Source organism: Perca flavescens, chromosome 18 (assembly GCF_004354835.1).
Source record: "Perca flavescens isolate YP-PL-M2 chromosome 18, PFLA_1.0, whole genome shotgun sequence".
Lineage (NCBI taxonomy): Eukaryota > Metazoa > Chordata > Actinopteri > Perciformes > Percidae > Perca > Perca flavescens.
The window spans coordinates 10,274,451-10,396,346 of NC_041348.1; the positions used below are offsets into that span (position 1 = coordinate 10,274,451).

General features: G+C 42.5%; 4 protein-coding genes and 1 long non-coding RNA gene across 6 annotated transcripts; 2 read left to right on the plus strand and 3 right to left on the minus strand.

Moving 5' to 3' along the window:
* The first annotated feature begins 2,160 nt into the window (after positions 1 to 2,160).
* LOC114573140 (breast cancer metastasis-suppressor 1-like protein-A) lies at positions 2,161 to 15,743 on the plus strand. Of its 2 annotated transcripts, none has more exons than XM_028605097.1 (10): positions 2,161 to 2,450; positions 2,687 to 2,777; positions 3,482 to 3,609; positions 8,293 to 8,372; positions 9,812 to 9,908; positions 10,306 to 10,395; positions 10,538 to 10,602; positions 10,693 to 10,726; positions 11,009 to 11,138; positions 13,868 to 15,743. In XM_028605097.1, exons 1-10 carry the CDS (start codon positions 2,315 to 2,317, stop codon positions 13,983 to 13,985), a joined length of 969 nt encoding a protein of 322 aa, XP_028460898.1. In that variant the 5' UTR covers positions 2,161 to 2,314; the 3' UTR covers positions 13,986 to 15,743. The 2 variants fall into 2 exon arrangements, with proteins under 2 accessions (XP_028460898.1, XP_028460896.1); XM_028605095.1 differs by having other exon boundaries at positions 2,162 to 2,450; positions 10,687 to 10,726.
* Positions 15,744 to 48,055: 32,312 nt separating this feature from the next.
* Positions 48,056 to 62,728, minus strand: LOC114572752 (calmodulin). The gene is made up of 6 exons (XM_028604484.1): positions 62,608 to 62,728; positions 57,019 to 57,049; positions 55,715 to 55,858; positions 50,332 to 50,438; positions 49,931 to 50,066; positions 48,056 to 49,175 (listed from the first exon to the last, which is right to left on the minus strand). The coding sequence occupies exons 1-6, from the start codon at positions 62,608 to 62,610 to the stop codon at positions 49,147 to 49,149; spliced, it is 450 nt and encodes a 149-aa protein (XP_028460285.1). The 5' UTR covers positions 62,611 to 62,728; the 3' UTR covers positions 48,056 to 49,146.
* A 5,152-nt stretch (positions 62,729 to 67,880) lies between these two features.
* LOC114573219 (26S proteasome regulatory subunit 4) lies at positions 67,881 to 80,953 on the minus strand. Its single transcript, XM_028605247.1, has 11 exons — positions 80,907 to 80,953; positions 80,328 to 80,381; positions 78,644 to 78,740; positions 78,193 to 78,317; positions 77,812 to 77,997; positions 77,589 to 77,717; positions 76,706 to 76,802; positions 73,733 to 73,922; positions 72,668 to 72,819; positions 71,302 to 71,456; positions 67,881 to 68,232 (listed from the first exon to the last, which is right to left on the minus strand). The coding sequence occupies exons 1-11, from the start codon at positions 80,907 to 80,909 to the stop codon at positions 68,098 to 68,100; spliced, it is 1,323 nt and encodes a 440-aa protein (XP_028461048.1). The 5' UTR covers positions 80,910 to 80,953; the 3' UTR covers positions 67,881 to 68,097.
* Positions 80,954 to 91,406: 10,453 nt separating this feature from the next.
* On the minus strand, positions 91,407 to 121,183 carry kcnk13b (potassium channel, subfamily K, member 13b). The gene is made up of 3 exons (XM_028605380.1): positions 120,832 to 121,183; positions 111,219 to 112,006; positions 91,407 to 92,287 (listed from the first exon to the last, which is right to left on the minus strand). The coding sequence occupies exons 1-3, from the start codon at positions 121,166 to 121,168 to the stop codon at positions 92,132 to 92,134; spliced, it is 1,281 nt and encodes a 426-aa protein (XP_028461181.1). The 5' UTR covers positions 121,169 to 121,183; the 3' UTR covers positions 91,407 to 92,131.
* LOC114573288 (uncharacterized) lies at positions 93,059 to 93,996 on the plus strand. Its single transcript, XR_003694876.1, has 2 exons — positions 93,059 to 93,516; positions 93,831 to 93,996. It is a non-coding gene; the product is annotated as an uncharacterized LOC114573288 (long non-coding RNA).
* Positions 121,184 to 121,896: the final 713 nt, after the last annotated feature.

Below are 121,896 nucleotides of genomic sequence, written 5' to 3' on the forward strand. Positions count from 1 at the left end.
TGGACTCATCACTAGGCTTCCTCCACTTTGCCGTTTAATCAAAGTGGAACAACATATAAAAGTCCAAATCTACACAAAACCCAGTCAAACGCAGTCATAGTATAGTATGTTGAAAAAGTCAAAAAAGTCATAGTGTAGTATGTTGAAAAAAGTAAAAAAAAAAGTCATAGTATAGTATGTTGAAAAAAATCATAAAAAGTCAGTATAGTATGTTGAAAAAAATCATAAAAAGTCATAGTGTAGTACGTTGAAAAAAAGTTATAGTATGTCAAAACATCATCAAAAAGTGAAAGTATAGTATGTGGAAAAAAAGTAATAGTCCAGTATGTCAAAAAAGTTAAAAAAGTCATAGTATAGTATGTTGAAAAAAGTCATAGTATAGTATGTAAAAAAAAAAAGTCATAGTATGGTATGTCGAAAAAAAAAGTGATAACAAAGTCATAGTAGAGTATGTCAAAAAGTCATCAAAAAGTAGTATAGTATGTCGAAAAAATTAATACAAATGTCATAGTATAGCATGATGGAAAAAAGTCATAGTATAGTATGTTGAAAAACAGTGATAACAAAGTCATAGTATAGTATGTCAAAAAAAGTAATAGTATAGTATGTGGAAAAAGACGAAAAAAAAGACTTAAAAAAAGACTACTTATTCATACTTTCAGCTAGAAAATAAATTGAAACTAAATAAATAAATAAAATAAATTGATAGCAGATTGCTATCCAGTTTAGCTTTATCAATTTTGTTTTCAGAATCAGAAAAGGTTTTATTGCCACAATAAGTACAGTACACTTATGTGGAATTTGCCTTGGTGCATACATAAACAAACAAACAAACAAACATATTAAACATTAATATAAAATAAACAATAAATACAGAAAAACAAATATATACATACCAAATAACTGTTGCATTAGAAAAAAAGGCTGAATGGGTTGAGTACAAAATGTGTGGGTAGGGGTTCAAACAGTTTATGTCTGGGGTGAGAGGGATCGGCTACAATCTTTCCTGCTTGCCTCAGCATCCTGGAGGCTACAGGTCCTTGACAGACAGCAGATTGCAGCCAATCACCTTCTCAGCAGAGCGGGGGATACGCTGCACTCTGCTCTTGTCCTTAGCAAAGGCAACAGCGTAGCAGATGGTGATAGATGTTCAGCTCCCCTTTGAGGACATGGGAGATGATGGAGTCCAGGAAGCAGAAGGACTCCACAATTTTAACTGTGGAGTTACCAAGAATGATCTTCAGAGCGTTTAGTTCCAAGTTGTTCTGACTGCACCAGGTCACCAGGTGGTCAATCTCCCACCTGTAGGTGGACTCATTCCCACCAGAGATGAGTCCAATGAGGGTGGTGTCGTCCGTGAACTTCGGGAGCTTGACGGACTGGTGACTGGAGGTGCAGCTGTTGGTGTACAGGGAGAAGAGTATCAGCATTCAGATTTTCTGCAGAAAATGCTTTTTCTAGTGCTTTATTGATCAGCTATATGCCAATCAATAAGAACAACTTTCGGGTTGCCAAGTTGTGAACAGTCTCTCTGCCTTTTGAGTCATCAATGGTCCTAGAGTGAATAAGTTACTTAATGTTATTTATTAATTAATAAAGGATAATAAATTATCAAGGCTGCCATTAGATGTTTATAAATCATGAATAAAGGCCCTATTAGATCATCAGAAAAAGCTGGTAAGTCATCTGTAGTTACGAATTTTAATAAATCACCAATAAGAGTTTTTACAAGGTAAGAAGGTCAAAGGTTAAATAGTCCATTGTGGGGTCTCTGTGATGAATTACATAACTGAAAAGACAAAGCATCTATAAAGCATGAGTAAATGATTTATAAACCATTAATCAAGCTTTTATTTACAGTTTATAAATGGTGAATTAAAAAGTTGTAGGCTATCCATAACATAATGCATTAAAAAGTATTGTGCTGGTAAGATTAAAACGAACAAACAAACAAAGAATATGTGATATAATAATAAATAATGTTTCCAAACACCTAAAAAAAAGCATATCAATGTAGCTGTACTACCTATCTACAGTATATACCTGCACAACCAGTAGCCTACGTATTAGTTGGTCAGAAAACTTTAAAAACTACAAGTCCCTAAAATCATTGTGTAGAAATGAGTTACCCATACCAACATTTGATTGGACAGACTCAGTAAAATTCCGTCTGATTGGCTGGCGGTGGCCATGTTTGCATTACCAGCTGTCTAGATGCGGGCTAGCTAACCGGTTAGCCGACTGAGGTATTTTTTGCCTCTTTATTCGGGATAAAACTCTACCCTCGTTAACACCGACTTGTCTGGAAGTCGCGATGCCCGTTCACTCCCGGGAGAAGAAAGAAAGTAACCACGAAGAAATGGAGGTGGATTTTCCCGAGCAAGACGGCAGCAGCACAGACGAGGAGGACACGGTTAGCTCGTCCGTGTCTGAAGATGGAGACAGCTCGGGTAGGAAGAAAGATAGGCCTTAATTATCAACCCACAGCTAAATACAAAAAAAAATGCTTGTCTGACAGACATGGGTGCATCATGAAAGGCGGTTGCTGTTGAAAAGTAGCTGACATTTTCATCTACGTACAGTATGGGGTGGAGATGCTACGATGTCGACGACGATGGTGGTGGTTGAAAGGGAAAGCAGTAGATATGGAGGTGATGTTAAACCTGTTGTGTCTTTATGTGGACAGAGATGGATGATGAGGACTGTGAGAGGAGGAGGATGGAGTGCCTGGATGAGATGACCACCCTGGAGAAACAGTTCACTGACTTGAAGGAGCAGTAAGTTCCTTCCCATCAAAACACAGCCTTCACCTACTGCTGTCAGATCTGAGTCAACAGTGTACTTCATATTGAAGTTGAACTCTTACGAAACTCTGTGCCAGAGCCTCTGAGATACATTTTATCTGGTTGCTTCGGATACTTGGGACGTTGGTCCTTTTTCAGAGTGGTGGTCCGCCGTGTTTTCCACACAGCTGTAAAAACAGGTGGTCATCTGGGATAAATGTACATCAGCTGCTTGCCATTTTTTTGTAAATATTTGTGGGTCAGATACAATATTTCTTATGAGCAGTTTTGACATACTGGATATAATTTTGAAGTGAAATTCTTTTTCAAAATGGCGTATAATATATTAAACTAAGCTGGTGTTGGCAGGCGCATTAAATAGACCGAGTCCTTCTGTAGATGTGTCGGAGATTCTGGAGAGACAAGGACAATGTTTTGCTCACCAGTGAGAGTTAGAAAATCAGATTTTCTTTTGCCACTCTTCCTTTATTCTGCTTTTCTTCATATAGCCTACTCTTTCTAAAGACCTGTTTAGTTTGAATCATTACCTATTACCATTATTTTGCATTTGCTTACAAGTTACAAGATCTTTTCAAATTGTTTGGCTCACTGTAAAGCTATAATGACGCAGGAGTGTTCCCAGCTTGTTTGGTTTAAGAATTGTTATTCTCTCCCTACTTATTTTTTCTGCTGTTCAGGTTGTACAAGGAGCGCCTGAGCCAGGTGGACATCAAGCTGCAGGAGGTAATGGCTGGCTGTGCCCAGGAGTACCTGGAACCTTTAGCCAACCTGCAGGAGAACATGCAGATCAGGACCAAAGTTGCTGGTGGGTAATCCCACAGGCTTTTGCTGTAATATACTAATATTTCAATTTGGTTTAATGTGACATAATTTGACTTTACCTATGACAGTGATGTCCTATCAAATATACTTGACTATGGCGAAAGCAAAGGATACTCTTTGTTATTAAATTCTCCTAACTATCATACTGCTGCATTTCACCCCTATACTGGGGGGAAAAAAAGAAGAAGCTAAACACAGCAGATTGTGTCACTTGTAAAAATTATTTAATTTGCCACTAGCCTTATAAACAAGGCCCGGAACCCACCCTGACTCTCTCCACACTCCACCTCTGGCTCCTCATGCCACTGTACCTACTCTGCTGTACCGTTCCTTTTTACTTATTTATTTATTTTACTTTACATTTTATTTTCTATCTTTATTGATACATACTACATAATTACACACACATATATATATATATATATATATATATATATATATATATATATATATATATATATATATATATATATATATATATATATATATATATATTAGGGGTGTGACGAGACGCTTACTCCACGAGACGAGACACATCACGAGATTGGGTTCACGAGAACGAGACGAGACGAGATTTTAAATTTTTTTTTAAAGAAATCCTCAATGATGAAATATATGAATGGAAAATAGTTTTTTTATACAACTGAAAAATCACAAAATGCAAAACAATTTGTGTGCATTTTGAAATCAACTATTAATGATGAATGTTATTTAACTTTTTTTTTACTATTTTAATGAATCATATGCAGTAAAGGACGTGCAAACACTGCAAAATGTTTTGTATAAACTCTACCAACTGGCTTCTGCCTTGTACAATTTCACATGAGAAATCGAACTCCTTTCCACAAATCGAACATAAAAAAATAAACAGTATGTGTAAATAAAATAAATGTGTAAATAACAGAAAAACTTTAAATGCAAACAGTAAGTGTATCAATAACCAAAGTACTGCTCTCTCAAAACTACAAGTGCAAACAGAAACAATTTTTTTCTATAAGATAAACTACACAGAACAGCCTAAGATATGGTCATGTTCTTTTTCAAGAATATAAGCATGTCGACTATTTCTGGCAGCAGTTGAGACCTTTGGGCAGTAACTATGTCTCCTGCAGTAGAAAAAAACACACTCACTTGGAACAGAGGTAGCAGGGATGGAAAGGTATGCTTTGGCAAGTGGAGACAGCAAAGGATATTTAGAAGTTGCGGAAATCCGACATTTTCCACCACAGAAAATGGCCTCATATCAGCTGCAATGAAAACGCCTATGTCCCTCGTTATTGCCGTGGCTCTTGCACGGCAATTATTTGCAGAGATGCAAAGGCTTTTAGAGTTGTTTGCCCTTTTAATGTTTTCGTCGCGGGTGCTGTAGTTAGTAGAGAGCTGTGGTGGTGCTGTAAGTGTTTTTGCATAGTGCTCGTGTTAGCCGCGGTATACGGCATTTTTTTTCTTACAATGTTTACATATTGTGTTCGTCTTGTCTGTCACTCTTTCGCCGTTTATTATTTCCGCAGGAAAACCAAAATGTTTGCACACAAATGATTTAAAAGTGGCAGGGGGATCTTCAATAGTAATTTCACGCTCCATCACGCTGACATCACATCGCCTCACGAGACTACTTTTCACCTCGACGAGAAATCTTGTCACGTTTTAATCTCGCGAGATCTCGTAAAACGAGATCTCGTCACACCCTTAATAAAAATATATATATATATATATATATATATATATATATATATACAGACAGACAGACAGACAGACAGACAGACAGACAGACAGACAGAGAAATTTGGTGATGATTGATCATTGTTTTGGTACATTAAACCACGTTAAGCTTTTTCCTCGCCATACGGCCACTGATGAAGAAAACAGTTTTTTTGACAGGCGTAAGTGTTCATGACTTGATATGACCATGATAAATCTGGTGATGATTGATCGTTGTTTAGATACATTAAACCACGTTAAGCTTTTTCACGTTAAGCGTTTTATGTCCCTGTCGTAACCTTTGTTGGTCATTTCCTTCGCGAGCTCCTGATAAATGATGGCGTTTCTTAGATTTTTGCTATCTAAAATAGCTGTTATATTTTTCTGGTAAATTAAATTAAAAAAGTATCTTGTCTCCTCGTTTGTCCACTTACATCTGTTTTTGTTGACACCTGTCATGTGTGCAAACAGAGCGGAAATACAGGGGGCGGAAATGAACTGAAACTTCTTCTTCTTCGTGTTATTGCGGGTTGCAACCATAAAATGACCTAAAACTTAATCGCAATTCATTATTTATTCGGTAAATAACGTTTCCATCAGCGTTTATCGCATAAGCTGTATATCGATCAAGAGAAAATCCGATGAGACCGAGCGTATTTTCTTGAGTCGATATTCATGAAATTCAATCGGATTTTACTGTTTCCATAAGGCATTTTTCATTCGATATCACTTAATTCGGATAAAAACGGGTCGATGGAAACATAGCTACTGAAGGCATCAAAACTATGAATGAACACATGTGGAATTATGTACTTAACAAAAATGTGTGAAATAACTGAAAACATGTCTTATATTCTAGTTTCTTCAAAGTAGCCAACCTTTGCTCTCATTACTGCTTTGCACACTCTTGACATTCTCATGTGCTTCAAGAGGTAGTCACCTGAAATGGTTTTCCAACAGTCTTGAAGGAGTTCCCAGAGATGCTCAGCACTTGTTGGCCCTTTTGCTTTCACTCTGCGGTCCAGCTCACCCCAAACCATCTTGATTGGGTTCAGGTCCGGTGACTGTGGAGGCCAGGTCATCTGGCGCATAACTCCATCACTCTCCTTCTTGGTCAAATAGCCCTTACACAGCCTGGAGGTGTGTTTGGGGTCATTGTCCTGTTGAAAAATAAATGATGGTCCAACTAAACGCAAACCGGATGGGATCGCATGTCGCTGCAGGATGCTGTGGTAGCCATGCTGGTTCAGTATGCCACAGTGTCACCAGCAAAGCACCCCCACACCATCACACCTCCTCCTCCATGCTTCACGGTGGGAACCAGGCATGTATAATCCATCCGTTCACCTTTTCTGCGTCGCAAAGACACAGCGGTTGGAACCAAAGATCTCAAATTTGGACTCATCAGACCAAAGCACAGATTTCCACTGGTCTAATGTCCATTCCTTGTGTTTCTTGGTCCAAACAAATCTCTTCTGCTTGTTGCCTCTCCTTAACAGTGGTTTCCTAGCAGCTATTTGACCATGAAGGCCTGATTCGCGCAGTCTCCTCTTAATAGTTGTTCTAGAGATGTGTCTGCTGCTAGAACTCTGTGTGGCATTCATCTGGTCTCTAATCTGAGCTGCTGTTAACTTAGGATTTCTGAGGCTGGTGACTCGGATGAACTTATCCTCAGCAGCAGAGGTGACTCTTGGTCTTCCTTTCCTGGGGTGGTCCTCATGTGAGCCAGTTTCGTTGTAGCCCTTGATGGTTTTTACGACTGCACTTGGGGACACATTCAAAGTTTTCGCAATTTTCCGGACTGACTGACCTGCATTTGTTAAAGTAATGATGGCCACTCGTTTCTCTTTCCGTAGCTGATTGGTTCTTGCCATAATATGAATTCTAACAGTTGTCCAATAGGGCTGTCGGCTGTGTTTCAACCTGACTTCTGCACAACACAACTGATGGTCCCAACCCCATTAATAAGGGGAAAAAAATTCCACTAATTAAAGAATCTACAATGTAAATAGTCATGAAAATAAAGGAAACGCATTGAATGAGAAGGTTCGTCCAAACTTTTGGCCTGTAGTGTGTGTGTGTGTGTGTGTGTGTGTGTGTGTGTGTGTGTGTGTGTGTGTGTGTGTGTGTGTATATATATATATATATATATATATATATATATACGTATATATATATATATATATATATATATATATATATATATATATATATATATATATATATATATATATATATATATATATATATATTTATTTTTTTTTATATATATATATATATATTGTACAAATGTACTTGGCAATAAAGCCCTTTCTGATTCCGATAGCGATCTACTGCACATCTGTGGAATGCGTCCTCCAAGTGTGAATCTTCACTGGTCTTTCGACTTAATTATCATTATCCTGTCAACGATTCAATATCATTATAGTCTGTCACTGCATCGATGCAGAATCGTCCAGGTCCGCAACGCGATGCAATGATTCATTTCAACACCCCTAGTTCATGGTGTCCACCGCTGTCCACGTCTGTGTCCCTTTGGGAGCATAACCCAGGCTGTTAGCGCTCCCCTTGTCCTCCACCCTCTCTCTCCCTCCGTGATGTGCTGATCAGGGGTATAAACTCTGTATTAGTGACCCGGGTAGTGCGCAGTGCAGGGTGGCAGCAATTAGCTAGCCAGTGGTAGCGCCATTGCTGTCGTTAGCTCGCGGCTAGCACGCCATTACGGCTCAGCCCACCTCCATGTTTGCTTGTCACGTCCGAGGCGAGAGCCGTGTGCAGTGCAGCCATTCCTCGCCCAGGCTTCACATGTCAATCTGGTGAGAGCCGTGTGGAAGCAATCCCGCCCCAGACTGAATTCTTTTCAGTACCGTATTTTTAAAAGGCTATATAATCACTTTAATTAAAAAAAATTGAATCATTACTGCTATCTGCCTCAGATTGGTTAATGGTTTAATGCTTGTCACAGGGATCTACAAGGAGCTGTGCTTGGAGTCAGTGAAGAACAAGTACGAGTGTGAGATCCAGGCTGCCTGCCAACACTGGGAGGTAAGAGGTCAACAAATGGGTCAGGGCTTACGTTAGAGCTGGGACGATGTGCTTTTGTCCCGATACATGGGTGCAGATTCGATTTGTATTGCGATTTTCATTTATTGCGATTTTACAAGTATTGCGATTCGATAGTATTGAGTATTGTGATTTTCTTTTCCTTCTTTAACAAAAACAAAAAGTTGAATAATACACTTCAAGGCACAATATATCATGAGACATTTCTAAAAATGAATTGTTTTCTAAAAAGAATGCACACCACAAGTCAGTCAGTCTATTTATTTTATTTGTTAGAAAAAGTGCATACATAGATATAGATTTTCTGCTTTCAGTCAGTTTTGCTGGAAACGGATATGATGTAGTGGCCGTCAGCTGTAGAGTATAAACAGAAAATATTTAGGTCGATAATTGGTTAAATAAATAAATGAGAAATATTTAGAGTTATACGAGTTACAGTTCTCAAGGACGCACGCACACACGGACGCAACAGCACAGACCTCTCTCAACTTTTCCGCCGTGTGTCGCGCGTAGCCGCGCTATTCTCGCACATGTGAATTAACCTGAAACATGTCCGCTGTTTGGAAATTCTTCAGCGTGTGTGCAGAAGATAACAAGTTTATATGCAACACCTGCAAGGAAAAAATTATTTTAGTTGGATATTGGATGTGAAAAGAAGGAAATGGTTCTAACATTGCACTTTAGATGTGTGTGAATTTCCCACACCAGGAGTAATTTATATAGTTCTATTTTATAGTGATCCATTATCTGTTCAAAAAATGTTCTATGTTCTGTGCAAAATGTTCTATTAAAGAAAAGATAGAAAATAAATATTTGCCTGTGCCGTAACGTGGTTAGAAAAAATGAAATCGGAATCGGCTAAAATCGGTATCGGCTGGCCTTACTCGATGAAAATCAGAAATCGGAATCGGCCTAGAAAGTTGTAATCGGTGCATCTCTAAGAAATATCCATTCTAGAGAAAAGAATTAATTCTAAAAATCATTGCAAAATCATCATGATAATTAGTTTTCCCACGCCTAGCTTATGTGTGTGTGTTAGCTTTGTTTTTGCCACGTCAACACACATTTAGTTAAATTAAATTACTGCCTCTACAACCACCACCTAAACCTAGACTGAATTGAACACAGTCTATATCATACATGTTACTTTAAATGATCACTTACCTCGTAACCTGTCTTTATTTGCTCTTGTATAGTTCATTAACTTTTAATCTTTTACTACTACCTACCAACTATTCTTATTTTTATTTTATTTTGTACTTGTACTTCTCTATCTGCACTCAGTCTGTCTCGTGCTGCGGCTGCACCAACACCTGCATTTTCCCTTTGGGATCAATAAAGGTTTATCTTATCTTATGTACTTCTGGAGATGATTTTTAATGATGTTTTCCCCACCGGTGTGTTCGGTTTCGGTCTCCCAGAGTGAGAAGTTGCTGCTGTTTGACACTGTGCAGAGTGAACTGGAGGAGAAGATAAGAAGATTGGAGGAAGACAGACACAGTATTGACATTACCTCAGGTACCGACTAGGGCTCACTGTCACATCCTGCCCAGCATCCCAACAAACTCACAGTATTCAGTTTATACTGCTATGGAATGGAGAAAAAGCATTACTCACTTTCATTTAGTTTTTTGGTAAATATTTGGAATTTTTGTTTAACAGTAAGTAAAAAAAAATATATATATACATTTATCAAAACTAGAATCTGTCAACTGACAAACCCTATCAATGAATAGTTTTATACTAACATATGATACAGAGTACGATTAGTGGTGTTAATGAATAATCACAGAATAAACATTGTGAACATATGAACCCACAAGATGCAAAGTTTGCCCCGATTGAAATATGAAGGGAATATCATTCAGACGCACAATGTTTCTCCTCTCTCTGATCTTTCCTCTTTGCTTTCCAGAGTTGTGGAATGATGGATTGCAGTCACGGAAAAACAAGAAAAAAGACCCATTCTGCCCTGTCAAGAAGAAGAAGCCTGTTGTTGTTTCTGATATCCTTTTCCCTGTGTCCTGTCCTTGTCTTATTCCCCTCATCATTCATCCGCACCACATTTGGCTGCAGCCCTTCAGTGGCGTGCTTTTTAAGACCGATGTTTCCTGCCACCGTGCATTTTTCCTTAACCGCCCAATTACGGCCTTATATCGTTTACATGCTGCAAGATCTTGATATTCTGGAAGACTGGACCGCAATAAGAAAGGTATTTTGGAAACGGGCATAGCACTCACATGCGTCTGTGTTGCGATTTGGACCTTTTAGTTGTGTCTGTTTCCTCCCCCCACAGGCGATGGCATCACTGGGGCCACACAGGGTGAAGGTGGACGGTAAGAGTTTGTCCTCGTCCTTGGTTTCAGTCAATATCTGTCTGAGTGCAGCGATCGACCAGCAGTCACACAGGAACAGGGCTGATTCAATACTTTCAGCTCAAAGCGCTCCAGTTCATTGCTGAAAAGGAGACAAATGTTACCACCTCGTCTGTCTTTTTCATGCCTATTTTTTTTTTTTTTTTTTTTTTTTTTACATTTTGTGCTGTGTATCTTTTAAACTTGCACTGTCCCTGCCTCACTACCTCACTGCCTTTTCCCCTTCTAATTCTCTCCCTCCAGTCCCTGCAGTCAAGCCTGACAGACATCACCATGTGGTGCGCTTCGAGGACGGTCGACTGTTCTATGACAACCAGTGGTACTGCAGGGGACAGGCCATCTGTATCAACAGGAAGGACGAGTACCCAACTAGGTGTGTTTGTGTGTGTGTGTGTGTGTGTTTGTTTTCCACTGTCATGGGCAAACCTGAAAAAAATGTGGAATATTGTTGCGTTTAACACAGAAACGATCAGACATACATTTAAATGCCCTCTATAAATGCTTCCCTGCTGGTAGGGGCAGTTTTTTTACAACTTGACCTACTTTCACTTAAATACAGTGCACCAAAGTCAATCAGATCTCCGTGATCTGCATAACGACAGTACAGTGGGACGTTTGCCTTTGTTGAGCGACAGTAATAACCTAATATACCATCATTACTGAGATTAAACTACATTCTCGGTTATGTTTGCACTGAATAACGCATTCAATAAACAGAAGCATAACTCTTGCAGCGCACATGAACAGATGCGCAATATTGGCTCACACATAAAATAGCACCCTCTTGAATTAGCCTACTGTTGCTAACGTCATATTCATAAATCCTGCATAACATCGTCCCGTACCTACAGTTACTTATTGATGCACGCACACAGTAGTGTCCACAAACTTAGTCCAATGAGGGAAGAAAGGAAAGTGTTGATAGCGTTCCACGTTACCGCTTTTTTTTCTCTCTCACTCATGCCAATCCAGTCTGCTCAAAGCGATGGTCTTTCTCACAAATAGGTTGCACGTAAGGGGGAAAAAAGTAGCTTCTACTTAAGGGGCCCTATCTTGCACCCTGCGCAGCGCAAAGCCCAACGCAAGTGTCTTTTTTCGACATACTGTACTATGACTTTTTTTTTTTTTACATACTATACTATGACTTTGCATATGATTTGTTTGACATACTATACTATAACTTTTTTCGACATACTATACTGTCACTTTTTGATGATGTTTTGACATACTATACTATGACATTTTTATGATTTTTTTTGACCTACTATACTATGACTTTGTTATCACTTTTTTTTCGACATACTATAACTTTTTTTTTACATACTATACTATGACTTCTTTACGATTTGTTTGACATACAATACTATGACTTTGTTTCGACTTTTTTCAACAACAACTATGACTTTTTTTGACATACTGGACTATTACTTTTTTTCGACATACTATACTTTCACTTTTTGATGATGTTTTGACAAACTAATGACTTTTTCGACATAATATAACGGTTTTCAACGTACTACACTATGACTTTTTGAATAACGTACTATACTGACTTTTTTTATTTTACTTTTTTTGATACTATACTGTGACTTTTTACTATACTGTGACTTTTTTCAACATACTATATTATGACTTTAATTTTTTTTTACGTACTACTTTTTTTGACATACTAGGCAGATTCTGTCTTCCTAAATGCAGGACAAACGGACACAAAAACTCTTTTGTTCTTGCTGCTATAGGCTTTGTTAATAATTCAAGAAGACCGACACACTTGTCAATTTCCCTTCCAGCACCTGCGACTAGGATTAGTGTGTTTGACAAAGTGGGGGGCGTGGCATCACGATGGTGGCTCTGACGATGATATCGTCCATCGGCACAACCCTACATTTAATATTTCACGGCTCTCTTCGACGATACAGTGTGTATCGGTCATTAGAGAGCCAAGAATACATTATGTAGTATGTAGGGTACATACTTGTTGCCGCATTGTTTTGCAGACTCCCATCTAGAATCAAAAAAATGATGAACATAAACATAAAACGTTGCGGTTTGTTTTCATGCAATAATTATTTGAAGTATACTGTACAATTCTGTGAATTGTCATGAAGATTTTATTATGGGTCCTTGAAAAGTTTTGAAATAATTTTGTCCGTTAAAATGTGCGGGTACCCTGTTGTGGGAGCAGGGTTATTGATTGCAGCACGTGTGACTAATGACGCCTAACGATGTGTGTACTCATGTGCAAAATGTTTGTGTGTCTGACACATTGTGCGAGTCTGTGTGACTTGACATGCGGCGGTCCCATGGGGGACTCATTTGTAATGGAAATGGTTCCGGTTGGATTTAAACAAAGAGCGACACTGTGAGTATTAGACTTGAGTGATTGTGATTGCACACACTTGCTCTTTGTGCGTCCTGCCCTGGTGCTTGTTGTCCGGACAGGGTGCTGAGTGAATAGACGGTGTGCATTGTTGTCCGTTTTTCACAGCACACCGCCTTCCCTCAGCACGGCTGAGCGGTGACACAAACGCAACCAGGATACCGGGATCTGGACACCCGGAAGGAAACAGCTTTATTAATGCAGTTTATCCCTTCAGTAGAGCTCCAGACACTTAGAAAATCTATGCTACAGAGCCCCAAGGGTCAGATGCATGAAACTTCTTGTTGTGTCCAACATCCATACCACATACTAATTCTGAGCTGGTTTTAGTATGTAGGGGTTGTTTACACGGCAATGCACAGAGGAAATGAAGGAGCTATTCGCAGCTGGATTTATTTTTATTTTTTTTTATAAATTGTGGGTGGTGGAGAAATAGCTCCATGATGATCTTGGAAAACAAGACACAAGTTTAACTTGCAGTTTTTATTTCATCTGACATCTGTCAAAGAGTAGCTCCCTATTATGTGTGGCTATTTCCAGCACCCGTTTTCATTATTTTCATTAATTTATCTCATGTACCTGTACAAGTAGTTTCCCTCACTGCACCTGCACACCTTTTATTTTTTTCCTCAAATCGTGCAGCCCTAATTTCACATGCTGCGTCGTGAGGATCGGTGGAAATTGATGTTGCGCTAACGCCGGGGTTTGTTTGTGTCATGCAGTGCCATCATCACCACCATGAACAACGACGAGGTGTGGTTCAAACGACTGGACGGCACCAAGTCAAAGCTGTACATCTCCCAGCTGCAGAAAGGCAAATACACTATCAAGCACTCGTAAAAAGAAAAACAAAAAAACACACACACACTTTTAACACGTACATACAGACGGACAGATCATCATCTCTGTGTTTCTTTTTGTCTCCTTTTTGTGGTATCTTTCTACATTCTTGCCATATGTACAGTCACACACCCAAAACACACACCTCACTTCCTCCCCTCTGTGTATAAGTAACAGAAAACAAACAAATATCAACTGACGATCTTCCCTGTAAATATGTATGTATGTGGATATTATTGACAAGGTCACTAAGTGTCATTTTCTCTGGAACGGAGATCAATGCAAAGTGCTGCTAGAAAGAAGAAAAAAAAATGGGCGAGGAACCGGAGCAGTAGCGAAGTTTGAACCGCGGAGCTCAGTCGCGTGCCTTTCTAAGACGAGACGATGCCCGTCCTGAACTATCAGTGTCAATGCAGTGAAGCCTTACTCTGCACTGTGTTAGCACCAAGAGGACTGAAGCGGGCCAATGGCCGAGTGAGTGAGAAACCCTGATCCAGGTGAGGATGCCGTCAGCAGTGTGTTTGATTTGCCTGTCGGAACCCACCGGTTAGACTTGAATTTCATGCTCCATAGCGCCTAATAAATCTGTATTCGGATCCCCTGGGACCCCAGTTTGAGCAACTGTTTCATTTAGTTTAAAAAAAAAAAGAAATGTCATGTAGAATGGAGAATGATTAATAAATTTTGAGGAAATGATTATATTATGAACATAATGAGATGAAATTGTTCTTCAAGAACAGCCTGGAGTATTGTTGAAACCCACTTGGGGAGACAATGTACTAAATGATCTTTTGATGTTTTAGTGCAATTTTTCACAGCACTATATTTTTTAAGTTCAACCCAAGGCCTGCCCCATGCACTAAGAGAAATATGTATGTATGTATGTATGTATTTTAAGAATACAGTAACGGGAGGTGCCCTCTATATAGAGATGACTGTGTGTTCTGTCTTCACTGTGATTATTTGCTCGGTCTTCTTACCATGTTGTTGCCATGCGTCTCATAGTGCCTACTGTTAGAACTAAACATTGAAGGCAGGATTCGGGCTAAAGTTGCTCTACTCCACAGGTGTGGACTGCATCTTTGTCCGTGGCGGTGGGCTCATAACAGCCTCTATTTGTAACTCATAGTGCCATTTTTATGTTTGTTTTTTATCTTTATTCAGCACATTTTGTGTGTTCTTTGATTAAAATAGCTGAAAGGATTGGTTAAGTCCTGCATTGTTAAGGTTACACCTGCAAAACCAAAAGTATCTCCCATTTTCAGTCCTCTCTTCTTGTTTGTGTGTTCCTCCCTCTTAATTGTCACTTCTCTTCCCCCATTGTCTTCCTCCTTGCTGTTTGGTAAAGGTGATCCTCAACAGTACAATGAGAAAGCAACATTAAGGGATTTTTGTGTGTGTTTACAATCCGTCCAATCGAACCTTCTCCGTATGTGTAACTTATGCTTGATTCATTGAAGGGGATCTTGCTTTATGTTGTATTACTGTTGCTTCATATGTTCAGCATTTCAAAATATGACCTGCTAACAGTATGGTAAAAGAGGTGCTTGTAACATTATATCATAAACATAAAGTGTCTGTGAAGCCAAATGTGGCATCCACTGAGAAGAACTTTTGATAAGTTTGTTTCTGCTTTTGTTTTTACCTTTTTATGCATTATGGTTATTTTTTTTCCACATTTGAGATAAAAAAGAAAAAAACGTGACATTGTGCCAATGCATGTACAGCTGATTAAAGATTTTCTTTGTATCATTTGAAGAGTCAAACCTGCACAAAAACAATTCTTTATCCTTTTGTGAGCAAAAGAGAGCGTCTCAACTGTACTTTAAAAAGCTTTCTGTCTGCATTTCTTGCAACAAAAAAAGAAGTGTCTGTGCATTTAGGTGATTACAGTATCAACGTGCACTGCTCTGCTTGAGTCAAGCTAATTTTCTTTTTCTTGGACTTAAGAGCTTTGGATAAAAAAATATCAGAGCTTTGCATAGAACTTAAATATCCTATTGGATTTGGCCTAGCATGCACAAAAAAGCCCAGATACAATCTTATATAATACTTCAGTGTACAAAGGGAGAAAGTCCCTGACAGTGCTCAACCCAAATTCACCCCAGAGGTTCGCTCTACAAGGGTAGAGCAAGGGCTAAACTCTTCTCAAAAAGTAGCTTATTTGGGAGAAAAATGCTGAGCTAGCTATTTGATAATGGCTCTTTGGTCTGCTGTGTTCAACCTTTCAGTCACTTGCGTGTATTTCTGCCAGAGGAACACTCACTAGATTAAACTCCACATACTGGTATTGATTCAGGACCTACACTGATGTACAATTTTCTTGCCCCCATCACTGTACATGCAGAACCAAGTCAAACTTTGATTGATCGATTGGGAATATTGATTAGATACAGCAGTGCAGCCAGAAATTCAAAGGAATCAATTGAAAGGATAATTGGTTGAATTTCCCATTCCATGACCAAAATGGGTGTTTTTTTAAATAAATATTATTTGCTATAATTTACCACATGGTCACACTAGGTCATCACCATTAAATTCATGAAAGACAATTCATCACAGAATTCCCACATTTTAAACCACTAAATACTAGGCCTTCCTTACACTTCCCCGTTGTATGCCTCTTTCCTGGCCACAAGGTGTCAGTAGTGCTCCACAGCCTCTGCGCTAGATAGGACGAGGGAGGTGCTCTGTGAATCTGGGGCACCCTGCTGCTGAAGGCCTCCAGCTGATGAGAGAGAGAGAGAGAACGAGAGGAGGGATGAAGGCACAGTTTGATCACAGCTCGCTGGCCACGTCTGCTACCGCAACAGAGAGAGGGAGAGCGAGAAAGAGGAAAATCCCCATCACCGCGTCAAAGGCAGCAGCAGCGAGCAACAGTGGCTGTCTGTCTCTCTACACGCCATGCAGTGTCTCTCTGAAGCTTTCCTTGAGTTGGCTTCACAAACACCTGTGCATGGACTCTTTTGTATATGTGAATATGTCAGAAATAGATATGCACCCAAATAACAGCAAAGGAAAGGCTTTCCTTGGTTGGTTTCTGTCTAATGATGGTGGTTGAATGTGGATAGTTTGTCCCAAAGTTCAGGCCGTCTTCAGCCCCATCTACCTTTAATGAGTAACCAGAACTGGAGGGTCATTGGGATGTGTTTACTGCAACACTGGGGCTAATTAGACTGTGAAAGTGTCACTCTGTGCTAAATAACTTATATCCCTGCCCCTCTGTGTGATGTATGTGCATGTGCATTGCTATGACTTTTCAAGAGAGTGAGACTGTGTGTATGTGGGTCTCTTTGTGCATGCATGCATGTGCCGGGCCTCTGCGTAGGCGTGTACCTTTTGATGCTGATTGTGTAAGAGAATGTTAAATGCATACATCCGTAAGTTAATATCAGGCAAGCTGCTCATCAGGATTACGAATGAGAGGCGATTGCGAGGTGGATTCAAGTGCATGGTGCTGCAGCCTGCAACCTGCGCTCTAAATGAGCCTGGTGTCACCTCTCTAGGTGTGTCAGTGGCCTAGAATTCACCATTAGCACTTGATCTTAAACTGTCTCTTCTCTTGCATCAAGTTGCTGCTTCTTTAACGATAAGCTAAACTAAGCTTATCCACACTGAAACCAAACACAATTTTTACTGCATTTGGGAAAATAAGGTTAGATGGGTCATTTGTTTCAGGGACCTTTTTCTTACCGCAAGACTAATTTTAAACAATAAATGTCCTTTGGAAATGTTAGATGGTTGCCTCTAACTAATCAAACAGCCCAACTCAAGTCCGCTGCTACACTCACATGACATACTCCTCTCACTGCAACCCATATCATAGACACTCTTTAAATCATGGCGGCATACTTAAGCTGTCAGTGCTCTGCGGCATTTCAAAAGCCCCACCTCCACCTGTAGGCTCTGAGTCCAGCTTCTCACAAGGTCAAAGCCTAGATGCCAAACAATTTTGTATATATTCTACATTTACATAATCTATTCCACGTGAATTAGCTGACTGAAAATGGCTTCAGAGTGGTTGCAAGTGGGACAAGGCACTGGCAAGACAACCACACCTAATAAAATCCCTTTTTAAATTTAGAATTTGAGTTCCCCATTTCTTTCATCTGCATGTTACCCTTAACAAGAAATATTCCACACAATTGTTCCATTTCTCAAGTAAAGATAAGTGATTCACTTTTCCACAGTGTGACAAATGTCTGGTGAAGAAAGATGTCAAATTCAAGTTAAATAAAACAATGCCCTTTCTTAAAAGTACGTCCTAAAGGACCACATTGATAATGTTTTGAGCTATGGGTGCATTAGTCAACCTAAGATGGTGATTGAGAGTTAGCAGGAGGAAAAAATGTAAATCCTAGATTTCGTAACCAAAAACTCTATCTTACAATTTATCTGTGAAACACATGCTGTTTGTTACCATTACAACCAATACACAACACAGATATTCAATATCTATTGAAGACCCAAAGGACTGCCAAGTCCTCTTTTCAATGAGGTGCAAGCAATGGTTTGACTATTTTCAGTGTCTTTACATAATGGAGCTCCATTTGCGGTAAGGGCATACAGTTGTGTGTAGCAGTTGTTTTCAGGACTTCTCTGCTCCTTTTGCATGACAAACCAGCCCTATTCCTGGTTACATTGCTTCCCAGCAAGTTTCAGAGTACATGGCAATTATTGCACCCATCTACAGCTTCCCAGACTTTACACAAGTGAAGAGGAAGACTGTCATGCTGTGCCATGGCATCCATCCACTTGATGGTGCATTACCACTCTCTTGGCATCTACGATGTACCCCTGACCTCTCACCTTTTTCCCGATGCCCAAAGAAAACCTTCAATGGAACACCTGCCACCAATATCTTCCATGTGATGAAGTCAGTGCAGTGAACAACTTGGCAAGTCTTTGTTTCAGCAACAGAAACTGCTTCTTCTATACTGTCACACCCAAAATTACTATTGGAGTATCTCAGGGCTGGCGTGACATGACTCCCCACAGCAGTGAAGTCTTCCTGGGTGCTCAGATGTTTTTGGTGAGCAAAAGACACTCAGAGCCAGGAAGATAGCTATTGTAGAATCATTTCAAAGAATGCAACAAAGCAGTGACAGCCTTGAATGCCATAAAAAGCAGAATACCTTCCCCCTAACCACTCAAGATCATCCACCCTTGGGAATAGGTATGTTTGCTCATGGGACATGACCAAAGAGGCTGCTTACCAATCCATCTGATTAACTGTACTGGAACTGCCTGTCAACCTCTTGAAATTAGCAACAATCTTATGATATGCTGAGGTATTCCAGCTAATGCAAGCTAAAATCTCCAATACTGGGGAGTGTTGTCACAGGTGGATGGCATGACTGGCACCGTGCTCAACTTTGGCCAGCCTCTCAAGGGTGTATCTAGGATTGACTCCAGCTGTGATGGAGAAAAATCCCAGAATGTAGCCAATTCTGTAAAAATGTCTGGGCTTTTAAAAGTTGTGTGAGGAGAGGGAATTGACCCAGAGAGCTACCCAATCTGTTCTGTTCTCTCTTTCCTGTCTGTCACATTTTACTATTAAGGTGTGTGCATCACTGATCTCTTCCTGTCACTTAGGGTTTGGAGAGAGTTTATTTTTAACCACCCTCTAGTGAATTTGACTGAGGCGGCTGCATCCTGTGGTACACTCCTCTGCCCCTCAGTAGAAATTGCCAGTATATACCCACTGGGCAGTTGCCTCTAAAGCTGTTATCCATCAAGACAGCAATGCTGTGTGCTTCTGACAACAACCAAGAGAGTGAATAAGTTGCAGGCCCTTTCGTACCACCCAAACTGCACGCTTGGTTGAGGGGACTTGAGAGGAGCATCCTTCAGCCAGAAACTTCCATTTTAGCCAACAAATATTAAAAGTATCTTTAGTTACAGCGATAGTTTCAGTGCGTTTTACTTTCAACCCCACAGGAGATGGATACATGAAAAATTGCACCTTCTGTGCCCTGTGTGAGCTTTGGCATGATATGCACTTTGCAGCACTGTTTTCTACTCTACAGACAGTGTTGTTGGTATACCCCCTAAGGCTCACCCATTGGCTGTGCAGGGCTATCTTGGAAGGACCTCCTTGGATGTCTGTGTACTCTCAACAAGGAGTGCAGCCTTGCTCAGTGTAACATCTGTTGAGGACATATGTATGTTAGCATCTAGGTCGAGGCCTTGCATTCATATCAGATTTTACCCGTTGGATGTTGGTACAGTTTTACATGTGTGAATGACCATTCTGTACAGGGTACAGAAGATTTACCTTATTTTTAGACCAGACTTCCCCTTGTTTAGTCTTCCAGGGCCTGATGTAGCACAGGCAGGTGAGGTGTAGCATTTAACTTTGCTAAATCACTGCTCAGTGAACAGCTGGTGCAGCCATGTCAATTGGAGTAGGATACTGCACCATCTTGCACTTTTTTCAAGTAGCTTTTTTGTCACCTGGTAAGTGCTACTTGCCTACATGCAAATTGTAAATGAGGAGTTTCATGATGACAAGTGGCCAAGCTGTTAGAGCTCTGTTTGAGGGATAGTTCTCATATCATTTAAAGTCTGGCCTATGCTGTGATATTAGAACTCTTAAATACTAACCTTTGCCTAAATTTCATCATCAATTAATCTGCCAATTATTTTCTGGGTTAACTGTTTGGTCTATAAAATGTCAGAAAATTGTAAAAAAAAAAATAAAAGTATAAGTCACAGTTTCTCAAAGTCAAAGGTAATGTAAATGTCTTGTTTTGCCAGTCCAAACCCCAAATATATTCAATTTAATATGATATAAAACAGAAAAAAAGCATACAAACTTCATCTCCGTCTTTTCTGCCATTTTTGCATGAGAAATTACTTTAACGATTAATCGATTATCGAAATAGTTGGTGATTATTTTTCTGTCGATCGACTAATTGCAGTTCTTCTCTCTTTGACTTGATACGTTGAAACTGAGCCGCACCAACAGGCTGGCAGGCCTGTATGTGTCAGGATTATTTAGCTGACCAGAAGAGGTGGCAGTATCACCTTCCACCTCCACACTCACTGTCCTCAGACACCGTACAGTATCTCCTCATTATGTCAGGTCTGATATGCAAAGTAGCCCCGGGAACCACGGTAGCATGGCAGAGGCAGGCAGTGGCAATGTTTTTTTGTGAGTGTGTGTGTGTGTGTGTGTGTGTGTGTGTGTTTGCATAGGAAAGGCTGTGTGTTTTTGTCCTTTTCTGTCTGTATTTGTGTATCTAGATGGGCTCAGCAGCCAGTGGCAGCATTGTCGCTATGATTTCACATAGAGAGGGTATCACGTTCAGCAACATTTCCCCCCACCAAATAAACACACACCTTATCCGCCTCTTGCAGGCTGAGCCTTCTTGTGCTCAGTGCGGGCTCAATATGGAAATGTAGTCAAATGGCCAACTGGCATCAGCGACAGGATAAGAGACTACAGAGACTTGGTAGTCAGGGCGATTCTCCTGCATCAACATTTAGTTCCAGGCTTTCTTTCGTTCGGGATGCAGGTTTTGTTTGTTTACTGTACAAAAACGTGTGCATATACTGTATCTGTGTGTAAACACAAGCACACACACATGCATGCTTCATTTGAATGTGTGCTGACCTTGTTTACTGCATGTATGTGCATATCAGGATGTGTATGTTTGTCGGAGGAGTGAGAAACAGAAAGCTCACCCAGCAATTTGGCTGCAGTCCTAATTGGCTGTGTGCTGTTGACAGGATGCTGACAGAGCACATTGCACAGACAGGTACTGTTTCTCTCTGTTTCATCTTCTGAATTTGTGAAACTGTTTCCTCTGAGGAATTCCCTATTCTACTCATTTTCAGGCATCAAGAAAACCCTTAAGTGGCGCCCTTTGACAAGTTACAAAGCTTGTTGTTTTTCTGGTGTTTGAATACAGAGAAAAAAAGGGAATGGGGAGACTGGAGATAGCCCAGCGTTAATGAGACTGTTCTCTGCCTCTTAGCTGGCCCCAGTGGTTTACTGTTCAGTGACCTGCTTGGCTTCGGAGTGTGTGTGTGTGTGTGTGTGTGTGTGTGGACAAACACGTGCACTCACAGCTTTGCATTCCACTACTGGAATTCTTCATATGTATAATATAAGCATGTAAAGGTATGTGCACCCATATAGACAACCCCTGCAAAATGCTAATAAGCTTTTGCACTTAAAACGAAGAATGACCGATGTCATGGATTCAGATAAGCAAGAGTACCGCCCATCATAATGGCATACTTGACTCACGTGCACATGCTCACAGGGCTTTTGATGGACAGCAAAAGGCCGCTGGGTTGCAAGTAAAAGAGGGGGAGGGGATGTAAGCCAAATCTGAAACCAACCATGTCTAAAGACGGGAAGGATTGCCGCCTCAGGGTGCTTTTAGCCAACACTTTACTTTGAGGGGTCACAATGATATCACTTAATGCACTTCTTTCTCATAATTTCTATATACATTTACTGAATCCGAGATCCCTTCAGGTGACTTTCCACTTTGTGTACACTTTATTTGAAGTTATGTCACACTGTATGCCTTTAGGAGGTGTAGATGTGTGTACCCAAGAATAACAGAATCACCATGTCCGTCAGTCTAGACTCTATGTTGTGCTTTTGTCATCAGGGCTTCTGGGTTGTGGAACACCTTGCTTGAGGAAGCTGGGTAAACTAAATTAGTGCACACTTTTTCCGAGGTTTCTTCCCTTATTCTGATTCGTGATTTTAACTAAAGCAGTAGTTAGATGTTGGAAAATTCCCTTATTTGCTTTCTGGCGGCGAGTTAGATGGAGGAGAAGATAGATCCCACTCTCGTGTCCGTCCATTAAATATAATGGTTAGCGGTTAGCTACCGGTTGGCTTTGCTTACCACAAAGACTGGAAATGGGGTGAAACAGCTCGCCTGGCTCTGTCCAAAGGTCTCTGGAGTCTCCACTGGTTGCCTAGCAGTTACTGTTCCCAGCCCTAAAAGAGTTTGGTACTTATGCTTTTTTCACGCAATCTGAATAAGAAGAACAGGACAAACTCCTATTACGAATTGGGTTCACCCATTATTCTAAGACGGTTTAACCCCCTCCCTCCGCCACTTAAAATGTCTAAATTAGCTGTCTCATGGGGGGTTATTGCCACTTTCACGTCATATTGGTCAGGTCACGAATCAAGATAACAATCTCACTCCTCATTCCTTAAACCTAACCAACCGATCAACCAATCAGAGGCGGGTCATGCCTTCGCCTTTCCCTCTGGACCATCCATTCTAGCATCAAATCTCTGAAATGCTTGGAACCAGATGGAACCGGTATACAGTAGACTGTTGCTTCAGTGTGGCATGAACGCTGTTGTTGGTCTAGACGGAGGGGTAAGTCCTGTTGATTAGTTATTCACTACATTAACGAGGTAAATGAAAATAAATCAAATAATTGTTCATTGTGGCCCTAAATAAAGTTGATCATGATTATATTCTACAGTATATGTTATGACATCAGAATTGTCATTTGCATACTTCTTTCAAGGAATCTTCCAGAAAAGGAGAGTGATGTTTGAGGCTCATGGGAGGTTTAGCATTAATAATTTTAATTCTATTAAACTGGAGGGAGAGATTAAAAGGTGAAAGTGCTGTGGGGCTGAGTGCAGGGAGGGAAGCAGGCGGGAAAGGTAACTCAGTGACTCATCAGGGGATGACCCCCACATTTTAAACTACAGTCTCCGTCTCATTTCTCTGTGTGGTAGTCCCTCCACTTCAACTGCCTATTTAATGTTGCATCACTTTGTCCCTCTCTTACACTCTTTCACCACTCAATCCTAGTCCCTCTGTACATGTTACATTTATAAATCAAGCCTTTACTTGGGCTTTAAATAGTTTTGACCTTTGTTGGACATGATGCACATTTGCCTCCCCAAAATGAATAAACAGCAGGTGAATTCAAAGCTTTTTATTGGTGATTGTTATTCATTTTTTTACTTCATCTGATAATTCACTGAATGAACAGACGACTTAAAGAGGAAATTACTTGAGCCCAGTTTAGTGAGTTCACCGCACGTTGCTATATATAAGTTAAGCATTATAAAATATTCACTTAATGTTCCTATTTTAATGAAGCTCTAACGCAGGTCAGGAAATGTTAATACCAACTGAGCAAATAGCATATGGTGTGTGTGATCCATTTCTTTTTTTCTTTTCTTTTGAGGTGTGTGTGTTTTTGGTTTTCGGACTTACTGCAAGTCTACTGGGCGCCTGTGGCCGTGTGAGCGGTCACCTACCTTTTGTGAGGCGTCACAAATGAGGCAACATTTCTTGCAATGGCAGACGTGGCCAAAATAGTACTGGGGCCTCATTTATAAAACTGTGCGTAGATTCTATTCTGAAAGATTTTGTGCGCAAAAAAAGACAGCACACACGCACTTGGCTAATTATGACGCTACAATTTTTACAGGCAATCTGATACACATGAAGACAATCAGGAAAAACACAAGAGACATCTCGGAGCCGTCTCACCTCCTCCTCCCTGTACGACTTTCACCCCCCCCCCAGTTACACCTTAACTGGCATGGGAAAACTAGAGATAGTTTAAGGGTGACCTTGTAGCCCCTATCTGTTCAGACAAACACTGCTCACATTATGTTCCAGACTGGATGTCTCACTTAGTTAGAATCAGAATCTACATGTGGAAATGAGATAAACTCTTTCAGCATTTGTGAGAGAATTAAAGTAGAAATAAAACATAAAAATACAAGGAATGCTTAAATGTAATTTTTCCCATTACATTCCACCCTTTTGATTACAACCTAATCACAATACACAAATTACTTTTCTGATTATATATATTTTTACAAATGGCGTCTTCCATGTTCTTCCATTGTCAGAGGTTCGTCCACTAGCACTTGACAAGTTGTCGGAAACAATCTTTACCATTGTATCGTGTGTGTGTGTGTGTGTGTGTGTGTGTGTGTGTGTGTGTGTGTGTGTGTGTGTGTGTGTGTGTGTGTGTGTGTGTGTGTGTGTGTGTGTGTGTGTGTGTGTGTGTGTGTGTGTGTGTGTGTGTAGTCCCCTTCTCGGCTGTTCTGAGCCTCTGTAAGAAAGGAGCATTTAAACACACTGCTTTTCTAAGTCTGATCTATGTCATCATTGATTCAAAAATATTGCTACATTGGGGTTAGTCAATTAAACAACGTTCATACAGATAGTTATAGTGGACAAAGTAAGTACTGATTCCAAACTGTAACCATCTTCTGTTACCACCAATATTTCATGAAAAATATCACCTAAAGTACAAAAAAGCAGCAATATCGAAAAGTCCTCAAATTTTTTTAAACTGGAAACGATCAAAGCAGTTTTTCTGTCAATCAGCTTATTGATTTAAGCAACTAATCATTTCAGCTGGACTTGTAGGCCTATATATTTGTCGGGCAGTTTGATGACAATAAAACATTGTATTTCATAAACATGTTTTGTGTACAAAAATCCTAATTCTTTTTAACCGAAATATGTCAGATTACAATAGCATCTGTAAGCATTTGACAAAATTCTGATACTAACCTTTTTTTCTTTGAAATCCAAATTGGAGAAAGCTCAGAACATGGGCTTTGGTTAGGTTGTGAGGATGAGGATGAGGATTGGTGTATGTGTGTTTTTGCATTCTTTCCCTGAACCACTACCTTTTTTTTATCCATATGTTAAAACATTCTTTGTTTTTCCTGTACTCAGTAGCTTTAAATCCTCCGTTTTATAATTTTGTCTTTTTCCATTGTTCTTCTAATTTCTGTTTCAATCCTGTTTCAATATTTTCAATTTTGCCCGAACTTAAAGGAAACCAAAAATATTTTTGACCAATACGGCAGACACTCTAGACATTCCGAACCACCATTTCTTCACCATCTCATCCACCATGGGTCCCGTAGGAGTGTGTGACCCGGATCCGCTCGACCCGTTACCCATCTTATTGGGAAGAAGTACTTCTATCCTACTTACAATCGTCACTGTAAGGCCAGGTTTCTATCTTATTTCAGAAAAACCCACGCACGAAAAAAACCTAACAGTTTCTGAAAAAACATTTATTAGATTTACTTCAAAATCTAATTAGATTTGTACCCAAAATCTATATAAAAAAAAAAGTCACACCCGTGTGGATAGAGATCTGGGTCAGAATTACTGCTAGAATGATAGTTCTACAAACACTGCTAGAATGATCACAAATGTAATTACCCAAATTTATATACAAAAAAAAAAACCAAAATGTTTTTTATATACAAAACCCCCAAAATGGTTATTAATCTATTTCAGTTTCCAACGTCAGTATATGTTTCTGGAATTTTTACTACAGCCAATTCAAATTACTCTTACATTAATGTAGAGTTTTGCTTACCCTGCTGCTTGAAATTGCTTCCGTCTTAATAGATCAGTGTTGGGTCAGTAGAGCCCTCCGTGGTTTCTGATCCTCTCTCTCTGAATGCTTTTTGGGCGAGGTAGAGGCGAAGATTATTGGATCAAATGGGGGAAAAAACACAATTCAGTGATTGTGAGATCGATGTGCACCTAACAGAGGTAGAACATCGAAACAAAATCCTGTTTGGAAGCCTTAACCCTTGTGTAGTACACAAACTTAATAATGTAATGTAATGTTTATGGTTCATATTTGCCATTTACCCCTGTGAAATCACATTTATGATCATATGAGCCTTTTTGGTTTTTGTGAGAAAACAAGGAAATTCAATACTTAAAAAGGTAAAAAATAGAAACAAGATTTTGGATCATTATTGGTGCTTATTTCTTAGAACTTAATCAAAACAGGTGAAAAGTGCTTGAAATGTAACAATTTGGTAACTTTGTGTGGGAATAGCAGGTGCAGAAAGACAACATTCCCACACACAGACACCTACAATCAGACATGACCACATAAAGACGCACAGACACTAGACTCACACAGACGCACATAGACACACACACATACACACACACACACACCCAGATACACATCAAACAAACCACGCTTTTCATGGGGAGAGGCAGGGGAGAGCAGCGGAGGAAAAGCGCATTTTTTCCTCCGCTGCACGGTGTGGGAGGATCCCCTGCCTCTCCCCGTTGCTGGCAGCCCCTCGCCGGGCGCCACGACCGGCTCGGCGTCGGTTTAGCAAGAACGGGATTGTTGGGTTCAGGAAAACAAAAACTGGGTTAGGTTCGGAAAACGGCCATACCATCGGAGTTCACTAAAACGCAGTCTCCAAAACCTTGGGAGTATTACGCACGATCACACGTGTGGTCAAAAGGTTGCGGAAAACTGGGAACATTTTTACGCATGGAAATTCTTTATAAATCCCGACTATTGCGAGAAATGTTGCGACGACAAATTTCACCCTGCTTCACGCAACTTTTTCTTGCGTAACAGGTGTTATAAATGAGGCCCCTGGTTACAGGCTCGCTAGCAGGACTTTTTACATGTTTACACATACATGTACAGTTACTCTTCCACTATATTGTGGAACGGAGGTGTCAGAATGTGCTACGGAGGTCACCGCTACATAATCCAACACTGCCACGACACAGAGCAACGTCGCTGGTTTTGGACGAGACCGTCAGACCTTCTAATTGGTGGGTAGTCCGGTAACAGTTTTTTTCAGGCTTCTGATTGGCCAACATCTTCCCCTGTTGGCTTGGCATGCTCTTGGACAGGATTGTTTTTAAGAACAAACGAGCAAAAAAAAAAACCTTTTCAAAATACCCATGTACAGTACATATACTACTACTAGGCCTAATGGTGCGTTCATTTTGTCCACCGAAGTCGATCTACGAGTCGTTTTCCGGAGTTACGAACCGGAAGTTGCAAAAAGAACGCCACCGAGGTCGTATATACGACTCGTCAAGTCGTCTGAACTCAGAGGACCCCGAGATCACTTTCAAAGATGGCTACGTCGTGCATCACACGTAGTAAACATTGTGGTTTTCTACAATTTTAAGCACTTTTGTCTTTGTTGTAACCAAATGAAGAAGTGGTACACATAGCGCTGTATACTGCTACCTATAGGCATATCTCTACAGTCTTATTAGGAGTTAAATACCGCCTGATTAGTTATTTAGCAGCTTGTGCAGCTGAAATTGGCTAGAGACGCTCGGTTGCTATATGACAACAACGGCTTTAAGCCGAGTCTTTGCAGAGCAGTAGCCTAACGTTAACGTTAATCAAAACGTAATTTTCATGTATCAAACTGTGAACTATATTTGTGTAATATCTCAATAACTGGGTGAATCCTAAATGTTACTAAAAATGTTACAAAAATCCATCTTTTCTCCGACTCGTAGTATTGTGTGACAAAAAGAACGCAACAACCCGCGGTTATTCGTTTTTCGACATGGATGTGACGTCACACTCGAGCTACTAGTCGCGCGATTACAAGACAAAAAGAACGCACCATTATACTGCGTTCCATTTACCTCAGAAGTCACAAGCCGGAGCTGGGAGTGACGTCACACCCGAGTTGATGGCGTTCCAGTACAACAAGTTGGAATGTTTGCACTAGCCAGGTTAGCCATTTTAAGCAATACCAGTTGATGACAACGTATTACGCTTTACTGTCCTGGGCATACAAACATCATAGCAACATGTTGACAGATAGAACTTGGACTGTGTGTGCGACTGGTTTAATGACACACAAAATAAGACAGAAGTGCTAATAAACTGGATGTTACAACCGCTTTGATTACTGTTGATGTTGCCATGTTGGATTTTGAGGTCGGCTTTGCTCAGGATACTGTGGGGTTCTCCGAGTCGGAAGTCTGACTTTAGGGGGCGTTCCAGGTGAAATTTCCGACTTGGAACTCGGAAAATCCAACTTCCGAGTACAAATGGAACGCACCATAAGTACGGCCTCACAAAGCTGCTGTAGACTCTTGTTGATTAATAGTTGCAGATTAATCAACTGATTGATTCAGCTCTACTTCATTTTTTTACAGTAATACAAACTGTTGCCATCATGGCTGAAAATAAATGAAGCTCAAAGGATTTCTCCCAGCAGCACCAAACAAACTAAGTGTTTTAGAAGAGCAGATGTAAAAGCTTGCATCCGTTTCATATCAAACAGTGATAGGAAGTACACTTGTATTTACTTTCACCAGTAGATATGTCGAATCTGTCCTCTGAGCCATGCTATCGCAAATATACTTTAGATAAACCAATAAGTGTAATGGAAAGCTACACACAGTGCATCATTGATTTCCAAAATTGGCTTCAATTTGTGCCTGTGTCACCCGAATTTCACCCAGAGAGCCACATGTGAAAAGCACAGCTGTGAGCTGAGCAACGCCGCCAGAGGATCACAGAGTACAGCAGTAATACGAGGGTACTTGTCACCGTCTGGGCCCAAAGGCTCGGCCTCGTCACAACTTTCCAAAGCTGACATCAGATTGGCTGTCATCTCCGTTTATTATCAAGTGTCTGCCTCTGTGCTGTTCAAAGCCACTGTAGCAACTCGCAAACTGCGAATCTGAAAGGCAGGTGTTGAGCACGTGGTGCTGAGCGAGCCTTCCGAGGACATGATGGGAAGCACTGACTCACAAACACAAAGAGAGAGAGAGAGAGAGAGAGAGAGAGAGAGAACACAGTGTGAATTTTGTCAAAAGCGCTGTGATGCCTTTCCAAATCAATTCATCAGGTTGTGCCGAGGTCAAGCTCACTACGATGCTAGCATGTGTGCGCTTCATGGGCCAATAATGTGAAAGAGAAGCAGCTGTCCACATATGGATTCATCACAAATAATTCCCTCACACATTTGAATATCAACCAGCTCGTATGCTGTACAGCTGCTGAATTATAACATAGAGATAAAGTCTTGATTTGTGTACGAAGGACCTCATCAAGGAAAAGTGAAGATGTAGACAACAGTATTCACCAGCCAGACCGCGTAAACATGAAAGCACGTAGGTGGATTTAAGTCAAGGGTGTGTGTGTGTGTGTGTGTGTGTGTGTGTGTGTGTGTGTGTGTCATGCGTTTGGGCATTTGGATGTGCATGGGCGGCCGAGATGTCAGATAAAGACAGAGAAAGAGAGAGAGAGAGAGAGAGAGAGAGTAGCACCGCCAGCGCAATGCATGCATACTGTACAGTACAAGTGTACTTGTGTGTTTTCGCCCAATGTGGATTTCTCAACGCTGATCTCAGCGAATTGTGTTGCGTCTCCAGCAGTGTTGGCAACGTGAATATTCATGAGGTCCTCTTGTCTTTGGTAAAAGCCTCGTGTTGTTCCACAGGGGCCGCTCAAGGGGGCGATCAGAGGAGGGGGTTTCTAGGCTTTGTGTGTGTGCACCGCTGAGGTGAATCAATGTTTCATCGCAGGTTCACCTTTTGGCGTCGGGGGAGGTCGTGTCAATCAAGATTGTGGAAAGCTTTTCCATTTTGTATACAAGTGTGTCCTCCTGTCTCCGTCAAGACCAGTGTGTGACACTCTGAGAAGACATTGACACTGACATTGCACCTGTTACATAATTCTCATGTACACGTGTGTAATTATTTCTGCTTTACATTTTAAAATAAATAAATAAATAAGCACACACACACACACACACACACAACACCACGTGAATGTGTTAAAAACCAGCCCTCGAGCTCTCTATTTATGAATAAGTAAACAGAATTTCCTGTCCACTAGTGGCTTAATTTGCCTCAGCATCCCCCACCGCTTCTAGCTCTCACATGGTCCGCTCTACACACACACACACACACACACACACACACACACACACACACACACACACACACACAAACACACACACACACACTACTGTCACCCCTTTGGTTTTACAGGCCTACATTCACCTCCGGCAGCCATAGCGCCGGCATGCCTGCATCTTATGTAACCGTCAGAAGGAGGGCAAGCAGAGGAGCAGGCGCGCGCTGTCTTTATGCGCTGGCTTCATTGAGCCTCTGTGATGCCCAGGGGTGCGTGTTCAGCCCCTGCAGTCTGCGTCCTGGAACATACATAAAGACAGAGCGCCCTCAGAGTTCTACCTGACCCATCCATCCACGTGCACGTTCAAAGCGAAAATGAATAGGCAGAGGTGTCTGCGTCCTATTTATGAGGAAACCTTCTGTTCCCTTTATCTGTCAGCGAGCTAATGCAGGGAGCCGGGGAAGGGGGAAAAAAGGGCTTTTATTGTCAAACGGATGCATCCTTTAATGGTTTAGAGAGGGAGAGAAAAGAGAGAGCAGGAAGACGCAGAGAAAAGCGAGAGGACGCACTAATGGAATTCACTATCATCCAACCATTTTCAAGTCTGAATAATTCCAAAAGGATTTTTTTTTAGCAACAAATTTGCTCTGCTTCTGAGGCGACTATAACTAAACACGGTCTGATGTAACTATGCATTATTATGGCAAAATAATAATACTTTCCTACTTTCAATAGCACTTTCAAAAAGGTTGATTTGAAAGAGCCGGATTTGCCAGTGGGTTTATTAAGAGTACACCTGCCCTCGTTAAAGTTTCATCAGGTCAGGGTTAACAGCAGCAAAACCAGAACCTTCCAGCTGCTCTTAAAAACCCCAAATGAATACCTGCCTGTAGCTGTGTTAGAGGTTAGCCTCAAAGGTCCGCGGTTCAAACCTCACGGAGGTGCTTGGTCTCCCCGTGTTCACGTGACTTTCCTCCAGGTGTCAGGTTTTCTACAGCCATTTAGAAAGCAGGTGAGCTGAATTGGAAACTTAAAATTTCAAATAGATGTGAATATGAGTGTGAATGTGCAGCGTTGAGATTCCTTGGGTATTGGCAGAAAATGAACAGATTTAATAACCAAAATGATTTTAGTTGATCATCCATGAATCAAACATCAATCAATCAGCTTCTCAAATGGGAGAATTTGCAGGTATTCTCTGTTTTATGTCATTGTAAATTGACTGACTTAGTAGTCAGGTAAAACAAGCAGTTTAAACCTCTTTACTTTTTGGTAGTGATGGAAATGTGCTCATAGTGTGTCCTGATATACAGTCATGCAGAAAAAGCTAATATCTGGTCAGATTCTTAATCTTGTTTACTTATTCATTCATCAGATAGTTCCTGATTTTAATCAGAAATCTGATTTTAATCAGAAATCTGATTTTAAAAAGGCTTCTATTTAGGCTACAGTAGGTTAAAGCAGTATATCTCCTTGTGGTTAGGCATATAACGTGTGTGCTTGTAAAAAAAAATGAAATACATAAAAACAGTGTATATTCCATTTACAGCAGGGGTGTCCAAACTTGAGTGCCAGATTTGAGAATGTGAAGATGCCCGGGGGCCAATGGTCCCTTCTGAAATTTTTATTTTCATCATCACAATTATCATTTAAAAAAAAAAATGGTAACGTAACCAATTCAATGCCACTCACACAAAAGAAATCTGCCCTAACTGAACACACTGTATGGAATACCTTAAAATTGAAGTTGATAAATATCTTAACCTCATGTTTATGTTAAACATGACTTATGCGTGATGGAAAGTTAGTTAACATTTAAAACTTACAACATATGACTTGTGCTCTTGTCTTTCACAAACCGAGGCTGCAGGCCATATGAAATCTGGCCGCGGGCCGTGATTGGCCCCCGGGTCGGACTTTGGACATGCCTGATTTACAGAGCTATAACAATTAGAAATGCTTTTATATTCACATTCATTTTGATACAAGCACCAAAACTCAGCTATTATATTGGCACGAGTATAGAAAAAGTTTAAACACCTGTCAAAGAGCGCAGACAAAACACACTTTTTAGGTGTTTGGGGATGACATGCGGCAAAGGATCTCGGGTCAAATTAGAAACCCGGGACGCTGGCAAGGACTGAGCCTACGTGGGATTAGTCATCAGATTAATCAATATCAAATGTTAGTTGCAGCCAGGTATGGATTATATCTTATTTTCTGATTATTTAGTCAATTTAATGTTAGACAGTAGATATCACTTATCCACAGCCAATGGAGGTCTTTAATACCTAAGCCTATTTGCTGTCATTTGTTTGCTGATCACTGTACTCATTATCCCTGTCCCGTGTCGGTGACCCCGGTCCTGCTCCAGGCCTGGTGCTGGCCCGGGCTCTGTGCCTCTTGGCCTTTGTTTGCCCCTCTCCCATGATCCCCCTCTCCTGAGGCCAAACGTGAGCCTCTAAATGTTGGCCTGTAGCTGGTCTGGCCCTGAGCTGAGCTCTCAGCGCAGCCCGGAGAGTTCACCTGCCCTCGCCTGGCTACCGCCTCTCTATTATTCATCAGCCGTCTCAGGTCACCTCGCATAAACATTCTGTTATCATTTAGGATCCAGTGTCTCATTAGCGCTCCATTCATCTTCCTCAAATATTGCTTTTGTGACTTCAGCTGGCCCTCAACCCGCTGCCCTCGATTGATCCCTGGCCGTCTGTCATTCGCCAGCCGGCGGCACCCGAGCTGTTGTGATTGGCCGTCGCAGTAGAGAGGCTGCATACAGGTGCTCCGGCGGAAACTGAAGACACCTCGGCCGGTGGTGGCGAGTTTCAGCGGGCCACTGCCGTCGTCTCAGGTTTTCATCTTCCAAGTCCCCCCGTGGGTCTCCTCGGTAACCGTTGATGAAGTGCATTTCTTTCATTCGACCCCCCCCTCTCCCACTCCCCATTTGCCAGCACTCAGCTTAGTGGCACTTAGTAAGCAGTCACGCTGTGTGGGGAGGGACAAAAGTGGACGTGAGAGATAAGGGAGATGTGTAACTGACCATAGTTGGTCCGTGGGCCATACGGATCAACACTCACAGTTCGGAATGCATGTGAACCGTGAATCAATTGCAAAGTTGAACCATAATAATAGCGTGTGTGAAATAGCTTTGTCGCTGTTACTTTATGTAGGCTGATAAATCTCTATGAAGGGTTGACTTGAAAAGATACAGACAACAACATTTTCTGTTCACGTGAACGGAATGTTAAAATCCCTAAACGACCGGTACCGGAATAGCAACGCGGATTTCGTTGCCTCATTTCGGTGCCACATACATGTCTGCGCTGCTCTCTGATGCTCCGAAACATTAGTTAGAGGCAACAGAAGCATCGCTGCATGTCACGCTAGTAAACGCTATCGTTACACTTGGCAGCAGGCAACGTTGCTATTAGCTTACCGTTGGCTAGTAGCTGGATTAAATACGCTTGAAATGCTGACAGCTAAACAGTGTAAAAGTGTGACTGTATTTCACTGTAGAGGATTCCAACAGCGGGACGTCCAAAAGTCTGCCTTTAAAGCTATGAGCTAAAAGACACAAACTAGCACTTGGTCACTGCTGTTGTCGGAAAAACAACGCCGACGGGACTAAAGGTTGCGTTTACTTGAAACTGTTAAGCCTCGTTTAAAGTTATTGTAAAATACCCTTTTCTCATCTGTTTTTGTCATTTAACAGCAATTTACTGGTGAAAGAAGTTATTATTGTTAAAAGTTATTGTTATCACATTTTTAATAAATCATTTAAATTCCCCCAATGCTGCGTTTACTTCACACAAGAGAAGCCATTTTCCCCTTTTGCCATGGGAACGTTACGAAGTGACATAATTACACGACGTGAACATCATCGAAAAGCAGGGTGTTGGGGGAATCACTTTTTTTTCTCTTTTTCATCAAACCGTAGTTTTTTAAAGTTCCCGCAATTTTTGCAAGTTCCCGCAATATTTGCAAGTTCCCGCAATTTTTGCAAGTTACCGCAATTTCCATCGCATTTTTTAAGAAAACGTGCCACATAATCAAGGATTTTTGCCTGCAACTATCTCAAAAAAAAAAAAAATTCTGGAAGGACTGGTTACACCCCTACTTACAATGTAACTCTTTAACCCAGAGGAATGTGGCATAAAAGGCAAATTTTAGTTCAACAAGCTGTGCCTCTGTGTGTTTAACCTCTCACCCTCCATTACCACTGGACTGGCTTTTATGGCACAGACCTTTGTGCGCTCAGATTGGGCCTTTAAACACACTGGGACACTAAACACAGCAGTTCCATTACTATCCAGTTTGCCTTGAGCACTTTAATAAAGTATGCTTTTGAAGCTTGTGTATAGTGTGTGTGTGTGTGTGTGTGTGTGTGTGTGTGTGTGTGTGTGTGTGTGTGTGTGTGTGTGTGTGTGTGTGTGTGCGTGCGTGTGTGTGTTGAGAAGAAAAGAAATAAACTACACTGTGCTTAACTGTGATTAAGTAAAGGACAAAAAGTGTATTTTCCATCCCCAATCTGATTCAAAATCTCTCAGTATACCCAAAACAAATGAAAATTTATATTCTGCCGAACCGTAGAATTTTTTACCACTGAACCGAATCCTACGCTTGCACTACGCACGCTATGCTGGTCGCTGTAATGACGCCGCCGTTGATTATGGGAAGGTGTTTACGTAGGTGGACCGTTCAATGCAGTAGGCTGTGAGAAAGTGAAAATGGAACTTGTGAGCAGAAAAAGTGTTGTTTGGCAGTACTTTCAGTCAAAAGAAGGCAATTCAAGTCAAGCTACATGTTTACTTCAATAATGCGTTTACTGTGTTGATGGACTGAGCATGGGAGTAGGTTTCGGATTTGGCAGAATCTTAACCAGTGGATTCGGTATTCGGCCGAACCCCAAAAATCTGGATTCGCTGCATCCCTAGTTCCTCATCCTCTGCCTTTGCTGCACTGATTCAAGAATACTTCACATTCTTCAATGTTATTTTTATCTTAGTTTTGACCATCATATGTATTCTTTAAAGATGCCCTCCACTGTAAAAAAAATAGTTTTTCTTATGTTTATGTCCCCTAAAATGTCTGACCTGGACTATACTGAATTGTATCTGTGCAAAGTCCGTCACTACAGAGGTGTTTCACATTCCTTTACTGAATGTCTGTGCAATTCCCTAAAATCTAAGATTCAAACGTACACCGGGCAAACTATGCGGTACGTCACAGATTTGACAGCCAATTGCTGACTGTCAGTAGAGGGAGTGAGAACAAACTGTGTCAGCAACTGCCAGTTACAAGCTAACAAGCTAACAAATCACATAAACAAATAAAAGATGCTAACTACACTTATCATTCTGATATGTCTGCTAACCCATTTTGGTGTAACAAAGTCTATGAGGCTTTTCCTCTCTTTTTCCAGCAAGCAATGATGTACAACAGACTATTGAGCAAGATGAGGTCTCACATACAATGTATACACATAAACGCCAATTCGATGATTTCCCCCCGCCATTTTGATGTCGGATGGTAAGGCCTTTATTTTTGTCTCAATGTCAGCTAGGTCTGGTCGTTTATTAGATGTTCTACTCTCTGCCACAGTGTTTTCAAAAAACAAGCCAGAGAGGTTGCTAATTAAGGGCCAGGCTGCTGTTTGTATTTAACAAAAGAATCCTCCTCATTAGTTTGCTAGGCAGTAATTAGAGAGAAATCAGAGGGAGAGGAAGAGAGAGAGGGAGAGGAAAGGGGTGAAGAAGTGACTGACTCTGCTCAGCACATGGCACGGTTCTGTTACATCAGTGAGGGTTTAATGAAGAAAGTATTATGTTATGTATGGTGTCAAATTGACTAGAAAATTGATCACTACACCTTTTGGATGAAGTTTATGTCAATAGATTGAAAATATTATTTCTCTTTGACTAGGAATGACAAAATAATATCAACTGAGCATTAAATAACAATAGAATGGGATAATGTTGCTCAGTAATGAATAAAAACCAATAAAGACTCCAAGAGATTGGAAGACCTGAATTGATTAAAGAGTTCCCTTTTGTCTAGACAGTCGAACAGATAGAAGCACTTTGCCCAGGGACTTCAGTCGGCTGCTCAAACAGCAGACCATGATGGGTTTTAGAATGAAGTGAAAAGGAATAAATTAATTTCACTTTTGCAGAAAATTAATGAAAAAGACGTCTTAGCAACGCAAACAGCAAGCTCTGCTTTGATAATGCTATGTATTTGAGGATACATTTTACGATATAGAGCTCTATAGGGAATGTCTGGTCCCATAACTATGGACAAGAACGCCTATTTCATTTTCAGGTCTTCACTAATGCCTTTTAAGTTGTTTTTTTTAAGGACTTTCTGTCCAACCAAAGGAACTTGGTAACAATATGATGTGAACCACTTAGGGAGGCGTTTTAATGCTGCCTCTTGTGATTGTTTTAACCCCATTGACTTGCATTTACAATAACCTTACATAAGTCTGTTTCCATTTGCTTGAACGATAAGTAAGAATGAGCCAAGGACTGACGGGCCTCCCAAGCTCGCGATGACTCACATACATTCTCGAAAGTCTTAACCATCTCTTTAAATCTTCGGCGAAGACTCATCAAAGGAGGATGATGGCATAACTATTTATATCAAGGTAATTCTCTGTTCTGAATCAGCCCGTGCTCATCACTGCGGCAGGGGTACATTTGTGTGGGGAGATGAAGAGATGGAAAATCATCTTATTTTGGGAAAACCATACTCTCGCTGTTTCCAGTGGACAGGCGGCCTCAGTTGGCCAATGAGAGTGGACTGCCAGCCACCCACCTGGTGACTAGGCCTCTGTGTGGGTGGACACGGCGGAGAGGACCCTGCTGCCTTGTCTCTGTGATTGCATCTACACACACACATTCACTTTCATATGCCCTCCTTAGTTAATGTAACACATTGGCAATTTGATGGCTGGACATTACATGTTAATTTTGACAAAATCAAAGATTTGTGCATTTTTCATAGGTATCTGATTTTCAGATTCAGTATCGGAATCAGTTTTCAACCTTTCTTGCTGCATATTTAGTCCAACTTTTGGTAAACGTTAGCAAACGTTTTTACATTCAGCAGACACAGAGCAACATTGGCATTGATTTAGAGTCATGTTTCTGGCCACCTGGCGAGTGTAAGTCCAATATTCCCTCTCCCTTTAGCTCTGTCTCTGGTCTACACCAACTCCTGAGAGAAATATCTGGCTCTAGCTAAATGCTCCACAATGTCATCAGCCATTTGCTAAATTGTCCATCTAGTTCTCCTGCTATCATATTCCTATGATATATCATAGCTGGAGGCAATTTGAGGGGGGATGCCATCCCATTTGTTAGCAAAATGACCAAAATGCATAAAACACATCATAAATCATAAAACACAGGGCTTTCAAGCAGGGGTGCGGAGTTCGTACCCCGGGAGAAGTTAAAGGGAAAATACAAGACTTTCACCCAGGAAACGTGTGTTCGTGTTTCGAGTACTACTTAAGGGGACCGGTGTTTTAATCCAAACCACCATCTTTTTTTCTAATCTTTACTAGTCGTTTTGGTGCCTAAACTTAACTGTCGTCGCTGCATGACGGTCAGTTTTTGTCGGCTAAACTCAACTGCAACTTTTATTGAAAGGCGTTTCTATTGTTGTGTCCATCCACATTTACATACATGCAAGGCACAGAATACTAGAATTACCTCTCAGTATAAGACATTCCAGCACCAGACAATGTCTTTAGTTTAGACTAAATATCTCAACAATTGTTGGTTGGATATTGCCATGAAATTTGTTACTTAGGCATTCGTTCATTACGACCAAATACTTGCAAAACTGAACTATTAAAGCTTGACAAAGATGGGATTCACTATTTATTATGTTATTGTATTAAATTCTATTACATTGTGCTTTTGAACCTATAGTGTGTAGTTTCTGTCGCCCCCATGAGGAATTCTAAGTAATGACAACAAAACTGTCAGCGCATCCACGTGATGCAAGCCTTCCGTGATCGCGCACCCCCCTCACCCCTTCTCCACGCAGATGCTAGTGGCCAAGGGGGACACGGAGGATTAAAAGAACATGATGGACTCTTCAGAAGAGGTAATTATCTTCACTCGAGTTTCTGCGCAGGAATGTCGCTGGACAACACTAGCGTCTGAACACAGCCATACTGAGAAATACCGAGGGAGTTGTGTGGAGCGGATAGTCTTAATCAGCTTTGTAGCAACTCATTTGGTAACGGCTTGAATGTAAAGTTACGCAGTAAAGCTTTAAACTTTAAATTGGTAACTTACTGTATAACCATATATGTCAGTGCTGACAGACAATGCAAATAAATACAAATGGTTAATCGTCCTCTATGTGATGGTGCCCTGTTATAATTTTGGCTCTATCAACTATTATCTATTGTATATAGATAATATGTTCCCTATCTTTGGATTGAGACTCGAGACTTGCTTACTGTACAGGGTCAGTTGAGGTCTTGGCCATATCCTAACCTGCAAATAGTCACCTCCCATTTCTGCTTCAGGCCTGAGGTTTTATACGTGACACGTATTCCTGCAGGGCAATGCTATTGTGCAAAAAAAAAAGCCTTAGTGTGGTGGTGAGAACAAGGCTCTTTCCCTTGCTGATAGTTGAGCCCCTGTCAATCAACACAGCTCCGGATTAGCCTGCGCTGACGGCTGGCTGACCGACCCATCCTGGGAATGAATGCTCTGCCCTTCCCACACTGTTGCCTGTCAGCACCTTTCACATACAATATTATACAAATGCAGAGCCATTCCCATCACATTTCAGCCCTGCTGTCTCTTCCAACTACCCCTTGACAGCAGGTTTTTATTTTTTTTTTACCCCCACAGCGGAAAAATGTGGCCCGTGGCTCGTCACAGCAGGACAGAAAAAGTCTGAGTCGGCTAGTTGCCTCAGCTTTCTTGGCACTGTAATATACTGTCAACGCAGGGGTGAGCTGACAGAAAGACAGTGAGAGAGGGAGAGGAAGACAGAGAGGTAGTTGGGGCGGAGGGGTTATACAAACACGACGACACAAATGAAGGGGTCTAAGCATAAACCAGGCTGTCACAACACGTCGTCTGGCTAATTGAATTGTTCCTGGCAGCCCTGAGAGAGGGCAGACCATTTTAAGTTTAGCTTTATTGAATTATTAAATCAGAAAAGGAGGACGTTAACATTTAAGGGGAACATTCTCCAGACTTGTTTGCTGAGGGAGGAGGGAATGGTGTTGTGGCTCTCCGGCTGTACGCAGTCTGACAAGACTTGAAACAAGATTACTTCTGAAAATTGTATTACTCCAAACTGCGTCAGCGTAAGTTTCCATGTCTACATTACCTAAAGCCCAGCCTATTTTCAGCAATGGCTTCTTTTATGTCAAGGTACATTTGAGCTGTTTGTGTTTTGCTCAGACAGTGCGTATATTGGTAATGAATAATTGAACAGCTAGGCATGTGTGCGTAGATTGTTATACGAGTGTGTGCACGAGTTGATGAATGTTTATGCGCGTGCTCAGAGGAAGGAGGGGTAGAAGTTGGATTTGGATGCCGTATCAAACAAGTCTGTCACCAGCTGCAAAGATTAATCCATTAAATGAATCGCCAACTATTTTGATAATTGATCAATCGGTTTGAGTCATTCTTTATGAAGAAAAGTAAAAAAGAAATTCTCTGATTCCAGTTTCCTAAATGTGAATAATTTCTAGTTCCTTCACTCCTCTGTGACAGTGAACTAAATTCCTTTGAGTTGTGGACGAGATAAGAAATTTGAGGATGTCATCTTTGGCCTTTGGGAAACACTGATCAACATGTTTCACCAAACAACTAATCGATTAATCGAGAAAATAATCGGCAGATGAAAACAATCGTTAGTTGCAGCCCTGCATCTGTCGTCTCAGGACGAGCTCTGGCCATTCTCGCTTTCATTCGCAGCTACTGTTGCTCCGTTGCATGCTGATATGTAATTCAAAGTATACGTCCATCGGGGTCAATGGTGTATTTCAAGCGCCGTCCCTCGTTCCCTATGGGGGGGGGCTTTGGATTAACAGCCTTCCCTTGGACATCCTTGCCCCGTCTCATCTGCAGTGCCTCCCCCCAGCACCACTGCATTATGTTGCATTTGCATCAAATTGCCTCTGCATTGCCTCTGCAAGACTGGCCCTCTTTTCCAATACCCCCCCCTCCTCTTCCCCCTTTCTTCTCTTGCCCCTTCATAGCTCCTTCCCTTTCCCCCCCTCGTCATCCCTCTCTCCAGTGTCAGGTTGGTGCCAATCTGCAGGGGCTTGACATTGAGCTGTTGTGCAGACGGCGCACTACATGGCTCAGTAGGTCTGCAGCAGCGACAGTAGTGTTTGAAGTGAAGGTAGCGGCGCCACTTGGGTATTGGCAAGGAATATGTAGTGAGCCCAGGACAAAATTACGTCGTGGGATAAAAATAAATAAATAAATAAATAAAAGAGGGGGTGGGGGGAGGTGGGATACATCAGATGGAGGAAATCCCTTGCAGGAGGATCCCAGCTCAGCGCTTTCTTTCCCCCTCCTTCTCCTCCTTCCAGCTCTCTGCTTCCCTTTTCCCTCATTCCCCCTTCTGCATCTCTTTCCGGTCTCTTTGGATTGGTCTCTCCGCATTGATCGTTCTCACTATTTCTTTTTTTTTTTTTTCTTCTTCCATCCCCATTGGAGGAGCTGCTGATTAAACTGCCACTGAGTCCCCTCAAGCCCGCAGCCCCCCCCCCCCCCCCTCACGCCTGCCCATGTATAGTGTGTGTGTGTGTGTGTGTGTGTGTGTGTGTGTGTGTGTGTGTGTGCGTGCATACATGTGAGTGGGTGTATTTGCTTTTCGCATGTGCATGCATTTCTTGTGTGTGCATCAGAACGTGAGGGATATCCAGAGCACAAGCAGGAGAAATGCAAAGCTTTACCGGGCCATCTTGCCATCCCATAATGTCTCTCGTCACTGCCTGTACAATATGTACTGTATAGAAGGTTTTGCATGACTGGATGTGAACCCCCCCGTGCTACAGATTGTCCCTACAATGCTGATAATGGTGGCTGTTGGTGATGTAGATAAGCCCTGGTAATTCCGCTGAATATTTGACTCTCTGGCTGCCCCCATTTGGCGTCCCCTTTTTGCGTGACTTTCTGACGCTCTGGGCTGGATTTATCAAGCCGTTTGCGCCTGTTTCCAGGCGCGATTTGGTCGCAAAGACGGACGTAACCGATGCGGGCGATTTACAAACAGGGCGCACTTGGGTAAAACCGCCGATCGCCCGCCACATGAGCGAGAAGAGACAAGTTGCGCTTTCAATATGCGTTGGTGGGAGGGTCGTGGGGAAAGTGGGAGTTCCACCCAAAAAGGTGGGAGGATAAGCGCAAAGTGCACCTAATTATACATTCGGTGGTATTTACAAAGACTGTCAGTAAGAGCGCGCCTCTATTCTGCGGGGGAAATTCTCCGCCTCTTAAAAGCAGGTCTGAACCAGCCGCAGTCGACTTTCCTCGTAGACCTTTATGCCGCTGGTGAAATGGCAACAGTAATTTGAGCAAGACGAAGACATGGGCGAGGCTGAAAATATTTGTAACACAAGAATCCCACTTTGTCAGTGAACACAACATCATTTAGCGTTACAGATCAAGCAGCCGTGCAATATTAGAGTTACTGGAAGAAATCAGAGATGACATTGAATCACCCACTCAGCGTTCACATCCCATTCCAGCAGATGTTACACTCCTCGCGACATTACAAATATATCGGCATCAGGATTATTTCAAACAGTCATAGCATCAGCAGTGGGAACATCGCAGTCTGCGCTCAGCCGTATCATAGCACAAGTACCGCTTCGCTACAGCGCAATTTACGGCATAGTGGGCGGAGAAAGACGCTGATTGCCTGATGGGCGTCAGGGTTGATAAATACTACGCAAAATGTGGAAGCATAGCGTGCGCTATTACCGAACTCGCATAAACAGACGCAGCGCAAACTGCGCTGGTGTTAGTAAATCTAGCCCTCTGGTTCGGAAACCGATTTTGGCGTAATTTTTCAACGTGCAGGGTAAAACCACTTTGTAAGGGTTAGGGGAAAATCGTGGGTGGGGTTAAAAACATGTACATTTAAGTAACATCCGGGACAAAAAACGGGACAGTTAGAGTTAGAAGAAGATCATGGATGTTTAAGTGAAAGGCGGAACAAGAACGGGACATGAACCCTGGTCTCCTGTGTTTTCCCGTGTTTGTTGCGCGGATCAAGCGTCAGTATTTGTCTTGAGTTGGGAGCGAGTACGGGTTGGTCTCTCAGCCTCTCACCACAACCAGCTGACTGTACTCCTGAAGCTCAATAGGGAGCAGGCTGTTCTGCCAGGCCGTTATTAAAGGGCTGTTTGTATTGCCTGCTGTTTTCTTTCATTAGCAGGAATCTTATATCATCGCCTCTGAATATTGCATGAGGTTCAGGGAGGCATGGTTGTCGTGACACCGCCGTAATATTTCACAACAATCAACGATGGATGAGCCCTACTCTTCTAGGTAAACAGAGGGAGGCCTGGCGCCGGTGAGGAAAAGCCCAAAGACGGTGACGGTGACACTGACGCTATGACTGGGAAGAAGAAGAAAAAGAAGTAGAAGGAGAAAAAAAACTAGGAAGAGTGATTGGAGTCCATAAAAATGAAAATGCAGTGTAAGACAAATGGAGCAGGCAGAGACGAGAGCAGGGTAAATGAGGGGGAAAGAGAGAGGGAGAGGACAAGAGAGGGCGACGTGAGCGAGAAATCAAGACGGAGGGGAATGATAGAGTGAGGAGGATAAAAAAGCGAGAGATGGGGCTATTAGAGGTTGAGAGAAAGAGTTAGTGAGAGACCCACGCTGCTCCCAGTAATTGAAAAGGCACCGGGACTGATTTAGAGGGGAGCTTAGCTAGGGTTTGTTGGGATGGTGGTGATGGTGGGGTTGGGGGGGGGGGGGGTGACACGCTGCATTGCAGAGTACGAGGAGCAAGAGCAGCTCCAGCTCCACTACCTCTGTAGTCGTCATTAGTGAAACACGTTGAAAACGACCCTCCAAGGCCCATAATAACCAGTGAGGCTGCAAAAACATTATGGCTTAATCCATACAGGATAATTACTGTAGGTGTCTCTGCTTTTTTGGCATGAATAATACAGTGACATAAAGAATAGGAAAGGACGGCTTTAAAGGAAAAAGATACGGTGATGAAGTGGGAGGAAAGTTCCTGTGTTGCCCAAGGTAGAGGTCCATACCTGCACGAAATAGAGACATTTTCAAGTAGATTAGTGTGTGTGTGTGTGTGTGTGTGTGTGTGTGCATGTACATGCACAGTGTGAGTGCCAAAGTGTAAAGATCAAGCCATTATAAAAAGGTCTTCTCTGCCGTTCTTTATTAAGAGTGCTTGTGACACTGTGGCCTTAACTTTAGTGAGAATTGGTCCATTCTTTTTAACATGTTGCCACCTTCACCGCCACCAACAAGCATAATATGCTTGTGTAGCTCAATATAACAAAATCCCAAACACATTAAGCTGGTGCTAATGGACTTCTACTACCGTGTGTGTGTGTGTGTGTGTGTGTGAAGAAAGTGCCAGAAGCTTCCCCATATTTATGTCACGCCTGGCTCAACTCACCTCATCCGCTTCCTTAACTTGCTAATACAGCTGGACACCAGACCAACAAACAGGGCTCCATGTCCCTGCACACATGCCCTGTCTGCACCTGCCCACACACACACACAGATATATATATATATATATATATATATATATATATATACACACACAGAATACACACCCTCACACACATACACACTCCTGCTGTATGTCATGGGCCTGTCTCATACGTGTGCCTGTTCTTTCCAGAGCCGCTGATACACGATACCTCTGCCCAGTCAATCCTTCTCGCATTACTGCCTCCACAGTGTGCTGCTTCATTTACACGTGAAATATTGATGTTCTTAATTTAACCCCCAGGGTGCTCAAGTGTCCCTTCCTTTACCGAGCGGAGGGGAGGCCTCTTTCAAGGGAACCTACAGCCTCAACCAAAACCGCACCCTTTGTGTCTTGGGATTGGTAGAGACAGGGTGCGTTTGGTTTTGCCTCATTGGTTGGTCGGCATGTAAACCAACCAGCAGTCGTATCCTGGTGGGGTTTGTCTTCTGTTTGGTGGTCCACCTTTTCTGTGGGTATTCATGTGTGGAAATAAATAATCAATTGAATATGAAGTGGAACTAACATGTTGAACGCAACGTGTTTTTTTATTTTATCATATCACCTGTGCCCGTACCGTCACCTTTCAGCCAATCACCATACTTGCCAGCCCTGCAGATTTTCCCAGGAGACAATTCTCCCGTATTTCTCCCGATTAATTAATGACACCCTTTCACACCTGTTTTTCGTTATCACGACCTGTTTACTGGCAATGTACACTGTACTGCATAAGCCCTAAGACTCTGACTGAAGAGTCGGGCATGGCTGCTGGTGGACACCTCGTCTCCGTGCTGACCGCGTTTATGTATGCGTGTGACGGAACCAAGGGGGTAAGCTTCGCTTCAGAACGCGAACCTCCGATGCCGCCATTTTGTTGCTACGAAGCGATCACCTCTTGTTAGCATTACACTGACCGCCATTTTTTTTTTTTACGTCACTTGACTGCGAATAACTTTACATCTGAAGCGTTTAAAGACTCTATTTGTCCATTGTTTATTTCTAAAGAAACACGACAATGTATAAAAGGCTCCATTACCTTGTACCTCACGTTATGGCTCCGTAGCAGACGTTTTTGTAAAAATAAGCTAACGATTGTGTCATAACCAAGTGACTTACTGTCGCACAGTAGAAGAATTACCGTATAGTACAGGAGAAGCTCGCAGGCAGTTTCGACTTACATCAGCTGTTTAGGTTTAATTACTAATGTTAACTAGCATGTTAGTTAGCAATAATTAGCCTGTGCTTATGTTATCTCCTTACATATACCTATGCTCTCCGTCTCTGTAAGATTGGAAATGATTGAGATTTCTCTTGTCACAGCTACCAGAAGACTTACAACTTTCAGACACGTTGCTCACGTCATTTACGTTGTCTCCGTCAGTTGGAGGCTGCGCAGTAAAGCAAGAGATCACCGGAAAAGTGCTTCTAATATCCTTCACTGGTCTCCGTCCAGAATATACTGTATATGGACGGAACCCCCGACTCAGGGATTACGAGGATGCAAATTTGCGTTTCCTAGGATGCCAAAAGCATGACCCACCCTACTCTGCCACTGATTGGCTAGTACTCATTGCCTTCATTGGCTGGAGTGGGTTAGGTGTAGGCATTAGGAGTGAGATTGGTTAAGATACGAATAGAGTAGGGCAGCGTAGGGCGCTTTTGCCATCCTAGGAAACGCAAATTCGTGGAGGGCGGGCGGGGCGGCTTGCCCTCCTCCGCCACAGCTGGGTACCCAGCTGTCTTCCAGAGACTGAGAGAGCCTCCTGTTCCTCCTCACTTAGGCATCCACATGGGATGTGTGGGGGGGAGAACTCCCAGACATCAATGTATGGTATCAATGTCCTCCCTATTTTTGAGGTCTCAAGGATGCCAAGTATGCCAATCACATGCCCCTGCCTTTCTTAGCAGGGCTCAACAAATGCAACAAAATGTTGACAAGCTAGCTAGCCTTTGTTAGCAAGATCAACCGCAATAAATAATTCAAAGCAAGCCAACTGCTGCTGAAAACAAACAGTACAACGACATAGTGAACTGTGCTTTTATTTAGTTTAACAATGCTACATGCTACCAAACTAGCAAGCTAGGTTGGGTTAATTCACCAAGTGTTGTAATTTTTAAGATCGTCATTATAGAAAGACGAGCAACTTTGTAAAGAGTCAAAAGATAAGTCTTTGTCGTTGTTGTATGAGCTAGCTCCTGTTGGCACCCAGGAATTAAGAGTGAAAGTATCAAATAAAAACAGACTTTTTTTATATGAAAATTAACAAATTATTTTTATTTTTTATTACTAAACTAAACCTAAAAAAATTAAGTTTGAATATTTTACTGAGTTAATTCAGAATTTAGTGGTTCATTTATGGATTTTAATGTATGTATTTATATGACTATTCTTTTCACAATATCCAACAATAGTTTATTTTTTAAATTTTGAACTCATTGAGGCTCGAAATATGAGCTCTGCTTTTGTTTCTTCCAATAAAATTGTTAAGGTTTGAGCACCATGACTAGTTGAGGTAGCCCGAACAGCAGAGCTTCGGTCCCAGCTGTCAGTCAGCTTAACGGCAGTTCCTATTGGCTCGGCTGAGCTGCGGGGAGGGCTGTGGAAGGCGGAGGACATTAGTTTGCCTGGTTTTATTCAAAAACAAACACTATGGCTGTAATTAAGGGACAACAGACAAACGTCCCAGTTACTGGCAGCATTTAGGCAGGGTTTCCCCTCCTGCTTCTTGTTGCACACTTCTCCACTTCCCTTCAGCTGATTTGATTAATGCCAGGAAACTTCCCCAGTTGGTAAATGGTACCTAATTTAAGACCGATCTACAGAGATTATGAGTGTATGAGGAATGCAGAGAATGTTCCGTTTTTCCCCCTGAAAGCAGAACCACGCCCCGTCTCTGTGTAAAAAGAACAAGGTGTGTGTGTGTGTGTGTATGCCTATATTAAAAGAACAAGGTGTGTGTGTATGCCTATAATTAAGGGAAGTGCTCGCTTCATGCTGTAGGCGGGTGGAGAGCTGTCTCAGGCTATCTTTGCTCCTTTTCCAAACATGGTCAAATTACAGCCCAAAGATATTAAAACACTGCAGCTTTTACTCTTTTACTTCTAAAGACATTTAGGTAGTATGGTGTCGGAGGCATGGCAGAGACCTTCCTGTCCTGTCCTCTGTGTGCTGTTTAAAAGTGCACACGGCAGTAGCGTTGTGGCCTGGTTTGCCTTACTAGGACAAGCCAACATGGAGTCATCAGCAGAAGCAGGAGGGTTTATTCTAACTCCCACTTGCCTTTTAAAAAAAAAAAAAAAAAAAAAAAAAAACAAACATCCCAGTTACAGCATCCTCCTGTTGCCTAGCAACCAGCTGGGTCTTGAGAGAGAAGAGAGGCGTCATAGATGTGTATATACATACACATCTGAGCGCGAGAGCAAACACACTCTGCTGCCTCTCCCTCCTGTTTTCAGCTCACTCTCTCCACAACCTCACCGCCATGTAACGGCGCAACGTATTACACACGGCGAGTCCTGCCTCTGCTGAACATCACCCAATGACACCGCACACGGAGAGAACCATGCTTATAATCATTTATTGACCCATTTGTCTAGGCGGTGAAGAAAATACTCACTTGTTAAGCTGTCCTTACAGATCCATTTTCACAAATCAAGCATAATAAAAATGACATAAGACATGATAAAGTTCATGGTCTTTTATTTGAAAAAAAAATAAAATAAAATAAAGACTAGCATGTACAACTTGGAATGAATGTAAACTGAACTCAGATGTAGAGTTGCGAAGAACTGGTGTGCGGACACTCCTAACAGCATGCGCTGCGAACACAGTACACCCCTTACTTGTCTGAGTCAAGAAACAGAAGAAGAAAAAGTGAAGGCCAGTGATTCTCTCTTGCAAGAAAAGAGGACGGACACTCCATCTTAGCGAAAAAAAAAAATGAAAAAGAAAAGAAAAGTAGAAAGCTCACCGTAAGACTCTTTAAGTCCCCCCCTCCTTTAAAAAGGGCAGGACGCACAACTACTAAGATGGCCGTCCAAATAACATAACAAAAAACAAAAAGAACATGCCAAACATTTGAAAATGTATTTTTTTTTTGTACATCGTTTTTTTTTTTTTTTCTCTCTTTTTAATCTAGCATACAATTAAGTCCCATTCCACTTTAACGCTTGAGTTAGAACCTGGTATACTCTCTCATCTTAACAGTACAGGGCTCTTCTCCAAATACAAAAAAACTGTACCAAACCAACAAGAGGACAGCTTATAGTGGAATCAGCACGCTCTGGTAGCCCGGAGGGATGGGGGGGGCAGGGAGGTTAGTGCTCCGGTCTCAAGCTGCATGCATGAAGAACAGAAAACAGAGAGAGAAAGAAGAGATGGCCAGCCCAGACATTCACCACTAGTAAATGGAACTGGTAGGAGTTCGCAAAATGCTTTTGCCTTAAGTCTGAAGGTTGTAGTTACAGGGTGTGTTGTTATTATTATTTTTACTTGTTAAGTACGGATGCTAAACTGATCTCCGGGGGGAGGGGACAGGATCACTAACCATCATTTTCATGCAGTTATTTTTGTATAATTTTTGTATATTTTTCCTGTGTGGACAGAAGGATATTTCATTTCAACATTCAATTATTTTCTATACAGAAACAGTATGAATAAATGAACATTATTTTTTTTTTTCCAAGAGGTAAGTAAAATTTTTTTTTTTTTTTTTTTTTTTTTTTTTTTTTTTTTTTTTTCTTCTAAGAGGGGACAGGACGGGGCGGGCAAGCCTCACTTTGCAGTCATCATCTGTACAAACTCTGCAGAGAGACAAAGAGAGAGGACAGAAGACAATAAGGACATCAGCTTTAAGGCTTTGGCACAGCCAGTTGCCAGTTAAGAGCAGTCACCTGCTAAATCGTTTAATGCTTTATTCATGTTTTAATCAACTTCAACAGGTTCAGAACACACATCCTAATTAGTGTCCCCGTTCTAAAACGGCTTCCATGTTCATCTCATTAAACCCATTTGACTAGAAAAAGCTCTTGCTTTGTGCTTACAGTTGTGGATGGCGATATGCACGCGCACATATAAAATAGAAAATAAATAAAAGAAGACTGTCCTTGTCTGCTGAGTACATATTCTGTCTGTGGTACAATGGGAGTATAGAAGTGGCTTTTGGCCCGTTCATAACATATCAACAGCCTTCTAGAAAATGAGCGCAGTCTCTCGTGCCAGGGGAGCGACAGTAGGGGGAAGGGAGAGCAAGAAAGAAAGAGTGGAGAGGCTCACTGGCACACTGATGATAATTCAGGAGGATGGCTTTCTCCCATCTCTGTTTCAGCAGGCTCCATCTATAGCCCCTATCTAATAACTATTATTGTGTGTGGCTGGCTTGTCTTGCCGTCGCCCTCAGAGAAATACACAGCTTGGAAAATGAAGTGCTCTGGTCCCCCTTGTTTAATAAAAAGCTTAACACCGTGGCCTAGAAACTAAAGCTATTTGTGCTCAATGACATTTTAGTACGCGCTTCCTTTTTTTCCCTCTCTTTTTTTTACAAGCGTCTTCATCTTACCTTCGTAGTTGACCTGTCCGTCTCCGTCAATGTCTGCTTCTCTGATCATCTCGTCCACCTCCTCGTCCGTTAGCTTCTCTCCCAAGTTCGTCATGACGTGACGGAGCTCTGCAGCGCTGATGTAGCCATTTCCGTCCTGGAAACAATGCGACATGGGACCAAATGTGTGAAACAGAAAAATCCCACAGGCTCACTGGCGGGGGGGGGTAACAATTCCCACCAGATTGATAAATTAGGTGCAAGACAAAACCTCTTATTTACCACTAGCCTGGCATGTCTTAAGCTTTAGTTATCTCACCTGTGAGTCCTCATGCTTATTTAAAAAGAGCTAAAACTTTAGTTTGCCAAGCATAGAAACTGTTCTATAATTTCCTCATTAGACTCCTGAAGCCTTTATTTACCTTGTCGAATACCCGGAAAGCCTCACGGATCTCCTCCTCGCTGTCTGTGTCCTTCATTTTTCTGGCCATCATGGTCAGGAACTCTGGGAAGTCAATGGTTCCATTACCTGGAAATGGGCAAACAATGAGGCACATTTAATCAGCAAAAATTGCAATTACCTAAAAGCAAACTAAACATAATTTAACACCGCATTTAGCTGATGAAAAGCAACTGAAAATATTCAGAGAGGACGGGAGGACTTCATATTCTTTCAGTCCTCCAGTCCCCTTCTTTCCCCCTCCTGTGTAGGACACTAGCACGTACACTGGTTTTCCTATGGACCATAACTTCTGTCCAGAGGCGTACCCGTCAGTGACGGTGCAACTTGAGACATTAGTAATCACAGAGAGAGGAGCAGCGCTAAAAATCATTTTAGTAAACACCTTGCTTCCTGTGATAAATCCAGCTACCGCTGGCTCAGAGGAAGGGGGAGGGGGAGGGAGGGGTGTGTGTTTCCTTTTCTTCCTCAGAGAAGCCCTGGGAAGATGTTGCATATGCTCCCTTCCTCATGTCCACTTCTTTCCACCCTTAAATCCTTTTTTTGTCCCTCTTTCCCTTCAAAGTTGACGACACTGTGTTTTCTAGCGCTAATGACAGCTGCTGTATGCATGTACGTGTGAGTGCTGTCGGATCAATATCCATGTTACCCTTGTCAAGACAGGATTAGCAGGGGATCAGACCCTCTTGACGGAGGAAGGATCTGTGAGGAAGGATCTGTGAGGAACTCGGCGGCCCACCGACTGGGAACGGTTGGTTGGGGAATCTGGCGGTGGCGAGGCTTGCTTTTATGTGGACCTGGAGATGTTGGGAGTGTGGGGGCGGTGTATTATAATTAAAAACTGACAAAACTAAATGTCAGGGGATTGAAGAGGAGGTCAGGGACACCGAGGGCAAAGTACTCGAGAGGATTAGCCCTGGGGTGGGATGGATGGGGCAGAGGGATTGTACGCAGATTAACCAATGACAAAGCACGCCTCAGAGAGAGCGATAGAGAGAGAACGAGAATGAAGCGCGAGAATGGACGTGTGTGTGTGTGTGTGTGTCTGTGTGTGTGTGTAACGAAAAGGAATGCAGTAATGTGATGGGGCAGATGGTGATCTCATAGCTCGGGGTAACAATCTAAGGACCTGTTATCTAACACACAGAGGCAGCCAGCAGCACCGAGGGAACACATGCTGCCACTGGGGTTGGGGGGGGGTTGTCACAGTCTTCGAGAAGGGCAGGAGTGCAACTGGAAAATCATCATCTGAGGGGGACAATGACGAGAGCAGCAAGGCAGCCCTAGAGTGCTATCTGCTTAACTGCACCTCAAGCCAGCTGCTGCGGTGGAGGAGGGGAAGGATGGATGCAAGGAGGGATGAAGATACGGTGGATGGCAAGCGGGAAGAGATCGAAAATGGTGGGAGGGAAATAGAGAAAAAAAAAAAAAGAGAGGGAGGGAGGGAGTGGGCGGTAGATAGGGAGATGGAGATGAGGGAGCGGTGAAGAGGAGAGAATATAAGGAGTGAACCGAGTGGGAGATGGTGCGATTACACATAAGAGGTGCTGACGCAAACTATCGAAGGCTGAGGCTTCTCTGCGCACTTGTGTGTGTGTGTGTGTGTGTGTGTGTGTGTGTGTGTGTGTGTGTGTGTGTGTGTGTGTGTGTGTGTGTGTGTGTGTGTGTGTGTGTGGTCATCGTTTCTCCTGCATCATAAAGCCAACTTCCATCCCGGTGATAAGAATCAAAATGTAGAGTTGTGTAACGATGACGAGTGATGTGCTCTGACTAAAGCGAATATTTTTGTCATACAGTTATTTTAATCCATATTTAAATTGTTTGATCTTTCTCTTTAACATATTTGAGCTAAGCATGGAATATGGAAAGGCTCCTGTATCCTTTCAAGCACGTTTGGCTAGCTCGTTTCCCGATCCGTGTGGTTGTTAAGATTAACAGCGAGAATTCCGTTTGATACTGTAAACCCACACAGGTCATAAATTACGGTCTGGCTTTTACAATCAAATAGCCAAGAGACTATTTCTTTTAACAGCTCTCTGTCTGGCACAAGCCTTCCATCCTCCCTTCCATTCATTGGAATACTTTGCCACGGCCTCCTTGTTTGGTAAATAAAGCTGATTTTCAATGGGGCCAGCTGACATCCCATGGCTGCCGATTTGGGTACGGGATGTGCAAAGCGCAGAGAGGCCTTATGTAACCACTTTTATTTTCCATTACTAGCTTCATTGCTGTCTGACCTAGATTGCATCAGCCAAGGGAGGCAGAGGCAGAACAAGGAGTTAGTGATGGTGTGTGTGTGTGTGCACGCGCATATGTGTGTGTGTGTACGCTTGCTCTTGGGTGCAACTGAGGGGAGTGCCAAGCTGCGGTGCAATGGATTTCTCCTGATCAATGTGGTCCCATTTACAAAATCCTATAAGCTGACAGAGCTCCACTGGGGTGAGCTTCCACTGACAGCTAACAGCCTCGACTCTACCGCCCAAGGACGGTCAGCTTGGGAGCTACTAGCCAACTTCTCGGACTCCTCTCTCTATTTTTCTGTCTGTCTTTCATTCTCTCTTTAAAATCCACTCAGTGCTGCCTTGGAGAGACCCACTGCAGCGGAGGACGTGGTGAACCTCTGTTCATGGGGCGAATAAATCATGGCACTGTGTCTTTTGACACGTAGCCTGCTCTACTCACAAGCACTGAACGCACCTCCTGCGCATTCCCTATCCCTGACATTGTTGACTATGATGGAGCTGAACGCACAGTGACTAAACTGCTGACACAGAGAGAAACGTGTCATGTGAAAATCTGGCCAGACAGTTGGCTTGGACAGTTGGTTGGCAGTTGGTAGGAAAGGGAGGGAGGTGGGCAACAACACCACCGATGTGCATGGAGACGGGGCAGTAATGGATGTTCCATTTAATCCCTCAGAGGGTTTTATCATTGAAGTCAAACAACAAAACGGTAAAGTGGAATTATGGTTCTATTCCTCCAAAATGACTGAAATTAATGGATAGATCTCCCAAGGAATTGTACCTCCTAGTATTGAACTAAAATTGGAATTTTACTAAAAGTCATTTCACTGATTAAAAATGGGGATGTGAGCAGAAATGGGAACATAATGGCATCACCTTATTAACCTAAATATCAAAACACGATAGCCTTTGTAAAATGCGTACACAATTAACAATTTAACTGCTGATTATCCAGCTTTTGAATACATTTCCCCAGTAAATTGGGCCAGACGACTGCACTGAGTATATGTTGACATATTTCACTTGCCCGGATAGAAAACGAATAACAAAATCGATGTAAATCCCTGCTGTCTTTGTCATGCAAGACATTCTTCTTCTGTTTCGGATTTAGCGGAAATGATGACCGAGTTGTCTATTAGCACTGTGTATGAGGTCCAATCTCAAGATTTAACAAGTGTAATAAGAAGTCTATAGTGTGAAACACACTAATATTAACTGTTTTGTAGAATACAGATGAAGCCACCTCGAATTTCCTGTGTCTCCGTGCTGGGACCCAGGCAGATCCGTAACCGATCCCAGCTGGGGCCGTGTTCTGGCCTTGGCCGGAAAAATCACACATTTTTTGGTCAATACTGAAATCATGTCATTGTCTTTTGGAAAGATGTTGCAATTACTGAATTAACAAATCAACAGCAAGAACACCTTGAACTTTGAAAATTCCCTTGGTACTTTTCCCGTCTTTCCCCCATTCAAAGCACAAGACAAAAGAAGAGTTTACTTGCTAAATAATGTGCTCGATTACTCTGCTTTTGTGACCGTTGGGAGCCAAAATCGTAATTGCGATTCAAATTTGGATTAATTGCACAGCCCTATCTGGTTTCATACTGAATTTACAATTAACACAAAATTCCTCTATTTACGTTTTATTATTACAATGTTTTAAACAACATGCAAGCTACGTGGTTTCAGCGATAGCGGCGTCCTTAGCAACGATACACCAGTGGGTGTCCCGGGTGATAGTCGGCTCCGAGACACCGTGACGACACTATGACGTGTTAGGGATTCCCTTTCTTGCAAGTTCCCTCCTCTTGTGCTACTTGGCTGAATACTTTATTTTTTTTCTTCACTTGTTTTTGCAATGTTTGTGAGCCTACTGTGCCATATCGAGTTTACTGACCCCAAACACATTGGCATTACAGTGCAGGCTACCTTCCTGTCCAAACTTGCTGTAATAGGCCACACTGCACCCCTCTGAGCCGCTGTTTTATGTCACTGTTGCTTCATGTTGTTGCATGTTTTTGAAAAAATGTTCAGCGGTTTAAGGGAGAGAGATATTGAACACACATTTTTGAATCCCTCTTCACGGCACAGCAACATACAAACAGGTTGTCCAGCTTGTCTCTCTAGCCTATTCAAACGTGTAGCAGCTGATTGAAATGTGACTAATGATAGGTGATCAGCTCGAATTAGAGGCAGATGGATTATGGATGCTACTTTCATATTGGAGGCCTATTATTACTGCGGAATTTTGCTTTTTATTTTTTTTTTTTTTTTTTTGCATACAGCATCTGAGTGAATGTTTTGTTTCGCACCTATGGACCATCCTATTCACGTTTCCCAGTCTCGCTACACAAAATAAGGACAATAAAAGGGCACTCTTTATACTTTATTACACAGTGTAGACTGATACACAATATGAGATATTGTCAGACAGAGTTAGTTGTTGTTGTTATTGTGAACTCAAGTCATTAAGGTGAAATTTGGGAGACCTATTCAGATCCTGTAAAAGTAGCAATACTACAGTGTAGAAATACTCTAACAAGTAAGCCTAAGAGTCCTGCATTAACAACACATTGTGCTTACGTTAAAGTACAAGGTATCAGCCTGTCGTAACCTTTAATAATAAAACCAAATATGATGAGATGAGATTATTGATAGAAAATACAAATAAAACAGACACAGTGTTGATGGAAAAAGACCAACAAATACAGTACGTGTAGGAGGGAAGAAGTGGGAGAAAAATGAGGGAACAAACGATTGTTGCTTTTTTTTTTAAAGCTTTTCCATGGGTCAGTCACTTGACCTAAATTAAAATACATAAAACAAATATAATTAAAAGACTAAATTACAATAAGCAAATAGACAAACGCATTCCAGTGGCTGAAGGTTGGCTAAGGATTAGGAGAAACGAGGCCAAAAGACCTTCAGGTGGGAGGGGAAATTCTAGGGGGCTTCGTCTGTAAGGCTACTGCGGATTCTAAACCTCTTCAAACTTTCGCCATTTCGCCTTTTTTGAACGGGGATCGCACTTATGATCGTCACATCAGTAATGAGTAACTCACAGCTGTTAATATCACAGGTAAGTCAAGGATGTGTACTGACCGTCAGCATCCACCTCGTTGATCATGTCCTGGAGCTCGGCCTCTGTGGGGTTCTGGCCCAGCGACCTCATGACGGTGCCGAGCTCTTTGGTGGTGATGGTGCCGTCACCGTCCTTGTCAAATAAGGAGAAAGCCTCCTTGAACTCTGTAAGGGGGGGGGAGGTAAGAGTGAGAGGTTAGGTTACCGTTGCTATGCAGCTAACAGAAATGGGTCATGTTAGGGCGCTGCAGTCAGGTCCAAAAAGGTTAATTGATCCCTTTGTGACTAAAGGGGCTTTGTTAACTACGGTCCTGCTCGTCTGTAAATTGGCCCACATGAGAGGGGACAGAAGGAAAGTTAATGTGCCGAGCTCTGAAACCACACAGGGATCTTATCTCATACTGGGAGGGGAGGAGTAGTGGAAGCTGGAAAGAAAGCAGACCGGTTTTACTCTACGAACGTCTCAATGTCTGCACCAGCGTGTACGAGCAGGCTTCTAAACTACGGACCATAACATCCCATCCAGGGAGGTGCGGGCAATAGTGTGCGTTAGCCTTGGAGCCTTAGCACAAGCTAAGTAGCCACAGAGGGGGTTTGACTGAGAAGAGACCGTTTTAGTACAAAGGTCACATCATTTATTTATCAAGAATATCAAGGTGCCTCAGTGATCGAAACTAATCGTGAGTTTGGTCTGGAAAACTGTCTATTCACTGTTGCTTCGCTGGTTTTCCTCCTGACTCATGACATGCTGTAAATGCTCCCCCCCTCCTTTATTTCCTGTTCATTTTAGTTTAGTTGTTTCACAGAAAATAAAAAACTAATTACATTGAAGAAATACAAAAATACATGTGAGGCGGTGGTAGAAACGGCTTATATAAAATCCACAAACAAAGTACATAGACTAATGTAGACGTACAAAATCAAAAATACAGTGTTAGTGTGCATAAAATTCATAAAAATGAAATACAAATAAATACATTTAGAGTAACAGAAATAATTGCCACGTTTACAGTAAAAACAACAGTTCACTAAGAGTTATCTTTTTGCCAAAATCGCATACATTTTGACAAGCTAATGCTCTACCAAGGGAGGGCGGCTGCCAAATCCTTTGACGTTTGTTTTTCATTTTATGCTCTCCATATGTGACGTGGAAGCAACCACAACAGCTTATGGGATAAATCGCCTTGCTCATGTGACGGAGGACGTTTAAAAAGGGTAACAGAGTGGAAGTGGTTCACCAGTAGCCAGTAAATATGTGAAGGAAGGACTTTGCTATGAGGGGGGAGCAAAGGAGAAAGAAAACAAAAAAATCTCTCTGTTCATACCTGCAATCTGCTCCTCTGTTAGTTGGTCAGCCTGTGGTTGGGGAAAAAAAAGAAGGAGCGGGGTTACAAACAATGAAGTCTCTCAACAAGGCAACTATTCCAAATCCCAAACGGTTGCGTCATTGCATTCCTCATTGTCCCCACCCACAAACCACCACACAGCTCAACACTGGCCCCAGTGTTCAGGGGTCTGTTGGCCCCAGTTCTAGGCCATCACCAGAGGCCTCAGCTGGAATCTGCTCTCAGGACTGCCAAGATTTAACAATTAGAATAGCCAAAATTAACTACTAGCCCCATTAGTTAGCAGCCAGTGCCCTGGGGATGGGAGCATTAAGCAGTTGGAAGACTTGTTTCCATTATTTGTAACTTAAGATTTCCTTTACATTTCTTTTTTTTGTAAATGGCCTTTTCTTCTGTAAGCAGAATCATACCATGGTAAATTAATTGAGTCTCTGCAACAGTTTAATGCCAATTGGAGTTATAAAACTGTTATACTAAACCGTAATACTTGGCTCACACTGACTGCAGATACTTTATCAAGATGTCTTTTTAAAAGGTTGTGTTTGTTTCAAAGACTACCACGTAGAGAGCTCTACAAAAAAAAAAAAAAAAAAAGGCACTGCACAAAATTAAATTCCCGGCTGAAGAGGGATTGACTCACACCATGGTCAAAAGGTGGTCTACGCCATGGCGCTCCACGCGAGAGAGACTGCTCGGCAACGAGACGCTGTGGTAAAACAGACGAAGGGCTGTCTCCAGAGCAGGAGAGAATGCTTAGACCAGGTTGGTTCAGGACATATCAGCACGGGAGTGTTTTCCATGGTCATACCAACAGGAAGAAGAAAAAAAGGCCTGCTGGGTTGGTGCAGATTGGTCCCCCTCCTGGTCTGTTCCCTGTGCTAGCGGAGGCTCTGTGAAGGCCGATAGTGACTCACACATGTTTTAAAATGGTTTGCAGGCGAGCATCCAACGCCAGGCCTTTTTACATAGACAATTCAAGCATCTTTGTGAAGGAGCTACTGTTTCCAAACAAATACCCTCAGCAGTAAAGTGTGAATACAAAGCTTGAGGCGCAAATAACTCCCACGGCTACCTCCCATCGCTGCTTCATATAAAAAAAAAAAAATAAGACGTGTCTTTAATTATTATTGTTAACAGACCACACTGACATCATTGTGCTTGGCAGCAAGGAAGGACACACACACACACACACACACACACACACACACACACACACACACACACACACACACACACACACACACACACACACACACACACACACACACACACACACACACACACACACACACACACACACACACACACACACACACACACACACACACACACACCTTAATGGCATTCTTCCTCAACACCCAATATTTCGGTGTGTTTATGTGTACGTACAAGCAATCTACCTGTGGATACTGCCGAGCAAACCCTCCAATAACAAAGTAATCCTTAAATCTCACGGCTGTGGAAATCGGAGACTTGTAAAGTCAACGTTTGGAGGTGAGGTGTATTTAGTTTTGTAAATCAAGCCAGTGAAGTGAATCAGTGGGTATCGACTAGATTGGGTTGGCCTTGATAAGATTTAGCAGAAGATAACGCACTGCGAGCTGACCTTTAACTTGTCAGAAACAGAAAGGCCTCTCCCTGTGGCTTGAGTAGCAGCAGCCACGGGACGGGACGGATCGATCCAGCCGGCGAGGGGGTTTCACAGAGAACGTCAGCAGCGCTCATACAATTAGCTGACATTATTCAACGCTACTCTTCTCCCTCCCTGCACCCTCTTCCTGTCTCCATTTCCATCTCTGAGAGTCGGAAATGTCAAGAGACAAAACAGCTCTGCCGATGCCGACGTGCCACCCAGCTTGACCGATATTCTCTTTTTTCGCCCGTGTATTTCTTCCTCCGTCCCTCCCATCTCGTTTTCTTCTCTTTCTCTGCTGATAAGTTTTGCTTCCTATCTTCCCTTAGTCACCCTCTTTGTCATGCTGTGTTGCTCCTGCTGTCTCTCTTTCTGTCCCCTGCTGTCTCTCTAAGTGGACTGGGTGTGGGGCTTGGTGACTCAGTGCTATGGATCCTCCCCTGGCTTAGGCCCAAGCTGCTGGGGCCTCATGGTGCTGCTGCACCACCAGGCCTACTACCGGCCCATCCCTTCCTTTTTTTTTTTTTTTTCTCCCTTTGTCCTCCTTCTTTCCCTGGCACTTGGACTTTCGCCAATGCCAACTCCTCCTCCTCCTCCTCCTCCAGACCTTTCCCCTCCATGTGTCCCTTTGCTCTCTCTATATGTAACATACTGTTAAGAGGAAACTCCCTGTGATTCACCCTCCACAGACTCCTATGGGCAGGGTTTGTTCACTGCCAGGCTTCCAGTCTTACAACAGTTCACTGGCATGAGTGGGTCAACCACTCCCACTGTTGCCCGGGCAGCCGGCCACAGCAATGCGCTCCAAACAGGACTGTGGGGTGGGAGGCAGGAGGCAGTTCACAGGGCCAGTGAGGAATACCTTGTGCTCTCAGTTGATGTCATATTACCCATGTACAAACATACTGCATCGCAGAGCTGCAAAGATGAATCGATTAGTTGTCACTTCTCAAATTTATCGCCAACTATTTTGATAATCAATTAAAATCGGGGGTTTTTTAAGACAAAAAGTCAAAATTCTTTGAGTCCAGCTTCTTGAATGTGAATATGTTCTAGTTTCTTCTCTCTTCTGTGACAGAAAACTGAATATCTTTGAGTTGTGGACAAAACGAGACATTTGAGGATGTAATCTTGGGCTTTTGGGAAACACTGATCCACATTTTTCTGACATGTTAGAGACCGAACAACTAATCGATTAATCAAAAAAAAAAAAAAAAAAAAAAAAAAATCAACAGATTAATTGACTTTGAAACTTATCTTTAGTTGCAGCCCTACTGCATCGTTCACTGTTCACACTAGGTTTAATTTGACAGGGGATGCAAAATGGTGCAAGGGAACGGCAACGATTATCTTCTTAATTGCTGAGCTGTCACTGTGAGGCGCCCAAACAATTCCTCAAGTAGCGTCTCTACATTCACTAAGTGAAAGACGCACAAGCAGCTGTCACTCGGACAGATTGGTGTGACACACACACACACACACACACACACACACACACACACACACACACACACACACACACACACACACACACACACACACACACACACACACACACACACACACACACACACACACACACACACACACACACACACACACTTCCATTCATCCTTACACAAGCACAAACACAAAGAGTCAGTGCGGGTCGCACACTGCTTTTCTATAGCAGCACTGAGGTCCACAGAGAGCTGAACGCCTCTTCTCTTTCATGCTGGACAAAAGACAGTGAGGCCTCGGGCCGGGCTGTGTCTGGAGGGGAGGAGGGAGAGAAAGGGTGGGGTGTAAACAACACCAGCATCCCCACACACCCTGTGGACAAGGCTGGTCCACCATATGGCCTGGTGGTGGTGGTAGGTGGCAGAGTACTCCTCCGGACCACAGAGAGCACTTTATCGCTCCTAGACACTGGGAACATGGAACATGGCTAGGTGTTGCCGTCAAGCATATCAATTATTCATTGCAGCAGATCGGATGTCCTTCCAGTTACTAAACATGCATCAGCAAACAAGAGCGTAACAGGAATAGGATAGGGCCATAGTATGGTCCGACTACTTATTCGATACTTCCACCTCAATGGGGGAGGCTGTTTCCACTTCAATGGCCGTATTGATGCAGACAAGAGGCTTACGCCTGTGGATTAAACTTTTCAGAGATGAGGATACGCGGGCTAACGCTGTAACAATTCCCCTTCACACTCCAATTACTGCTCCGCGTCGCAATGTGAAACTGTATCGCAGCTTGCTACCATACATGGGATATTTGATTACAGCAGAGGAGGGCGGGGGGGGGGGGAAGGGAGAGGTCTACAGCTTCTTGACTCCCTCGGGCCTTTAATGATCTATCAGGCATGATAATCAATGGATTAGTTTGAAGGCCTATTTTCCACATCCAGATCACTTCCACTTGGTAACTTCTCCTTATGTGACGTAGCCAGTGAAGGGGCTCTGTTTCATTAGCTGGTCGCAGATGTCAGTGTGTGTGTGTGTGTGTGTGTGTGTGCACACACACACACACACACACACACACACACACACACACACACACACACACACACACACTTGTGTCTGTGTGTGTGTTAAGAAAGTGTGTCTCCAACATCTGTAATGTACATGTTAATATATTTTGCAAGTCACTGAGGCCTACTGAAACACGGTTTCACAGAATGCAAGTTGCTACAGAATAATACATAACATTAAAAAAATATATATATATATATATATATATATATATATATATATATATATATATATATATATATATATATATACATATATACATATACATATATATAAAAGCTGTAGGGTAGCATGATGGTCCTGTAATGTTCATATTTCACAATAGTTGGAATTATGTTGGTTTGGAAAAATCCGACTAAACTTCACAGCTGTTGATGTTTTGTGGTGGCCAGTGTCAGAAAGAGCTCATTTGCACTACCACGTTTGCATAACATCGAAAATTTGCAAAGAGGCAACCAAATCAGCCGACATAACACAAATAGATAACATGGCCTAAGATAAACCCTCAGAGCCTGCAATAAGGCGGAACCGCTTCTCATATCGGTTTTTTTAGTAGCCTTTATGGGCCCGGCGATACAATATAGCTATAACCTTTTAATTACAGAATATGGTCCGTTTCCGTTGCGGAACACTGACGAGATACAATAGTGCCATTCCCCACCATGGAGCGGCACGGCACGGCTCGGCTCGAGTGAAGATGGTGCAACATACAAAAAGGGAAGCCAAACGCAGCAAGGAGCGTCATTCGCAGGTTGACCGTGTTCAAACCGTGGGAACAGCGGAAACCGAGACTAAAACATGGCTATCTCTTGATACACGATGCCTCTGATGGATACATGTCAGCGTATGGCTCACCTATGTCTCTAATAACGGTAGGCTTCCCAACACGCCTGAGCTCCTAAGGCGGATTGTAAAATGCACCCTAATGCATTTATGGCTGCAGAATTATGCCGTAATGACCCAGAATAGCTTTCTAGTTATTCCGATACCACTAAATCTAGTCCAAGAATTAATTCGAGCTGCACCATGCAGCCGTGAACCAGCTACTTGGCCCGATATAGCCGAATACCCGATAACGCTGTGTGAATTGCGCAGTTATGAGGAAATACGGTCCCATTTTGAAGGTGAAGAGCATTTCATGAATAAATCCGCCACGACAAAAAGAGACATATGCCATAATAAGGCTTCATATTATCCCATGCACTAGCTGGAACACATAAAATGCGGTTTGCGGGCGTTTTCCGTATGTAAGTTAGCTTATACGCGGAATCAATGGCTGTAAGTTGGTAAATAACGTTAGCTTGCAGGGACGAAAAAACAATAAGATAGCTACACCGGGTTAACACTTGTAGTAAGCAGGCTTTCCTAAAATTAAAACGCGTTTTCCCACTACAGAGAATGAATGACAATACATACCATGTCGGATAGGTTGTGTGCTCGTTGGTCTGTGGAGGCAGACTAGGAGTGTGGTCGTTCCTTAGATGGAGTTCCACTGGCGGGTTAGGAGTGTGTATATTGGCCGTGGCCAGAGTGGGGATTGCCTGTGTATCCCTCCGCCACACTAAAACTGATCACTCACTTCCTTATTTCAATTCAGGGTTGCTGCAGCGGCGCAGGCCTCCAGCAGAAGACATGCCAATCACCGGGGCTGAAACGCCTGCAGTGCATGGAGTGCATCCTTAAACTCATATTAAACTATATAACTGGGGATGCAGTGGATATTTAGTTAATTATTGATAAACCCATATGTGTAGGAGGATGTTTTTAAGATGTGCCTACACATGGGGATCAAACAACCAACAGTTACTAAACTGTTGATCTCTATCACAGGAAACAATGCCAGTCTTAAGTAATAAGGTTCACTCGGATATTTGCTCTATATCACCAACAGAAAGCCATAGGCTATATCCCACACTTTTTGTAATTGTACCTGAAATATATGATTACATGTGACAAAAAATGTAGGCTAATTGAAATTGATTGATTGGTTTGTTTTGTGCACTAAATGCTGGAAACATAACTTGCAAGAAGCAATATTTCATTGATTTTGTTTGGTAGGCCCCTTGGGAGCTTTTAGGCCAAGTTAGATTAAGTCGCAATAAAGCTGCAAATTAAAGTTAAGCCTAAATAGTTAATGGGGCATTATGGTTTACATGAAGACGTGAATTAACTTTGAGTGGGCTAAAAACTATAGCTGAACTGAGCCACCATCCTTATCATCCCATATGTAAATGGTAGGCCTACACTAACTTGTATGGATTTTTAGCAGCTGTCACTTAGTTAGAGAGACTTTCTTCGTATTTCCACTGCCTGATAACCATCACATGTCATTTCAATGTAAGGATAGTCCCTATCATGGCCAAAGAAATCAACAATCAAAAGTTACTGATGTGGAAGATGGTGGGCATTTGGCAAAATTACTATAATAACAAATATAATTTGGAAAGAGACAAAAAAAACAATGGCTCCACACTTAAGTCTTTATTTGCAATAGTATTGCCATATGTTGCAATTTTGAACACCATAATCAAACTCATAGAAAAAATAGAAAAAAAATGCAGACTGTGCCTTTAAATTTAGAGCAAATAATTGATAGACATCTCAACTTCACTGAACAATATATAATTGTGAACTTCATGTAAAAAAAAAAAAAAAATTAAAAATAATATCAAATCCTAAATGGTGCGTTAGCTACCATCCATCTGGCTTCTTATTATTCCAGAAAGAAAGTTCGATTTTCCCAACACAGGGTACTAGTTTTCAGCCGCGGAAGGATACCTTTAGTGCAGGAAGCCGCCTGCTTGACGCTGGAGAATTTGCTGTGCCGGTGTGTGATGGTGTTTCTGATTGGCCGCTGCAGACCTGCAATATTATACTCAATGTGTCGGCCGCATCGATTGGCTACACGGGACCTGCATTGCACCAGGCAGTGGCACTTGACGGAAATATAATAAATATAAATAAAAGGAAACTTAAAAACCAACGAACCTTTCAGCGACGTGTTTCAAACGATTTATTAGTCTGTTAATATTTTAGATTTATTTGATCGAGACGGACGGAAAATGCGACAGGTTTTCATTGGTGCGGGGTAAATGTTTGATAGGCTCGATATGGGAAGTGCGCAGACTTACTATTGGCTAGCTACTACAAAGTGGTAGGCCTACGTGTAATTAACAAGGAAGCATGGCAGGGTTGGTGCCGTCTTATTTAAACGGTAAACAACTGGGCTGCGTTGCATTTAATGAAGAAGAAGACAAAAACAGCTTGTGTCATAAGCTAACATAACGTCTGCTTCCTCAGTGAAACCCAATACGTTTCGGTAGACAGGCTATAACGTTGGAATGACGACGCAGAATTTGTCAAAGCGGATAGTATCGCGGTGTTGTCATACACATGCAGTCCTCCTGCCTGTTGGTTGGAGTGTGTGAAGTGACCGGACACAGGCACCACCCAGTGGTCAAAGAGTAGAAGCCATGAACGGCTCAGTTACATCAGCCAGGCGGCACACTTAATACAGGCACAGGTGTGCTCCATGAAGAGTATCCGTGTGTGTGTGTGTGTGTGTGTGTGTGTGTGTTTGCGCCTTCAGGGTCCATGGAGCCTATTAGCTAGGTGTGTTTTACATAGCCTACACATGCAAGACAATAGATAATAGACCTTTTTCACGGCAGACACGTTGACATGTCATAGTAGGAAAAGCACAAGTGTATTTAAAACCGTTAATGATGGCTGCATTCCACTCAGGAGAGGCCCTGGTATTGTGCACGCTGACTCACTGAAATAACTTACTGGGACACTTGATGGAATCGAGCCATCGTTAAGGTTATCAATTCCAGCTGTGCTTTTCCTACTATGACAAGTCAAAAATGTCTTCTGTGAAAAAAGGTCCATAAAGTAGCCTACCTGTCCCAAAAACTCCATTCAGTGGAATAATTGAGCGTTAGGCTATTTATCAGGGAATCCCTGAATAACATTAATTAGCATAAGAGATTTCTATCGAGTCCTAGATATATTTAAGGTTGCCTGGACTGTTTGAGGGTTTATATATTATTATAACAAGAATATATAACAGGGAAGCGTAGGTTATTATTCTTTCTATTTGTAGACTGCACATTTGATTGTATAGAGTACGCTTCGGTGCTTCTGATTATATTACAGACCAATGCTGTTTGTTGTTTTATTTAATTGCCTGTATATGCATAATTATGTCAGTCATCAATCATATAAAAAACACTTTTTTGCCCCCCTGTGGACCTCAGGGAGAGTAGCAAATGGGGATCCGCTAAAGAAAAAACAAACTTCCTAATTGTCCATGTTAACTGGTTAGAGATCTCCATTAACATTTTTTTAACAAAACTCTCTACAGTAACTCTTAACTCCAGTTGAGCCATTTCATTGGTTACTGGAACTACTCGGGACTTCTTAACCAAAGGACTTATTCAGTGTGCGGCCCTGAAATGAGCTATTGCATATATAAGCAGATGTCCGTTTTTCTTACTGCTTTGCATCTCCCAGTCACTACCTCACACACACACACACAGATTTTCTTGTTTGACTGCTTTACTCTCGGCAGCAACACAGAGGTAAGAGAATAAACATTGTCATTTATTTCTCCCGTTAACTCCCTGCGCATGTGGGACCTGCAACCGTTTGCTCAGCTTAAACCTCTCGCTGCCCCTTGCAGAGGAGACATTAAACTCGGGTATCTAATAAGGATTAGTCAGCAGCTGCACCCACGCAAGACTTTGAGCACATCAGTTTAAAGTATACAAATATAGGATTGTTGTTAAGACTGATCTTCACCATATCGCCATCCTATTCTATATATTAGTTTTTATTTTTGGATTTCTTAAGAAGTTCTTTGTCCCTTCTTGTATTTAGGAATGTACAATCTTCTAAAAAAGAAAAGAAAAAGGCTTTGATTTGCTTTTAAGCAGAGCACTATCGACTAGAGCACAATCTGTACACGTCGTGAATGAACAATAATGCGGATGTGACATTTCAGAGAATGCCACCACCATGTTCGGCCCTGCCGTATCATTCCCCAAAAATCAGTATCTGTGTGCTTTTAGAAACACCCAACCCACAGTTTGCCTTGAGCTGACAGGGCAAACGGCTCATTAGAGTGCACACCCCTCTTCTTGTAACCCTCCCGGACTCTCTGCTTCAACACGCCACGCTTGATTTAAACGTTCTTCCCTCTGCTGAATGTGCTGCGATGTATGAGCTGCAGTTGAAATGCGTGACTGATTTAATAAGGAGTGTTTTTTTTTTTTTTTCTTCCGAGGAGGGGGCTGCAGCAGCAGTAGCTCCCTTCTCACCCGAGCCTAGAGATGGCCCTGCAAAGTGGTTTCGATGCTTGCTGCATGGGGGCCACTTTCTGCTGAGCACGGAGTTACACATGGCTCCACATCAAGAGGAATTAAATCAACACTGCTGTTCTCCGCATGTCCGACTGCAGCAAGGGCAGCTTAGCTGGATTGAATTCAGCACGCTGTAATAACTTAAAGGCTCATTTGAATTCAAGACAGCGAAATCAAATCAGATTGCACTCATCCCCTCTGCCTGCCATATATATACATATACATATATATATATACATATACATATATATATATATATATATATATATATATATATATATATATATATATATACATATACATATATATATATATATATATATATATATATATATATATATATATATATATATATATATATATATATATATATATATATATATATATATATATATATATATATATATATATATATATATATATATATATATATATATATATATATATATATATATATATATATATATATATATATATATATATATATATATATATATATATATATATATATATATATATATATATATATATATATATATATATATATATATATATATATATATATGTATATGTATATGTGTGTGTGTGTGTGTGTATATATACATATATACACATATATATACACATATATATACATATATATATATACACATACATACACACACATACATACATATATACACACATACATATATATATACATATACACATTATTTATATATATTATATATATATTTATGTGCAAAAACCAAAACATGCACCAACATTCACTTTAACTCTATTGCTGAGGCACAGTCCCTTTAAACATTTAAGAGTGAAGCGAGGACTGTGTGTGTGTGTGTGTGTGTGTGTGTGTGTGTGTGTGTGTGTGTATCCTGGAGGTAATGTCTGAGCAAAATGCTACAGTCCTTGGAATATTCTAATAATTAGTGGAGAATGTTTCTTTTAAAAAAAAAAAAAAAATACAAACAAATACAAAAAGGAGAGAATGGGGAAGTCCTTCAGGGCTTTGTCTCATCTCTGGGCTCTGGCTATTACAGGGTTATCATCCTCAGAGAAGTATGTGAGAACACAAGTAAGGCCAAAGCCACGACTGCATATTGACACGATGGATTCTGTCTGTGACACCAAGGGCGCAGAGACCGAACTAAATGAATAATTCATGCGATTAATTATCTCAAGATATTACAGAACGGCGATGAACTCAATATACGGAAATCCAATAAGCGCCAGACGTCAACAGATGCTGCCTCTGTACAAACAAGATTTGCGAGGGTGCTGCGAGCTAAAACGCTCCAGAAAAAAAAAAAATAAAAAAAAAAATGATGACTTACACACTACCACCATTTATTGTTGTTGTCCTTTTAATCACATAACGGTAACAGGAGAGTGGGATAAGCCAGACAATGACATGCACAAAATATATCAAAACTCTCTGGGGAGACAGACAACTCAACTGCTGCCTCCTCTCTTTCACACAGCGATAGATAAGAGTAGGGGGGAGTGGTGGGCTGAGAGGGAGAGAAACCGAAAAGTTTGAAGGTTAGAGGTAGAGCCCCTCCGGCGTGCCCTCCTGCTTCTTGTACAGGACGTTCTCCTTGGACTTCTTGAAGTCTTCGTTGGTGACTTTCATACGGCGCTCCCGCAGAGCCATGAGGCCTGCTTCTGTGCAGATGGCCTGGGAGGACACAGGGAGAGAAGAGTGGGGGGGGGACATGAACACAAAGGGTCAAGCTTGATTTCAGCTTTACTATTTTATTTTTTTTCTGTAAAAAAGGAGGCATACACAGTTTCCACCACAGTAAGAATGATTGCGGAAGCTCAGTCTAACACGGTGGGGGAGCAGCAGTAACAATGCTCTGCTTTGACTGGTCATTAAGTGGAATTATGTGTCAACTTCACTTTCCTGCTTAACAGGTTTTATTAGTCACTCATGCAACAACAACACGACAAAACTACTAAAATACAGAAATAGCTGCTTTGGAGTTATAACAGAAACTACGACTCATTTCTTTGACAATGTATAAACACTAGGGCTGGGGGAAAAAAATCGATACAGCATAGTATTGAGATATTTCTCGTGGCAATACTGTATCGATACACAGGCGCCAAGTATCAATCTTTTATTATTTAAATTGCACATCAGAATTTAACTTTTTGGTAGTATAATAATAAAATCAATTGCTTATTCAGTCCACCAGATGGCGCTGTTTGTTTTCTGGTGAGGTCAGCGGGGTGACTGTCAGCGTGCAGGAGGATGTAGATAAAATAAACATGGCAGCGTCAGAGAAAGAAATCAGAAATGCACCATCTGCGTTTAAATCAAGTGTTTGGACTTTTTTGGGATTTTTTAACAAGGTGGGGGACAACGGAGATGGACATGAGACATGGGATTTGCAAGGAGTGTCGTATGCAAATAAAATACTCAGGGAATACCACAAACATGAGGGCTCATCTCAGAGTTAGCGTTAGCCGAGGACGGTAAAGCTAATGCTAAACCAGCTCCGCCAAAAAACCAACCAACACTGGACACACTTAGCTTGACAAAGCTACCTCCCAATTCAGAGCGAGCTAAGAAAATAACTCAAGCCATCGCCTACTTCATGTGCAAAGACCTGCGTCCATACAACGTTGTGGAAAATGAAGGATTTTGTCACTTGCTAAAAACACCGGAACCAAGGTACGTGACTCCGCTACGCGCTTTTTGTACTCATTTTAATTGTAAAAAATACCTGTAGTAGCACAGCAGTGCATACCTGTTGGTATTACAGTCCAGTCCACCTTAATTAAAAATGCAAACAGTTCAGTTTGCCAGGTGTATACAACATTTATAACATATTCATTAAAGTGCTGGTTAGTTAGTCAGCTTGACAGTCACATTTTACAGCAATAAAATTCATGTGAGATGAACAAACAGATGTTGACAAAGTTTTCCTTTGGGGACATAATAATGAAGTTGGAAAAAAAGGTAATAAATTGCAATATATTGCAGAATATCGCAATATGTTTAAAATCGCAATAATATCGTATCGTGACCTAAGTATCGTGATAATATCGTAACGTGGTACCTCTGGTGATTCCCACCCCTAATAAACACTATCTATTATTTAACTAAAGCTGGCTGTAAGTGGTTTTTAATTCTACTTGTATTCCACTACGACAACCTGTCACCTTTGAAATGAATTCTAGAGAGACATAATTCAAGTCAGTTCAGACCACAGGATGAACCTCGGCCACCTTTCAGGCCAGGTAAGAGTTTGGGTGGAGTTATCTCACTAAAACGTACACGTTGGTTCATATTAGGTTTTTCAACACTATCACAAAGGGTCGAGCTCGATTTCAGCCTTACTATTTTTTTTTTTTCTGTAAAAAAGGAGGCATACACAGTTTCCACCACAGTAAGAATGATTGCGGAAGCTCAGTCTAACACGGTGGGGGAGCAGCAGTAACAATGCTCTGCTTTGACTGGTCATTAAGTGGAATTATGTGTCAACTTCACTTTCCTGCTTAACAGGGTTTACTAGTCACTCATGCAACAACAACACGACAAAACTACTAAAATACAGAAATAGCTGCTTTGGAGTTATAACAGAAACTACGACTCATTTCTTTGACAATGTTGTATAAACACTATCTATTATTTAACTAAAGTTGGCTGTAAGTGGTTTTTAAATTCTACTTGTATTCCACTACTACAACCTGTCACCTTTGAAATGAATTCTAGAGAGACATAATTCAAGTCAGTTCAGACCACAGGATGAACCTCGGCTACCTTTCAGGCCAGGTAAGAGTTTGGGTGGAGTTATCTCACTAAAACGTACACGTTGGTTCATATTAGGTTTTTCAACACTGACAGTATGAGATATCCGAGAAGCTGGTGAATTATTTTCTGCTCAATACCAACTATTGCAAATGACCGAAGTCACTTGATAAATTACACAAAACTAACTATATTTAAGTATCATGCAGACTGCTGGAAAGCCACTCTTGAGTGTAATTCTGTCAGATTCCCACATGAGGGCAGCAGAGTTGAGTCAGTGAGAAGTAAAGAGTTCAGCGTACAGTAACCTTTGGATCAGATCTTGTTAAATGGAGAACGTAATACAATCAAACAAGTGCTGATACTACAATAATTTAGAATAACAGCCCTTGAAGCACAATGGAGCAAATTAAGGAAACAAAAAACAGAGTACATCTTCAGTGACAGGATGCACTTTGATTGGACAAAACCCCAACCATGCTTCTTAAACCACTCTTATGTTAAGACTCTCACAGATACTATTACATCTGTAGGAGTAAAGAAAGAACACAAAAGAAAAGAAAATGCAGTGCATGTAAGTTTGGGCTATGGTTGGAAAATGCCATGTTCTATTGGCCTACCCTTTATCTGTAAGATCCGTTGTGATCTGAAGAGCAATGTGGCGGGTCAAAAAGTCAAACTGCTAAGTAGATTTTGGAACCAGCTACTAGGGCTGCACAATTAATTGCAATTCTATCGACATCGCAACATCAACTAGTGCAAGATGCAAGTCTTCTTAGTCTTTTCTTCTCATTTTCAACAAAAATGAGAATAATAGATACAAAAATTATCATTCCCTCCAATATCGTCAATCTTATCGCAAATCACAATATCAGAATCAAAATAATCGCAATTCGATATTTTCCTCATATGGTGCAGCCCTACCAGCTACTGGGATCAGAGGGAAACCCAGTCTGCAGCTGTAAGTGGACCATGGTTGCAGCTTACCTTAATGTCTGCTCCTGATAGGTCGTCCTTAGCCAGGATGAGGTCATCAAGGGTGACATCATCTGCTACGGTCATGCGGCTGGTGTGGATCTGGAAGATCCTCCTTTTGGTCTTCTCATCCGGCAGGGGAAACTCGATCTTACGGTCGATTCTCCCTGAGGAGGAGGAGGAGGAGAGAAGAAGAAAACTACAACGTCATAAACTGCTTGCAACCTGCTGAAAAGAGCGTCTTCCAGTTTTGCCAATTTAAAACGTTTTTCTGCCCACACTCCCAAACCCCGAGCTCTTACCGTCGGTTACAGTAAAGCATTTTAAAGAAGACCTGATCAACTGACCACACCGCAACAGTCCCAGTGCAAGCCTAAAACCAATTAATAACTGTTCAAATCAATCAAATGAATAATTAATCTTTGAAATTACCAAGAATTTTTTTTCAAACCAGCAAAAACATGTTTTCAGTCAAGAGGAAACGTGAATTACTCTTGAGTCTTTAAGAAATAATAATGAGAAAGCATTTTGTGGAAGTACATTCATTTGTGGTAGTGACCACCTTTAACATAGATAAACGTTTTAACTTCGGGTCACATTGACCCGTTTTCAATTTTTGTTTTATATCAGAAAATATGGGACGTAGAAATAAACGCGGAAAATGTGTAGAAGAAAAATTTAACAATTTAAAACGTTGGAAAAAGCAAAAACAAACTGTGAAAAAAAGGCGTCAAAAATGTCAGACAACACAACACAAGAGTGTTTGCCAAAGAGGAAAAAACTAAAACAAACATAGTTCCAAAAGCAAAATCTATCTTGACATAATTTCTACTTCCTGCCATGACTCAGAATACAACCATTTCCCAAAATGTCTATCCGGAAAAATGCAGAGTTTTTTGTGATTGTTGCGGGAAAAAATCCTTAATTATGCTGCACGTTTTCTTAAAAAATGCGATGGAATATGCAGGATATTTACTCAATTTTATGCGATGAAATTGCGGGAACTTGCAAAATTTGCGGGAACTTGCAAAAACTGCGGTTTGATGAAAAAGAGAAAAAAAAAGTGATTTGATTACATAATTAGATCACTTCATAACGTTCCCATGGCAACAGGGGAAAATGGCTGCTCTTGAGTGAAGTAAACAACATTTTTCAACTTTCTGCTAAGATATATGTGACTTTTTTGCAACGAAAATGCGGGGATTATGGAATCATGCAAGCCCCGCATATTTTGCGCGGAAATCGGCAATTTATGCAGCGAAAGAGCGACGTATTTGAAAATATGCGGACTTTGGTTGATTATGCATTGAATTATGCGATCGCATAATCGTGTTTTTCTAGAGGGACTGGTCTATAAGACAGACAGGATGGGACTGACCAGGTCTGATGAGGGCTGGATCCAGGGTTTCTATCCGGTTGGTGGCCATGATAACTTTGACGTCTCCTCGGGAGTCGAAGCCATCCAGCTGATTGAGCAGCTCCAGCATGGTCCTCTGGATTTCCCTCTCACCGCCAGAGTTAGAGTCATACCTACACAACACAGAGGAAATACACGCTTATGTTAAAAGGTGCTCATATTATGCTCATTTTCAGGCTCATAATTGTATTTAGAGGTTATATCAGAATAGGTCTACATGGGTTTAATAAAAAATAAAAACATTTTTGTTGTACTACACATTGCTGCAGCTCCTCTTTTCACCCTGTGTGTTGAGCTCTCCGTTTTAGCTGCCGAGTGAGGCATCTCACTTCTGTTCCATCTTTGTTGGGAGTTGGACATGTGCAGTAGCTAGGTAAGGACTACTAGCCAGTCAGAAGCAGAGTATGAGGGCGGGCCACGCTAGCAGCTAGGCGAGCATTATAACGTGTGTTACAAAGTGACGCACGTTCGTCTCTGAAGTAAAGGCTGGACTACAATAGAGCTGTTTGGAGCAGTTTGTGAACAGTGTTTTCTGTTGGAGATGGTAAGACCCTTTGGGGTGGACTTTGGGCTTTTTCACTTTGTAAACCTATAACGTGCACAAAAAAAGATATATAAACACAATAAAGGAAAGGGAAAAAGCCAAAAAGCATAATATGAGCACTTTATAGAATCCACTACATGGCGCTACATCCTCAGACTCCAGGAATTCAGTCTTGTTAGCACAAACCCATTTAACGGGGTTGTTTGCCGTATTTTCCATGAGGTTTAGAGAGTAGCTCATTCATTATTCACGCAGGTCAACCTCAGTCTTTTTTTTATTTATTTTTTTACATTTTGCTATGACAATCAGACAAAAAGTTTTTGATTTTGTATTCTCTACACTAGTCCTGTCCTGGTGCCTCTCTGGAAAGGAGGAAGAAAGCTACAGCTACTGCATGATATCATGGCCACTTGACAAAAACTTGCAAAGTGTGATGTGCATACTGAAATTTGATGAATAGTCTGAAGCAGACATCCGCGTACCTCTTAGTGCCAATGGCATCAATCTCATCGATGAAGACGATGGAGGGCGCGTACTCCTCTGCCACCCTGAAGAGCTCCCGGACCAGCTTGGGCCCGTCTCCCAGGTACTTCTGGATCAGCTCCGAGCCCACAACGCGCAGGAAGGTGGCTGACGTCTGATTGGCTACGGCCTTGGCCAGCAGTGTCTTGCCTGGTAAACGCATAAAATAAACATACATTCACTCTTTGCCACATTTTTAAGTATTTATTTAGCATGAGAATACAACAACTACATCATTAATTACTGGTAGGGTAGAACAGCAACACAAAGACTGGATTTTTGAGATACTTAAATTGATCTGTGACATTTCCATTTTGGAGACGTTTTCCATAAAAAAAAAAAAAAAAAAAAAAGGTAAAAGCGTGTAAACAGAATGTCACTTTAGAGAAAGAGCTGCAGCCATTTCATTTGCAAATGCGTGGGCAGTTCCCGGTGACATTTTCTGTCAGATATCTCATTTAATTGGCTTCTTTTTTTTCTCCCCCCATTCAGTGAAGAGGTTTGTTCTTGTCTATTTTTGCAGGATATACACTTTATGTATTTTTCTCTGCCAGAAATCTCTTATTTGAGTTCAAAAGGGCTTGTAGGAGCCCTAAATGTCACACACCTCCCAGATGCACCTAGAAACTGTCACACACGTTATTGTGTAGTTAGATTAGTCTCCTTCGGTCACCATCCAGTTGCAACATAACATTCACATCGATACAAGATTAATACCACAACTGCAAGAAATTTGCACTTTCTGCAATGCTGACTAGGTTTTATTTGCAATTGTTGTCTTTTTAACAATTTTTTATTGAGATATAATAAAACTATTTTCTATCCAATTTGAATACACATACAAAAATCAAAATTTTCTGGGGAATGTGTGGCAGTATTAGATAGTGACAATAAAAATAAAGATGGAAGGTACTTTTTGTATTATTGCCTGGTCAAAACCTTTATAAAAAAAAAAAAAAAAAAAAAAAAAAAAGATAGGTCAGTGTATCTATTGTGTTATTTCATAAACTAGGTTCATAAAAAGGTAATAAGGTTCCCAACAACGAAGGGGTGCCACTAGCAGCACTGAAGACTAACTAAGATTATTATGGCTCTTTTAAAACGATTACAGACATGTATTATGTCTGACGGGTTCTTACTATTCGCCCCAGATTCTGGCAATACACGTTATCTTTGTGCATATGATCCTCAAAAAGACAGTAAAAAAAAGAAATATATAACGATTGACACAAAGATTATTCTTCCCTTTGCCTTTGTGCAGGAATTAAACGTTATGTCTGCGCTATTCTATATGTAACCGTGATATGTAGTTCTTCATAAACAAAATAAACCAATAAAGAGATTGTATTGAAATTCACAGCCAAGCTGAAGCAAAGTGCACTTCCCTTAACCCTTATTATTAAAAAGGTGCGCTATGAGTTCCTGCATGACGTCACTTCTGTTGACGTTCCAAGTAAAAACAAAACGGAGCAAACTCTACCAGTTGATAACAACGCATTACGCTGTTTTTTGTGCATGCAAACAGCGCAACATGTCCACAGATAGAAGTTGGACATGCCTGTGTGAGACACAAATAAGATAGTGCTTATAACTTGATGTTACTGCAGCTTTCACAATTGTTGATACAGGGGGCAGCCATGTTGGATTTTGAACTTGGGGTACTGCGAGGTTGTACGAGTTCCGAGCTCGTAAATACGAGGTCAGGGGGCGTGTGTTTCCGACTTTGACCTCGTAAAAAAACGAGTTGTAGAGGTAAATAGAACGCGGCATAACTGTCACTAACCCCCAGCCCCTTCCCCCAACCATCTTGTCGCTGATTGGCTGGAATGTAGTTTGTTGTATTTTGGTGCACAGCCTGTGCCCCTAGTGTTTGACGTTTACCACCCCTGTGTGGATTCCCGAAACTGGGCTTTTTTTTTTGTATTTGGGGGGCAGGCAGCTAGCAGATCAAGGAGAGATGCCTACAATTTGAGACAAAAATGAAACCGTGCTGAAACCATGCAGGAACTCATAGTGCACCTTTAATAACCATTGTCCAGTGAATAACGGATTTGATTTGTAAATTTGGAAAAATTGGACTTTTTCAAATGCTGTACCCTGTGACAAAGGACCCACAGTCTATTTTGTTTTCACAATTGCTGACGTTTTGTTTTTTTATCATTCCACCTGTGTGCCACTGGCTGTAGAAGACTTTTAGTGGCAGCACTGAGCGGCTGCAGGACGTCGGTGACAGTTTCTCACCTTCCCTGCTGTGGTGCCCTTTAACAAAAAGGTCCCTAATGACCAAATGGAATTTGCCAGTGATGTCAACCAGGGCTAAATACACCTTTAGTGTGGATTTCACTTGAAAACCGAACCGAAAACTTAAGGTTAGACTATGCATGTACATACGTGTATACCGTATATATGATTCTCTTTATCAGTGTATGATAAAGAGTGATGGGGGTTATTATAATCATTTTCTATGAGCAAGAGATCATTTTGCGTGCATTTTAAGTGGACTGTAAGAAGTAAGGTACCATGTTCAGCCTTCATGAAATAACTTAAAAAAACAAGTACAATGCTGCCATATTTTTCATTTCCCTATCACTTAGTGGAAGTGGATACAAAAAAACAATGTCAAATCTTTAGAGCTGCAAAGATTAATCGATTAGTTTTCAACTATTAAATTAATCGGCAACTATTTTGATAATCAATTTTGAGTATTTTTTTAAGAAAAAAAAAAAAGAAGGTGAAATTCTCTGTTTACAGCTCCTTCAATGTAAATATTTTCTTGTTTCTTTACTGCGCTATGAACGTAACCATTTCTTTGAGTTGTGCAAAACATGACATTTGCCGACGTCATCTTGGGATTTGGAAAACACTAATCAACATTGTTCACCATTGGGTTTCTAGAGTTTTAGAGCCACTGTTGGTAACATGGAAGCACTCACCTGTGCCAGGTGCTCCATATAGGATGACACCTTTGGGAGGCTTTATGCCCATCTCCTCATAATACTCTGGATGCGTGAGAGGCAGCTCCACCGACTCCTATTAAAACCAACAGAAAACGGAAGTGTTATATACATAAACAATTCAACCTTCAACCTGCTTAAGTTAGTCGCTCAGTTGCAAGTGATGTAACCAGGTCTCTGAAAGCTACAAAAAGTATTAGCCATATTGTGATCAATATTTGATTTCTGTTTAGAAAACTAGTAATACAGATGGAAAACAATAAATGATGCAGCAAAAGTGGTTTGAGAAAATATACCGTAATACGATACCTTTATCTGTTGTGAAAAATGTGTAATTATAACTAATTGATGTAGGTTCTCTATGAGGGACAAAGCAACCAACATTTAATGACCACCTTGTAAGTTACAGGGGGTGAGCATTTTACACTACAAAGATTTTGGGTGCAGTATAAATTTAAAAGCTGTGGTGGCCAACTTACTTTTTTTGTGATTGGGCAAAAACTTCCATAATCTTTCACCATTTTGTAATTCAAGTGGTCTGAGAGACTTCTGCACTTCCTCCTTGCTCCGTTTTCAGGTTTTAGAAAATTTAACTTGTGACGGTAGACTTTGGCCAAGCACAGGTCATTTCAAAGAGAGAAAGAGCATTCCCACTGGCTGCTCTGCGCATGCATATGCCCCGTGCAACAAAGAGGGAAGAAATAGAGCTGCAGGAAAAGGTCTCACTCTACTTTAAATTCTGGCATTTTTTTTGCTTTCTAACCACTAACGACTTTAAAGCAATGCTATGTAACTTTTGCTGAACAGTGGCCTACTCAGGGCCCAGGCCCATTTTAACATTGCAGTGCATTATATACTGCACCTTGATCTCCTGGATCTGATTGTCCAGTCCTCCGATGTCAGCGTAGGTTTCTTGTGGGGCCTTCTCCACCTTCATCACCGTCACCAGGGGATCAGTGTCATCCATCAGCACGCCAATCACTGCATGAACCTACAAGTGACACACAAACACAGGACAACTTGTGACTTATGAATGCATTTTCAAAAAAAAGGTAACCAAATTAAGGATTCTCCGTGGATATTACCTTGTGGTTGAGCAGGACAGAGCAGCCTGGCTCAAGCAGATCCTTATCCACAAAGGACAGTATGCTGACGTAGTGCTCTGATCCCACTGAGGTGGAAACGATGGCGTGGTTGTCATCGATGATTTCCTCCAGAGTGCCCACGGACATGGGGGTCCCCCGCAGGTCGTCCACCTTAGACCTCTCCTCCTGTAAAAAATAAGACCAGGAATATTGTAACAGAAAAATAGCAGGAGAGGTGAAAATTTGGTCAGTTCTGTAGTATGACCACAGTTCAATAAATTGTATTGTACTATTAAAAAAGGCAAGAGGATTATTGTACCTACATTTTACCCAAATATACCGCACAAAAGCAAGTGAGGTACATGTGTAACAAGAACTGACCTCCTGTTTCTCTTCCAGAGGCTTCATCTGCTCCTGGTTTCTGATGAACTCCTCCTCCATCAACAGGTAGTCTTTGATCCGCTCCTGCTTCAGCAGCTTTAGACGGCATTGAGTGTGAGGGGTCACTGAAAGACACACACAGCGTGAAGCATAAAGCGTACATTGAAAAAGAAAAAAGAAATAAATAAACACCAATTTGATCCAACCACAAACACTTGGTTTCACAGACCTTCTTAATCTTGAACGCTGTCAATATCCTGCTTCCACCCCCTTATCAGTTACAGCAGTGTTGCTTTGTGTTCTCTTTTTATTCAATAATGCCAAATAAGGCATTTTAATTGTGTTACAATCTCTCTACCGGGGATGTCAGGGATAACTCCCAAACAGCATCCCCAGTTAAAATAATGCTAGGCGGTAGCCGTAAGAATGGAACACCTTTTCAGTTCCTTACCTAATGGTAGTTTACTGGCAGCATCTGGTCCCTTGGTCTTCTTCTTTCTCTTGCCAACTCTGGTGGGAATTGGAGGCTCATACTTCTTTTTCTTATCCTTCAATCGGGACAAAGTGGGATGAAACGTGTCAGAAAAGGTAATAGCGAGAAACACATATCAACTACAGTGTTTAAATACTTGTTGTTTGTTACCTAGGCACAGACTGCCCTAGGGCTGCAACAACGAATCGATAAAATTTGATTACTAAAAAAGTTGGCAACGAATTTCATTATCGATTCATTGTGTTGCGCAACTATTACGCCACTCAGTCGCGGAGATAAAAAGAATTTGAGTTGAGCGCGGAGCGGCGCAGCACGGAGCGAAAGAAAAGAAAAAAAGAGCAGAGCGGGGGTAGAGGAAATATGGAGAGAGACCAGAGAGACCCGTAACGTTGTTCTGAAACACACGGCGGAGGCAGAGAAATCAGTACGACCTAAGTCATCCAAGGTGTGGGAGCATTTCACACTAAATAAATCAAAAACGTGTTAATTGCAAGATAAGCAAAAGCGACACGGCATGGCACGGGCGCACCACGGTGATGAGTCAGCACCTAAAACGTAAACATGTTAGAGTCCTTGATGAGGAGGAAGGGAGTTCAACAGCAGGGTAAAGTCACTACACTATCCTACTTCTGTTCCGTTCTGAAGTGAGGAACGTACCGTCCCTCCAGTACCTCTTCTGGTGCTGCTGTTTACTCGTTATCCAGCTGACTAGCATGACAAGCTAGCGTTAGCTCCTTAATAACAGTAGTAAAACAGGGGTGGTATAGTTTGCAAGACAAAGACATGATTTTATTCACTCGCCTTTTTTGGCCCATTAATTTTTCAATCTGTTGTCATGTATATATTATGTGCTTGTCCCATATCAGTTATTGTTGACAAATATATTAGTGTGTGGTGTATAAAGGAACTTAACTTGCACTTACTACAATGATGGTAATAATTTAATGAATAAGTGTGAATGTGTGTCTCTGCGTGTCTGTCTGTGTGTGTCTTGTCTGTATCTGCTATTTGGGTTACTTACCTTTACACAACTATTAACTAAAACAACAAGTATGTATGTATTGAGTTGATGTAAATTAATGCTTTTTGTTTTTTTTATCAGATTCATCGAAAAAATAATCGACAGATTAATCGATTATTAAAATAATCGTTATTTGCAGCCCTAGACTGCCCTACAAGATATTTGCCTACATGTAGTAGATAAGCTTTTTTTACTCTTCATTTTTGAATGAAGTCTGTGGTAGACCAGTGTTTAACAAACAGCATGTTTGGCTGGCTGGTCAGACAGTGAGAAAAATAGAGCTGAGGCAAAACAAAATATCTTCCAGTAATGTAGATTCTAACTGAATGAATGAATAAATAAATATAAGGCGATCGCCTTACTGTTTATTACATATGATATTGCAGCCGTCATTTAAAACCATCCTAAATATAATATGTCACATATACATATTTGTCATCAAATGTCAAATATACAATTTGTTTGCAAATGTAATTTTGGCTTTAATTTTAAAATTGAGTGCCAATAATAAACGAGTTAGTTTAGTCCAGAAGCTACACAAAAGAATTGTACTTGGCTAGCGTTACCAAAACAACAAGTTGTGACATTACCGTTAGCTAGCAGAAGCTGTGTCATTCTCACCTTATCATCCTTCTTGCCTCCCCCCGGACCGTGGCCTCCACTCTGGCTTTGACCCTAAAATAAAATCAGACATGTGTTAATAAAGCTGAGAAGAAAAGCATCCACCAGTGCATTCTGACCTTTATATTTCTTCCTAAGCAGTAGCTAGTAACGTTAGTTAAAGTTTGCTTAACGTGACGTCGCTGTTATGTTAAGGTAGCTACCTGCCAGAATATCTAGCTTGTATTAACTGGAACGAACTTTAACATTGTCAGCCACGATAAAACACAACAAACTCGATCAAAATAAGTAAAAAGGTACTTCTACAATATGAATGACTAGCTAGCTATGCCAATAAGCGCTAGGATAACGACTGCTACCAACCGAGGAAAAAGCTAAGGCAGCTAACGTTAGCCTTTGGCTAGTAGGCTCTTAACTACTTTTAATTCTGTTACTTCACAAATAAGACATAACGCCGCCTGTAACTACAAAGCAGCACGAATGTCAACGTGTCAAGCACTATGAGTAATGTTGTATTGGCAAATAATACGATTTAGTAAAATAAATATACGAGCCAGAGAAAATTGCTTGCTCACTTACCATTGTTACTTGTCGCTTTCCAGTGACGTCAGAGGGTACGGCAACTCTAAGGGACAGAAAACTTAAAGGAAAATAAACAGGCCTAATGGTCTGGAACAGTCCACACAGTGGGAACAAGCCATCCGAAAAACATGCTTGTTATACAATAATGCACAGTTACTGTTTAATTAGTACATTTAAACAATATTGTTTTAAAGGTTCAACCAGCGTGTTTTCATGCAAACATTGATTTGAAGTAGTTTGGCCTTTTCTTTTTTCTATTTTGAGCATGGATTAAGATGAACAGCAGAGAGATAAGAAAGAATAATGGAACACTCTTTACTAAGCAGCAAAGGAAAAAAAGAAATGGGAGGTATGAGGTAGGGTAGGTGAAGGGGGGATTGAGATGTGGGAGGAGTACCTGTTAATTGAAATAATATGTTATTCTAGTCTATCTTTGGGGTAAATCTTGTTCTATTTTTTGTGTGATCTCTGATTGTAAAGGTTAATTGTGTCATTTTCAAAATGTTTTTTTATTGTTGTAATCGCTACCTGTACGTGCATTGTTTTTTTTTATCGTGGTCTCTCATGCCCTGTTAGAGTTTTACAGAGATCCAGGGTTGAGGGGGTGGGTGGGGTAGATCTTTTTTTTCTTCTTCTTCTTTCTTTGTTTTTCTTTTTGATTTCAATATCCCTGTACTGTTGTCTGATGCTATACTTGTTTACAATTAAAAACAATAAAAAGTTGTTCACAAAAAAAATGTTTTTTACAGTTTTTTACAATCACTTTGGCACTAATTTCAGAACCTTGACGTCATTTTTCAAAAAACTCTAGACACAAAACTCAAAACCAATGATCTAAATACACATGTTTTCAAAACTCTAACACTTGTTTCAATTTTAGGATACAATACATACAAACCTAACAAAGATCACCTGTTCAATATGACACAACTTAATATCAAAGTACTACTATTTCAAAAGGCAAGTCACACATTACATTTCAGATGACTGTCTATTCATTTCATTACAATCATCCAACTATCAATTCATACAGCTGCTCAAAATGAGAACAACTGTTGCATTACTCTTAATGCATAGTTGTATGGAAACAGACAAACAATATACCACGTTTAGATCATGAAAGTTTCAAGATAATGAGATTCATTGTCACCAATTATACCACGATATATAGTTTTGTGATATTTCTATTTAAAATTGTAATTTGTTTTGTTTTTTAAATTTGTTGTACCTGCCCAGGGACTACAGGTGGAAATTAGCAATTGTTGCTATAACCTGGCCCAAGACATATTCTCTTGTTTAACAAGTTTAATGTTTATTTGTGCATTGTCCCTGTTTCAAATAAATCAATTTCCAATTCCAATTCCAATTAGCGTGGCGCATGAACCACATTATGTATGGATGTAATATTTCATCATCATTCTTTACTCTAATGTATTACTGTTTATCAGACACTGTTTCTATGGTCCCATGTACCACCTTTGAGACTATTTACACTATTGACAGTACTACACTGTATGCATGCAGGCCCTTGGAATTGCTTGTCCAATTCTGCCAACTCGTTACTGATGATGTATACTTTATATATATACTGTATATATACATATACATATATACTGATACCACATTGTTCGCCTTGCCCAAAGGTTTTTTCCAAGATGTTTGGCTAATTGCAATGTAGATGAGAACCTGTTGCCAAATCCACAAGACAGAGTTGAAGAAGATGTAGAAGTACAGTAATCACTCCTTTGTTTTGCTTTTTACAGTACAAGCAAGTTGAGGAACACCGCATGTTTTACAGTACTGTCTTTTCTTTTCTATTTTGTAGCTAATTATTTTGCTTTGATTCAAATATACCTATGTTGTGATCGTACTGTATTGTTTTTCATCAATACGTTTCAGGTTTTGTTCGACAATTATTCTCTCTACTACTGCAGTACTTTTACAGAGATGTATTTACAACTAGTACCATAATGAAACATGTATCACCTATTTTGTACTACACTATTTAATGATTGTACTAACAATGACACAGTGATATGGGTAGTGTGTGTGTGTGTGTGTGTGTGTGTGTGTGTGTGTGTGTGTGTGTGTGTGTGTGTGTGTGTGTGTGTGTGTGTGTGTGTGTGTGTGTGTGTTTAGCTTAGTTTAGTTTAGTTTATTAGTTTATAATGTCGTGGACAGTCTCCTTTAATGAACTATACAGTAAAAGGAGCAGCTTTAGCCTCAACGGCTAATTTCCAGCTGTAGTCCCCGGCCAGCTGACAATAGGCATCCTAAAATACAATGGTTAACATATTAAAATGAGTTACATTACATCTATAATAACAGCAGGCCTAAACAAAAAAGTTTAAAACATACACAAAAGTGGCACACAAACAGACTAGCGCAGATAATGGCAATGGCATTAAATCAGTCCATGCAGTTAATACAATACGAAGGAGACAAAAGAAAGGAGAAGAGTCTCAGGAGGCCACATTGAAAGCACATACAAGACATAACAGAGGCAGGCAGCAGAGATGGAGCGACAGCAACAGTAACTACGTCACATCAAACACACATCACATCGGACAGATTAATGTGTACAGTAATAGTTATCAGACTGCCATGTTTTAAGGTATTTTGTGAAGGTGTAATATGTATGTATATCTTTGATTGTAGTGGGCAATGAATTCCAATTTTGTAATGCTGTAACAGAAAATGATAATTGCCCAAATGGGCTTTTCCTGAATGGAATTAGAAGATCACCTCGTGCGGTGCTTCTGGTAATGTGACTGCTGTTGTTACGTTGGATTATGAAAGAGTTCAAAGAGGGAGGAGCAGTATTATGCATAATTTTGAACACAAGTGTGTGTGTGTGTGTGTGTGTGTGTGTGTGTGTGTGTGTGTGTGTGTGTGTGTGTGTGTGTGTGTGTGTGTTTTGCTACTTACTGTATTCCCCACAACCAGCTAACGTTAGCTAGAAAGCTAAATTGAATCAGCAGTCCCATGGCAGGCAAATCTACCAAATAATTATGGCATCAAATGTTATAATTCAGACAGGGGTACAGAGCATAAACATTACACATTATACAAACTTCTTTTTTTTTAAGTAGGATACTCTATGTTTAGTACATATGATCTGTTATGTTTTAGCCATGATTTCAATTGTGATTTAAAATGAGAGAGAGTAAGGCATAGTCCGATAGCACTGGGTGTTGTGTTCTGTGGTGGAATTTCCAGAAACACCACGTAGTGGTATGATGAGATTGAAGGGAAAGCTTACACATCAGATCATCATAGGTCACAGGACAGGGGACGAGAGTATTCATCCAGTCTCTGATATCCAAACCTGTTCTGTCCTGGCTTCCCTGTCTCAATCAGGGAGCCTATGTAGACAGCTGCATGATAAGGGAATGTTTTGTCTCAGGGGCTGTCCAGTGGTGTAGTCTACGTGATACGCAGGTATACCAGCTAAGAAAGCTTCAGGATTTCCATATACCCACTTAAAAATGTGCAATGACATGTAACAACATACTTTCCATTATAGTTTTGATATATTTTGAATTGTCATCTGTGTTTTCCCTCGCATAGGCTAAATAAAGGGATTTCCACCGTAAATTAGTGCATTAAAGTGTATCAGAATGCAGGTAATGAAGTCTGTGAGGCTCAGAATTTCAGACCCCATATGTCCATACTGGTCCATATACTTATATAGTACAGTATCAGCGCTAAAATACATTAGACTACACCACTCGGGCTGTCTCCTTTTGGAGGTCAGTGTAACAGGGCCTGACATAGTTTTTTCATGCATCCCAGAACTATGCTCAAGGCGACCATCTTTTCTTTGGCGCCATCGGTATCTTGAGATATCACCTACTTGATAGTTGGGGCTAGGACCTCAAAGAGCACAGGGCACAGGACCTCAAAGAGTTGGGACGGCACTGCACAATAACACATTGTGGTTGTACTGTACTGCCTGCTTGATTGTCTCCTCAATTGAGTGCTCAATTAAATGCTTCTGTGTAATTCGTCAAGGTCTCCCAAACGTTCTTCAACGTATGTGAAATGAGTTGTGCTGCTCCTGAGGTTTTCCATAACGTGTTCCAAATGTTTACAGCTGGAATGGTGAAAGCTGACCGGCCACATTCAGCGGACCTGTGCTGTTTTACACAGTTTACATCTGGTAGATGCACTTGTTTGCCTGATGCTTCCTGAGCATAGTGGAGCAAACTCTGTCAGTGGGAGAAGCAAGATTGTGGGTAATTTTATACATCAAGCAGGAGTTTGCGAGGTGGACGAAATGAGCAAAAGTCGAAAGGTTGTGCTTTGTAATTATATGAGAGTCATGATACCGTGTGGGCTTTTTGTCCAGTATTTTGAGAGTTCTTTTGTATAAACCGTGGGCCTCAGAATGTTTTTTTTCCTGCTTGAGACCAAGTGGTAATTCATTTGAATGTGTGGAGAAAACACAGAGTGCGTGTACAACTTAGCAGCTGTTGACAACTGGTTCCTAATGAATTTGAAGTTGCTAAGGTTGATACTGACTGTACGGATGACCCTTTTCACCTTTCTTTTCAAGGTGTGAAGCAATAGCCTAATTATCCCAAGCTATTTGAAGACTGAGACCATTTGAAGGTTTTCACCCGTAACAAGGCTGATAAACATCTTTCCTCCTGACTGAGAAATACATTCATGCCTTAGCCTTGCTAATTGACAGTATTTTACTAACCCCTTAACTAACCAAGCAATCTAAGATTTGATCAGATCTGTTTGGAATAAAATGAGTTGTCATGTTCCATTTCTCTGAGTTATAAACATGTTTGGGGTTTTGCATATACACATTTCCATTTTGTTACAGTATTTGAAACACATTGGCTCTGACCTGTATGTTTTCTTCCATGCTGCTTTTCTTATAAAGGGTAATATCGTATTACCAATTCATATCGTAGCCATTTCTTCAAAAGTATAATTTGAGGACATCATATCTTCAAGTCTGTGATTTCCAGTTTAGCTTCCACGGTTAGTGTATGTACGGACTTTATGGTCTAAACCCATTGGAATAGCACGCTGTGTTGTTTCAACGAATGCCTTTCTCATTTTCTCATTTTAATGAACATCATGATCTTGTGTTGTAATGCTGAAATGGCACATTATCGCACATTGTCAGGTGAGCCATCATTGGAGCAGGTAAAAAGAAGCACACTATCAGCTGATTCTCGTATTTAAAAAAAGAAAAAGAAAGTGAGTTTATTTTTTTCCTCAGTAATACTGCACAACATCCTGACCTGGGTGCTCAACCGTGAAGAGAATGGACTAAAGCTGCAGAAATATGTTTTTCTTAACAAATGCACTGTTCATATATAGCCTGTGTTTGATTACCACCACCTGGATCTCCCAGCCTTGGCTTTAACAGAGATTATGTAATTGATTTGCTTGCTGTTTACCCTCCCCTGTCAGACTCATGCACATGATCAGTCAATAATTATACACACAAACATTGACATAAAGCCCATCCTAATTAAGTAATTAACGTTAAGGTAATTACCTTATTGTGCAGGGCTGTCACTGTGTAGCTAATCCCTCCTGTCAGACATGTCTGCAAAAGTAATTGTTTGACAGCCACTGGACTGGATTTAACTGGTATAATATTGCATATGTGACACACTATATGTGTAACACATAAACCCCCGTTTCCCCCGCAAAATATAGTCATAATGTGGAAAATACATCTACTTTCATTGATTCTCAAAATTGCTCACAATAAGGTCACATATGCATCTTTAGTCAGGTACATAGAGAGTTTTCACACCTTTTGTGAACATAATGATAAAATACCCACCTATGAAGCTTATTCCTGCTAAACCATGAATGGTGTTGTGACACTTAGGCCACCTCTGCGGCACAGCACAGTAAAACCACAATGTCAAATCCCACATGACTGTTCCATTAGAGTGTGTTTCAAATTCTCTCCAAAAAGGTGGGTACGATAGCGGTGTCAGTAATTCTCTGGGAGTTTCCAGGAATCAAAAAAAGAGCTTCAACAAAGAGTCTCTGTATGTCTGAGTCTCGCCTGTACACACACACACACACACGCACGCACACACGCACACACATACACACACACACAGACAAGAACACACAGGCGTTTGTTCAAAGCTATTATTATCTGTGTAGGCACAGCTTCTCTGACATATTCTCCAGTTCTCTATAATGCTATTTTGTGTCTTCGCTTAAGAGTGTGATTTTGTGTGTGTGTGTGCGTGCGTGCGTGCGTGCATGCATGCGTGTGTGTGTGTGTGTGTGTGTGTGTGTGTGTGTGTGTGTGTGTGTGTGCGTGTGTGTGTCGTGTGGCGTGCAGTGTGCCTGTACAAATGAATGTTGGCATTATTGCAAAGCAACATCTTTGCAGTTTGTGCATCAGATTATTCTGTCTGAGGTTGAGATTGTCTCCATAGCAAAGAGTGGAGGCTGCCAGATTTTCGTCCGCTTTATTGTTCTGTACAAGATATTGGATTTCATTATTTAGGGATTTGTTTGGCTAGCTGGCTAACTAATTTAATGTTATAATGGTATAATGTTAATGGGTTGTTTGAAAAAGGCTGTCCCCGGCTGACTCGGCCGTTGGCGTCCAGCTGTTCGACCAATCAGTGTCCCGTTAGGAGCTACTGGCAGCTACAGTACAGGCGGGATTTACGTGTGTGAGACTGTTTGTTCAAAACAACAATGGTGGACAGATGGTGGACAGATGGTTCAAAGTCCAATCCAATCACAAGGTTCAAAATCCAATCAACTGCCAGGAATTGTTATGAAAGTGCCTTCCATTTTCCAAACCGTTTCCAATGATGGCTTCTCAGGTGGTTCTATGTCACGCACCATCTGGCGCGTCAGGTTAGTCGAGATGTTCCGTGTAGTGGAAAAACGGCAAATGAAGTTAGTTTAAAGGTCCCATGACATGGTGCTCTTTGGATGCTTTTATATAGGCCTTAGTGGTCCCCTAATACTGTATCTGAAGTCTCTTTTATATAGGCCTTAGTGGTCCCCTAATACTGTATCTGAAGTCTCTTTTATATAGACCTTAGTGGTCCCCTAATACTGTATCTGAAGTCTCTTTTATATAGGCCTTAGTGGTCCCCTAATACTGTATCTGAAGTATCTTTTATATAGGCCTTAGTGGTCCCCTAATACTGTATCTGAAGTCTCTTTTATATAGGCCTTAGTGGTCCCCTAATACTGTATCTGAAGTCTCTTTTATATAGGCCTTAGTGGTCCCCTAATACTGTATCTGAAGTATCTTTTATATAGACCTTAGTGGTCCCCTAATACTGTATCTGAAGTATCTTTTATATAGGCCTCAGTGGTCCCCTAATACAGTATCTGAAGTCTCTTTTATATAGACCTCAGTGGTCCCCTAATACTGTATCTGAAGTATCTTTTATATAGACCTTAGTGGTCCCCTATAATACTGTATCTGAAGTCTCTTTCCCAGAATTTAGCCTTGGTGCAGAATTACAGCCACCAGATCCAGTCCCACAATGAGCTTTCCTTAGTATGTGCCATTTCTGTGTCTGTAGCTATTGAGGAGGAGAGAGGGGGGGCAAGGTGGAGGCTGGGGGTGTGGCATTGACCAACAGTCATGCTTTGCTTGTTTTCAAGCCATGATGTCTCTCTCTCTCATGGGTGGGCCAAATTCTCTGGGCGGGCAAAGCAGAGAAAGGGGAGGTAACCTTGCTCCTTATGACCTCATAAATGGAAAATTCCAGACCACCCATCTGAGCTTTCATTTTCTCAAAGGCAGAGCAGGATACCCAGGGCTTGGTTTACATCTAGCGCCATTTCTAGCCACTGGGGGACCATAGGCAGGCTGGGGGAACGCATATTAATGTTAAAAAACCTCATAAAGTGAAATTTTCATGCCATGGGACCTTAAAAGCCAAGTGCGTCTACAGCCGCTGAAGGATGCCTTGAGCGTCGGTATCAGACGCTGAGGGCCATTGACCAAGCTGTCGTACTTGACGAGTTGGGAGCGAGAACGCGTCGGCTAGCAGATTGAGGCTAAAGATGCATACATGGCTGAAGTGTAAACTTGCTCAAATCCAAGAAAGAGCAAGGCAGAGGCGCTCTAAACTCTGATAGTATTTACACAGGGGGGAATTGCTACACAGTGGATGTGCTAGTGGTAGTAATTGCTAATGATGTGCTTTTTGGCATTGTAGTTGCTACTGTAGTTAGTCAGCTGGTGAGGTTAGGCTAATGATATCAGCTTACGTTAGAGCAGATACACAGCCAGTTTCTTACACTCTTTTCACTTTTTCCTGTGTTTTTGGTTTTGGAAAAGCTGAAAAAAATAGAATGGAAATTATATATGGAAACTGCTGTTTTGGGACATGGCAAATATCTAATTATAATGTGTTTCTCATTTTAATCAAATAACATTTTTCACTCTGCAAATGTTTAACCTTTATTAATGCTGCGTTTCATCTGGAACTCAACGCCTTCTTTGTGATTGTGCTGTAAACTGAAAAAGATTTTGCAGCAGATGACTCACAGATAAAGTATTCTTACAACCATTGGGAATCATGCTAAAAAATCATGCCGAGTCTGACACTGTACAAAAGATAACACAGCACATTCTTTCTTTGCATGCATGCTAGGTTGTCATTTTATCAAGACAAAACCAAAGAAGATGGTCTCTCTGCTCTTGTTCTCTGGAAATCAAACACACCTAATCCAGAGATACCAAAGCTCAGCTGGTCAGAGGTGGAGCCTGGGGGATTCTCACCATGTAAATTCCACTAAGATGCATTTACAAAGAGAATGAAGATGCCTATACATTTGTTCTTAAAGGGTAAATGCAGTTTTTTTTTTTAACATGGATCCTATTTTCCTGTTTTAGTGTCTAAGTGAATGATGGGAACAACAATCTTTGACACTGGTCCTGTATTAAGCCAGATCGCTGTCCAGTTTGTATTTACATTCACAAAAGTGCTCGTCTTGCCACCGACAGGCTCAGATTAATATTCTAAGTGTCTGTAACATTATGGAAAGGATCCTTTTAAAGGAACATGCCGACTTATTGGGAATTTAGCTTATTTACCGTAACCCCCAGAGTTGGACAAGTCGATACATACCCTTCTCATCTCCGTGCGTGCTGTAAGGCTGTCTGTCGGCTCCAGCGGCATCAGGCCAGCGCAGAACATGCAGGTGAATGGTTCCAGTAATCCTACTGCTCCGAATAAGATTTGTGATTTATAGAGTCACAGCGTGTACAAAAAACAATGTAAAAGTCTCATGTTACGTTGTTTTTTGTACACGCTACAAATCACAACATGTAAATAGGAACATGTTGGCGTTATTTTGTCACTTTTGTCACAATTCGGAGCAGTAGGCTAGTTGGAACCAGTTACCTGCAGGATCTGTGCTAGGCTAAGCTAATGCTGGAACCGTCAGACAGCATTACAGCACGCACGGAGATGAGAAGGGTATGTATCGACTTGTCTTACTCTGGGGGTTACGGTGAATAAGCTAAATTCCCAATAAGTCGGCGTGTTCCTTTAAAAGTAATACTTTTAGCGTGTATAGAGCCAACATATTTTCACATGTAACTCGGTAAACTATGTGTTTATTTCAACCAAAACTTGAGTTGTGATGGTTGGAAAAGTGAAGGGTCGACCCAAAACGGCTTTTCGCAGTTTTAATTTGTTTCTGTCGACTTTGAAGGAAGTGCATTTTACGATGCTGAAATTACTGTTTATTTACATGTCTGGTGTCTGGTGGGTTTAGCGAATGCAATTTTGCGGATGTTTTTGTTAAAAAAAAAAAGATCTTACTCTTTAACAGAAAGGTCGACCTCCTTATAAATCCTTTCCTTAATGTTGTCAGACACTTAGAATATTAATCTGAGCCCGTCAGTGGCAAAACGAGCACTTTTGTGAAGGTAAATACAAGCTGGACAATTGCCCTATTCACTTACATTGTAGCTTGTTTCGCCGCTGCAGACTGCAGCGATCTCGCTTAATACTGGACCAGTGTCAAAGATTGTTGTTCCCATCAGTCACAAAAACATCCCGGTTGAAAAAAACGGTAGTTACCCTTTAATCAAGCTTAATATATTGTCCACAAGTTGTCCTCCCACTTGGCAATCGCTCCCTGGAAATGTTATGAACAATCTCTGTCTGTTGTCCTTTTTTTTTGTTTACTGCACTTGCGTTGAATCCAGGCTACAGGGAAAACATAAACACTGCTGAGCTAAAATCAAATAATAATCCCCGGAGCGACTTGTTTCACTGCATTTATATCAATACCAACCACCTACAGGGCTTGTCGGACAACATCAGGGTGTGAAAATGTCCTCACGTCTGCGTCCATGCTGGGATAATGTGCAGCAGTAAAAACAGCAGTCTCTTAAAAAAACAAACAAAAAACAAACGGTTTCATAACAGACTCCGAACACTTCCCATTCAGCTAGGCATAGGTCTGTTTGATTTGTAATGAGGTCTTTTGGGGGGAGTTTGTCTTCTATTCTTTTGTGATAATGAATGAAAGCAGTGCCGGGATGGAGGCTATTGAATGGCATATGGTTGTGAAACATATGGTCACAAATGATGTGAATAGAGTGCCATTGATAGTATCAGAACCATCATTGATGCATTTCTGAATTAAAGGTCGACATTCAATCATCCATGAATTGGGCTCATCGTTGCTACATAACAGCTTAATGAAGGCCTAATAACCACTGTTAGACACCAAACACCCATTTTAATGAAGCTATTTCAATGCCTGCCACAGTATGGACGTGGTTAGAGTCATATTAAGTATTGTAAAGTAGCCTACGTAGATGAGTGGAAGTTGCGGTTAGATGTGAAGTAGCATGTAGAGCATCATATCATGTTTTAAGGCTTAGATACAGGGGCTCTAGGCAGATTTTTTTTTTTTTATCACCATGGAAACTGAGTTCCTCATCGGGGAACATTCCGGCACACTGAGCCTGGTCCAGATGTGAGACTCCAGCAAACCATCACGCATCATTTATGCAGCCATGTTCTTGACAGGAAGGTGGGCTGAGGTGGAAGCTGCTTGTGGGGGGTCGATGGAATAGATGAATTATGTAGTCGTGCGTTTTGTCTTAGTGCACCAAGCAAGTCTTCCCTTTTTAAGGAAGGCAGGGCTCAGTGTCAATTTGTCCGTACTCGACTTATCCCCTCAGCCTTTTGTATCCTTTGAAAAAAGGATTCACGCTGTTTCCCCTATCTGTCCACGCTCGTCTCTGCCAGCCGGTTGTTCATGATGCCAAGGGCGCCCACCCCTCCTGAGAATCCGTTCTGACGTGAATTGGAGCTGGACTGGCGCGGGTGCCCGATGGCCATCTCTGAAAGCTGCTTCTGCATAATTGCCAGATTCACCTGCAAAATAAAAAAAAAAAAGACATCAAGAAATCAACCAACAAGGACATTTTTTTGCCGTCTGTTTGGAACGTACGGTACGTGCAACTGGTGGAGACTTGCGGAACAAGGATTAATACAATGTGTTGGCGTCAGGCACATCTGATTTCACAGGTGTGAAACCAGCTGGTGTTTTTTTTTTTTTTTTTTTTTTTTATCCGTTCCTTTTGGTGTGTTGATTTATGTGAACAAAGACGACAAATACTGAACAAGTGGGACTGACATAAATCAGATATTTACTCTCCCACACCCCAACTTTTCCCTTTCATTTTTCACTCTACAAAGCAATGTGTAGACAAGACAGTGCTTTTTAACGCTGTTTTACATGTGTTTAGTCAATATTAAATTAAACGGGATGGAGCTGATTTACACAATTACGGGTAGTTTTAGCCACGCTAGCAGCATGACTCTAGGGGTGTCGATCTGTCGATCCACCTCTTGGAGGGATTTCCATTATATTGTGTGTAGACATAAAGCCCCAGTGGGCAAAGCAGCCTATTTACTTTGGTGATCCCTTGACGTTTTACTAGAGGTGATGCATCGGGATGCGGACATGGACGATGCTGCACACATGCAGTGGCCCACCATAATCGATTATAACGCAATGACGTCGCTCGTTAATTTTCCAGCCGCGGCATAAATATTCAAATGAAAAATAACATTCTCAATAGCCTAACCCATTTCACACACACACACACACACACACACACAGGCAGACATGCAGATGTAACCGATGTGTTCTAACTGTTATATTTCACCAAAAATCCATGTTTGTTGATATTTTGTTATTTATTTTCATATAAATCTGGTTTTGTGTGTATTTATTTTGGGGAGCTTTTATTTTGTTAATTTTATTCTGGCGGTGTGACCAGTTGCCTGTTAGTGATGTCACTTCCTGTATTCTCCTCAGTAGCGGTACGCTATGGTGAGGAGAGGTAAGACAATCTGAGCGCTCTGGTTCAAAGTGACTTAAAACATGTTAAAACCGCTAAGTAGAAGTTCTTACCATACTTTAACTGTCACTAGCTTTGTTCATTGTCATGGTGATATTTGTTTGAATGTGTACATACAGTTTTATTGTGTACGGCACTTTTTGTGTGAGATGCTAGCTCACTTCTCTCAGGCTAGCTTAATGAAGAGCACACGTGTGGATTCTTATGCGCTGGTTCTTTTCTCCCTCTCATTTAAAGGTGTGCTATGTGCGTGTAGGAACCCAGAGCTGCTGTACTGATTTAATTGTGTGTTGTACACAGGTATGTGGGTACTCCCCTTGTTTTTTTGTGATGAAAATGTTATATTTATACATATAGTTTTTTGTTTGTTCATGTTTAAATTCTACATTTATTAATGAAATATAAAAAATTGCCGTTGGTATGTGGGGAAATGGTTTTGATTTTATAATGACATTTTGACTATACGATCACATTGAAATGTATTTTGTTACATTATTTTAATAAGAACACTGCACGTGTTTGTCAGTAGCGGTACGCTATGGTGAGGAGAGGTGTGCTATGTGCGTGTAGGAACCCAGAGCTGCTGTACTGATTTAATTGTGTGTTGTACACAGGTATGCAAAATAAAACCCCCGTTCAACTGGCAAAGCAGAAGATGTCTGTCGTCCATTACTACGCATACTGAAATTGAGGGAGTGTCAGGCCAGACCGGCTACAGTGGTGCCGTGACCCGGATCCACACTGCTTCAGGCTGTTTCGCCGCTGCGTCTGGAGTCGTGGATCAACACCAGTTTGGTCACCAGAGGTTGCTACTTGACACTCATTCATGTTACAAGTTATTTATAGCATTGGAAGAAAAAAAAAGAAAAAGAGGAAAAAGGGGTTTTGAAACTGTTCATTCTGCTTTTGCTGTCTTAAGAGTAAAAGTTGTCGTTTCAACATATTGTATTGTGTATCTAAGTGTACAGATAAAATGACAAATGTTACTGGGGAAATGGCTGAGGACAGTGTAACAGGTGACCGTTTTAGTTTTGCTCTTGGGAGGGGGAGAGCGATCAGTGGGTTGCCCTGTACTCCGTTGCGAGGTGCAAGTAATGTAGACTCACCAGCTTTTAGTTCCACCCGCATACTTGGTCAGGCAGCTAGCCATAGTCAGGGTGATACGCTTTCATATTTCCCAGCCACTAATGATCCAGATTTAAATAGTTTGATAACACATATCGCTCAGCAGGTAGGACAGACTATAAGAGATCAGTTAAAAGGTGAATGTAAAGGGAGCAATGTTAGTGGTGCGCAAGCTCAGAGCAGTGCAGACCAGCCATTCAGTGACTCCACTTACCTCAACTTGACCGGTGCAAAGCTCGTCCTCCAGTCAGATGTGAAAGAGCCTCCCGTCTTCAGAGGAGATGGGTCTGACAAGGACACAGTCTGTGAGTGGGAAGATTTAATGGAAGTGTATCTTCGGAAACGTGGCATACCTCTGAAAGAACAGCATTCTGAGATAATGTCTAAATTAATGGGCAAGGCTAAAGACATTGTGAGGATAACTTTGAGAAGCAGCCCATCCATGAAGCCTCAAGAAAAACCAAAAGTCATATATGACATCCTCCGACAACATTTCAGTGAAGTGACATATTCTTGTATGCCTATGGCTGACTTCTACAGCACAGCCCCAGTGACAGGAGAGTCCCCTGTAGAGTACTGGGTTAGGCTGAACAAGGCGGTTGATGCGGCAGAGGAGGGCTTGAAAAGGTTGGGACGGCGCATGGAAGATCCTTGTCAGGAAGTAGCTATGATGTTTGTTAAACACTGCCCAGATCCCACACTTGCCGCTGTTTTCAAGTTTAAAGCACCAGATAAATGGGCAGCCAGTGAGGTTCAAGAGCATATTGATCGCTACCAAATTGAAATGAAAGAAGGGCTCTCCAAATCAAAACGCCTCAGACCAATAGCAGTACACACTCAGGCTCCTACACTTGACGAGTCACCTGTGCAGAAGGACATCACTGTGACCAGACCTACATGCAATGATGATTGTCTGAAAGTGTTAGTAAGCCTTTTTGATCGTGCACTATCACAGAACAACCATTTTGCACAAAAACCTGCCTTCTCTGATCAGATACAGCATAAGTCTTGCAGGGTCTGCCAGTCATCGCAGCACTCCCTCTCGCACACTGCAGGCAGAAACGTCTATGTCTGGCATGTTTCGAGCCAAATCACATAAAGAGAAACTGTCCTAGGCGGCAGCCTGGCCAAGGTCAGATCAGCACCTCCTCTCCCCAAAGCCCCCAGACCTTAAACTAGTTGGCCCGCATTTAGAGAGGGAATGTGTGGGCACAAAGGAAAAGACCCTCATCAGTGATATTGAGCAACATTACATAAGAGCATGTGCAGCAGCTCCCACTGGTGCTAACGTAATAGTGCAAAACACACAGAGAGTGGGATCCTATGATGAACTCTTTTACACCTCTGTCACCATAAACAATGTTTTCCAGGTCCAGGGATGCTTGACTCTGGTTCCATGGCCTGCACGCTAAGTGAGCAAGCAGAGCAAAAGATGTTAAATGAGCTCCCAGAACCCATTCCATTGACTCAGGAGGTGGTGTTGGTAGGCTGTGGCGGGTCACTGAGCCGACCCAAGTGCATGTATGAAGTGGAGATGGAACTGTACGGAGAGCGTTGCATCGTGCCTGTCCTTGTGGTGCCTGGGCAACGCGACGACCTGATCATCGGCACAAATGTCATCAGATTTCTGATGCACCAGCTCAAAATAACCAGTGACTATTGGCGCCTTGTGTCCAGTGGCAATCTTCTTCCTGAGTGTGAACAGTTTCTCGACTTCATGGCAAATTCATCCAGGTGGAGAGGCAAGGATCTTCCAGACAGAATTGGCACTGTTAAGCTCCAGCAGTCTGTCACCCTGCTGGCGAGACAAGAACATCTAGTCTGGGGAAAATTGCCGAGTAATGTTCCCATGTCACCAGGCAGCACAGTGGTAGTTGAGCCCACCACGTCCAGATCCATGCCTCGTAATATCATGGTGGGGCGCGTTATCACACCTTTATGGGGCGATAGATGAGTTCCTATGAAAGTCACCAACATGTCAAACAAACCCATCACATTGAAAAGAAACAGTAAACTGGCAGATGTGTCTCCTTGTGTAGCTGTGGAAGATTTTGAGGTTTTCCAGGGCACCAGCCAACCTGAAAGAGACAAGCCAAAGACAAAGCCTGACACTGCCAGATCCACAGACTTAAAACAGCGACTGCAACAGGTTGGGCTCAATGATATCGATGTTGATCAGTGCCATGCTGGTCAAGTGGGCAGACAGAAGCTGGTTGATCTGCTTGAAAGGTACAATGACATTTTCTCCAAACATACACTGGACTGTGGCGAGGCGAAAGGCTTTGTACATCGTATTCGACTCACTGATGAAAGACCTTTCCGCCTTCCCTATCGGCGGGTACCACCAGCCCATTATCAGAAATTGCGACAGGTTCTGTCTGAAATGGAAGAACAGGAGATAATAAGGAAATCAGTGAGTGAATATGCTTCTCCCCTCGTTTTTTGGTGTGAAAAAGGATGGCAATTTGAGGCTCTGCACCGACTTCAGGTGGCTGAATGCGAGGACTTTCAAGGATGCGCACCCATTACCACACCAATCAGACTGTCTAGCAGCCCTGGGTGGAAACACCTACTTCAGCACCATGGACTTGACCTCTGGCTTCTACAATATACCGATGGCAGAGGATGACAAGAAGTACACAGCGTTCACGACCCCAGTGGGACTGTATGAGTACAACAGGATGCCACAGGGTCTGTGCAACAGTCCTGCTTCATTCATGAGAATGATGCTCAGCATATTTGGTGATCTGAACTTCAGCAGTCTATTGTGTTACCTTGATGATTTGCTAGTCTTTGCTGCAACTGAAGAAGAGGCTTTGGAGAGACTTGAGGTTGTTTTCCAGCGGCTCAGGCTTCACAACCTTAAACTGAGCCCTAAAAAATGCCACTTGTTGAGATCTTCAGTCAAGTTTCTTGGTCACATTATAGATGGCAATGGAGTGGCTGTGGACCCAGCAAAAATTGAGGTCATATCTAAAATGTCGAAAGAGGACCTGATGGAGGATGATGGCTGTACACCATCAGTAAAGAGGATAAAATCCTTTCTGGGAATGGTGTTCTATTACCAACATTTCATTCCTAACTGTTCTTCGATAGCCAAGTCATTGTTTGCTCTCACTGCTGGACAAAAGAAACGTGGAAAAGTCAGAACAAGTTCCAACACTGGCTCATTTAGGAAGCTCAGACCCTCTGATTGGACAAATGAATGTGACGTGGCTCTCAGTAACCTAAAGGATAGTCTTTTGAACTGTGTGTTGTTCTCTCACACCCAGATTTTTCTCAGCCTCTCCTTCTGTCCATCGATGCATCTCTAGATGGGTTAGGAGCTGTGTTATCACAAATACCAGCTGGTGAAACCAAAGCACGCCCTATCGCTTTTGCCAGTAAAACCCTGAGCAGTTCTCAAAGGAAATATCCAGCTCATAGGTTAGAATTTCTGGCCCTGAAATGGAGTGTGTGTGAGAAATTCAGCCATTGGCTAAGAGGTCACTCTTTCACAGTATGGACTGATAACAACCCTCTTACCTACATCATGACGAAACCTAAGCTCGATGCTTGTGAGCAGCGCTGGGTGTCCAAACCGCCCCTTACACGTTCGACCTGAGACACATACCTGGCACCAAGAATGTGGTCGCAGACGCACTCAGCCGCGACCCCTTTGCGAAAACGATCAGTCACAGAGTCATCACAGAACAGTACACTAACCTTCTTGCTGAGGCTGAGGGTGTGAGTCATGATGGCATTCAAGACACCTTCAGGTTAAAGGTTCAGTGTCAACAGGTGAAGAAATCAACCTATAAGGGAATGAAGCTGCAATCTGACTCCTTCAAGTGTCACTGTGATGTTGGGGCTGTTAAAGCTCTCATGGGGGTTCACGACCATTGGGAAGTTGCTGCTGAGACAAGAGCTGTGGAGTTAATTCAGTCTGTTCAGGATCTGTCACCGCCAGGGCAAGACACCCTCCCTATGTTCACATTAGCGGACCTCCAGCGCAGCCAGGAACTAGACCCCTCCATCTCGGTTATCATGCCATTTGTCATACGCAGCGGAAGGCGTCCCTCCAGGCGTGAAAGAGCCAAATGTGACGCAAAAGTGATGGTGCTCATCAAACAGTGGGAGAGATTGAAAGTTCAAAATGGTGTCCTCTACCGGGTTACTAGGGACCACATCAGCAAACAAAAGAGACACCAGTATGTTCTACCTGAGAGCCTCAAAGAAAAAGCATTGCAAGGCATTCATGATGCTGCTGGACATCAAGGGCAGGCAAGGACCCTGCATCTAGCACGGCAGCGGTTCTTTTGGCCTAAGATGGAGTTTGACGTGAAGGAGTATGTCAAGTGCTGTCAAAGGTGCATCCTGGCTAAAACACCAGATCCCTCTGCTCGAGCCCCACTTGAAAGTATCAGAACGTCCGCTCCTATGGAGCTAGTGTGCCTTGACTTTTGGAGTGCAGAGGACAGTAAGCAGCACTCAGTGGATGTTCTTGTGGTGACAGACCATTTTACCAAGTTGGCTCATGCTTTCCCATGCACCAATCAAACTGCAAAACAGGTGGCCAAGAAGTTGTGGGACTGTGTTTTCTGTGTGTATGGGTTTCCTGAACGTGTCCACTCTGATCAGGGAGCCAATTTTGAAAGCGAACTCATAGCAGAACTGCTCAGGCTTTCCGGTGTCTCCAAATCCCACACTACCGCATATCACCCCATGGGAAATGGAGGAACCGAGAGGTTCAATCGAACGCTTGGAAGCATGCTGCGATCCCTTCCCTTAAAGAGAAGCATAAGTGGCCTCAACAGATACAGACATTGACATTTGCTTATAATGCGACAGTACATGAAACCACAGGATACGCACCATTCCAGCTTATGTTCGGTCGCATTCCAAGACTCCCTGTGGACGTGATGTTCAAGCAAGTGTTGCATGATCCAGTGGTTGTTGATTACAAAAGCTATGTGAAAACACTAATGTCCCATCTTCATGAAGCAGTCAGAATTGCTCAAACACATGCTGTCAGAGAACAGGATAAACAGGCAAAGGGCTACAACAGGAAGGTGAAAGGCACACATCTGAACATAGGAGATAGAGTACTTGTGGCAAACAAAGGAGAGAGAGGAAAGAAGATGGCTGACAAATGGAATGCAACAGTGTACACAGTCAAAGACCGAAACTTGCAGACACATACATACAAGCTGGAGGACGGAACAGGCAGCACGAAAGTAGTGCACCGTAATCTCCTCTTGGACATCAGTTTCCTACCTGTGGGGACACCTGAAGAGGAATTGTGTGTTGATGGGTCAGAGGAAAGACTTTGTGCAAATGACTCATTGGACTCGTTAGTGGAGGAGGATTCAGCAAGCAGAACCAGTGCATGGATAATGAATGGATCAGAGGACACACAGAGTCAGGAGACATTGAGTGAAGGGCTGTTGGACCAGTCAAGTCAGAAAGCTTCAGAGTTGGACTATGAAGGGCAGTCTGTGGATCACATCCAGGGCTCTCAATGTGACCAAAGCCACACAGGCAGAGACTTTGATCTGGACAGTTTAGTTGCAGAACCTGCCTCAGACTTACTTTCCACTCAGTCACACTCAGCAGACACAGAGCAGGTAGTCAGGACTCGAGCAGGCAGGGTCAGTAAAGAGTTGATCGACTCATTGAGTCTATGGTTCAAAAGCCTCTTGGCATCAGGGACTTAGCAGTTTCTGTTCAGAGAAAGTCTCAGTCACTTCTAACGTTGTTTTAGAGGGACAGATATGTTTGTTTACTTTACATGTGTACTTGTGGATATGCATTTGAAGGATGTTGTGATTAATGTAATGTATATTGAGTGTTTAATGTACATTGAAGTGATCAGATGTTTGTATGGTGTAAAAGGCATCATATTAATCTAGGAAGGGGCTAAGGCTTGATCACCCTTGGTTCCCTCTGAGCCGTTACTAGGCAGCTAATACAGCTGATGTCAGAGTTTAGAACTCTTCAGTGAACCCTGGTCAGGTTTTCACACTCAGTGTTCATCTCCCGATGTTGCCATTTGCTTATCCTGAAGGTATGGTTGAATTTTGGTGAAATCTAGGAGGGGTGGATGTAACCGATGTGTTCTAACTGTTATATTTCACCAAAAATCCATGTTTGTTGATATTTTGTTATTTATTTTCATATAAATCTGGTTTTGTGTGTATTTATTTTGGGGAGCTTTTATTTTGTTAATTTTATTCTGGCGGTGTGACCAGTTGCCTGTTAGTGATGTCACTTCCTGTATTCTCCTCAGTAGCGGTACGCTATGGTGAGGAGAGGTAAGACAATCTGAGCGCTCTGGTTCAAAGTGACTTAAAACATGTTAAAACCGCTAAGTAGAAGTTCTTACCATACTTTAACTGTCACTAGCTTTGTTCATTGTCATGGTGATATTTGTTTGAATGTGTACATACAGTTTTATTGTGTACGGCACTTTTTGTGTGAGATGCTAGCTCACTTCTCTCAGGCTAGCTTAATGAAGAGCACACGTGTGGATTCTTATGCGCTGGTTCTTTTCTCCCTCTCATTTAAAGGTGTGCTAGGTGCGTGTAGGAACCCAGAGCTGCTGTACTGATTTAATTGTGTGTTGTACACAGGTATGTGGGTACTCCCCTTGTTTTTTTGTGATGAAAATGTTATATTTATACATATAGTTTTTTGTTTGTTCATGTTTAAATTCTACATTTATTAATGAAATATAAAAAATTGCCGTTGGTATGTGGGGAAATGGTTTTGATTTTATAATGACATTTTGACTATACGATCACATTGAAATGTATTTTGTTACATTATTTTAATAAGAACACTGCACGTGTTTGTCAGTAGCGGTACGCTATGGTGAGGAGAGGTGTGCTATGTGCGTGTAGGAACCCAGAGCTGCTGTACTGATTTAATTGTGTGTTGTACACAGGTATGCAAAATAAAACCCCCGTTCAACTGGCAAAGCAGAAGATGTCTGTCGTCCATTACTACGCATACTGAAATTGAGGGAGTGTCAGGCCAGACCGGCTACACACACACACAGACACACAAACAAACAAACAAACAGACACACACGTAAAACAAGAAGAGGAAAGAAAACACTGAGAAACATCAAGAGACACTAGAATAGTTAGCTAGCTTGATCTAAGTGGAATAATGAAGCTGAAGAGGTGTAGCTACACTATGGCACTTTTCCTGTCTAACAGCATTGGTTTAGAACAAACGTTGTGCTAGTGTGCCTGGCTAAAGTTGGAGCTAACGGACTAGATAAAGTTGGAGCTAACGGACTAGATAAAGTTGGAGCTAACGGACTAGCTAAAGTCGGAGCTAACAGCGGAGAGTTGCTGATTCGGAGGACGCTGATTTTGGACCGGAGAGGACAACGGCGTGTTTCCCTGCTGAAGAAGACTTTGCCGTAGCTGGTGACTGGTTTTTGTTTTTTCGTGTTTGAGCTGTATTTCTGGGACTAACAGCTAACTGTAAGTTGGATTTCTGTGTGTTTGCTTGACTGAAGATAACGTCCTGCTGGCAGCTGCACGTCGACATGAGCTACCATTCGGCCCGCAACTTTTCTTTTTTTTTTTATTTCTCGGCGTGTGTGGGTGTGTGTGTGTGGGGGTAGGTGTGTGTTAACGCAGTGGTTTAATAGGGTTTGAGTAAGTTTTACATTGAAATGCTGTAAGGAGGAATCATTTTGTGTAGCTGGAGTGTTTTAAGTGGAAACGGATAGAGAAACGGGTAAAGGGGTAGCTAGTTGTGTGTAATATCATTTGAAGAAATATTGCAGTTAGCATATTTGAAAGGTGTGATTTGTGTTAAACAATACCTTTTTGTTAAAGAGTTGTCTGGGGTCAGTTATTCCAATACATCACAATAGATTTGCTGGTTAAAAGTAGGGTGGTATATGACTAATCCAAAATAGGTAAACCTTTGTCATAGTTACTTTACAGAAATGAACCCAAACACTTCATCATTCCAGTGTAAAGTTACGTATTGCAGCTTGGGCATTGCACCTGACAATGCAAGTTTGTCAAGTCAAATATCCTATATGGCTTTAATAGAAAAATGATCTTTGATGCATTGTGATGCATCGCGATATCGAATCGAATCGCTGACCTGATAATCGGAATCGAATCGGGAGATCAGTGAAGATTCACACCTCTACTTTTTACTGTGGCACCACTTTGAGATTTCCTTTTTAGTGAAATGTCTCAACAAATATTGGATGAATTGCAATGATGTTACAGACCTTCATGTTTCCTTTCAGAATTAATTTTAATAACTCTGTTGATCCACCTGATATTTCATCTAGTCAATCTAATCTAATCTAGCCTGGGAACCAGACGAATTTGACAAGCTCATATTTCATTTGCCCCGGCAACTACGTCTGGGCCCCGGCTTTCCAGAGTTCCAGCCGGCCAGGCCCTGGGCGGACCAAATTACAACCGTTTATCTCACGTGGGGTGGGTTTCAGATGATGACTGATAGAGCAGCGTCATGCTTGAACGTATTTACCGAACGTAGTTACTGAACGCATTCTCCGTCCAGCGCAATTTACCAGGCCCCACGAAACTCTGATCAAACTGTCAAACTAGGCAACGCTGATCACCTCTCTTTCTCCTTCGCTCACTGTCTGTCAGCTGCTCATTGTTCGCCTTCTTCTAAATTACTAGAAACACCAAAGCAGAACCAGAAAAGCCAAGATGTTATAAATTTGGTGTTGCTTCATTATTTCGGAGACAGGAAGTGTCGGCGAGTGTCGGATATTCTGTCGAGGTGACCGTCTCAATCGTGTGACGTGTGTTTACAGTGTTTGGTCCGTTTGACAAAGTGCAGTGTGAAAGCAAACCAAACTTCATCCCCCCAACACTAGAATTCAATGGTGTTTTAAGCCCCCAACGTCTCCTTCCAGGCAACGCAGCGACCGTTGACTTCAAGGCACCTAACTCTAACCCTAACCCTAACCCTAACCATAACCATAGCCTAATCCTAGTGGCAGCGCTGCCTGGAAGGAGACGTTGGGGGATTAAAACACCAACAAACCCCCCAAATCGCACCCAGTCCACCAAACTATAGGTGTGAAAGTGCCCTTGATTGCATAAAGATGGTACACCATTGTGCTCATTATAAATGTCTGGACCACTGACCAAGACTGTAATATCTAAAAAGATAGAGATTGGGGATCTGTTTCTAATAATTCTTGCACCCCATGCATACAGATAAAGTGTAACACCAATTTAAGCCTCAAGGATTATAACTAATTTCAAATTTACTGTTGCCACTAAAGATCATCGATGTTCAGCAGTCCCTGACTGAAAATGAACAGGTCAGTGTGTTCCATTGTGCAGCAGCAACATTCCAACTTCAAGGTTCACAAGGTTTGAGGTTCATTTATTGTCATTGTACAACACAGGGTTGCGCAACAAAATGTAATTGTAGTGCCTTTATGCTACGTATAAGAAAAGTAAGAGTGTGGAGGATGAGGTGGAGTTTAGGAGTTTCACAGCCTGGAGGAAGGCAGCTGCTCTTTACTCTGGTGGTACAGCAGCTGATACTTTTGTATCGCTTGCCAGACGGCAGCAGAGTGAACAGGCTGTTGTCTTTTAGTATCCTTTTGGTCTCTATAAAATGTCTAGTTTCTTAGTTCTCTTATTCCTCTCTCCGCAAGGACAATATGTACAAAACCACTTTCTCTGACTCCACATGCTATTCATGTAGGGCTCTGATGTCAGCCACTTCTGAAGCTGAATCAAACTTTGGAGCTGTTCTTTGTATTTCAAACGGGGACAACCACATTGTGTTGGCTTTGTGTAAGTATTCTAAATGTCATATCTTTTAATCTGCATTATGCGTATGCTGTAGAAAAACTACACACACACACACACATGCACACACACACACACACACACTCTCCACAGAGATTCCTTGCCTTATCGTTAGATGGTCATCTAGGATGTCTTAGTAAGTCTACAGTAACACGTTTCCATATCTTAATGGTTGTTCTTTGGGCTAATGGTTTTACACTGTTTGTTTACATCCTTCCAGCATCACACCATTCAGACCACAATTTTCTCAGTCAAAACCTTTGGGCTTTTTAAGCAGAATAATCATAAGGTGCGAAAATTCACTTCCCCCCCCTCCAGTTTACAATTATCCTGCGGTGAGTAAGCACAGTTTTGACATTCAACAGGTCACACTGCTAATTGGTCTCGTCTGAAAAATATGGTAGCAGTTATGGAAATGTATGAACAATTGACACCTCGGAGTGGATTCAAGGGCTGTTGAAGGGGTGACAGCAACGGAGCCAGGCCACATAATAGGAATATACGCTAGAAAACAGCAGCAAAAACCAACCTCTACTTACCGATATTTGTCTACAGGAAGTCCTTATTAAAATATTAACCTTACTATACGGTATAACCTTTGTTAAACTATTATTGAGCTTGCACATTTTAATTATATTTAGACAATAACTAAAATGATTTAACATTGGTTTCAATAATAGGAAGTACCCACAGGCCATAATATGATGTGTTTTGTTTTTTTAAAGATTATTTTTTGGGGCTTTTCCCTTTATTCGATAGTGACAGTGGATAGACAGGAAAGGGGGAGAGAAAGAGAGGAGGACACGCAGAAAAGGGCCGCAGGTCGGATTCAAACCCCGGCCGCTGCAAAGGACTCAGCCTACACGGGGCGCACGCTCTTACTGGGGGAGTTAGAGGCCGCCCCGTAATATGATATGTTGTGGTTCATAACGTCTCTCTCGGGTGAAAAAAACTTGCATGTCCAAAATCGTTGTTTTTCAGGAAATTAAAAAACGTGAAAACATTTTATTGAGCTTTTTTTTTTTTATCTCAGACGAAATCAGACTCAATCGCCTTGTCTTTGTTTAAATATTGTAATGAGCTGAGTTAATGTTTCCCTGTTATTATGAGTTCATCAGTTATGCAGATGTTTACATGTTTGTGTTATGCAATAATGTTACCAGCAGAGGTCAATGTGGTTATATCAGACCTATTTGGGTGGCGATTGTCTCGCGAGACAACCCGAATTTTGCGGGATTTTGGGTGGTTGAGGAAGTGCCTGGGCGGGGGTTCGGTCTGTTGTTAGCGACTGAATGGACGGCGTGGTCACGGCCAACAGTGACCTGAGTTAAGCTTTGTTACCTAAATAAATGCACCGAAGTTGCAAGCCAGTCATCGCCTCCTTATTCAACACTGCAGCACTGGGGTGCTCGTTACACTGGTGTCAGAAGTGACGGGCTGGTTTCTTCTCCGGTGTTAGCCTAGCCGGCTAGCGGGCCTACCGAGCGGAGCCGCTGTTTGTACCGTCAATGGACATGCCGCACGAGAAAGGAGCACGGCCAAAAGTTAAGGAAGAAGAGGTGAGCTACAGTTATGCCCGCACAGAGGGTCTGGCGGCGGAGTTTGGACGCGCCGCGGAAACCAAAGCCCGCTTGAAGTTGGCGGCGAGGAGCATGGCCAACGACGCGGGAATGGGCTCTGCTGACCCCCGACAGAGCGGGGGACGCGAGGAAGGCTTCCTCACTCGCACGTCGGCTCCACCACAGCATTACAGCGGGGAGAACGCGCAGCATGTATGGCAAAATGGCGGTGCCAATGCTTACCGAGCCCCATGTAAAACACCGAAGTACTCCAGTAAGGCAGACTGGCAGGCATTTCATGCCCAATTTGAACTGCTATCACAAGCTTCGGGCTGGTCAGAGAACAATAAAGCACTACAGTTAGCCCTATGCCTTACAGATGATGCACTAGCGTGTCTGTTACTGCTCAGCCCAGAGGAGAGAAACGATTATAAGGCTCTTGTTGGAGCCCTAGAGAGGCGTTTTGGACATTGTGAACAGCCCGGCCTCCTGCGCTCTGAACTGTCCAACAGACGCAGGCAGCCTGGGGAGCCCCTCCGTGTCTTAGCTAACGACATTGAAACTCTAGCCCGGAGGGCTTATGCCCACATGCCCCCTGCAGTACAGACGGAGCTTGCCAGGGATCAGTTCATTCAAGCCATAACCCCCAGGGGGCTGCGGATTCAGACCCAGCTCGCCCATCCCTGTTCTATACAGGAGGCTTTGGAACTGGCTCTGGAAAGGGAGATTGTGGAGGGTGGGAACATGGAAAACGGCCCTTGAGAGAGTGGTCCTACAGTGAGAGCCGCTGCATGCACTGACACAGCCCAAGCAAAGCCTGCATGGGCGGCTGAAATGACTGAACCGATCCGAGCTGTGTCCATGCATTCACCACAAAGTGCCACACGCCCTCGCCAACGCCTGCTGGTCTGCTGGGGATGCGGACAGCCTGGCCATCTCCTCAGACAGTGCCCCAAGCATTCCGACAACCAGGGAAACGGACCGGGGACCGTATAGATGGGACGGTACGGACCCCTGGCATTATGTCCCATGACGCATCATCAGGAGGAAGAGGAGCCAAACAGCACAGACGGGGGAGAGGGGCTCCAATCCCCCCTGAAGCAGACGAGAACACGGAATCCACGATGGTGGTGGGTTGGACTCATGCTGGGAATTTCTGCCACATTCCTGTCACCATATGTGGGGCCTCATGTAATGCCCTTGTGGACACGGGCTCCACAGCGACACTGATGCGGCCAGATTTGGTTCCAGAGGGGACGCAGTTGGAGCAGACTACAGTGCAGCTGAGGACAGTGACTGGTGAGCTGGCCCCTATGCTTGGTAGGGGGAGGGTGACGTTGAATGTGGGATGTCGAGCAGCAAATTTTACAGTGTGGGTGGCGCAGGTGCATGACCCTTGTATACTGGGGCTGGACTTTTTGAGGTCTGCGCCCTGCCTGCTGGATGTAGGGGAGAACACATTGACCTTCCCCGGGGGCCCCACTGTCAGAATGACACCACCTACGTGGTCCTAAAAGCCACACCCCCTGGTCGGGACAGCCGTGGAGACACACTGCCATGACACAAAAACCCCAGACGAGAGCAACAACTCCCCAATCCGCAGTGCCCTGCCTCTGGTGCCCCATGCCCCCGGCAACGACCAGCCCATCTCTGCACACTCCAGCTCACCTCCCCAAGCCCATGCTACTACAGTGGAGGGGAACAGTGTGACCGAAAAGGACGCATATCCATTACCCAGGGTCGATGAGTCACTGGACTTGGTGTCTGGCTCCTCCTGGTTCTCTTCACACGACCTGCGAAGCGGATACTGGCAGGTGCCACTCAGCCCTGAAGCAAGACCAAAGACCGCCTTCTGTATGGATAGAGGGTTGTGGCAGTTCCGGGTCCTCAGTTTTGGCCTGTGCAATGCCCCAGCCACCTTTGAAAGACTCATGGACCGGGTGCTGGCTGGCATTCCCCGTCAGAGATGTCTGGTGTATTCGGACGACATCCTGGCTCACGGGAGCTCCTTCAAAACAGCCTTGGAGTCGCTGAGGCTAGTGCTGCAGAGAGTGTCTGCGGCGGGCCTGAAATTACAGGGTACCACCTGTACCACCTGCTGCAGAAGGGCAGTGGCTTCACCTGGACGCCACAGTGCCAGCAAGCCTTCAACTCCCTCCAGAAGGCACTGACAGAGGCCCCCATCCTCACCCCCCCTGACCCCATGTTGCCATTTATTCTGGACACAGATGCCAGCGACATGAGCATGGGCGCAGTGCTAGCTCAGGCAGGGCCAGAAGGAGAGAGAGTAGTGGCGTATTTCAGCAAAACATTCAACAAGGCTGAGCGCCGCTACTGCGTCACGTGCCGAGAGCTCCGCCATGGTGGCGGCGATAAAACACTTCAAGTACTATCTGGGTGGCCGCCCCTTCACTGTCAGGACGGATCACTCAGCGCTTCAGTGGCTGATGTCCTTCAGAAAACCAGAGGGTCAAGTTGCATGCTGGATTGGAATGCTGCAGTCCTATGTTTTCACAGTGGAACACAGGGCCGGAGCCAGCCACGCCAACGCAGATGCCCTGTCCCGCCACCCCTGCGCCCTGGGCGGGTGCCGATACTGTGAGCGGAGAGAAGCGCGTGAGAGAGAGCTCCGTATTGAGGAGAAGACATGCCCCATGCACAAAGGGGCTGGACCAGTCTGCCGGGGAACGCGGTTGGTTGACGTGGCTGAGTGGAAGATACAACAGGAGCAGGACAGAGACATACAACCAGTGCGACAGTGGGTGGAAGTTGGACAGAGACCACCCTGGGAAGAGGTCACAGGGAGCTCCACTGCAACAAAAGGACTGTGGTCAGTGTTTGCGCTGAGAGTGAGGGACGGGGTACTGCAGAGAGCCTGGAAGGAGCCTGCCACGGGAAAGGAAAGGTGGCAGGTGATAGTCCCCAGTTCACTGAGAGACGCTGTGCTGAAAGCATCCCACGGGACCACAGGGGCGGGGCACTTTGGAGTAGCTAAAACACTCCGCCGGCTTCGTCAGGGATTTTACTGGGGGCGGGCCAGACGGGACGTGGAGGACTTTTGCCGCCGCTGCGACCTCTGCGCGGCCTATAAGGGCCCCCCGGACCAGTCCCGCGCACAACTACAGCAACGGGCAGTGGGGGCTCCCATGGAAAGAGTAGCTGTGGATGTCATGGGTCCATTTCCCCGCACGGACACAGGCAACCGGTACGTTTTGGTCGCCATGGACTATTTTACAAAATGGCCCGAAGCGTATGCAATACTAAATCAGGAAGCAGAGACAGTGGTTGACGCTGTGGTAGAGGGCATGTTCAGCAGGTTTGGGGTGGCAGAAACCATCCACAGTGACCAAGGGAGAAATTTTGAATCACAGGTCTTTGCCACCATGTGTGAGCGTATGGGCATGCATAAGACCCGGACCACAGCGCTGCACCCCCAGAGCGACGGCCTCGTTGAGAGGTTCAACAGGACCCTCGCTAAGCAGCTGGCAATCCTTACCGCAGAGCATCAACGTGACTGGGACACGCACTTGCCCCTTGTCCTCATGGCCTACAGGTCTGCTGTTCAGGAGTCCACCTCATGCACGCCTGCCCTCCTCATGTTGGGGAGGGAGCTAAGGACACCAGTGGAGGTGGCCTTTGGCAAACCCCCTGACACCCCTGCTGTTCCCCCAGGGAGAGAGTACGCCAGGAGACTCCAGGATCGGATGGAGTCCGCCCACATCTTTGCCCGAGACCAGCTGGAGAAAGCGGGCATGAGACAAAAAAGGAACTACGACATAAGGTCAAAGGGGAGACACTTCTAAGCCGGAGAACTGGTTTGGGTGTACAGCCCACGTAGGAAGAAGGGACGATGCCCCAAGTTGGACTGTCATTGGGTGGGGCCCTGTCAGGTCGTGGAACGGATGGGTGAAGTAGTGTACCGAGTCTAGCTGCCGGGAAAAAGAAAGAAAGTCGCACTCCACAGAGACAGATTGGCCCCGTGCAGAGGAGACTCCCTCCCTTCCCAAACGCCTGTGTGGAGGGGCGACGGCACAATCACTACACGCAGACACACCCACGAGACCTGTCAAAGCCCCGTTCCCCCTGCATATACTTCCCCAGAGACAGTGAATGACCCCCCTGTTCACAGCCCTCCTTCCCCCTTCCCACCACACGCACCTTTCACTGCACAGGGGTGTAACCCCGCCCACCAGGCAGAGGCGCCTGCGTCCCCCACTCGTCCACGGCCGCGGAGACAGAGACGTCGGCCGGGCCATCTCAGAGACTTTGTGTAGTCCCTCGGGACGAGGGACTTTGTTGAGGGGGAGCTGTGTAATGAACTGAGTTAATGTGTCCCTGTTATTATAAGATAAGATAAGATAAGATAATACTTTATTGCCTGTAACACAGGGTTCCAGAAAATTGTCTTTGACAAGTCTCCAGTTACAAAGAGACATTCATACATACATATAAAAACAAGACATGGGGTGAATTGAGGTATCAGCTGACTGTAGTGTTCATTTTGTGCTATTCAATATGGCTATTGCAGATGGGATGAAGGATTTCTTGTAGATGTTTTTCCGGGCCAATGGTACCCTAAAACGCCTGCCTGATGGTAATAGCTGGAAGGAGTGATGGAGGGGGTGAGACGGGTCCTCTGTGATCAGTTTGGCTTTCCTGATCACTGAGCGATTGTACAGCTCAGATAGGGGAGCATGGGATGAGCCAGTTATTTTGGCAGCGTGATTCACTATGCGTCAAAGTCTTGTTTTGGGTTTGATGGTGAGTTGGTTGTACCAGGAAGAGATATTGAAAGTGAGAACTGATTCGATGAGGGAGCGGTAAACCAAAGTTAGTACGTCCTTACTGATATCAAAGGTTCTGAGTTTCCTGAGCAGGTGTAGACGCTGTTGTGATTTTTTGTATATTATGTCTGTGTGTTGTGAAAATGACAGGGAAGTGTCTACTTCTGTGCCCAGGTACCGAAATACCTCCACTTGTATGAGTTCATCAGTTATGCAGATGTTTACATGTTTGTGTTATGCAATATTGTTACCAGCAGAGGTCAATGTGGTTATATCAGACCTATTTGGGTGGCGATTGTCTCGCAAGACAACCCGAGTTTTGCGGGATTTTGGGTGGTCTGCCCGACAGCGACAATATGGAGTTTCTGCATTGACAACTGTGCAGGAAAGCTGCAATAGAGCATTCCAAATTCAATACAGCTTATAATGAGTGATATGACGAAGAGCAGGGTGAATACGGAGTTAATGGCCACAGTGAGCTACGGGGAAACAAAATGACTGACTCAATGTCCTTTCTGCTACTCGTGTGAGCAGTCTGACCAAATTATTCTGGGAGATAACTGAATATCGTGTGCCTAATATCACACGTGACTACATTAGACACACAAGCTGTCGGCAACACAACATGCCCCCCGCCCTGAAGATCTCACCTTGTTGGCGGCCAGGAAGTCCCTCATGGAGATCATCTCCCCAGACATCCTGCGCCCATTGTCAGTCTCGCTCTCGTTGATGGCGTCTGTCTCGATGGAGGGGTCCCTGCGGGCGCGCAGGTGGCCCGGGGCCACCACGTTCCGCCGGGGGTGCCGGTGCGGGTGATGACCCCTCCTGGGGAAACAGCAGCGGCAGGGGGCCTCCAGCCTCCTCAGCAGCCAGTTGAGGACCTGCTTGATAACGATGGAGATGATGTTGAAGAGGGAGTAGATGCAGCAGACGCCGGTGAGGATGAAGAAGAAGTTGCCCAGGCGATACGCGACCGTGGCGTGGCCCTCGTAGACGGCCCGCTGGCTGCTCACCATGTCGCCAAAGCCGATGGTGCTGAAGGCCACGAAGCAGAAGTAGAGCGAGTCCAGGTAGCCCCAGCCCTCGGCCGCCGAGTACATGAGCGAGGCGCAGCAGGACACCAAGATGGCCGCCGCTCCCAGAATGAACATGACACAGTAGACCGAAGGCTTCCAGCCGGCCAGATCTTCCCCTTTCCCCCCACCACTTCCTCCAACTTCGCCTGCTCTGTTCCCCTCCGAGACCTGCCGGCCATTCGATGCGAGCGCAGCTTTGTTGTGGCGTCGCTGGTGACAGGACTTGAGGACGACGGCAATGACGGTGATGACGCGCTCCAGAAAGAGGTTGAAGAAGAGGATGGTGGCCGCGCAGCCGAGCAGGCCGTAGAACATCAGGAAGACTTTTCCTCCAATTGTGGCAGGAGTGGTCATCCCAAACCCTGGGATAAACACAAACACAGTGTAAACACATATGCAGTAAGTAGACATTGACACAGTAATACAGTGGTAGTACAGGATCAAAAAGAATCAACACTGAGAGTAGTTGAACGACTTGTCCTTCGCAGGTGTGTGTCTGAATAAAAGGATAGAAGTAATTACGTAAAAGCATTACCATCCCTTGAAAAGGCTTACTCAATTTCCCCATTTTATTTCACAGACACACACACACACACTTAGAAATGAGGAGACGAGTGTGTCCATCAGCCTCCAGCTGCTTTTATTTACCTTTTAAACCAAACTCACATTGTCTCTGTCATTAACAAAGATAGCTATTACTGTTCTCCTCTTCTTGGGGGGGAAATTAAACTCACACAACTGCCTCGATCTACTGGGTTGCCATTGGTGACGCGCTCGCTCTCTCTCTCTCTCTCTCTTTTTATCACTCACTTCAGGAGCTGAGGGGGTTTTCAGTCCAAGCACATCACGGCAATCAGTCCCAACGCCTAACATTTTGACTGTATTCCCTCCAGTCACTTGGCAAGTAAAAGAGCCACTGGGGCCACTATTCACATCTCAATTTAATCATTTTCTTCTGTTTGCAAAGGTAAGAACCCATTAAACTGTATTTATAAACTGAGACGTGGGTTGTGTGTGACTTCTCCTCTGTCTTTTGTGAACTGACAGAAGAATAAAATGGGAGTCAAAGGTCTTTCCATCGACAGCACCATTCTCGGCGAGTTCTTATCCCTCATTTAACACTGAAAGCTCGATGAAGCACCGTCTGTCTACGTGTCTTGTCGGTTTGACATTGGAAATTTGAAAACATACTGTAATTGGCGCGGCAATTACACAGTTACATGCACTTACTTATGCACTACGTCTTTTGTAGCTGCTGTAATTTCTTACAACCTAAGAGCCCTTTTCACTAGCGAAACAAAGCTAGAAACATTTCTATATCTCATGTCACGAAAAACATACTCGGAGGATTTGATTGTCTCCACATTCGGATTTGTTCCCAAGGCGCTAATTGAGCTGGAGAACACGACGATAAAGGGGTGGGGGGTGGTGGTCACGCTGAATATAAATACAGTGGAGGAAATAAGTATTTGACCCCTTGCTGATTTTGCAGGTTTGCCCACTTACAAAGAATGCAAAAATCTACAATTTTAATCATATGTACATTCTAACAGTGAAAGACAGAATCCCAAAGAAAATTCCAGAAAATCACATCATATGAATTTATTAAAATTGATAACCATCTGATGAGGAAAAACAAGTATTTGACCCCCTGGACAAACAGCATGTTAATATTTTGTAGAAAAGCCATTATTGGCCAGCACAGATGTCAAACGGTTTTTATAGTTGGTGACAAGGTTTGTGCACATTTCGGCAGGGATGTTGGCCCACCTCCCTGCAGACAGCCTCCAAATCATTCAGGTTCCGAGGTTGTCGCCTGGCAACTCGAATTTTAAGCTCCCCCCAAAGATTTTCAATCGGATTCAGGTCTGGAGACTGGCTAGGCCACTCCAGAACCTTGATGTGCTTCTTCTTCAGCCACTCTTTTTGTTGCTTTGGCGGTGTGCTTAGGGTCGTTGTCGTGCTGAAACACCCATCCTCGACCCATCTTCAGCTCTCTCACTGAGGGAAGGAGATGTCGGTCCAGAATTCCACGATACATGGCCCCGTCCATCCTCCCCTCAATACGATGGAGTTGTCCCGTCCCCTTGGCTGAAAAGCACCCCCAAAGCATGATGTTGCCACCGCCATGCTAGACGGTGGGGATGGTGTTCTTTGGGTTGTACTCGGTGTTCTTTGCCCTCCAAACACGACGAGTTGAGTTGAGGCCAAAAAGTTCTATTTTGGTCTCATCTGACCACATCACCTTCTTCCAGGCCTCTTCTCAGTCGTCCAGGTGGTGAATGGCGAACTTCATGCGGGCCTGTACATGTTTCTTCTTGAGCAGGGGGACCTTGCGTGCGCTGCAGGATTTCAATCCATGACGGCGTAGTGTGTTACCAACCGTTTCTTTTGTAACTGTGGTCCCAGCTGCCTTCAGTTGATTCATCAGTTCCCCCCTTGTGGTTTTGGGATGATTCCTCACCGTTCGCATGATCAGGGACACCCCACAAGGCAAGATCTTGTGTGGAGGCCCAGACCAAGGGAGGTTGGCGGTGGTGTGGTGCTTCTTCCATTTCCTGATAACTGCACCGACAGTTGATCTTTTCTCTCCAAGTTGCTTTCCGATTCTCTTGTAGCCCATCCCAGCCTTGTGCAGATCAACAATCTTGTCCCTGATGTCCGTAGAAAGCTCTTTGGTCTTGCCCATGATGGTGATGTTGGATGCTGGTTGTTTGGGTGTTGACAGGTGTCTTTTATACAGGTAACGAGGTGAGGCAGGTGTATTTGATGTAGATAATTGGTTCGGATTGGGGCTGTGTCTTAAAGAAAGACTAACTGGCTTGTAGGAGCCAGAATACTTGCTGTTTGTCCAGGGGGTCAAATACTTGTTTTTCCTCATCAGATGGTTATCAATTTTAATAAATTCATATGATGTGATTTTCTGGAATTTTCTTTGGGATTCTGTCTTTCACTGTTAGAATGTACATATGATTAAAATTGTAGATTTTTGCATTCTTTGTAAGTGGGCAAACCTGCAAAATCAGCAAGGGGTCAAATACTTATTTCCTCCACTGTATATATATATATATATATATATATATATATATATATATATATATATATATATATATATATAATATAATATAAATAATAGTTTATGAAAGGACTGCCAGGTAAACATAAAGCAGATTATTCAACATCAGTCAAGAAAAACATTGAAAGCAATAGTTGGGAAGTACGCTTATTAGCTTTCATACTGAGAGTTAGATACCACTCTCATTTGTCTGTTAAATATGAAGGTAGAGAAAGCAGCTGCTTAGCTTAGCTTAGCACAAAGACTGGAAATGGGGAAACAGCTAAGTTGGCTCTGTTCGAAGGTTAAAAAAAAATTCACCTCGCCACCACAGAAAATAGTCTAGCACATAACCCTCTGCAAAGCCACCACTTGGCGTTTACACTCTGGTTTTCTGTGCGGATTAAACATACTGGATATGAGGTGTTAATTGGTGAGTTTTTGAAGTGCTGGCCATTCATATAGGAACTATTAATGTTTACATCTCACGTTGTCACAAGCACATGTGTCTCATCCATGAATACGCTTCCTTCTGTGTGGTGATATGGTCGACGGGTGTAGTTCGGTTGAAAGAAAATAATTCTTACATGAAACTGCTCACAACCAAGTCTGTGGATTATTTTAAGTAAAGGTCATGATTTCTAGAAAGAGACATTGCTGTTGAGTTTTTCAAATGTATTTTTTTTTTTTTTACTCTTTGAGCACCACAAGCTGAGTGCCAGCTAGTTCCATTATATTGGAGAGAAGGCAGACATCTCTATGGCAGATATCTCCAACACTGGGCAACTCACAGCAAAACAATCTAGATTGATAAAAAAAAGCCCTGCAGGTAAGAGGAAAAATATTTATTTTTGATTCTACGGCAATTTCTCCATTTCAAGAGTCTTGAAGCTGGAGTGGGAAGAGCTGACCTGTTCTGTAATTTTCCCATTTCATTTTTTCTTTCAAAAGATATCCTCAGTGTTGCATAATTTGTAGCCTGGATGCCAGCCGAACTTAGCCCCGCCCACAACATTTGAGGTCGGGAAGTTCGGTCTGGACTTGATCCGTTGTGGAGCAACTATGCTCGAACCAGAGCTGTTCGGTCCAATCAAATTGTCAGGGCGGGCTTTATACGATGATGGACAGATGATCAACAGTAACGTAATCAACCACGTCACCAAAGAGTGCTTGGGTTGAATTTGTTTACAACTTGGTTGCTCTGATTGGTTGTAGGTCTATCCAATTGAGTGCAGAGGCATTTTCTTTCCTGGTTCGGTTGAAACACACCCCATAATCACAGCCCAATGGAGCAGTATCAGACTCATGCTACGTTTACACATTCTATTTTCATAAACGGACATTTCAACCTCTCGGTTTTCAGAAAAGTGTTCGTTTATATGTACCCATGTATATATGCAGTCAATGCAGTCAAGAGCATGCCAGACCTGTAGGTGGCAGTGTAACGAGAAGCTCAAGCCCACGTTAGCCAATCAGAATCCTGAAAATAGCAACAACAGCAACCAATCACATCCTCTATCTCTCTCTCGGCTGCCTAAACCTCTGTTTGTCTCAGTTTACATGCAAACGTGCAAACGAAGTTTTCCAAAATCTCCACTTTGGCCGGAGTTTTTAAAAATAATCGTTTTCAGTGATAAAAACAGGGTTTTCGTGTAAATGAGAGGCCAAACCGCAGGAAAATATCTGCGTCTTCCATTCGTGTAAACGGCCCCTCAGATTCTGACTAGAATCTGAATCTGAGTATGACAACGTCAGGCTACATAATTTGCGTAGTGACCCTGGTTCTAAAACCAGGGTCACCCAAAATACCTCCTCCAACTTCACAACATTTCCCAATTCATCAAACTATTGCTTTAAATTTTAAAAGTAAACCAATATATGCAACGTATGCATATCATACATTATAATATATATTATCACCACCTAAAAATACAACTTTCTTTTGCTATTCTCTCAAGTATCTACGTCAGCGGAACTCTAAACACGAGGACTTATGTGCATATGTTCTGACCATGCATACATAAAAGCTGTAATGCTCCCTTGTCCAGTTCAATGGGTTCATCCAAGCTCTGATGCACACAGTCCTCTGCCTGTGAGGGGCTTTCCCTTAAACTGCTGTATATATGTACTCCAAAAATGGAGAGATTAAAGTGTTAGATAAAAAGGAAGACGAAGAGCATAAAGAGTGATCGCTCAAAACTGATGAGAGTTGGCGTAAATTCAACAATAGAACGTGTCTGATTGCTGACTGGATTCACGCTATAACAAGCATACAGCATACACCATCTCTGCAGAAGGACCTTGTAGTATTAGCTTAGCCTAGCACAGATCCTGCAGGTAACTGGTTCCAACTAGCATACTGCTCCGAATTGTGACAAAAGTGACAAAATAATGCCAACATGTTCCTATTTACATGTGATTTATAGAGTCACAGCGTGTACAAAAAACAACGTAACATGAGACACAGCCATCTTCTAACAGTAAACAAACCGGGAACTATATTCTCAGGCGGAAGAATATAGTACTTGGGCGGAGTGATATGCCCGCAGCAAGCCTTTCTGAGAATATAGTTCCCGGTTTGTTTACTGTTAGAAGACGGCTGTGTCTCATGTTACGTTGTTTTTTGTACACGCTGTGACTCTACAAATCACAACATGTAAATAGGAACATGTTGGCGTTATTTTGACACTTTTGTCACAATTCGGAGCAGTAGGCTAGTTGGAACCAGTTACCTGCAGGATCTGTGCTAGGCTAAGCTAATGCTGGAGCCGTCAGGCAGCGTTACAGCACGCACGGAGATGAGAAGGGTATGTATCGACTTGTCTAACTCTGGGGGTTACGGTGAATAAGCTAAATTCCCAATAAGTCGGCGTGTTCCTTTAAAGCATTGGCAAGCTGTCTGCGTGCCTTTTTTTCATGTCGCTGACTCTTCTCTTAGGAGGCTGCTTGAATGCTACTTGATGAGACGTGGTAAAGTTTGTGATAAAAAAAAAATCAGGATGTTGTCTTCACTGCCCTGTCAGAGGTCTCGGAAATGTGCAGAAAAGTTGCTAGTAAATTGTCTAGGAAATTGTCAGTGGCTTTAGTAATCACGAGAGAATCACGGGAACAATATTGTGATCACCTCTCCTTTTAGGCCGCCATCAATCACAATGTGTCCGTTAAAGTAGAGCTGCAAGGATTATTTGATTAATCGATAAGTTGTCGACAATTAAATGAATCGCCAACGACTTGGATAATTGATTAATTGGTTTGAGTAATTCTTTATGAAAAAAAGTTTCTCTGATTCCTGCTTCTTGGATGTGAATATTTTTCTGGTTTCTTCACTCCTCTGTGACAATGAAGTCAATGTACAAAGTATTTGAGTTGTGGACAAAACAAGACTTTTGAGTTCTCATTGACATTTTTCACAATTTTCGGACATTTTGTAGACCAAACAACTAATCGATTAATCGAGAAAACAGTTGAGAGATTAAAAGGTTAATCGACGGTTAAGTGAACTAACATCCTACAGCACACCTGAAAAAATCCCAGAGAAGTGCGAAAAGATATGGTGCTCTTTCTTGGCATTACTTCCATCATTACATAAGTTTAACTAGTACATCTGTATGTAACTTGCTCCCCTTTAATATTTAATATTTTGTCTACCATACTTCTATGATTATTTGGGACCTCATCCAGCACTTGATTTTATTTTATTTTGATTTTCAGATGTAACCAAAGGTGAACTCATGCAATGTTTTTATATATATATATATATATATATATATATATATATATATATATATATTTTTTTTTTTTTTTTTTTTTTTACTGTACCAGGGTTGAGGGTGGGGGTTGATGAGGGGTTCTGATTCTGTCTGTTCCTTTGTTCGCCATGTTTGTAAAATTATACATATAAAAAAGGCTTCAATAAATATATCTTTGAAAAAAAAAAGGTTAATCGACCATGAAAATAATCGTTAGTTGCAGCCCTACATTAAAGAACTTGATACAGTCCTTCATCAACAATACTCCCATTTAAATGCTGATGACCAAAGCCCATGTAATCAAAGGGTCTGTTAAACTGTCAACCATATGAATCAGCTCACACCAATCACAGATGTTAAAAAAGAACTACCCATCAGGTACTGGGGAGAGAAAAACAGTAAGAAAAAAGTGTGCAGGTACAAATTAGAGGTATTGACACTGTGTGTAACAGTGCTACTGGTTCCATGGATGTCTCTGTTTCTCTACTTAGTCTGACACACTGACACCGATGGCTCCGGTGCTCTCAGGCGGCCCTGGACACAGCCGGTGCTGAAATGGAAAAATGGTTGCCAAGGAGAAATCTTGCTCTGATGCAACCATGAAATTGATTTTTGTTTCAGTCTAGTCTGGTTTAGTCTCGCATTGCCAGACCTTCCTCCACAGCGCCGTGGAGAAGGGTCTGGCTAGTCCACACAGCATTCGTACTCTGGTTTATTGGCATTTCTTTAAAACCAATCACAATCGTCATGGGCGGCGGAAATCCAGCGTAATTTCCGCAGACAGTGAAGTCAATTAGAAGCACTTTTCCGGTGATGGCTGAGCGTTACTGCTTGACGACTTAGATGTGACGTGAACAACCTGTCTCAAAGTCTTCTGGTAGCTGTGCCAAGAGAAATCTCAATCATTCCCAATCTTGCAGAAATACTAAAGTATTTCCAATCCATCAAAAACGTTGCTGAAATATTTTTGTTCCAATGCTTTTCATGGACTCTCTTCGGGCTTCTCCCTTGACTGTATGCCTCCACGTCCCCCCGATTGCCTGCGAGCTTCTCCTGACTATACGGTAATTTCTCTACTCTGCGACAGAAAGTTGCGTGGTTATGACACAATCGTTAGCCTATTTTTACAAAAAACAGCTGCTACAGGGCCGTAACGTGAGATACAAGGTAATGGAGCCTTTTATACATTGTCATGTTTCTTTAGAAATAAACAATGGACAAATAGAGTCTTTAAACGCTTCAGATGTAAAGTTATTCGCTGTCAAAGTGATGCTTAAATGAATGGGAGTCAATGGAATGCTAGCTAAAGGTGATGGCCGGGAGGTGGAACGCCATGGTGGTTGAACCTAATAAATCAAGTGCTAAGACAACAAGTCAACTAATCTGTCATTTTGGTCTTTTTGTATGCTTTTGCATGCTGAATGAATGCATTTGCCACTTTGCACACGTATATGGTCATTTCTAATCCTGTGTCAGTTATTGTATGTTTACTGTCCGAGTTTGTTTTTGCACCGTACTGTATGCTGAGCCACGTCTGAGACGATTTTCTGCCATGACAGACAATAACCTTTTCTGAATCTGAATATCCAAGAAACTTATGAGCACATTTCTGGTAAACACAAGATTTAAAAGGTGCTGTTGGATGATTCTTTGTGGAAAAACTCTGTTTTACAGATGGTAAATGGATCGCATTCACTTTTTGCTTTTAGGCTTAACGACCACTCAAAGCGCACAGATCTGTCGAGCGAATCAACCAATCGATTAGTCGGAAAAATCAGATGACTGTTAGTCGACTAAGGATTTCTTTAGAAGAGGTCAGCCCTACACTTAAAAATAAACGTACAGTAGGCCTACATGAAAAGATAAGATGTAGTAATGTGTATGCTGGCTCACTACATGGCTCACCAATCTAACTACCAGAGCCACTATCAATAATTCTGCTATGACAAGTCAAACATCAACCACACTCAAGTTTGATTAAGCACAACCTGGCTTCTGACATCCTTCCAGCACAAAATACAGTCATAGGGTAAGTTATTTCAATTCATTTTTTTTTTTTTTCATTTTTGGCTCATGGAAAGTGAGTAAGTAATAACCTTGATATCGGAGACTTTGAGTGGTTGCAAAAGATGGAGAACTATGCAAGACAAAGACACTTGTTATAGTGAGTCACATTAAGTTGTAATAACACGCAAGTGAACACAAGCATACACACACACACACACACACACACACACACACACATAAGTTCATAACTGACGACGGTCTCAAAAAGATAATAATTTGTGGATTTTAAAATGTACTGTACGTTTACAGAAAAGAAGAAGGAAAAGATGATAGTGCTTGACGCGGTTTTTAAAATGCCTGTTTGTCTCCATCTCACCAATGGTTGACACCACAGTTCCCACGAAGTAAAAAGCGCCGGTGAAGTCCCACCGAGGTCTGATTGTGTCCACGCGGATGCCCGCCACGTTCGCCTCCTCGTAGTTCCTGAGGAAGTTATTCAGGTCTTTCTTACTCAGGTTGTACTTGTGGCTGAACTGCTCGAACCTCTGCGCCCAGCGCTCGTTGGCCTCGCGCTCCTTGGGCTGCTCCAGCGCCGAGAAGACTGCGGCCCCGCACAGGAGGTAAATGACGATGAACAACGCCAGCAACAGAAACCTCGCGTTATCCTCGTTTATGGGACCGGAGCCGCAGCAGCAGCCGCTCCTACATGCCATTATGTTGCTGTTATTGTCCCCGTTGTGAAGCTGCAGCGAGGGACCTGTGGCATGGTTAGCCTCGAACACCAAAAAAATAAAAAAAAATAAAAAATACGCACAGTCCTCGGGCAAAAGAAACGTTGACAAGATTTTTTTTTTTTTTTACGACAGAAAAGTCCTGCGCAATATAAGCAAATTGTTGTTCAGGCAGGTTATGATCGAGTTCTCCCAAGGCTGTGGATTTGGCATTTTTTTTTTGTTGCTCACGAGGCTTCTATGTGCAGTCCAAGTCTAAACCGTTAATCCAAAACGCGTCCACATATCACGACCCATTACTTCATCTCCAGCGGCCGCGGTCTTAAGGTCTGGGTTGCTAAGATGCTCAGAGAGGAGGAGAGAGCCGCGCGGCAACCTGTGGATGCGGAGAGGCGTCCTGTTGTGTGCTCTCATGTCCTGCCTCTCCAAAGAGAAGTCTCCACCCCTGCGCGCGCGTTTTACGCACAGCAGGATTGACAGATATGGATGAACTTACAGCCTCTGTCCAGTCATCACTATATGCGAAGTGTATTTAGTCAGATCTGTCGAATTTCCAATCCAATTTCCAATCAAATTTCCAATCCAATTTCCCCCAGTTCGTAAAAAAAAAAAAGAGAAAAGAAAAGAAAAGAAGGCCGAATCAGATAATGAGTCCAGGTATTAAAAATGTTTGACCCGCAACCCAACTTTGGAGGTTTGATTCTGACAAT

Excerpts from the sequence above, each read along its gene's own strand:
- LOC114572752 (XM_028604484.1), bottom strand. Across the intron at positions 55,859-57,018 it reads AACAGAGGAGCAGATTGCAG|AGTTCAAGGAGGCTTTCTCC; the intron begins GTATGAACAGAG and ends CCCCCCTTACAG. Across the intron at positions 50,067-50,331 it reads CTTTCCGGGTATTCGACAAG|GACGGAAATGGCTACATCAG; the intron begins GTAAATAAAGGC and ends CATTGTTTCCAG.
- LOC114573140 (XM_028605095.1), top strand. The coding sequence starts at position 2,315 with ATGCCCGTTCACTCCCGGGAGAAGAAAGAAAGTAACCACGAAGAAATG. Across the intron at positions 10,727-11,008 it reads ACACAGGGTGAAGGTGGACG|TCCCTGCAGTCAAGCCTGAC; the intron begins GTAAGAGTTTGT and ends CTCTCCCTCCAG. Across the intron at positions 11,139-13,867 it reads AAGGACGAGTACCCAACTAG|TGCCATCATCACCACCATGA; the intron begins GTGTGTTTGTGT and ends TGTGTCATGCAG.
- LOC114573219 (XM_028605247.1), bottom strand. Across the intron at positions 78,741-80,327 it reads GAGGCAAGAAGGATGATAAG|GATAAGAAAAAGAAGTATGA; the intron begins GTGAGAATGACA and ends TCCCGATTGAAG. Across the intron at positions 72,820-73,732 it reads GATGCCATTGGCACTAAGAG|GTATGACTCTAACTCTGGCG; the intron begins GTACGCGGATGT and ends TGTGTTGTGTAG.
- kcnk13b (XM_028605380.1), bottom strand. The coding sequence starts at position 121,168 with ATGGCATGTAGGAGCGGCTGCTGCTGCGGCTCCGGTCCCATAAACGAG. Across the intron at positions 112,007-120,831 it reads AACTGTGGTGTCAACCATTG|GGTTTGGGATGACCACTCCT; the intron begins GTGAGATGGAGA and ends TGTTTATCCCAG. Across the intron at positions 92,288-111,218 it reads ACTTCCTGGCCGCCAACAAG|GTGAATCTGGCAATTATGCA; the intron begins GTGAGATCTTCA and ends TTTATTTTGCAG.